Raw genomic sequence first — 123,061 nt, 5'->3', positions numbered from 1 at the left:
TTGAATGCACTACATTCAATCCACATTCCCAGACTGGGGTGGCAAGCAAATGCCCAGGGTTAGTAAAAGAGATCTATGCCTTAACTCTCACACCACTGAGAATGCTGTTCACATCCCTATAGGTGCTTCAGCACCTCCTGTCTTTTCTCTTGAGCATTTTCCAGTGGAAATGTTTCCCCTATTCTGCCCAGCTCTATTTAAGTGCTCATTGCTTGTGTTAAAATGAAATACAGCTAAAATTTACCAGGAAAGTTTCTCTGATGTTTTTTTCCCTAACATTTAACTTGAAATAGAATTAGAATGCAAAACCAGTTGAACAAACACGTTCCCAATTAATTACGACACACACTTAAGGGTGGTTTTATTAAATTACAGGTTATTCCATGCAAACTGTCCAATTCAAAGAGAAGAAATAAAAGCAAACATCTAAAAAAAACCCCTTCTATTGTGCTATTGAAAGAAAAATGTGCTGTGCTGCTGTTGGGGAAAAAAAAACCAACAAAAAACTGAAGGACTAATTACCATCAAATAAGATGCAAGAGGAGTATTTTTAGAATAATGGACTCTAATTAGTCCATTTCTCATTGAAATGAATTTAAGGACATAATTAACACATCCTATTCTATAAATTGTAGCAGCACCGGTTTTGGGGTAAGTGGGCTGTAATCTCATGGCAGTTGCATTGCAAAGGAAAAGAAATAAGTGTTTTTATTAGAGGTGGGCTATGACTTTGAGAGCCAAGGGAAGGGGTAGTCACACTTTTTGAAAGAGGAATGGAGAAGGGAACGATCCAGGGAGACCTTGTAATCTTCTAATACTCGAAGCGAGCTTATAAACAGAAGGGAAATGGAGTTTTTACATGGTCTGACAGTGGGAGGACAAAGGAGGGTGGCTTTAAACTAAAAGATGGGATATTTAGGAAGGAATTCTTTACTCAGAGGGTAGCGGGGCCTGGCACAGGCTGCCTGGAGAGCTGTGAGTTCCCCATCCCTGGACGTGCTCAAGGTTGGGTTGGATGGGCACTGGGCAGCCTAAGCTGGTGGGGGGCACCCAGCCCACGGCAGGGCTTGGGGACGGGTGGGTTTTATGTCCCTTCTAAGTCAGAACATTGCGTGGCTCCATGAATTCTGGCTGCCGGGTGCAGCTCCGCCGTACAGAGGGCAGCGATGATTCCGCTCCGGGCTTTCCCTCCGGCCCCGGCGCTGGAGGAGCTGGGCTGCCCGCAAAGCTCGGCACCTCCAGGGGTCTCGGCCGGAGCAGATCGACGGGAGCAGCCTTCATCAGGCTGTGGGTGCTCCGGTTCTCATGTGCATGTACTTAAACCCTGCAGAAGCGATAAAACGCAAACAAGCGCAAACTCCACAAAGCAATAAAATAAGTTAACACAGAACCGGCGGGGAGCTTTATAGGACCCCCCCTCAGCCGGAGCCGGTCCGGCCTCTGAGCTGGCGGGGCGGGGGGCGCGGGGAGGGCCGGGCAGCGCTGGCCGATCGCCCGCCGAGCTCGCTGTGCCTCAACGGGGACCTACTAAAGCTATTTTGAAAGTGACCCCTCGGCCAGAGAGCGGGGAGGGAGCAGCGAGCCGGGCGCAGCTGTCCGGAATCATGACTGAAGATGACGGATTCCGTGGTGGTGGAGGGTCACGTCAAGTTGAGAGAAGGAAAAAAGGTCCGAGTTCCCCTGTGCCCTTTCGGTTCGGCCACGCGGCCGGCACGGGCTGGGGGTCTCCGACCGACGCCCCCTCCTCACGAGGGGAATAGAGCCCTCTCTTCCCTCTCCCGGCCCTGGCTAACCCTGTCTTTTTGCCTCTCCTTGCAGTGGAAGAATAGGTGGCTGGTGCTGCGCAAGCCCTCCCCGGTGGCAGGTAAGAGCGGAGCGGGGACCCTGTGCCTGGGAGCGGAGGGGGGAGAGAGACCGGCGGCCGCGGGGCCTTTCCTCCGCCTGCCGGGGGTGCGGGGCACAGGGAGAGGGAGAAAAGCTCTTTACGGGGCACCCCGTCGGGTGTGCTGTTTCAGGCAGTGACCCCTCGGCTGGAGGTTTCCACGAGCCGTCGTTGCTCTTTCCTCCTTTAAAATAACATTAATAATAACAACGAAAGAAATATCTATTTATTTTCTTTTTTGGGCTCAGCTGGCGGAGAGCCAGGCGGCCAGAAATAGAAAGAGGATATCGAAGGAGACCCCGCCGAAGCGTAACGAACGCCGAGAGTTTAGTTCCCGTTTCAAACGCTTGCTTTTAGAAATTACTTCTTCGGGGGGTGATTGGTGGCTGTGAAAGGCTGCCATTGTGAGCTCTGTGGTTATTTTTGTTCTGTGTTTTGACACGGAGCGTTTCAATTTAAAAATAAGATGTCATCTTGAATTAAAAACTTCAGTTCCACCGTTTGCAAGGGAGAACTGAAAATGTTATGAAGAGTTGATGTTTTAATGCTGGAGAAGGAAAAGGAGGCTTCATGTTTCCCAATATATATATATTTTTTTAACTTTTATTTTTAATGGGAAAACCATTTAGCCTCAAAAGTATTTATTCCTGGGGTAAGTTGTTGCCTATTTTCCAAACGTGGATCTACATTGCCTCTGAATTCATTACAGAGCCCTTTCTGGCTGGTAGAGTGGCTATATCTTGGTCTTTAGACCAATTTTTTGGTATGGGTTTTTACAGTTTAATGTTGATATTTTTGTTACTACATTTGTTAAACTTCTCTCCACGAACGGGCAACTCTAGATAGTACAAGTCACCATCCAGACATACAGGTATGGGCCTGGATGTCTAACCAAATATAAAAGGGAAAAATAGGGGAGTTCCAAAAGTAAACTTATAATGTTATTCCTCAAAAAATGCTGTTTTCATTCTACCAAACGTATGAAGATCTACCAGAAATTCCCCTCCCCCCAAAGATTTGCTTCACTCGCTCTGTATGCCATAGCAGTTCTTTCTTCAGATGCACAACTGCACAGCAGAAGTATCATAGTGGCAGCTGTTTTTGCTAACAGGTGCAAGAAAACAATTGGGACGGCATGTAGACGATTGGCGAGCAGGCTTTGGGTCTTTCAGTTGTTTTTTCAGCTCTTCGGAGCTTTCCCAGGCTGTTTCCCAGCTGAGTGTTGCAGGGCTCCTTGCCAGGTCTGATGCACCACACCCCAACATTCATGTAATGGTGCACAGGAGCTTCCTCCTGGTGGCATGCAGGGCAGCTACGGATGTGTACCATTAATTCAGGTTATAACCCAGTGATGTGCAATAGGAAGGGAACCTGGGTGACCATTAATTTGGGTTATAACCCAGTGATGTGCAATAGGAAGGGAACCTGGGTGAAAATGAATGCTCTTTTTGTTGTATGCAAAAGGTGGGAAAATGATGCTCCCTTTGTTTTTGTCTGAAACATGCTTTTCTTAGAGCACCGTGATGCTTGAGTCACATTCTTCCACTGCATGTTTACTGTCATAGTATTACTATATACTATACTATCTATATTATAACATGCTCAGGAAGGGGTTAAAGACAAATGGTGACATGTTTAAAAAGACATAAACAAATAGAGGTGTGGCACATAATGATTATTGAGCATGGCTACTGTGTAGCATTTCACTGGGAAACCTGAGCTGACACAATGTCTGGCAGTGCGGGCAGGCTGCTCACCATTTAGTAGTTGAGTAATCTGTTAACTACTGTAAGAATTTCGTTTGTGGTTCAGTATGTTCTCATGGAAATAAAGATGACAATAGCCTCGCGGTTCTTAGCACTTGTAATATGGATAGCAATCATACTCCAGCTTCTAACGCTCAAAATTAACGAGTCAATCCCTTCAAAACTTGGGAGACAATGCAAAAAAGAAATCAGTGTGTTTTTGCAAAGTAATTGGGAAGACTTTTTTTCTTGTCTTTGTATTTCTGAGCCCACAGATGACTGCTGAAATATGCCTGCTCCCTGAATGTGGACTGCAGCCTGTCTGGGTAGGGTGGGGGAAGGAAGCTGAGATCTAGTATTGGCTTGATCAGACTGATCTGCAGTTGTCTGAAGCACTTTTCTTAGTACTTTGCTTTGGTACAAACGTGTTGTGTTCTGTTCTGCCTCATCATCTCTGACAGTTTTGCTTCTTTTAGACTGTTTGCTCATGCTGGTGTACAAGGATAAATCTGAACGATCAAAAGGGCACAAGGAGAGAAGCAGCGTGACCTTAGAAGACATCTGTGGCTTGGATCCTGGGCTCTCCTATGAGGGCTTGAATCACACCCTTGCAATCATCTGTCTTTCTCAAGTTGTGATGCTAGGATTTGAGAACAAGGAAACAATGTATGCGTGGGATGTACGAATCCGCTACAGTTTGGGGGAAGGTAACCTTTGTCTTCTCATACTCCCTATTTTTTCCTATTCCTTTTTTTCCTTGTCAGGAAAAAAAATAAAGCCATGACTAAAATGCAGATTAAAGAGTATAGTTAGGGTAGAAGCTCACTTATATAAGTGAAGAGGCTGCTCTTCCCTTTATGCCTTAAAGCATTTGTCCCTTCTGGTAGGCTGTGAGTACAGTGTTGCCCAATATTGGTCCTTAATAAGGAAATCTCTCAACTTAGTTTTGCTTTGAAGCAAAGTGATTAGAGTTCTTCTGGTAATGCAATTTACTTGGGGATTTAGATGACAGGATTCAGAAAGAGCCTGAATTAAGAGAAGTAGGTCCCACATTAGAAGCTGGCTTGTTCAATCCCAATTTTCTGAGCTGTATGGTAGCGTACCAGGTGTTGCCCTTGATAATTCATAATGTTGCTGGAGTTCCCTTTCAGGAAGAGAAATCTCTCCATGAAATATAACCTTGGTTAAAGCCTTTCCAGCTATCTACTCGTATATCTTGGTTTTTTTTTTGTTTTTTTTTTTTTGGTTTTTTTTTTATTGGGTAGCAAAGTATATAGAGATGAAGGACTGATAATGTTGAAAATCCATAGTAGCTTTTATGTCTGTTTAGTTAAAACTGGGAAAGGAGGTAGGTGTGTGGAAGACACATTAGCTATCATAATCATTTATTACATATGCTTTGCCATCTGTTGTAGCTATGGACTCATTACTTTTCAGTATAGACATGCAAAGATGGTCTGAGAATTTTATGCCAATAAAATGCAGTGGTATAGGAATGGAGACACAGATTTATTACTTGGAGCTACCAGCCTTGCACAAGGGCAAAGGTTAGAGGGCATCCCTGAACAAGATAGGCAGATGTAGAGGGAGTAGTGAGTACGCTCTGACAGTGTGGTTGTTTTGTGTTTCACTTCTGTTTCTTTAATAGTGTATTGGGATCTCTCTCAGCATAGGTCTGTCCTTTAGGACAAATTAGAACTCATGTATGACAGCTGGAGGAGAATTTGTATTTGACAGAGTTGGTCTTGTTTTCATGATCTTGCATTGATTCAATGCTGGGATAAAGAGAATGTTTGGTTTTGATCTGAATGTGAGAGTTATGGTTGTGGTGGGAGGAAATTGAAAGGAAGTGAGGAATTTATTAAAGCTATGAATAAGGTAGGAATAGACTATGAGCTGAAGGTAGCCCTGGATTAGAGACAGATGGGGAGAGTGTGCGGGTGGAGGTGTAGAAATGAAGTGTAAGGGAACAGAATAGAATCTGGCCTGGGTAGATAGAAGGAAAAAAGAGGAGGCTATTATATAAACAGGAGTTGATGACTATTTGGTGTTTCCTTCTTAAAGACTAGTAAGGATGCCTTTGAGTGCATTGGAGATAATGTGGCTGGGTGCTGAAAATAGGCTGTGGGCAGATGACCTCAGAGTCTGGGAAGCAGGAAGAAAAAAATAACAAAGAGTGGAACAAGTTGATGCTGTTGAGTGAGGACCACAGGATGGGAAAGTTCACTGGGGATCCCAGTGCTTTCTTTCTGTTTTTGGAGGTCAGGTGAGTGTGATTTCTAGGACAGCTCAAGGGTATAAATCATTCAGAATTAGAGAAAGCAGTGGAATTGAGTGAGGTGTAGGCCATTTGTGAGAAGAGTGTGCTCAACTCCTCAGCTCATTCTGAGAAAGTTAGTATAGTACAGATCAGTGAGTAGCTATGGAGAAAAAAAGATTACCTAAAGGAAATAAAAACCTTAGCAGTATTTCTTGCTCATGATTCTAATTTTTGCCTTCCCCCATCCCAGCCAGAACAGTAGATGCCTGGAGAGGATTTTAGAAATTACAGATTACCAGAAAAGGAGAATACAGCAAAACCTTCATGTCCAGACCCGACTTTGCCTCTATTTTGGTTTTGTTCAAATTTGGGTATGCTGTTTTCTAACAATGTTCTGGAATCTGAATTGTAACTCTTAGATTTTGTCAGCTATGGTAACTTGTAACCCCTTGTGTTAGAGTGTTCTTTGTTCTCCGTTTATGAGGCAGAAAAGATGCTGATGTTTTCACTTCTTATAGTTTAAGCAGTGTCAAAGTATCTCTGACGTTAACTGTGCAGAGTTGTCTGAAAGATATTAAATATTTTTTACTGAATATTATTCATCAGGATGGTTTTACTATCTCTTTCATATTTTACATTATTATTAGGTTGTGTAAAGTAATTATTTGCCCAGAAGAGAACATTATGTGTCTATTGACTTGCTCCCTAGCAGTACTACTGTAAGTAGAGATGTGATTGCTTGAAGATCTATCTCTGGCTCCTTACACATCTCACTCAAATGACTTTGTGGCTAATTCTGCTGAAGCCTTAGGAAACTTTGCAAATGTACGTCATAGGTGAGGAGCTGACTTACAGCTAAGATGGAAACTAATATAGCAACTGTTTAAACAAGAAACAAGGCTCAGACTTGGTTGATATTCATGATGCTTGAAGGAGCATAGGCAAGAGATAGGGAAGAATAATGATAAGAAATGAGAGTACCTGGAAGTTACTCTGTAAATATCATAGGAAGGAAGCTGTTTGAATGATATTAAATGGATAACCAAAATGTATATTTACATATTTCATGATAAATGCTTCCTTGAAAGTACAACAGAAAATGTGACAGTCCTTATGCTTCTCTCTGCCAGGACAGATTTGTTGTGTGTGTGTATCTGGTTGCAAGATGAAAGAAACTGGAGGAGCAGTAGAGGTCAAAATAGTTTTTTGAGAAGTAGGCTCTTGCAAATTTAAATTGCTGCCTTTGAAATACTGTGAGATTTGACTCTTTGAAATACTCCCAGCTCTAGAGAAGATGGCCAGCCTAGAACAGCTACCACTGTAGGTAATGTCCCTTGTAATATAGGGGATACTGGAGTTGGGACTTAAACCTGAACTTCATCAACTTGAATGAGAGAGGTGTCTTTCCTTTTCCCCAGCTCTACTGGAGTTTAGACTGAGAAATATAAAGAGTTAACTGACATCTAAGAATGTACATTACCAATGAATCACTAATTTCCAAGTCAATTTATATATCAGGGCATCTAACGTCATCAGCTCACAGAAGAGTCACAAAGGTGGGAAAATGTAATTTTCCTCATTTTACTGTTAGGGAAGGCAACGTGTGGAAGGGAGTGATACAGATTATTAAAGGCTGCAAATGAGTCAGTGACAGACCTCTTGTTAGAACTTGCCTATTTCTTTGAGCCTTGACTTCTGGGCTCCTTGGGCATCGTGTTTTGTGTCAGTGTGCATGCAATTCAGAAAGGCTGGGAAAAGGCTATTTGGAGGGCACAGAAATCCCTGTATTGATGCAAGGATGGAAGGAGGCTGGATAACTGACTAATTTGATATGGGGTTTGTTCTGTAGGAGTTTGGATGGATTAATGTAGCATTAAGTTGTAGCATTACAACTTAATAACTTGAAACATTAGCTACTTAACATGGGGCTATCTGGGCTCTACCTAGAATCCCCATCCTAGCCTTGTGATGTGGGCAGGGGTCAGTCTACACACCACAGCTGTGCAGGATGACTTACGTAAGTTATGGTATGTTACTCATGCTTTCTATAGTAATGTTTTTTTTTCTTCCTTATTTGATAGTTCATAGATTTCAAGTTTTTGTAGCACCTGGCACTAAACTAGAGAGTGGGCCTGCTACGCTGCATTTCTGCAATGACATTCTCGTCCTTGCAAAAGACCTTCCTCCTAGTGTGATGGGACAATGGAAACTCTCAGATCTGCGTCGATACGGAGCTGTCCCAAATGGATTCATCTTTGAAGGGGGTACGAGGTGTGGCTTCTGTAAGTACAAATAGAACCTGTCTTCTAAAAGTCATTTGAAGCTGTTTGTGGAAATGTAAATTTTGTTGGTTTTGGTTGTCGTTGCCATGTGGCTCTCCAGAAGATGCTTATGGACCCAGAGCAAAAATAAGGTAATGAAGATTAAGGCCTGTGTCATGGAAGAGATGAAGCAAAATGGTTTAATGTTCAGATTATTAAGTTATGATTATTTCTGTTGTCTGCAGAAGGAAATGGATACTGAAGTAGAAGTAAGTCTCTCACTGTGTAAATGCCGCTAAATGCAATAAGAGGACTTATACATTTTAGGAACATTCATGCTGTAGGACCACAGGTTTCATGAGCTTAAAATCAAAGAAAACAAGCTGAAGCTAGTTTCTGTAGCCCAGAAGCTGAGGTACTCCTTAGTCACTCAGGCCAGATCTCTTGCTCTGATGTCATATTCAGGACTTTTCACTTTATCACTTTACCTAAGAGCTGAAAAGATGGTTAATGCAATCATCTACATCAATTGAAAACAATGAGTTTTAACTTTAGTAGCAGAATTTGCTGTATTGACAATCTGTGAGTGGAAATGGATGTGCTTATTGCCAAACTGGATATCAAGTTGTGTGACATTTGCATGCTAAAATGTGAAAATGATTGATTTCTTCAATTACCAGAGTAAAAAAGAAAAACAAAACAAGGTTTCCAAGTTGGTGGAAATCCCACAAACTCTAATAAATTGTGTCTGTTTTACTGTTGACTGTTTTATAATGAGAGTTCATTGGTTTGCCTGTTGAAAAGTACAGAGCTGAGTTATAAAGGTGGTAAGCATGGACTTGACATTTGTGCCCTCATTTCTGAATAAGGACACTGGACTGTGCTGCAGAACATTCTGGTTCAAATCCTTCACTGCTTAATTTAGGTGCTGGGGCTAAAGAGGTATTTTCATTGACTGAAGAAATGTGTTATAGGCACAGTCTGTAAGAAAACAAATGGTTGTAGTTAAGATTATTGTGTTTTGGTTAAGAAGTTGTGTGAAGCCTAGAGCAGGAGAGCTTGTTTCTTAGTAGTATAGTTCAGACTGCTGGCTACATAACTTGTTATAAGATATTGTATTTTTGTAGCTGAATGTATGCATTTCTGTGCAGGACTTGTATCCACTTTTTGTCTTCTTAACTGAAAATAGAAATCTTAAGCTATGCATTCAGAAAGCTTTTTCAGGGAAAAACTTGCCTAACTTCAAAGTGTGGTATCCTCTGTGCTTTAAGAACAGCTGTGCTTTCTGGGAAGTTTGTGTAGAATACCAGTTCTTGAAGTAATGAAATTTGAAATCATTTAACTGTGGAAAACTTGTATTTGAAAAGTATAGACAGCTGAAATAGTGAAAAAGTGATCTTTAAGTAATATTAGCAACAGACTGATAACTTGCGTGATAGGTACTATTCATGTAAGCAGGTGCCTCAAAGAAAGAAGATAGTAATTTCTTACTAACAAGGCCTTCAATTAATAGCTTGATTTTTGGAGTACATAGTTGATTGCAAATGGAGTATCTGTAGATTCCAAGCATGTATTTCATGCAGACGTACATTAGTGTATGGAAGGAAGTAACACTAATGACTATTCTCAAGTGGAAGTGAGTAGCAGAAAACAGTGATGGACATTAGGCTGTATATTCTCAAACCCAACTGAACAAAAACACCATAACAGTTGGATTTTTTCTCTTTCGTGCATGTTTTCACAGTGACTGTTATCACTGACTGTGTTTTTGGTGCATATTGCCTTGAGAACCCACTTATTAGATATACTACAATTTTGGAAAGAACATTGTGATAGGGTATAAAGGGTATTCAGCACTCAGCATCTGTGATTTTTATGATAATGTTGATGAAATTTGTGCTTATTTGTGCTGATTTTTCATGCAACTAGTCAGAAAATTACTGTTCCAGTGCATATTGGGGTAGTCAAACCACCTTAGACAGAGTGTGCACAGGGTAAGACTGGGTTTCTGAAATGTCAGGAAAGATGGAGGAGTTGTCTCTAGTATTCAGTATTTTGTTCCCTGGAAAGATTCCTTGAGGATATGAGTATAACTGATACTCCTTCAGCAACCTGCATGATTTTATGAGCTCTGTAGAGTAGAGAAGAAGCTGGTCTGCAGGAGGAGAGTAACAAGAAATTTGGCTGAGCCACCAGAACAAGAAATTTGATGGCTGGACTCTTGTCTGCTTGGAGGTGTCTTTACCATAGCTTCCTATGAAGTCTTGTAGAGCTTTGCTTTGAAGTGTGCAATATGTGCTCCTCTGTTGTACAGGTTACCCAGGTCTTGTGTTTGTCCATTTTACATTTGCTATCAGATGACTGCATGCATCCAGAAATGTGAGTCTAGCACTTCCACATAGGCTGCCTAAATTCTGGATATTCAGCAATAAGGTGCTTTAAGATATTGACATGAAGACTGGAGGTACATTTTGGTAGGATCAAGGTCAGCCCTAAATTTATGGATATCTTTTCTCTTCCTTGGTTTTATAATGAAATGGGGTGGATCTTTGTTATCAACTATGTACTATTTGTATATATATAATCAGATCTGAATATATTAGATTACTGTTATATCACCCTACAGTTCTATGCATTGCTCATGTTATGTTGTTAAAGATGTATGTTTTCCTAACTAGAAGCAGAGCAGTAAGTAATATGAGCTAGTTTTATGTGGCATCCAGGATGTTCAATAGCTTCCTCTCTATGGATGAGTACTCCATAACATCTGTGAGCAACTTCTTCCTGTAGTTTGGTGTATCACCTGCTACTCCCAGATTTCTGCTTTCTGCAAATTAGCTGGAGGTGTACTCTGTGCCACAATCCAGGTCAATGAGGATGATAAACATCACTGGCCCAAAATTTTATTCCACCATACTCCGGTAATGTTTGGCTGGACTTTGTGCTACTGATAATAACCACTTTAGCCAGTTTTCAGTCCACTTCTTTGTCTACTTGGTTAGTCTGCACTTAATCACTTTGTCAGTGGATATGTTATAGGAGATGGTGTTGAAAGCCTTCCTGGATTAGAAACAAAAGGCAACTACTGCTTCATTCAAGTTAGTCATTTTATTAGAGAAGACTATTAGTTTGTTTAGGCATTGCTTCCTTTTTGTAAATTCCATGCTGGTCATTGCCAGTGATCATCTTGTCCTTGATGTGTTTGGAAGTCTGGAAATGCTAGAGGATTATTTGTGTTATCATTTCTCCCATCTGTGGTTCCCTTGCCCTTCTTGAAGATCTATTTCCTTTCGTTACTTTTAAAAATTATTTTATTTTTTTTAATTTTTCCAGTCCTTTGCAGGAAAATAAGGAGGCCCATCAAGAGTGGTCTTGCAATGACGCTGACCAGCTCCCTCACCACCTGTCTAAATATTCCTCAGCCCACTCCTATCCACCTATGGAAAGTCTTCCTCGTTCCAGATTCCATACTGGTTTCAAGGGTCTGTGATTACTGACAGGGGAGTTGAATCATATCAGTAAAGACCAAAATGGAGAAGACTTTGAGTGTTGAAGCCTTCTGCATGTCCTTTGACACCAGGTCCACCACCAGTTCAGCAGTAGGCTGAAGTTTTCCCTTGTTTTCCTTGTTTTGCTGATACAGTTGTAGAAGCCCAGATTCAACTCTGCTAGAGACTGGCTTTTCTAATCCCATCCCTGTGTGCTTGGACAGTGTGTCTGTATTTCTCCTGCATCATCTTGGTCTCCCTAGTTCTTCTACCTGTGTGCTGCTTCTTTACGTTTGAATTTTACATGGAGTTCCACATAGGCTTTCCTGCCACCTCTGCTTGGCTTGAAACTGCAGAAGGTGATCCTTGAAAATGAGCCAGTTCTCCTGGATCTGTCTTCTCTCCAGGATCAGATACCCTGGGATGCTTCCAAGTAGTTTCCTGAACAGGCCAGAGTATGTATGCTCCTGCAGACTGATTCTTGGAAGTGGGAGTGAAGATGTTTTAGTCCCTCAGTAAGCATTCAGAAACAAAACCAAAACCAGAAACTTTTTTCTGAGTTGCCTAGCTATAGAAGACACTCTGAAACATCAGTAGGAAAGATGATGTGGTAGCTGTATTGCTCAGCATGTTTCTTTCAGTCGTCATGCCGTTATGAGAGTGGGAAACGTTGATTCCTGGCCTCCTGCACCCTTCAGGGCTTCAAATCTTTCTTTTCTTCCTACTGTGAAGTGCTTGTTGACAGCAGAAAGTAATGGGCTAGTTAGATAGCCCTCCATTTAGGTTCCTTAGTTGTTGCAGATCTTATGTGACTTGTTCTAGATTTGATGCAATTTCTGTATTCAAAGAACTTCAATTGTTGCTTGAATCTTATTTCTTCATTGCAGAAAACCTAGATATTCTACTTCGTAGGCCAGAACGCCAGTTGTGTAAATAATATGTGATATGAAATGTGAATGAATGATACAAGGGGGAAGCTGTAGTTGATGGATTTGCTATGGGACTTTGAAATACTTGAACTACTTATATTATGCTGGAGTTCTTCCCTTGGGTCCCCTCTTACCTTTGAGCTTATCCTAATTTCTGGGTGCTGCTTTTAACTAGTGGTGTATTCTGTGGTTTTCCACACTACTGCAAATCAAGAGTATTCCCCAGTAGCATGTGTCAGAATGGTAAAGGTGAAAAAATGAGATGTGTTTTCTTCCAAGGGAAACATTTCAGGTTTCATGAAGTTATTCTGCCTTTCGTTTTTCATACTTCGTTCTTCACTGATTAAAGAATAAAGAATCTGATTTCTGAGTGTATGTCAGCTGTTTCTGAAAGTTCAACACTGTTTGAATACTGAAGCTGACATGACTGTAATCCTTTAAAAAGGATCCAAATGTGCATTAGGCAGGAATGGGGTCTTGAGTCTTGTAGATCCTTTCATGTCTATGATCCTTTAAAATCTTCTCACAAGGTTTCCAAACTAACTTTTTGCTTTTATATCAGATTGTTATTCTGGCACTTTTCTTTGGCATAATGTTCTCTCTCTCTCTCTCTCTCTCTTTCTCTCTCTCCCTGATGCTTACCTCCACAATTAGCTATAGAACTTCTATGCACTGTCTCTTTTGCTAGGCTAAACAAGCCCATATATCTCGTCTTCCCTCTAAGAGCTCAGCAGTTGCTCATTTATGTACCTGGTTTTTGGTATGCATTAATCTTTTCTTTAGCTACAGATGCCCAGAATTAGAAAGTATTTTGGAAAGAGTCCCACTATATTTTTTGGCATTATGTTACTTTTTCTTTTGTTCTTAAGAAATGTGTTTCTTGATACATGGGAGAGCTGAGAAACTTAATTTGCCATAGGCTGCTTTCTTTTTTTGCTTCCTATCACCTGCATGTATGCATTCAAGGGGACAAGCTATGTATTTCTTTTGGCCTGCCACTGTTGGACACTCTTTTAATATAGAGTTTGAGCAATATCTCTCACCAAGCTTCTTACCCCATGAACAAAGAGAGAGCTCTTCAGTCTAGTTAACAGCCACATGGTATTACATTGATGTATACCACGTAATCCTGGGCTACCAAATGCCTGTGCACCAAATCTATTCCAGCACATGACTGAGATTTGCAATTTCTAGTTGGGAATGTATCACCTTTCTCAAGGAAGCAGGAAAGAAATGCAGTTGCTGGCTTTTATATATGTTTTTAAAACATAACTCAGTTGAACCTTACAATTCATTCATCTCTTCTGATGTATTTTGTAAGGACTCCTGAACTTTCATCATTGTCTAACATAACAAGACAGAAAACATTTCCCATAAAGCTGACCAGTGTTTATGGTGATTGCGTGAATAACAGGATCTACAAAGAAATATTTGATGGGAATGCATGTATGTTGGGTTTGTACCCATGGGCACATGTCCATAAGCTGTTTGCACAAGTTATATAAAAGCTTTCATGTTTGTTTTTTGGATTTCCAAATGTGGAATGATTTTTTTTTTTCACATAAATTATTCGTAAGTTAATTAGCCAAGTCACATGGAAGTAAATTTCAACAACTCTTTACTTCTTTGTTTCTATTGAAGTCACAGGCTAGTAGAGCCTGTTAGGAATTTAAGTAAACTACTTTTCAATAGTGATCAAATGCAAGTGGTCCAGATGTAACTTTTACGTACAGACACACTGAAGGTATCTTCTTTTCGTGAATGGCAGTGTGGATGTGCAGCCTTCTGCTGAATTACCAGGCTATAGTCCATTACTATGCTTGGCAATATTGATGTTCTCTGTTATCTCCATATCTTGATTGCTTATCACTCACGGCATGCGAAGGTCATTTTCAGAACCCTGCAGAGTTTTGTGCTGCTCTGCTTTCTCAAGAAAGGCACGTCCTTTGCCATCAGTGTGATTCTCAGCCTTTAAACATCAGGGACACCATTCTATACTGAGTGAGGGAAGGAGAAAATAACTAAGAGAAGAAGCTAAATTTCAAATACCTTCTGAATGCAAATTTTGCACCCAACTTCTTTTAATACAGCTGTCTCACTCTTTGGCATCTCCTGGAGAGGGAAAATGTGACAAGGCTGTATATGAGTCAGTACCTGAAACTTTTATACCTGTCAGATTGCATGATCACTATTGTAATCTCCTAGATGGTTTTTGATACTGAAGCCATTGCATGTTTATTAGCTGTGAGAAAATGTGGGATACAGTTGATCGATCAGTTAGATCCGAAGATGAACAAAGGTGAGGGTGTGACAAATCAAATTAGGAGATGGTTCAAACAGTGTAGTCTAACACAGATTTAAGCAGAGCAGACAGGGACTTCAATTTAACATAATCTGAGAGTGACAAAAGAGCATGGAGCAGAATATGCTTTCTCCTAAATGATCAGTTTACCACTTGCCAGCTGCAAGTGTTAAATACTTTTTGGAAAGGTCTTGCATATGTGTGGGATGTGATAGGGTTGCAAGCATTCTTATCAAGATCAGTGATGCTGCTTTAAGTAAAATTAACAATTATTCAACTCAGAATAAGCTAGAGAAATGTGCAGAAGTCAAGTTTATGTCCAGACTAAGGGCTCCTAGGAAAGCTATATATATAACTCTATTGGTGTGGTGGTCTGGTTTTGTAGTGTGCCTGGCTCTAGTGAACTGACAGCATTTCTTAAAAGGTCTATATACTAATTGTTCTACTAATTTCACTGGTTACATGGGATGGAGAGTATTTTGTATTTCAGTTCATTGAAAGGGCCAACTGTGCTTCTTTTCTGTTGCGAGAAGGACTTAGTATGAAAATTCTCAATTCAAATGTCACGTGGAACTTTTTTAGTTCTGTGTGTTGTCCCCATAGCAGTATATAGTGTGGCTCAGAACTTGTTTGTTTATTTAGTGATTCTCATTCTAATTTTGCTGGGGGCTATACTTAATGAATGGAAAGCAAAATATCAGAATAGAGTTAAGGGTAAAGATCTGATGACAGCCTGTGGAGTCATCTTACATTCTGTTTAATAATAGGTACATAGGGCTTAGTCTAGGCTGTTTAAACAAGTGGGAAAATTTATATTCTAATCTAACAATATAACCAAACCCTGATTGCTATAAGGGATATAAAAGGCTGTTCTTTGATAAAGTTTGGTAAAAGCAGATTTAACCTAGTTCATTTCAATGAAGGCACTTTCAGTAACCATGACACTTGCATAGCTAAGATTTAATCTGCAAAATTCTAGGGGTAAATGAGACAGCTGTTAAGCATATGGTTCACATTTTAGCATTGCTCTGACTGCCTGAGTTGCAGAAAACTAGCATAAACTATTAGTTATCTATTGAATTTGTATATTTTCCTGACTCAGTGTATATGCTGAACTCTTTTCTCCTTCTCTAGTGTATGTTTTGTTGCTTTCTTTTCATGGCTTGCAGTGTACACTCTTTTGATTGCTACAGTATTAATGGCTTCAACTAAATACATTTCTAATGTATCCAGGTGAAAAACACATGTATGTTCTTTCTTGCAGGGGCTGGTGTTTTCTTCCTTTCTTGTGCTGAAGGAGAGCAGATCAGCTTTCTGTTTGACTGTATCGTCCGCGGCATCTCCCCGACGAAAGGCCCTTTTGGTTTGCGTCCAGTGCTACCAGGTTAATATAGGAACTACAGAGTGACTGAGCAAAGTAGGAACTTGCCATGTCTAGCCCTTACTGCTCTGACTGTAAGAACAGCGTGCAGAAAGTGCAAAGTGGTTTCCATTCTAAAATGTTATCAGAACAGATTTATCCATTGAATGTACCCAGTTTCACCCTGCTGCTCTGGCTCATTCAGATTTCTGGTGATATTGCTCCCTTTGGCCTTCTCTTGTTTAATGGTACCAAAGTATGGCAATTGTAGACTTGTACAGTGCAACTTAGATCAATGTCTGAGTTAATATTTATAAAAGCTTAATTAGTTGAAAGTGGGAAAACTAACTGGGGTGTTTTGAATTCAACCCAAACATCTGGAAAACCTTGCCAACCTCAGAAGAAACTGTCAGGCCTCAGTTTCAGCTTTGCTGCTTGAGACTTTTTATTTTCTTGGTAAATATTGCATGTACTGTAATGTTAGAAAAGGAAATCAGAATCACAGTAAGCCACGCTGCCTTTTGACAGATTAAGAAATACCGTATTGAGTTAGAATGGTTGTCAGGGTAAGAGTGTGGAAATGAAAGTGTGGGAAGTTATCTGGGAACTGGCAATGGGATTTTAGTGGGAATAGAATCCAGGAATTGTGAAGAATGAGGAAGGGATGGTAGAAATGTTTTGAGTATCTGTTAAAGTGTTAGTTAACAGATATTTGGCAGAGTTTTATCACTGCTATAAGATGAAGGTAGTCAGTTTGGGAAGGAAACTTGGTGGAAAAGATTAGGTCTGGATGTGAAACATTTGAAACTGCAAGAAGTTTGCTGAGGTGCTCAGACATATGATTTAGCAGAGGGTTGTTAGAGTTAGGGTACTATGAGTTAGGCTGTGGTTGGACTTGATGATCTTTGAGGTCTTTTCCANAAATGAAATACAGCCTGAAACAACAGCTATCTTAAGAAGTCACAACTGAGTTGCCGTCCCTGGTGTGTTTAAGAGTCGTTTGGATGTGGTGCTCAGACATATGATTTAGTTGAGGGTTTTTAGAGTTAGGGTACTGGTTAGGCTGCGGTTGGACTTGATGATCTTCAGGGTCTTTTCTAACCTGGGTAATTCTATGATGATTCTATGAGGTAAACACAGTAGACATAAGGCTCAGTTTATTTCTTCTTTCCTGAAATTGTAACATAAAGGTAAACAAAGCAGCCAAAGAGCTCAGCAGGCAGCAACACCTCATTCTTGTGCCACAAACTGTGTTTGCATAAAGTTAAGAAGTTTGTTCAGCTCTGGTGTTCTCCTTTATTTTTTGTCCTGTACAGAAGCTTGTACAGACCTGTTTAAGGCGCATACACATGTACGATACCAGTGATTCATCCATAAACTAACTTTCCTTATCAAGTATGGTGTTACACAGAACACACTGTGTATTGCTTGAGAAGCTCAATTCTCTGCCAGCTGCATGCTGTATCTGGCAAGAGTATTGGAATTCAGGGAACCTTTTGAAATGGATATGTTAAATAAGTAAGTCACCTGTACACCCCAGATAGCTAGGTGAAAATTTCCAGACTGAGGATTCTATCAAAAAATATCAACAGAGAGTAACCCTTATTTATGGCATTGAGGAGTGCTATACAGCCTTAACTGTGCTTTAGATATGCAATATTCTGGTTTTGTATAACTTAATTTGCTTTAAAGCTTTCATAGGGAGAACCCTTCTCTCTGCAGGCTGCCATTTGAATTTGATTTCTTGCTTTTGACTGTAGCTTTCTAACTTAAGCAAGAATAACTGTTAAGTAGTTATTCAAGTTAAGTTTCTAACTTGACTTGAATAACTGTTAAGTAGTCCCAAGAAAGGAAGACAGGGAGGAAATGATGTGGTGTGGTGGGGGAAAAAAAGTCAGTGTTCTTGGGCTCCAATGCACGTGGTATGAATATAATTATGCAGTCAGTGTTCGCTTAGTTTTTCTTATAACATCGATTCATATCATTACTGCAACTTGCAAATGTGAGTGACTTTTTTCAGGTAGCAAAATCTAGCATGATCTCTACTAACTGACCCTCCTTCGAGCATCAGGTTGGATTGGAGAGTCTGCAGATTCTTTCCAACCTGAATTGTTCTGTGATTTCTTGGAAATATATACCAAATCAATGTGAATATTATCATGATAAAAACAACTCCATTATGCACACATACAAAATAAAATGGTAAGGAAAAAGAACATTTGCTGTTTTGAGCACCACCACAGAGCAGTAAATTTTATTTTGGGAGCCCTTTAATTTAACTAAACTGCACCAAAATACAGATGGTTTGTTAAAGGCTGCGTAATCAGGTCTCAAATTTAAGACATGACATTGAGTGGGAATAAAAAGGTGATGCACATATCTGTAGATGTTTTTAGGCAGTGTTATATCTTACTGAAGGCTTTAAAGGAGTGACAAGAAGTCTTTTGATGGCTTATTTTTCCTAGTTGAAAAATAGTTGTTCTAAGTGGTTACTTAGTCTTTTTTTCCCTCCCTTCCTTGGGAAGATATTTAGAAAACGAACAATAGAATTCTGTGTTCTTGTATTGACAGGAGTCTAGATATTGGTAGAATACTGAATCACTTATTGCATGGTTTGTAATCTATGCTAAATTTGCATGTGTATTATTTGAGAAATGTTTATTTATCAGGTATATGTTGAATTCCTTCTTTTCAATATTGAGGTTTATTTTGATCTCCAAACGTGAACCTAGTGAAAGCTGAACAGTTTATTAGTGATATCTTTTGTTACATGGCAGATCTGTACCCTGTAAATTTGACTAAGGCAGCCTAGTCTTGCAGGTTGGAATGACTCCAAGAGTAATGTCAATAGTCTTGATGATCTCTTTTAATTCTGGAAGCTTTTTCAGGCTGCTTTGTGACTGACTGGAGAATGTGCAGTGCTGCTTGCTGAGGATTTATCCGATGCTCTTTCTTTTTGTCGAAGCTTGATACACCTTTGACCACTGCAAGACAGCTCTGTGGCTGCCTTCAGCAGTATCTGTACCAAGTGGATCCTCCTCAAACTTTGAGGACACCTTTGCATTCCTCCAGACATCTTACAAGGTGTGGAGATGTTAGCATGAAGGTGAGGGTCCAGGCCTGATTTGCGAGTTTGACTACAGTTACAAAGGAAGAAAGAGCAGGCGTTGAGCATAACTTACATAACTTTGTTTACCAAAGTAATTAAATGGTGTTGCATTTTAAAGATGCATATGATCAAGATTATCTTGGGTAGCTGCTGATTCAACTTAATGTGGTACGTTCTTCCTGACAGGTGCTTTCCCCAAGAATCTCAGAGATTTAAGTTACGGTGACAATTTATTTGTGTATTACCAAATCTATTCTAAATCTCCCGCGATGAGCAGCTGATGTGGCTGTATTGAATAGCCACCAACGTAATGTAAAAATAAAATGTTCATCAGAGACATTTTTAGTCCAGCCAAATTTGATTTAATGCTTCTCCTTTGCCTCGAAGCAGTGGTTAGGAAAACTTCAGTAATTGCCTTAAAGATTTTACTTTATGGCAAGGAATCTATTTCTTGTTGAGAAATATGGTTGATAAAGCATTTTCTTAACTGAAGGACTTCAGTGAATCTAACTGCCTGGATTCCATGGGAGTAAATGATGTTATAGGATACATTTGTCCTGATTTTGTGAAATTAAGGTACCAAATTGCTATTAGAGTTTTTGGAAGTGCTGCAGGATGTTGTGTGGGCTGAAGCTGCTTGAACTTCCTTGGACAGCTGTCTCGGTACCCATCACATTGCTGCTGTCCTCCTGAGTTAGTAACATGACAAATTATTCCACAGTTATTTAGAGGCTTTGAAGTACAACTATTGACAAAAGAAGAAAACAGCTTGTTTACACCTTTCATTTTGTAAACTTTATTTATAGACTGATATGAAAGGAGGTTATAGATTATGCCTTCCAGTTAGGGCTGGTCTCTAAAATGTGGCTGCCAGTGACCTCAGTCACCTGTATCTTCTTGGGAATGCTTATTACCTGTGTTTACAACAGAAGTCTTGATTATTAGTTGAGGACTTCAAAGTTAAAGGTAGAACAAAGACTTCAGTAAACTGATGAACAATTGTTAATAACATCTATGACTTCTAAGTTCACATATAACTGGTAGGTTTGAAGCTGTTTCTCTAGAAGTCTCCTAGCGTGTACTGAAAAATCCGGCTTGTTTTCCACAAGACTGAGCAAAGAGAGGTCAGAGCACATAACTGTGAGCCCAATATTCAGATAGCAGTTTCTATCTCATGAGCAATGTGGCATCTACTTCTTCTTTGGTCAAATTTCTTCTCCCAGTGTATGATCAGACTCATTGAAGGGATGCTGTGCCTGGAGATTCCATGATGCTGGGTGAAACCTGTTGCCTTCAGTAGCTGTGCTTGAGCTGACAGGGAGGGTTGCTTCTAAAAGCAGTTGAACATTTGAGATTCAGAACTTGATAATTTACTTAATTTCCTCTCGTGTTTATCCCAGGCTGTTCTCTCAAGGGATAATGATTATTAAAAATCTTGCAGTTGCATATGTGAAAAATCTATGTGCATCAACAGTCAAATTTCTGAGGAAAGTGGAAGTATCTTTCCTACTGACAATTCTGCTGTTGTAAGGATTGGTGCCTGTTCTGTTTTGGATTGACTCATTTACTGGTCTGCTATGCCAACTTTCTTTTTAAAGGGGTCATAGAACTTTTTTGGACATATGAATATTTAACTACTTACAGTAGAGTAACTGGAGCAGAGGACATCTGAAAATAGATTCAAGCAGCAGCCTATAACAGTGTTTGCCAATGAGGTGATCCTTGCAGAGACCTGTCTGAGTTGCAGCATAGGTGCTGGTGGCCAAATCTTCTATCTGCCTTTGGCAGAGATCCACATGGAAGCACTGGGGGGGGTTTTGTTTGAGTAAGCAATTACGCAGGTTTGAACTAGTCAGTACTTAACATGAGGTGTATTGCAGGGGAAACAGGAATGGTAGCCTGAAGAAGTCGTCCTCTTTTCTGTTCTAAAAGTTAGATTTGGAGAGTGCCAGACACTGACATCAAATACTGCTGGAGCTGAAAGACACAGAGATCACAGGAACTTTGTGTAACAGGCATTGTAGCCCTGTCCCTGTCAGCATTTCCAATACATGCTGTTATAGCAAGACTGTGTGTATGCCTGGCTTGTTCTGCTAATCTTATCCAGACGATTGTAGATTGCTAAAGATGGGGAACTTTGTTATGTGCAGAAGAAAAATCAGCACAGTCACTTCTGCTACTGTGATGCACACCCACCTGTCCTGGGCCATTCAGAAAGTGAGAGTGGAGTCAAAGAGGAGAAATATGGCAGCTAGGTTCTCTCTCATAGTTAATAATGTAGGGACTCCTTTGGAGCTTCAGCTTGCTGTTTCCCTTGATTTTGAGCTTGCTTTGAATGCTGCATTGCTGACATCAAACTGAAGTCTTTTAAAAATGGAAAGACTTGGGCTGAAAATGGAAAGTTAGGAAAGTTTCTTCTCAATAAGAGTGGTGATGTATTGGAACAGGGGAGTGGTGGGGTCACCAGCCCTGAAGGCATTCAAGATAAGGGTAGATGTGGCACTGTGTGATGTGGTTTAGTGGACATCGTGGTGGTAGGTTGACAGTTGGGCTAGATGATCTTTAGAAGTCTTTTTCAACCTTAATGATTCTACAATTCTATTTTAGTAGTGCTTTCGTATTTCTATTTTATCTTGTATTGAATAGGAAGGCAGAGACCCTTCTGTGGTGCTTCACCTCTGACTTCTGCACTTAATGGCCTTCTAAACATCAAACTTGAAAGCAATGTTTTTCTAAACAGCTGATCTGGATCAATTATAAGGCTATCAAATAGTTTATTATAACTGTGACTTTATTATGATTTTTATGTTTGTAGGATGAAACAATTGTAGTCTTTCTTGATGAAATTCCTAGTGAGTTCAGTGAAGTCAGGACACATTTATTAGCCTTAAGCTCTTCTAGACCTGCTAATTATTCCTGTAGCTATTGCCTCTAGTGCTGTGCTTGCAGGGCTTGTGGTACACTCTATAGATTCTAGGTATGATTTCAGAAGTCACGGACACTTAAGATTATGACTGTGTTGCATTTCTTCAGGATTCTCTATTTGATGGAAGGATGTGCCAGACATTTCCTTCTCCTGTAATACAGAAATAGAATATCTAACATAAAAATGCTTTTTAATTTCTATTTATCTATTTTTTCCACATCTTTTCTTTTGATTTATTTATTTTATGTTCCTTTTACAGATCCAACTACAAATCCAGCATACTCAGAAGAAAGATTGGCTCATGAAGCTTTGCAATTAGAGAAGCGCTTGAGCTTGCTGTCCCATACAAGTCGCCAGGGCAGCGGAGGTAAGAAATTCCTTTGATTAAATATAGGCAGTATTTCTTTCTTTACTAGGCTGTAGCAATGAGCCATCTATACGTAAATATAAGATGATGAGCTTAAAAGAAAAATAATAAACCAATGGTCAACATTTTTCATTTAGGGTCTTCATCTCCATGGCTGCTTCAGTCACTGCTGAGTAATGTGGTTTGTGACTTAATGCCACTGACCCTTGTGGAGGTCTCTCTTACATAATTGCTACCAGACTGATGTAATATGATAAACAAAAGCACGCCTGTTTTGTTGTTGTTTCTTTTTTTTGTTTAAATCCAGTCTTTGTGCTCAGATATGTGGCTGAACTTCGTGATCATTCTCTGCTTGAGATGTTCTTGAATCTATGGCGCTCTTTTCCTTACAAGGAACAAGGAATGACATTGACATTAATGTTTCTGTAATTCACGTCTTCTGTCTAGATGGCAGCGTAATTTCATCCCCAGAGCTGCAGTTGTGTAGGGGGTCACAAGCTAGTGTCAAGCAGTGGGCACTAGGGGAAGAGAGAGGATTAAATTTCAGAGGATAAATGTTGCTATTTTCTGTTAGTATAAAACAAGAATTGCTCCACAGAGGGCAGGAAAATTGTTCTCAACTTTTCCCATTGCAATTGATAAGAGAAGTAGTTTAGTAGCACCTGGAGCTTATATCTTGATTTGCAGTGGATCCTTCCCTTATCTAACCCGTCTGGCAACTTATTGCTCAAGGTTTAAAATTAATGAGAATTAATGCCTAAAAAATTATCCTATTGCTGTCTAAATAAAGTAGTTTTAGTTGAGAGTGAAGAAAATAACTTTATGGAGCTGGTAGAGGAGAGCATAGTGTGTATGTTTCTCATAAAAACACGAGGATGTTTTAATCAGTGTATAATGTTTTTCTTCCATATTCTGTTTTGGATTGCTGTAGATACTGTAAAGGTCCTCCTTGCAAGTACATTGAAGAAAAAATATCTTGCAATGCGTACATAAGTTAATCACAACAGATCTTTTTTTCTATGTAGATATGTACATGTAGTAGCATTCTCACTTTTGTTTGTGGCTGTGCTATATTATTGTCTTGTCGTATGGACAGTATGGAGAAATACAGCATAGAAGACAGCGGAGTCTCAAGTTTGATTTTATTGTTCTGTGTCTTATGTGCATTTGAGTGTCATTCAGATAAGATTTAAATAGAGAAAAAAACACATCTAAAACAGGGAGAGCTGGGTGTATAAGCTCTAAAAATGTAGCCCTGAATGCAGTACACTCCACAGTGTAGTAGGGTTATGTTACAATAATATCTGCCTGTTATTTTTCCATCAGGAATAGGAATAATTGCAGGGATTACGGCGTTCCACCAGAAGATCCCTCTGTGAAGCGAGTGGAATATCAGGGTTCTTTCTGTGTGTGCTTGCCTTGCTTCCAGTTCATGTGTTGTGTTTTAAACATGGGCTGATCTCTCTTCTTCTTTTCTAGGAGATGATCGAAGTCTTTCAAGCTCATCTTCAGACACCAGCCACTCAGATGTTAGTGTCGGGAGCAGGTTGACGATTTGGCCTGAACAGTCTTCAGCCAGCACTTCTCAAGAGAGTCATGGACTGGCAGCTGCAAAGGGCATTCATCTTGGGGAAGAAAAAATCCATCCAGAAGGGGCACGTGGCATCACTAAACCACCTCCAAAGCCCCTCCGATCCAGACAGCTACAAGAGATAGGCCGTCAGAGTTCATCTGACAGTGGAATAGCTACTGGTAGTCACTCTTCTTACTCTGGAAGCTTCTCTTCCTATGCTGGGAGCTTGGACATCTGCCATGGCGATGAGTTTGGATCATTGCTTAGCCTGCCATTGAACTTTCCTTCGGATCAGAATTTATGTACTTGTCCTCACAGTGAGCCTCAGAGAGGTGTGGGATCAGAGTATCAGGTTCCCAGCTCTCTCAGACATATTTATGATATACCCAGGAGTTTGTTACAGGCAGCTGCTAAAGATGTGCAACCCAAGAGCGCAGATTCCACGCTACCCAAGGACCAGGCTCTGCCTCCTCATGGTGCTAGTGATCCAAAACTGCTACTTCCACACTTAGAAGCACAGAGGGCACCAGAGCACAGCCAGGACAGAGGGAGGCCGTCATCCTTACTCCCAGAAAGCACCAAAGACTCGAGTAATGAGGCGTGTGTGGATTTTGTTTCGAGGTGGTCAGACTCAAAACCACCAGGACAGGTGTCAGACTCCAAAAGTAGTGAGTTAGTGCCACCTAGTGGAGCCTCAGCTGACCCCTATGACACATGTAGCCCCCACCTTGGGATGACAAGAGCTCTTTTTTCAGCTTGTCCAATCTGTGGTGGACTAAAGGTAAATACCTAACGCTGAGCAGATGCTAACAAGCCTTACTTGATATAGCATGATTAATTTAAAGTGGTGTAACTTACAAGTCACGTTATTGCCTTCATGATTTTAATAGGTAATTCTATTTGTAACGCTTATGTTCAAGTTGAGAGGCTTTGTACATTATTTCCTCAAAATCTGTGTCTGATCAAGAGCACAGTTGAATAATATAGCCCCTCAATCACTGCTTTTAAATTGACCAATTCTTTGAGTGTATGTGAATAGCTTGCAGTGACAGAGATAGAAATCACAAAGGCATGTGAGAGGGCTGAATTTGTCCTGAAATAATGACTTGGTATGGTGAACACTGACCTGTCTTGCTGCTGGTATTTCAAAAGACAGTAGGTTGAGGCCATGTGGTCTTCTTTGGGATGGCTGTAGTACATATATATTTTTTCCCAATGTTATCCTCTATTGTTGTAATTTGTGAGCATGTATTGCACAAGAAGAAGGCAAATTGGTGAAGCTTCTTACTAGGATAGATAGTCTGGTTAGCATAGCAATCCAAGACAAATCACCTAGTTTATTAGCATATTACTGACCACTGAGAGATGCTTTAGGGGAAGTATACAAAAATCTATTACTGATACACGAACTTTCCCTATATTTATAGGGAAAGTTATTCTTGATCACTGGTCACAGAAGACGTGGAGATTCATATCTAAACACGTTCGTCAGTATCTATAACTATGACTTTATTCCCTCTAGATTTCTTTCTGAACCCTGTTGAATTCTTGGATTTTTATTGCAGTCAGTTTTCTACAAGGCATGGAGGAAATATTTGTTTTCATCTATTCTGGAGGATACTTTAGTTTTGGTAAACAAAATGAAGGCAAAACTGTTGGTGAGCTGTTGAAATGATGGTAAGGTCAGAGATTGTGCTCAGACTCAGGGCATGTGGATTCAGCAGAGACTTTGTATGAAGAATTAAATACTGTGGTTGACTGGTGTATTTCTTTAATTCAGCATGTGGGATTATATAAATCACTGCTATGAAAAGGACTTGAGCATGTAGGAAGTTATAAAAGAAATTAAAAGACTTGAAGGGCAGTTTTCTTCTTGTGGTGTGTTATGCATTTGCATCATTAGCTGTGTTTGTGTCTGAAAACAAGAAAATCCTTTGTGCCTGAGGTGCTTGTGTAGCATCTGTCTCAGCAGTGTGAAAGTAACTTGGATGTTACCCTGTACTTGTGGCATTTAGGAGGCAGGAAGATGCTCGAATAGCAGGATAAGGTTGTGTCTGTGTTCACTGTTAGGATCAGCATTCTTCTAAGGCCATCTTTGCATGCCCTCATTTTGAAAGCTTGACTGGATGCAAGGGCTGAGAACAGTTTCTGCTGATGGCTTTTTGCGTCTGCTGTCTGAGTCAAAAAGGAGTTGGAAAGAATGCATGAAACTGATTCCTAGAAGGTCTCTGCTCTGAGAAGAGTAGGCCCCAAGATGGCTTTGTTGTAGGCAGGGGAGAATTAGTTAGCATGGAGTGAGCTGACATGGTCTGAATCTTTGTGAGTGATCTCAGTTGTCACTTTAGACATGGATATATCGAAACTTGCTCTGGATGTCAGTGGCAGACGGGCATTTAAATGTCAGAATATTTAAAGGCAAAATTGTGCTGCTCCTTCTTTAACTGCCTGTTCACTTCTGTGTCAAACTCAGCCAGATCTTTTATTTTTATATATATTTAAACGTGTGTATATGTATAAAAAGATACCTATTTATTTTTTCTTGTGAAGAACTGACAGGTTTCATATTGATTCTAGTTACCTATTAACATTAATTGGTAAGAATGTCAGGAATAGTCCCTATTTAAGCAAATTTAGTAACAGAGAGACATTGATACAACACTCTTACCAACTTTTTTTTTTCTTTAATAGTGTTTTCACATGATGTGCATGCTTGCTTGTTTTTTTCTTTTCCCTTACCTGTACCTGGCTGGAAGTATATGGGAAAGAGCTTTTGTTAAAGGGGATGATTTGACTTGTTTTCACTTTGGAAAGAAAAAATAACTTTTAGATATATTGTCAAAATCAGTTATTTTTTCAGTATTTAATGGATGCTTTGACCGGCTTTTCTCATGCTGAATCCAGTGAAAGCACAAATCCATGTGATCTAACTAAAAAATAGTTGTGGTTTCTCATGCTTTGAAAGGAATGAATTTGAGTTAGGGCCAAGAGGAGCTTGTTTATGACTGAATGAGGCACCTGGTATCACACTGACTCAAATTCATGTTTAGAAGGTTTTACTGGGCCAGTGTTTAGAGTGCCTTTGCAATTTCAAATTAAGCTGTTAATTAAATTGTGGTGATGTTTTTTAAATGCCTTCTGTTTAAAGTGAGTGAATGGAAGGAAGCCTACAGCACAAATAAAGCAGGTATGGCTTTGATTTTTGCCCTGGATGTAAACTACGGCAAATGAAGGTTAGATTTGGGCATGTCATCTTTGTGTTGGAGGTGAGTGGAGCTCTATGAAGAGCTGGAGGCAGGATGCAGAGTGAAAATGTGCATATTTGGAAGTGGTGGTAGCATTGGTGATGGGGGCTGTTTAGATCAGGAAGCACCTGCTGCACTAGTGGCAAAGTTGATGATGAACATAGAGGGATTTGAACAAAGGAGAAAGAAGTCTTTCTGTTTCACTGTGGATGAAGAAGCACAAGCATGAATGAAACTACTAAATTTTGCTTTTTTATTTACATATTGTATTTCATAATATGCGTTGGGGGTTAATAAGCAAATATATAGGGTGTTTTGCTTTCTGCTGTATATTACTGTAGTGTGCACGTGATGTCCCTCTTTATAACCTTAGCAGGGTGTGCAATTTTTGCCTAGGTGTTTTCAGTGCTACAGATTAATGCCAAGATGAAATCTGTGTGTGTTTTAAGAGTATTTTAAGCTCAGAATGTTGGATTGTTGTGGGATTTCTAAGTAAGCTACCGAGCTTTATTATTAGACTTATTCAATTTTCAGCTACTTAGCTGATATTAATTTGAGGAATAGCATTATACTGTACAGTTGTTGCTCTGTAACTTCATTTGATGCTGTAGTTTGAGAAACTGTCAACACTTTTTATAGGGTGTCTTTTTTTTTACACCACCACTGTTTGTACGTTTTCTTAGAAGAAATAAAATTCTTTTCCAACTGGCTTTGTTCTTTTCCATCTGACAAGTTCTGCTTTTCTTTTTTCTTTGCTTTTTGTCCCCTGACCTTCACCTTCTTGCCATATGAATTAATATGGAATTGTTACGGCTATCTCTTCATACTGCTCAGTGTTGTGCTCAAATTGCTGTTGACAGCTCAAAACGTGCCTTTCAGTAGAAACTACCTTTATATATTCCTGCCTTACTCTAAACTCATATTTAACAGAACTCGTAGTTCCATTAGTACAGACTTAGTTACAGCTTCAGTAGTTAATCTGCCACGATAGAGGAAAAAGGAAAGCATCTCTTTGTATGCATCTGCTATTATCAATATATTATGCACTGATATTCAGCCACCTATTTTAGCTGATCATTTAAAAATGCCAAACAATCCTTGGAGAGACAGTTGTCCTAGATTAGGAGGAGATCTACCAACATCCTCTGTGATGTATTTTTATGGTTCCACAGTAACTGTGCCTTAAACTTCAAAGCACCCAACATGTTGGTAGTAAGCAGAAACACAGGAATGATGTGATCACTGTGTGTAGAAGAACTTAGGGACTTTGGTAGGTAGCAGATCTACAGCTCTGAATGGCTGAAATCTCCCTACACAGCACAGGGATGTCTGACATGATGCCCTGGGGGGACGTGGATTGCTGCTTACATGGGATGCTGCTTTGATTAGCTGGTAGGAAGTACAACTCATTCAGTCTGTTCTTTAGAAAATGCTTTATTTTGCACTGCATTTTGCATGTGTGTGTATGTATTGTGATCCTTGAGCAGGCACTTACGAAGCGCTATAGGTCCTTACAGGGCTTTTTAATGTAAAGGGCTTTAAAACGTAAACTTTGCTGAGTGCAGCCTCTGAGTAGAGGTAGAGCTTTGAATACTTCTGTTTCTGTTGTGCAAGGTAGACCAGGGAGGTGATGCCTAGAGAAGGCTGGATCTGCTCTCCATTCTTGCATGGACTGATCTAACCAAGATTGTGAGCTGCCTGTGACTGGGCAGGGAATGCCACATCAACCTTCTAGTCTTGTATAAGACTCTTAAACTTGGATTTCATCCCTTCACTGCTTTTGAAAGTGGTGAAGTGTAAACTTCTGTTTTGTTGAGATACAGCAGCTGCAGCCTACATTGTTACATTCGTGTAACTGAGAATGGTCCCTTCTTTATTTTTGGCTTTTAATCAGGTAGTAATATAAAAATAGATACTAAACCAACCACACTGTTGTTATATACCACCTAAATATAGCTTTTCTTTTCCTCTTGCAGACATTACCTCTTTCTCCACGAGGCTTGAACACCTTACGCTGATGTTGTAGTGTGTTTATTTCACTGCTTTCTCTTAAAATATAGGAACATGATAACTAATAATTACACCATTTTCATACTGATTTTCAAGGGTTTTATTTTTTTAACATACACTTACACTGATGTGTGATGCTGTAACATTTTATGCCTTATACCTCCATTAAGAAAGATACACTTGTCTTTTATGCTTCTGCTCCTGCTTGTGCTTCTGTTTTAATCTCAGAGCTCTGGGCAGTTAGGCAACACACTCTGTCTAAACTATAAAAGGAACAGTTTGCACCTCAGAAGAATCTGGAAGTCAGGAGAGCTGGCATTACTGACCTCAGCAACAATGTGTTTGTGAGGCTCTCTTATGTTCTGGTGACTGCTGATTCTGGGTACTATTGGCTTTTGGCATGAACTAGAAAGCTTGCTTTGTGCTTTCTTTTCAGCTTTAATTCCATATATTATTTAAGTCCTGACTGTGAAAGTTAAACCTGCAGTTAGGTGCATTTTCTGTCACGTCTCACTGCTTAATGAAGAAAGTGTACATGATAGATAATTTCATAATCACTGTTATTGCAAAAGGCTTTGAAACTTTATGATACTGTTGTATTTTTTAACTTTTCATGGATTTGAAGAGATCTTAAAAGAGACTGAATTCCCCACAATAGCTTTTTGAAATAGAAAATATCCGTGATCATTGCTGTCCATGAATGACAATGAAATACAGTCATTTTTGGTGCTGGTTGTCTGTGCTGACAAACACATACAGAACCATCCAAACCAAAGGCTGGAGCAAAAGTATGTTCTCCTGTTTAAACTAGCAGAGGAAAGGGGCATGAAAGAGGTGAGAGGAGGGACAGACTCAGAACCTGATTTGCTTTGTTTTCCCTTTTGTGGTTTTAGCTAAGGACTGCCCCCTAGTTACTGCTTTTTTCTTACTGAACTGCTTTTTGGCTCTGCTTATGCACTGTTTTGCGAGGTTGCTTATCAGCAGTTCACAGAGAAAGGAGGACTTATTTATTGCTGTTATTTTTGTGCAATGTTATAATGTTTATTGACAGTAAGCTTTACTCCCATATAATCAAGAAGATACCCAGCTTCCATTTTAGTTTGCCATTGCTGATAAGGGCTCATACAGTTGACCAGATCTTTGCCTAAGAAGGTCACCTAATGGAAGTGACTTTGGATTTGTATTATCACAGTGAAATAGAAGCCATGCCCATCCTACAACATTTGTGCAGATTATTTTTTGCCACTTACCTCTGATCTAAATAATAATACTGCTCTTGGCACTTCTTGAGATCAGAAATACATACCATGTGCTCTGCAGTGGGGAAGGGAGTGCCTGCCACAGAACTACTGGTAAGTGAGATGGTAGTAATGTCAAGATGGCATATTTCCTACATGCTTTGAATGCAGGCAGCATAACTCATTCTTTTGCACCAAACAGAAGTGTTGGTGGATTGCTTTTCTGTCAGAGGTCAGCGAAGACACTGCTAAACCACAGTACTGACGTTTCATCCATTGGTGTGAATAAATAGGAAAAGATGCTTCCGGCTCTAAATAGAATCAAGCTGGATAATAGCTTTTGTTATTACTACAGCTGGCTACTGCTTCTTTCTCTGTTGGGAGCAGTAGCTTTTCAGAAGAGAAAGTTATGTTTTGAAGGAGGTGGTGTCTGACAATGGAAGCTGGTAAAGGTGTTCCCTTTGGAATGTAGGGTTGTTGTGTTTTTGGGTTGGTTCTGTTTCGTTTCTTTACCCACTTGTAAAGAGGCTCATCAGATTGCTGGCAATGTGGCCAAAATGGAAAAAGGGAAGGTTTATTTTCCCCCCTTTCTCTTCCCTCTTTAAAAAAGAAAAGAGAAAGGAAAAAAGAATTAGAAATTCACTTATTTCTGGAAAACAAAACCCAAACAACCACAGTAACTCCAGAATCCTATAAAAATTAGTATGGATTGAAAGAGGCTATGCAGAAAATACTCTGCTTTGAATAAAATGCACTGATACTGCAGAAATTGCACAGGAAAGGAACTGGTGGATGTCAGCAGGACTGCAATCACTGGGGTGGGATATCTGGAGGTTTGACAGCAGCTTACTGTGAGTAGATGGAAAGAGTGAAAATAGATGCTCAGTAGGTGTAGGACCTTTCCTACCAACCTTTATTTCACAAGCCACTTAAAACTGGAAGTGTATGAATTTAAAAGGATGAAATGTGTTCCAACCAAATTACACAAACTTCATTTTCTTTTTTTGCATAATCTATGCCACTGCATGTGAGAAGAACTAGTTTTGGAAATTCAAGGTGCCTGGTACACTTAATACTTCAAGGTATTTATGGAAATACCACCAGGCAGTTTGATAACCTCCCATATGGATTTGTAGTCTGATTAGATCCAAATGGGGTTGAACCCAATGATCTCTAGAGGTCCCCATCCAGCCCCCACAATTCTTTAACTCTGTGATAAGGTATCAGTCATACGTAGAGATTGTGTTATAGGTGAATTCTTATTGTTTCTAATATGAATATTTAATCTTACACCTAGTGATAAAGGGCAAGCAATGTTTTCCAGTGTTGTCTTGGCAAAGTTTCCAATATTGTCTTAGTAAAGTAACAACATATGGGTAATCAGCGTGATTTTTCAAGCAGATAGCAGTTGTGTCAACAAACCTACTGAAGATATGATTCTTTATTAACTGTTCCATTAAAACAAAAACAAAAAACTCACCGAAATGCATTTGAAGAATGAATTGCTGAAGCATGTTTATATTTTAGAGCAGAATGAATACTCCCCCTAAGCAGAAGGCCTAGATAATATGGGTAAGCCAGTCTGGTATGGAAAGAAAACCAATACAAGTTCGATAAAGTTTCCAAGATAGACCGTTAAATTTGTCCTGCAGTTTATGTATTGCTTCGTTTAAGGCAGATTCCTGGTAAGAACTTGTGACGGTGAAATGCAGATGACAGCATTTTGGGCAGTCTGTCGCTTTTAACAGGAATTGAATCCCAAAGCATGTGAGAGAGATGAGAAGTCAGATTTTGACTGGTCTAGGAATTTTGGGTTATGGTCTCATTACTATGGGTCCAACCAACTTTGGTCGGTGTATCTCCATAATAACTCCTTGAATAATATTTACTTTCCAAGCCTGTTGTCAGGATTGATCAGTTTGTCTATAGTGCTTTGAATGTGGAGAATTCTATTCAAATATATTATTAAATTTGATGTTTCCCAGGCTGCAGGAAGAGAGCTAGAAAGCCATTTCCATAGTTGGTAAATTAATTCTTTATAAACATGGATTAATCAGGGAATTGAACTATTTTTTAAGCATTAAGAAATGTCTGTGAGGACAAAATGTACTTGGGGATGTTGCTGAAATTCAAGCAAAGCTTGAGGAAGATAAAAATAACACATAAAAGTTGACAATGTGCTTATCAAGAAGAGAATTTCTGTATTCAGAGGAAATTTGCCTCTCAGAATCTGCAAACACGTGTATTGTGCCTTTAAATTACTACAGAGAGACATGTTGCATCAAATCTGAGGGTGCTTGTTTGTTGTTGTTGTTTTATTATTATTATTATTTAATAAATACAATTGTTTTATTTGTTCTTATTTGAGTTGAAAAGCCTGAGCAGAGAGTAGGTAAAACTCAATACTTCATATTTGTGTGAGGTGTAAGAGCAGATAACCACAGGGAACTTCTATAGCAGCTCAAGGTCTCTGAAGATCTGCAGTTAAACATTTCAGCTTGTCAGTTGTCCCATCTTAACAAGTAGATGCTGTTGAGTGTCTGTGATGCTGGTTAAACTCAGACCTAAATGTAGGAATTCTGGGGTAGAATCAAGATGGTACAATAAAATGTTAAAGTTACTTCACTCAAGCAGCTGAGCCAATCTTTTTTTTACAATGTGAAAAATAGCTTTTTACCACACTTTTTACTTGTTTTTTATGAGTTTCATGCAACATTTTCAGTATCCTTCCTCAATGATAATGTGGAAAGGGGGACTTTCTAGATTCTGGCCGTTCTTGCTGTTGTAATAGCATTCTGACTGTTGAAGGTTCTCTAAAAAATCTGACTTGCTTCAGGGAGTAATCCAATTCAGGGACGTAAGAGTAGGGAAAATGATATATGGAACTACCATTCCTTCTTCATCTGCTGTGTTTCAGCTCCAACAGCACTTGATGCATCAATGTCTGTAACACTGTGCACTTTTTTTTCTGGGGGGGTGTGTAAGAGTTGCACTGAGCTTTGTATGGAGTGTGGAGATGTTAAGATCCAAACAAGTGACTACTGATGTGATCTCTGTGATAAAAGATAGCCAGGATGGGGTGAGTGAATACCAGAGTGTTATGTGCAGATTCTGAGCTGTACCAAAGACTCTCTGTTGCTCTGCATGTAAGCTTTGCTTCAGCTTTTATGTGTTTACATGTTCCCTTTTGTAAAACAGTAGATGAAAGAAAGCAGTCTGAGCAACGCTTTGCTGCAGCATCACGATCCCACACAAGTCAAAAGGTTAGAAGCAAAAGGGGCTTTGAAATTGACTTTGTGCTCCTAAGCCTTGTCACATGAGGATATTGGACTATTCACAGTATAAACTGCAGCAGCCAGCTGTCAATCAACTGAAATGACTGTTTCAACAGCTGGGAATCAGTGGGACATGAGCTCTGGCCGTTTTTCCCCCTCCCCTTCTACATCCTTTGCAGCAGTTTGGATTCTCTGGAATCCTCTGCTAATTCAATGTTGATTGGAAGCAATTTAGAAATTTGAGACTGGAAAATATTAAGGAAATATAAACCTTTTCCAGACCTGGTTTATTGCAAGGACAGAGAAATGTTAAGTCGGCTATATCAGGGCTTGTAACTGAATGCCTGAATCCTCTGTAGCACAAGCAAAACTTTACCGGATGAAGTTTGCAAATTCAACTCATTCCTCGAGACTCAAAGTCAAGCAGAACACTTGTGCTATGGAGATAACTGCTATAGAAAGCACTGGAAAGCTACAGAAATAATTATACCTAATAATTTACAGCCCTGCTTTCCAATGTAGGAAAGGCTTGTGAGCAGCTCCCATGCATAGTTAAGTATCTGTATGCTTTGAAGCTGTGATGCTTAATTATAGTTTCATCACCTTTGACAAACCATAATTTCAGTGATGGCTGGGCTTGTCTTAAACTTACTATTCTGAGTTTTCTCTCCCTTGTTTATCCTTTCAGTTCCATCCATTTCTTTCTAATAATGATCATTGATTATTATCTTGTTAATCATTTTTTCAAGGAGAAGTCGACTAATATTAGCTGTAAATGTGGGACTGCAGTTGAAAAAGAAGGAAAATGAATGCAAGGATGGTATTGCAAGGCTTTAATCTTTGTTCTTCATAGGTTCATAATTAAGCCCACTCTAGTTCTCTCTTTGTGTGGAGCAGGATGCACAGGTTATAACAAGGACTCTTTTCTTTCTGCCTTAATGTGGAATGGGCTGGAAGGAGGGAATCAAATAGCTAATCTAATGCAACTTGGCATAGTTCCTTGACTGCAGAACAGGCCCTACTGTATTTTTAGAGCAAGTACAAGCTAAGGCTCTCTCTGCTGAACAGAACTCTGAGGAAAGTAGAAGCAACAGAGCTTTCTTAGGGCAGTCGTTAGGTGAATGTTTCAAGATGGTAATTACAGCTTAATGTAAATTTATCTCTCTCTTTCTCTCCGAGAACCTGTAGATGTAGTTTAATTTGTTATTAATGCTTGAGATTTTCCTTTGCTAGCTTTTGAAATTTTCTGTATTTCATCCCTTTATTTGTTACTTTAACTGTGATGGTGTAGTCGAATCCACGTGTAGCCTTTAGTCTTTATTTGCAAAGAGTTCAATTTTCCTGATAGATGGGTGGCTTAGTTTTAAAGTCCTACTGCAAGCAGAAAACTTGTGTAAAAGGGAAACTTCAGATGTCAATTTACCATAAATCACCCTTTTCCCAATCAAACACCTGGATCCTTGTGTGTACATACGCACGTGTCTCTCTCTGTTAATGACTGTCATTTATATTAGTATTTCATTTCTCTCTGCTAAACAGAATTTTTGTATTGAATTCTAAAATCTTGTTATGGGCAGCAGAATTTGGTTACTTCTGGGATGTGCTGTTCTAAGGAAACATAGGGAAATGCATCTCATTTGTCGTGACTGCTGAACTCAACAGCTGTGTCTGTGGTACTGAGATCCTCAGTGGTGGCACTGTTAATCTTATGAACTTGAAAATACAAAGGGAAGGGGTCGTGTGAGGCACTGCATCTGGTCCTACTCTTTGTCTCTTCTGTTTCTTTTACACGTGGAGTGAGAATAGGATGCAGCCAGCTTGCTGCTAATCATCTGCAGAGCAAACTCTGCTCTTACTCATACTTAATTTGCTCCTATCTGAGCCTTGTTTTCAGTGGTATGGTAGTTTTGTCTGAGTCTCTGCCTTGAGTGGATTTCATTTGCACAGGAAGGGTGGCATTTTATGGGTCTGTTGTACAAGGAAGCTCAGGCCAGCAGATGTGGGGAAATTGTATGTATTTTAAAGGCGGAATGCTCTTGCAGTAGTGTAATGCTACCCTCTGTTGGAAATTAGAATATCTGGAGTATGAACCGGAATACAGGGAAATAAAAGCTGTTTGCATGCATGACTTTCTTTCCATTGCATGTGATGGGACTTTGGAAATGTTAGTGTATTTAGAAGTGTATGTTTGGTGTAAATAGAAAAGATTTTTACCCGAGCTATTTAAAACAATCACCTTTTCTTGTTAAGACACAGCTGTAGGCATAGGTGGTTGCAATTTTACTGTCTTTCTGCTTCTACTGTCTTCTACCAATATATTTAGTCCCTTATAATCAATGCTGATTTTATTGCTCATAAACATCTGTCTATTCATAAAGTCTTTGTTTCTTCTGAAAGGAAAATGTTCTGTGTTTTTTTTCTTTGCATGGCTGAAGTTGCTGTGTACGCTGTTCAGCTGCATTATGAATAACAGCACTCTTCTTCACCTGTGAAAACATGAATGGCTAAGACAGTGCTGTGGGTTGCATTGCTGTGCCTTCAGCAGTCAGAACGAATGTGTATTTGAACTCTTTTGCTTAATCATTGCAGCAGGATTTTTTAGGAGAGGTGGCTTGACTAATGAGTCTGGCTGAGCAAGGCTCTGAGAAGGGGAAAAGGGAATGGGATGTTGTAATGAAAACCTGCCTTAAAAATGTTGACAGCACTGTCTTGAATTAGGAGATCTTTCAAGTGTCCTAAGCTTAAAAATATTAATTCATTTTCATCAAATTCCAGAATAGATCACCTGCTTCCGGTAAAGCACCACAGCTCAGCTGCAGAGTCTGGGGAGAAGGCAGTATTTGTGACTTTTATTGCCTGGAGGGAATGGGCTATCAATTTGGCCTTAGGAATATATGCTGAATTTAACATTATATCAGAAGAAGTATCTGCCCTGGATCTTAAACCTGAATGTTTCTTTAGAGAACTATCATAACAGGAGAAAAAGAAGTGACATTTCTGAACTAGAATGTATTTGATGGTTTATTTTAATGGCAATTGTGTAAGGAGCCTTTCATGTCCTGAATGTCAGAATGATTTTATTTGATAGATCTGGTGAAAGATGAGACAGTGAAGGCTGATGTTAATTGAATTTTATTCTATATCTAGCATCAGTTTTTAGGTGTATTTGTTCAAAGTTCTGTACTCTGAAATCAGGAGATGCTATGCTCCAGTTGTCATGTTTGACAAATATACCCTATGACATTTGCATATGGTCTTTTTATTTCTTGTAAAGGATTGGTTTTGCTTCCTGCCTTCTAACTCCTGCATCAACTCAAGGCATGTTTGTCAAATACAGTGAACTACAATTAGTCTCTAAGGCAATTTGCTTTGTCTGGCTTAGCCATTTCTTCTGGCTGGCTGGATCCCTCAGCCTATCCATAGCTCCTGCTCTGAAACACCTCTGCCACGAACTGGGAGTGGGAAGTGTTCTGGTCCTACTCCAGTATCTTGGTGCTGTGAGGTCTGTCAGGATGCTTAGATGAGATCCTCTGTTCAGGAATGCTAATAATCGTTAGCATCTGGCTCTTTATTGGAGTGGCTTTTATTGACTCACCTTGAGCACTTGTTGCTGTAGTGTCTTTCTCTGCAGCCTGTCACTATACCTTGCAGTACCTCCATGGGACAATTAAGTGCTTCCACTAATACACAAGTCAGTATCACACCCATTTTTTTTTTTCTTTGAAGTACTATGAGGAAAATAAAAAAAAACCTTGTGGAATTAGCTAAAACAAACTGCAAGACCAAAGAGTCAAAATCTGTGTCTAGTTGATGCTAGTGCTATGGCTGTTTATGCTGGTTCAGTGCTGTGTGCTTTCAGGCTTTGCTGTCTACTGGGGGTGAGCTATATAGGTATGGGCCAGCTGTTCCTGCTCTTGATTATTATTTTATTTATTTATTTTTGGTCTAGTCTAGAAGTATGCAAGCTTGACTTGTAGTAGTGCCTGGAAACAGACACAAACTATTGGTGTGCTTATGCCAGACATTTAATATGTATCGGATGGTATTGCATAGCTGTATCCTTTAGCAAGCAGCCCAAACATTTTTGTGCATAACAAGATATGTGTGTGATGTAAAAAGGAAGTTATTTAGGATGAAAAATGAAGTCCCTTACTGTTAAGGAATTGACAGATTTACAATTGCTCATGCTGTCTTGATTTTACCCACACATACGTCCCTCCTGGGCAATGAATGAGGCAGATGTCCCAGCTCAAAAAGCAGTGTGTGACCATGTAATTGCATTGCAATCCAGTTCTGCGCTATCCTAGTGCAACTCTTTGGTACAGAGTAATTCTGGGTCCATTAATGAAAAGCAATAGGCAAGAACAAATCATGTTGATTGTTGCTGTGTCAGCTCCCTCGTGTCCATATATTATTAGTAGCAGGACATTAAACCAGTCATTTTAGTGTTGCAGCCAAGACTCCTACCATCTGAATTTTGGAGTATGGCTACTGGCTGGAAACAACTTTCCTTTTAAGATGTTAGCTGAGCCCAGATAATTTGGCCTTTGTGGTGGCTGTGACAGAAGACTCATGCCAGACACTGTTTGTTTCCCTACCTAAAATGAACAGAATATAGTGAAGGAAAGGATCATTAATCTTTCAGTTTTGTCATATTTGGAGCTCCAGTATGATGATACTGGTCATATTCTGGCAAATTACTCATGGCTGAGGGAAAGCCTGTGGCGAGAAGAAAAACAAACACATACGTAACTAGCATAGAATCATAGAATATCTGGAGTTGGAAGGGGCCCATAAGAATCAGCAAGTCCAGCTCTTGGCTGCACATAGGACAGCCCAAAATCAGACCTTATGTCTGAGAGCACTGTCCAGGTGCTTGAACTCCAATAAGTTTTCTGCTGTGACCACTGCCTTGAAGAGCCTGTTTCACAGCCCGACAACCATCTCATGAAGAATCTTCTCTCAGTATCCACCCTGAGCCTCCCCTGTTGCACATTCATGCCATTCCCTCATGTCTGTGGTAGTTTGGGCATTGTAGTTCAAAGTAACCACTGAGGTGTTCCTCTATCAAAATAAGAAAGAGAAGAACACACAAATCTGGACAGGAGCTGAACAATACTTTAAATTCTTTCTCTTTGCTTAAACAACACCTCTAACTTGTAGCTTAGTTGAGCTGCAATTATTTTTGGGTTTCAGGAGGTGTGTTTTAATGGGACACTTGGCCTGCCGGTGCCACTAAAATCATCAGCTTTGTGCTTCAGAAAATAGCTGACGTTTGGGTTTCGCTGAGGGAACTGAGATGTTTCTGAACTGACTTCATCAGTCTTTCTGTTAGCTGGCAGTTGGCTTGTGACAGATGAAGTTGAGTAATCAGAAGTTTGTGGCTGAAATCGGAGCCCTGTGCCTGAAGCCTGTCATGGCCAGGAGTTTCTGTTTCATTTGGAATTGTTATGAAAGATTGGGAAAATAGTAAGTTTTGTATTGTCTGTTCCAAACCTGATCAACTGCTGGGCATTGTGAATCAGGCCATTGAAGTGGATGACCTTTAAAGGTTGCTCCACATGTCTGTATTTATTGACCTTTCCTGGGAACTTTTTTCCTCGTGACAGCATGGACATTCCAACTTTAAACTTTTCTGTGGCTTTGCTCCAAGAATAAGTCATAGCCTTTCATCCTTATGATAAATATATGTTAACTTTCACTTTTACTAGGAACTGGTTTCTTTATGCTGAAGTATCTGAGCTTTGCAAAACTTTGAACATGTTCAATTTTTTTTCCTATTTTCCAAAAACAATGTGTTTTTGTGATGCTAATTTCAAAACCTTCCTTCAGGATTTCCCATTGAATCCTTTGTGTCTCTGCACACCATCCAAGATGCTATAGTCATAAGTTATTTAACATAAACATCATCTGTTGCCTCTCTTCACATATAAACAGGGATTCTGATGAAGGGCTATCAGCTGAGTATAGCAGGCATGGGAATATTTGTTCATTATTGAATATAATCTTTTCTCTAGAGGTCATGATGATCTTGGTCTGCAATTGAATAAATGGATGTTTTTCATGTCCTTGATACTGTAGAGCGGCTTTAAAATTGGAGGAGAGATTTACTGAAAATTAAGTAGCTGGCCAGTTTTGCAATGCATTCTCTCCATTTATAGGTGTTTTTTGATGTGTGGTGTCAGTAGTTGCTACTATTGCTTTTTCCTCTTTCAGGAAAAGAAGCTTGGACCGTCTCATCTTTGTTGAGCCTTTCTGAGAATCCAGATTGGGTCAAAGCTTCATGCATGTGCTTAGACAAGTGCAAACGACACCTAAGAGAATGTACATCTAGCTCTTACTAGGTTCAGAATTATGGAGCTATTAAAAAAGATATGTAGCTGAGCTGAAAGGAAAGCTTTTTTATCAAAGGTACACAAAGGGGATGATACGAGCTGTGGCTGATGAGGTGTGTTTGAAATGTTGACAGTAATCAGGAAAATGGCATTTCATTTCACTTGCCAGTGATGATGGACCCCAGCTCAGAGTTAGAATCTAGAGAAGCTGAGCTGATCTCTTTCTTGGAAGTGTGGTTTCCTTCTTTTTATTTCTTTTTCTTTTTATTTTTCTCTTTTTAATAAAAACTCAGCATGTTTAAAAATCTGAGAGGAAAAATGTTTCAGTTCTTGGAAAGTACATGTTTTATACCCTTGGGGCCAGTAGGAGGATTAGCCTCAACAAGGTGGAGTGATTTGCCTTTAGAGGAAGATGGGTGTATTAAAAAATGAAAAGGAAAGAGAGAGAAAATGTACCAAATACAGGGGGAAAAAAAGTTTTTTATTTTTTTTATAATTGTAAAAATAATTATGTACTATGGTGGTTGTTTGCAAACAGGCACAAATTCTGAAGCTTAGGTTCTGTGGCAGTAGAGCTATCTATGAATAATGATCCAGCATATCAAACTAGTGTGTTTCCTAACATCCATCACTGAACCCTACCCAGGAAGTTAGGAAGCAGAACATAAAAAATGAAAGTCATCTGACAGCAGCCAGATCACTATCAGAGTTAAAATAGCCCTGGACATGTAGTTCATGATGTGAGATATCCAAGTGGCACATATCTGCTTACTGGGGGTGTTGTAGTGGTGAGGTTGTTTGAACTAACCGTGCGCTGCATATTTCAGCACTCAGCTCTTGGGTCACAGATAATAAGAAAACAATAAACTACAATAGAAAGATATTTAAATTATGTTCTAAGTAGCAGCAGATCTGTGGGATTTAAATAAATACATCATGTGTTACTGTCTGAATTCATACCAGTCATAACAAAAGCATAGTATAGGAGTGAGGTCACTTACTGGTTTTCTTCTTTGGCCTAATAGTAGTTTTAAGATCTGTATTGTATTTTACATTTGAAAACCATGTGTTTACATTATACCACAGTAATTTAAAAACTTCCTCCTGCTGACAAAAGCATGTTTTGTCTTTGCTATGTAGAATTAGAAAAGCTTTAAAGTCACTGATCCCTTTCTTTCCTAGCAAGTTGCCTCAGCAGCAGCCACTGTAAGTTAGTGAAGTCTGTCTTATAAAGGAGCATAGCAGGAGACCTCATAGTTGCAGAAATAATGGAATAAATGCAGTGAAACAAAAATGAAAGTAGCAATTTCATAGTCTGAAAAATCACTTGAAAACAAAAGACCCATTTTATTTTTGCTGTGATTATCTCCGACTCGTTTCTTTCTAATCATATTTGTTTCTTCTACTTATCTGTTCTTCTACTTATTACATCTACTTGCTGTCATTCCAATGCTACTTTATCATTGTCCAATATCAGATGTGTGAAATTACATCAGACTTCTGCTTGCCTTTGTTTCTTTTATCAGGTTTCATTAAATCTACTAATGGCTTTGAATGTATTAATTATGATTTTTCTATCCAACTTTAATCGATCATCTTATCTTACCCGTCTAACCTGTACTTTTACATTACAAAACTAAATAGTTTTTTAGACTGACTAGGATTTCAAAGCATGAAATAAGGCTCAGTTATTGAAGAAACTGTGCAGGTTGGTGACAGCTGTTTAATATTTGCTATTGTTGTGCAGAATAAACAGAAAATGGAGGTCTGAATTCTGCGCTCACATGCAGAGGCTGGAAGGCCCTGCTGGCCAATTTTAAGTTGGATTAAGAAGCACATTGCCAAATAAAAACATTTCTGCAACTGAAGCATTCAGCATTGGAAGGCTTCTTAATCCTCCTGGTTCTTTCTTGTGCAGTGCTGGGAGGAGGGAAAAATAGCTGAGCTTAATTTGTGAATAAATCCAGTAGTTATGATTTGGATTTACAGGAGGGGCAGTTTGACAAGTAGTAGCTGATGTTGCAAATGATAACTTTCCTAGAAATTAAGAAGAAAACCAATTATAGTAACAATTACTCAGTTTATTACCTGTTTATGTGCATCACTACTGCTTCTAAGATCTATAAGGTTGAAAGGGAGCTCCTGTCTGGAGGCTAAATATGAATAGAGAATCCAAATGCTTTCTGTTTTAAAGAACTTCTAACTTCCTTGCTTTCTATCCCTCATTTCTAGCCCTACTTTTGCCATAATTTAAGATATTCTGGTCTGCAAAGAGTTTATGGAAAAGAACAGAAAAAATACTTTTTCAGTCTTGCTATTCAGTGCCAATTCCTGAATGGCAGCAAAGCTGCACCAATTCTAGAGGCATAAAGGGAGGAAGATGAAGACTTCTTCCCCATCCTCAAACAATATTTGATTGAGCCCATACAGTAGCATACAGTTCCAACCCTCCAACCCTGCTGGTTAGAAAAGCAAACAAACAAAACACAAAACTCCCTTTACATTTAAAAGCAAAATAAATAAACAAATAAATAAATAATTAAAAATAATAATAATTAAAAAAAAAATTACCTGAGCATTATGAGATCCTTCCTCATTAGTAGGATCTGAATGTTACGCATTTTGATGCTGCAGTCTACCACTTGCAATTCCATTAGCTGGGCTAGCAGCTATTAACTTTGGGGCAGCATATTCTGCTTTATATTCAAGGTCACGAAGTCAGGGAGATGAAAGCACCCTGACAGATTATTGCACAGAAAATGCCTGTATTTGGGTTGCTTCGGTGCTTGTATTTTTCTCAGCTATTCCTGTGAATTTCTTTTCCTTCCATCTTGCTGCTCAGTGTCACCTTGTTCTGGGTTAAGCACAATGTTATGTAATGAATGTTACATCTCCATATGTTTGCCTTAAGAAAATATTGTGCAGGAATTAGTATGACTTGAACTTTATAATACGTAAATCTATTTCCTTTCCTATTATGAAATCTGGGGGTGTAAACACAGTGCCTATATAGAGGTGCCTGAATATCTTGAGTGTTTCTCAAAAGCTTCCACTGCTTAGGAAAGCTTAGGAAACAAAGATCAGATGTCACAGTAAGTCTGTGTATTTAGATTAAGAAAACTGCTGTCAGGTGTTATGTAAAATGGAATTTTACTTCTGTGTAATTGAACAACATTATGGCTCAGTTCTAGTAGCCATGTGGTGTTCTTTAAAGTTCAGACGATGCATTTATTAATCAAAAAGAATAGCTGTGGTGATGAGTTCTTGCTCTTGCCAAAAGCCCAGAAATAAGAGATCTCCTTGGTAGCGGGGGGATCAGCAGCACAGAGCAGGCTGATCTCGCAGCCTTCCCTGATGTGGTGGCCCAGAAACGGTCTTGGTGCTGTCTGGGCACCAAAGTATCACTGTTCCTAATCATCTGTGAATGACAGAGCGTGTTTTGGGAGAATACTGGCCTGCACATTTTGCAGTGTGCTTGCTGTTGGAAGTGCCTGGGCACTGGTACTGCGCAGCTGCCTGCTTTGAAGTGCCCCAGCTGCTGCTGTACTGCAGCAATATTAGTATGGTGAAGTAGCTGAGATAACACAAAGCTTTGGTACAAAGGCTTCTATGTCTCAGGTGGGATTTGTAGGCAGCCTGAAGTCAGTCCAGGCTCCAAACTAAAATGTTTTGGTTTTATGGAGTCGAACATACACGCCAAGCTTTGGTCTGCTCGCAGCTCCTAGCCTGAGTTCACAATGCTAATCCCATTACTTCAGCTTGCTATTATCTCCAACTGAATATCAAATTTGCTGCTTTTTGCAGTCAATTCAATTGTCCTAAGCCTTATGATGTGTGTTACAGGAGTTGTAAAGCAGCCAAAGTGAAATTAGCCTTCAGTAAGGTACATTTAATGCATATTCTAAACACCTTCAGGTCAGAAAAATCATTGCCCACGTTCTGGATTTGAAAAGCATGTGTTAAGCCTTTGTGATGGTGAAGCATTTTTCTCTGCCATTCTTCCTTTGTAAAGTTGCTATTTCTTGTAAAGATTTTTCATTCTAAAATGTTATGTTTTTACTTTATTTTAGGGATCAGCAATATTACAGCCTGGAGTCTTACCGGCTCTACCAGGTAGGAACCACTTAATTATTTACTTTGTTAGTATATATTGATGCTTAAGTCCCAAATGAGGATGAACAAAACTTCATATTTGAGGAAGAAGAACTGAAGACTATATTGAGAATTATGCTGCTGGTGGTTGGTTTTGCTGCTGCAACTCATGAGACAGACTTTTATGAAGTACACTGTAGTCTGTAGTGTCTTTTTTTGAAAAGATTAATACATTAAAATTTTTCTTCCTATTATAATTAAGAGAGGTTTGAATTTCTTGGTTTCTTTATCGAGTTGTGTAGTGCTTTTTTTGTTTATGTCCACAAAGTCAAGGTGTTCTTTTTAGGGTTTATGAACACCAAGGGCAAACTTGATTTGTATTTTCAGTGTAGACGCAATGCTTTCTAAATAGCACAAAAACCCAGGAGTGCATCCTTACCAGAGAAAACATGGAGCTGCTTCTTTCATGTCTAGAAATTCTAATTGACAGGTAACCAGTAAAGGAAGGAAGCTGAATACCTTGCCTTGAAAGATTACTTAGGCAAAGGTAACACACTGACTGTCTCTGAATTGTAAATCTTATCAGTAGAACATGTCGGTCATCTGGAATGTGCTGTCTCATTTAGTCAGACTGGTCTGGCCTCTTTATTATCATTATTTTACTGTGCTCCACAAGCCTGTAAATATGCCTGGCTTTATGTTCTGTGTCTATATCATTCCTTCGGGTTATCTGTACAGGGATGTTGTATGGTGTCTTAAATGTCTTTATATTATTTGCCTGTTCATTTGATAATTCTAGATCCAGTTAATGTACCAGGTGCTTTGTTCCCAATAGAGCAACATTTCGTGTTTGGGTTTTTCTATGAATATAAAAAAAAACCTTGGCAAGTACAGAAAGAATTATAACTGATTGCTGCTTGTGTGAGCATATCCAGTAAGATACCCAGGATCAGGTGATGTCTCTGAAGAAGGTCGTAAGTAATTCTATTCTTTTGCCTGTCTTAGCAGGAGTAAATCCAAAAGCATGTAGCAGATCTTGTTCCTAGTTATTCCACTCGAGTCAGTGGAATTTCTCTTGATTTATAGAGATCTAAATAGAAGCACAAATTGGATCATTACCTCTGATTTTCTCTTTACTCCTAATAACCCAGGTTTTTAGTTCACTAACAAACCCAAGGAAGTCAGAGAAATTCTTATGACAGGAGTGTGTGTAGAGAGGGTTCTAAAGCTGTGTTTGTGGGTATATTTCTACATTAATTTTAGTGGCAAATTAAGCCTGGGTGCAAACATTACTTGGCAAAACCTTAATCTTATACTATTAATGCAGATGAGGGAGTACTTTGTTAATATCTATCATTAAACAATCTGGAAAAGCAGCTAGAGAACAGATTTTAGGATCAAAAGAAAGGGAAGACACTACGCTAGTCAAAGTTTGGGTGGGTTTTCACATTTGGCACACTGCAAAAACTGAATATTTGATCTATTTAGTATAAAATACCTTAGGCAGATGCAGCATCTAAAGGCAGTGACTAAAGTTTTTATCCGTCTTTGAGGGTTTTCATCTCTCAGATAGTCTCAGTAGCCACATGCAATTCTTTGATTACATATTTGTACTTCATTCTTCAATACTGTACTATTCTTCACAATGGAAAACAAACCCATGTTTTCTCTGTCTCATATTTATTATCCTCAGATATTCCATTTGGGTGTGTTACTCTTAGATTTGTGAACATTACAAAAAAAATCCTGTGTTTATTCTTGAAGAGTGTGCATAAAGAAATGCATATGCACTTTGACGAAGAAGGTAGAAAATAGGTCAATCTTTGTTGATACATTTAGAAGCTTCACAAAAATTCCATGAGTTTTGACTATGTAGATATTTGTTATTTGCCTGATCTGAAGATGAGGAAAATTGAAATACTTCAAATCCTGAAGCATTAACGTGGTTGTTTTAAAGCAGCAACATGGGGGAAGATTTCAACTTGACCCTAAATGGACTGGAATCTTTTATGGTTATATATTTACATCCCTCTCTTCTGTGTTTTTCACAAATCCTACAAACGTTGCCTCAAAATCCCAATTTCCTGCAGAACGATTCCAATTGGATTACATAAAGCATTTGAGGGGCAAAAAAAAAAAAAAATCAGTTTTGTGATGAAACTGCATTTAGCTTAAAGCTGTAGTTGTCTTTCAAAGTGAGGTGGGACTTTCAACTTTACAAAGCACATTCTGTTGTCCTTAATAATGAAGGAATGGAGTACTCTGTGGTAAGGAGTATAAATGAACCATGTAGTCTGGGATGTCATACTTCTTTGTCTTGTTTTCGCGTTGGTTTATATTAGCAGTCTTTTTAAAGACAGAAGTTTACAAAAAGGTTTTTGGTGCTCAGGTTTTCACCAGGATATGTAAATGTTCTACAATTGGATCTCATTATTATTATTTTTTTTAATGCAGTTTTCTCCCCATAGCACATTTAGTTATTCTTGTAACCTTGGATTAAGCTAGATATGCTTTTATGTACAAAAATCCCCACAAGATAAGAGGTTTTAGTTCAGTTATGCATTTTTGAGATATATTTGCTTTCTTTTTAATTCTATCATCCTCATCAAATGAAATAATGTGTTTTGTTTAATGTTTATTTTATGGAAATTTAGGGATAACTTTTTAGTGTGAAAACTATTAGAATTAGAAATTATTTTTTTATAAGTGTATCATTTGTGCAGGGAAGAAGTTAAGAAAGTACGTTTTGCTTTCCATTCCTAGGTCATGCAGATTTCTTAGGTACTTGAGATTGCTATTTATCTTACAGAATTTCTTTGTGTTACATATGAATTATGTTAATTTTTGGTTGCTATTTTAAAAACAATTTGCAAAGAAGTGTCTCACCTGCTCGGAGACTATTCATCGCTATAGAAGACGGTGTTAATTTTATACTGATCTCAAGCACCCAGCAGCACGTTGTACAGCTGCCCTGTCACCAGCATCAGGGTTGCTCATAAGCAGAGCCTCCTACTTCATTTCTGTTAAGTACCACTTATTTGTGCAAGGAGATCCCATGAAATTATTTGTGTCAGGAAGCAAATGCCATTCATTTTGATTAAGGTGCCCATTGTAAGAACAGCGTAGACAAGAAATTCTTGGCCAGCTAATGATAATGCTAACTGAAAATTTAAGTATAATCCTGTTTAGTTTGCCTGTTGAATAAAGAAGGGATATATGGATGTAGACAAACTGCATTACACATATACCAGTTTGTACAATTCCAAGTTTCCAGCTCATCTTACCTCAAACTTCCTTATCCAAAGCTGTTTGGAGAATTTCATGCTCATCTGAATTGAGCAAAGGAAAGAAGAAATACTGTGCCATCTGACATGTCCTTTGTAAACCTTTTCTGGCTGTAACACTTGGAATGATATTTCACAAGAGCCGGCTGTGACCTGGATTCAAACCTCACCAAAGCCAGACCCTTCACCACTGGACAGTGAACTACTGAAGTGTAGTACAGTTCTTCTCTTTTGCAGGTTTTGGATCTGTTTGTTAAGAATTTAATGACAGCTTTAAATTCTTGCAGAGAGATTTTGACTAATTAGAGGGTTGGGCAATTACCAACTGCATGAGATTTTACAAGAGCAAGTGCCAAAGACTTAGAATACTTATGGTAATTTTTCTTGATGTTTCAGAAACATTTACTAAGACTGCTGATGCACAGCAGATATCTAACAATAGCAGGAGATATTTAGATTTAATATGAGTCTCTCTCTTTTGAAACAGGTGCTTCATCTGTCATGGCAGCTTCTGGGTCTCTGAAACTACATAGAGGGCACAGTCTCCAAGCTGGTGGGTATAAGTCGTTATGAAGTATGTGTGTGCATGTAAGTTTAAATTTATTTAGACTTAAAATATTTTAAACTTCAGGAAACATTAATATATAATTTGATTCCCTTTTGAAACACTTACATATCTTCGGGCTTTTTGCGGTGCAGGGTTTTGTTAGAAAGACATTGACAGATGGGATAAGTTTAGAAGAGACAGTGACAGATGAGATAAGTGTCAGAGCATAGGCACTAATCTTATTCACAGCAGGATAATGCTGCCAGCATTTTAACAAAGGATACCCACCAAAAAATCCCACCTTGGGTCATGTGAAATCCTGTACCCTAGAAATGGGATGATGGGGAAAAAAAAACAGCACACCTAAAGATAGTTCATGGTAATGAAGGCAAAAACATCTGCAGATGATAAACTTTGAGTATTTGTCATTCAAAAGAAATACTGGTGTATTCATATTAAGAGCATAGTTTTTTAGCTTGCCTTCCATGAAACTGCAGTGGAGTCCATGATCATGGTGGAACCTTTTTTCATCTTAGTGCTCTGGAAGCACCAGTGATGTTGCGCAGCTTGGCTTCTTGCAAGGATGATGATTTGAGCTTGAAATGCAAAGCTGTCCTTGCAAGGGACAGTCTAAGCACTTTCTGCAATGCTTTGTCATTGTCAAGAAGTTATCCATCATGCTGGAGGTGGAATTTTAACAAGAGTCTTCCAAATGCTCCCAAGATCACCCACCCACTTCTCCCTGATTCATGCATACAAGACAGCTTTGCTCCCACATTGATGTATAAACACACTGTTGACTTTAGTGCCCTTCTGTGTGTATATCTGTAAAAACGGGCATGTTTATTTACTTGCTCTCATTAAAAAACACTGACATAACCACCATAGAAAAGTCAACACTAGCTGCTTCCCGAGTTGTTTTTTCCCAGTATGACTGTTTAGATTAGTAGATTGCAAGTCTAAACCAGAAAAGTCATATGCTTAGTTTACATTGTGCAAATTGCTGAATTCTGAACTGTTGATGGTTTTCCTGCATTGTAGGTCCTAAAGCTGGTTATGAGGTGCTGACACTACCTGCAGAACCTGGAACTCCTACTAGCCTTGAGGAACCTGGTGAGTAAACCAAGTCACCATCGTTGGATGTGTTTAAAAACCATATGGATGTGGTGCTCAGGGACATGATTTAGCAGAGGGCTGTTAGTTAGGGTAGTATAGTTGGGTTGTGGTTGGACTTGATCTTTAAGGTCTTTTCCAATCCTAGCTGTTCTATGATTAGAAATATCTTTGCAACCAATTGCATCAGAAGAAGCTAACTGTTGCTTTTTTTCCCCCTTCTTTTATGCTGTGATGACTTCTAAGTGTTAATTTTTTGAGGTGATGATCATTGCAGATGTTAGTTTTACAAGCATGTTCAGACTCTTAAACGCACACATATACCAAGCAGCATTTATAGTGTTTTCTTTCTGTGTACAACAAACGCTGAAGACTGAAACATCACTTTCAAATATATACATTTTCTCTCCTCTTCCCAACCATTCTTATATTCTCCTTTCCTTCTTCCCCACTCCCCAGTTCTTTTAAAACCGCTTCATTTCCTGTTTCACCCTTCTCACTGGTAATTTAACTATTTTGTTTCTACCTTTTCCTCCCTTTTTCCTCAAACATGATACTCTGCCATTTCTTTCATAATATCTCCAAACTGTAACTGCAAATTCTGGTCTTTTTTTGTTCTTCCAAATTTTTCCTTCATAATGATTGCAAATCCTACAAAAAATCCTGATATTCTGAACCTTCTCATAAGGATTTTCTATCTTAGTCCATCCTGAAAGGACTATGGAAAGCATCATCTTTGTCCTTGGCACTATGTCAGTGCCTTATTTTCTTATTAAGAGATGCTGACTGTCTTGTGCTAATCAAATAAACCCTTTTCTTTAAAGACAAACCAGTTTTACATTTTTAATGAGAGATTTTATCAAAGAAAAAATGAAAACCCAAGTTTAAAAAGAAAGCAAAATTTCTGTTAAAACAGCATAGACTAAACAAGAGGAGAGTTTTCCTTCACTTCTATTCCAGTTTTCTTAGCTTTGTACATGGATTATTTTTTTCTTTAATTCAAGTTATAGGAAGAAATTTTGATCCACCAATTAATATATTTTTATCCTTTAACAATGCATAGAAAGACTTCAAAAACATCTTTTTCTTCATGACTACTCATGATGCTATACCAGCCCTTATGGTTGTCATTTGATTATGAATTCAGCTATTTGGGATGCAGATTTTCAGTGCTCTTGTTCTGCCAAATCCTTTTAGCATGGTCAGGCCAAGTTTCTTTGACATGCGCGAGACAGAATCATTCACCTATTTCTGATAATGGTAATTTGATACAGTTAGATTTTTCCTGTGGTGGTAGTAGTTTATTCTTAATTTATTTTTAATGAATATCTATTTGGAAATTGGTTGGCTTTCAAGGCTATTAAATTTTTGGACCACACTGTAGACTGCTTTGACTTAAATTGGTTACATCTGGAGAGACTGCATTATCCTGGATCTTAATGTAGCTTCTGACAACTATTAATGTTACCCAACTTGTACAAGCTCTCTCTGCCATCCAAGAAGAGTGAATTTTCCTTTATGGTCATTTACAGCTGCTTCTCTTTGGATTTAATAAGTCATGATCTTCTGTACTCTAAAAAGACTTGACCACCTACTGCCTTTCCATTCGCATTCCAACAGTGCCTGACTGGAGTAAAAAGAAAAACAGTGATTTGGAAAAGTAGAGTTTCTCTTATGAGAGAAGGAAATTATCCAATAGATAATAAAGTCTTCTGTAAGACAGAATCACTTTAAAGAGAAATGTTTCCTGGTTGATGTTAGTCCATCTGTCTTCAGACTCTTTTTGTGACTTTCTGAACTTCTGGTGATTTTTGGTTACTTTCTTCTGGATGCTCTAATAGTCCACATCTTCCCAAGGCAGATCATTTCATGTACAGCTTTACTTCTGAATGGTTTCAGCTCCAGTTCAGGTTAATAATGTTGCATACATTGCGTCTGCTAGAGAATTTCCATGTAGTGTTCGCTTTCTGTCACAACATGAGATCACTAGCAATGGTCTGTGGTCTTCGGCATGGATCCTGACTTGATCGTTCTCTGAGGATATTTTCTGTAGAAACCTCATGTCCTGTTTAGGACTGAAGAATGTGCTGTTTGGTGACCTGAGTTGTTACAGCTGAATGGTGTGTTTTATGAAATCGTTTGCTGGTCATTGCAAACAGCGTCTATAATAACATGTTTGTTACTTATTTTAGAAGGGGCTGTAGGTTATTCAGCTGATGTCCCTACATCAGATCGACCCCACAGTGAGACAGCCACCTATGTTAATATTCCTGTCAGTCCTACGTCCAAAAAACAACTTCATTACATGGAACTGGAACTTCAAGAAGCCAGCACAAGCATACGAGGTAAGAAAGCATACAGGACTATTTAAACAGCAGTGGGTAAAGTGTTACAAGTTGTAACAAATTTGATTGTATTCTCCCCATCTTGTCTGCCAAACTCACCTGTCCCTATTCTTTTGCTGGATGTGGGTACATTTCTTGTAATGCCTGTCTTGGAGAATTAACAAACAGGTGTGATTTATAGCTACCATGTACAGTCATTGGTGAGGTTTCTTGTTGTATTTATCATCTCACTTCCTTTATAGAGCTTACTTTAATACCAGACCAAGATCACTTAGGAAATCTGTGGGAGAAGTCTAACAATAGCTTCAGCCTGGGTCAGTTTTACATCAGATTGCATGAATGGTCTGGACCATACATACTATATGATTTTATTTGTCATTTCAGGGAGTGGATCATCCCGATATGCACAGATTGACATTGCAGCCACTGAGACAGCCCACAAAGTGGGAACACAGCACGCGCAGTGCCGAGAGGAACGCTTACAGGAGCTGGAGCAGAAGAAGAAAGGAGCTCAGCAGTGACTTGTCTATGAGAGAACTTTTGCTCACCATAAATTGGTACTAATTTAAATTCCAAAAGATTCATATTTATTTGAAAAAAAAAAAAAATAATTCAAAGCTGCCATTGCTTATTGCAGTTATACCAGATTCATTCCAATACTTTGATTCCTAATTGGAAAGCTGGTAACGTGAGGGGTGTGTGTGCAGTCTTTCTTTTTTTTAACAGAATTTTTAGTTGTAAATTCCTTTCTTTTTTTTTCATATGCAATAGATGTAAGCTACCTTTTTTTCTGTAAGTCCAAAGTCGTGTGAGAACCTAGAACCAGTTCCAGTGCTTTTTAAATGGTAGCATTTTCTTTAAGGAATTTGAATGTGTGCAGATAAGAGGATGTGAGTGTGTGTGGTGTGTGTACACATATGTTTGCACATGTGCGTATGTATGTTTGTATGTAAGCACACATTGCGGATAAAATATATGTATATGTCTGAGTGTATAAATTATGTAAAACCTTTATTAATGTATTAATGAAATCTTATGAAAGCTAGAAAACTAAGTGCCTGATTATTTACAGGCATGGTTTTGTTCAATCTATATGCTCATTTACAGACATAGTTAACTATATCTAGGAGTAATTAAGTTTTATACCTCACCAGTCTTTGGCTAAAATTGCTCTGCTTTAAATGTTGTGGTCTTAGGGGTGCATACAGACAAGAGCACACACACATACACATGGTTTAATTTAATTATGCCTAAAAACCTAAGTGATTTGTAGTGATGTTTTGGGTGCTTCTGTTGTTAAAAGCCCCGTGTTAGACACTATGGGCTTTCACTTCATAGTTGCTGTGTACCTGTAATTCTTATCCATTCTTATCACCTGGAGTTTAACATACAAACTGCCAAAATCAGATCTCAGGTTTCTCACACAGAGTAGCTTCAAATCAAGTTATTCAAAGGAAATAGCCACAATTGAAACTTGAGTTCTTTATTTCTCTCTCCAAAACTGTGCCTGATGTACCAGCATAAAAATTGGATCTTCCACATTGACATGAACTTCTGTTTTTTTAATAATTCTCTACTATAAATAGGTAGCATTAAACCAGTCGTGGGTTAGAGCAAAACGTCTTCCAAGATGGTTTTTGAGGCAGAATTTGACCTATTCATTTGTTTGATTGTAGCCTCAATAGCAATGTAAAAAAATTGGATATCTCTCAAATAAAGAAAAAAAGATGCATTTGAGAGGTGATAATTGCCATTGTCGTCTTTCCTGCATGAAGAAATACCTTCCTATTTATTACCCTAGCTTATTTCTGATGGGGAAAAATAAATATTTCATATGAGACTCTTGTTTTAAAATATTTTCTTACTATTTGACAAACATGCCATGGAGATCTACTCTGTGAACACACGGTTGGTACAAAGGAAGTAGCATGACCTTTTCCCTGGACTTGAAGCTCATTGGGAACAGGTTTTCTAGAGCCCGGTGCTCACCAGGACCAACCAGAGCTGTTCCATTATGAGTTCACTGCGGGGCTTGCAGGGAGGAAACTTCTGTAATGTGTTTATTTATATTTCATATTTAAAATGAGTCTTGCTAACCTGATGCACTGAAACGCAGCATTTTCCAGTTCCATTTGTTGCTTAGTCACTGTTCCAGAGCTGTATTATTACTGGAATAAAAAGCTGGGATTTCAGGAGGCCAGTACACAGATGTAAGCAGTGGGTTTCCTTGCACTGTGGCGTAGCCTCTGTGCCAGTACAGAACTGTTTTCTTGGTGCAGAAAGTTCCTTTCTACCTACTGTGGCATAAGAACGTGTGCCAACAGAATGGAGCAGTGCCCTGATTCACAGTCCCTGAGCTATTACAGAATCACTGAGTCACCAAGGTTGGAAAAGACCGACAGGATCATCCAGTCCAACCATCCACCCATCACCAATCGTTCTCACTAAACCATGTCCTTCAACACAACGTGCAAACATTCCTTGAACACCTCCAGGGTTGGTGACTCCACCACCTCCCTGGGCAGCTCATTCCACTGCCTGACCACTTTTTCAGAGTAGTGTTTTCTAACGTCCAGCCTGAATCTCCCCTGGTGCAGCTTGAAGCCATTCCCTCTGGTCCTATCACCAGTTATATGAGAGAAGAGGCTGACCTCCAGCTCACTACAACCTCCATTCAGGTAGTTATAGAGGGCAGTAAGGTCACCCCTGAGCCTCCTTTTCTCCAGACTGATGGTATCATGGAACGATGCTGCCATCAGACTGCTACTGGCCTTACAGGAGGGGTCATAACATTAAAATGTTTTCCAGGTTCAACAGGGGGCATGAGTCTGCACGTGGTTCTGTGTGTGCATTTATTTACTTACATATGTCATAGTAACTCCTGCTAGGATTAGCTGGATGGCTGGATATAGATTTATATTTATACTCTCGTTAATGTTTACAGAAGTATCTCCACAAATGAAGTAATTCACTTTTCAGGCACCTATTTCTCTTTCTGTACTTAGACTGAATGTGTTAAACAGGATAGATGACTTTCTCTTGTTTCTTAAATCTGTTTAATCGTGAAGGAAACTGCGTTGCAAAATGCTGAGAAGGCTGAAGCAGGAAGCCAAGCCTTACTGTTGCATCTGTTAAAACCTGATGGCTCGCTGTTTTACAGTGTCTTGCAGCCGCCCCCCTGTGGAGCTGTAAGCTTGATCCTTCTGTTGAAAGAATTAGTTTTCTCATTTGAACAGCAGGAACTCACAGAAATGTAAAACGTTTTCTCTTAAGTAAACAACGTGCCTTCCATTTCCAGCGGCGAACTGGGCAAAAAGAAAGTCAAGCTACAATCCTATGAGTAGACTTGTGCTTACCATGGGTTAACTCTAGTCGTAGAATCATAGAATGGCTTCAATTGGGAGGGACCTTAAAGTTATCACCCAGTTCCAACCCCCTGCTATGGGCTGGTTGCCCCCACCAGATCAGGCCACCCAGGGCCTCATCCAACCTGGCCTTGAGCACCTCCAACTCTAGTAATACAGTTAATATATGAACGGTTAGGGGTTTACTTGCACATATCTTGCATAAGTGATTGTGCTTGTTATAGGACTCAGAGCTCTTTGCAACAAAAAAAGGTAAGAAAGAAATCTCCAAAGCTTTTGTTCATAGATGTGATTTGTAACTCCTACTGGCACAAGCAAAAGCTTTGTTTATCTTTAATGTTCTTGTGTTAGTAAGCTGTTGCCAGTAGAACAGGTATTAACTACCAGAAGGACAACGTGATGTTTGTCTGGTGATGTTCTCAAAGTACTTCAATGTGCCAGAAATGCCAGTTTGGGGATGGTGCTCTCGGGAGTGAGAAAACAGGCTACCAGCAACAGAAGTACTGGGGCACAGCAACTTGGTCTGAACCAGCCTATACAATACCATGGCTGAACACCATGCATCTGTTTTGCGTATCTGCATGCAGCATGTGATGCCTCTTCACACCCATTGCCCTTCTCCATAGGTTGCTGCCAAATGTACTGCTCCAATGGGTTTTTATGACGTCACTTGTAAGCTGTTACAAAACACTTTTTTATTTGGATAATGGAATTTTTCCAAGTCAAAAAGTGCTACAGGAGGGAGAGTCATGGTTTGAAGGTGCTTACTTACCGAACAAGGCAAATTATATGCTATAATTCAGCATTTTTTTGGATGACTTTGTTATATTTGTACATCTCGTTTTCCCTGCAAAGATTCTCAGTTGCCATTCAGCCAGTCACACAAATGCTGCTTTGCAATTGAGGTTGAAGAGAAATGTTGATTTAACATTGTGCAGCAATGAGACCAAACCAAATAACGATGGAAAACTCAGAAGTGGAAATTTGTAAGGACTAACTATGTAAATGTATCCTTTTCCAGTGCAGGTGGGTAGAATTAGAAGTATGGGTAGGTGGGGAGGGGTTGGTGGTTGGGTTAGATGATCTTAGTGGTCTTTTCCAAGCTTAATGATTCCATGATTCTATAATTAAAGTGCCATTTAAGAAAACATATAGTCATTTATTTTTTTCATGACGTGTTCAATTTGATGCTTTCCTTGAAGGATAACTGCCTTCAGGCAATCTCACACTGAAGCTCAGGTCAGTGATGATCTGGTGGATATGGATTATAAACCATTCTTCTATGGAGGACTGGCACAGAAGTGACAGCAAAATGCATGTAATTCCCATCCTGCATTATAATGCATCAAATGGTTTATAATGCCGTGGGCAGCTTTAGGGAAGTGCAGCTGCCAACTGAGCTTTGAGTTCGCTAAGAACTTCAGAGTGACGGAAAGTTAACTTGAAATTTACTTGCTTTTATATATATTTTTTCTGCATCAGAGCATCTAGAAATAATTCAGATGTATTATCTCACCGTGTACACAGAGGCGTATGGAACAGCACCGTTTTACTGAAATAATAAGTGTCAGTTTATCTGAGGAATATGCGGTGGGGGGTGGGATCAGAAAGCAGATTTAGCGTGACAGTAATTTATCTCTACATTACATTATACTGCTGTGAATTCCTTAGAAAAAAAACCATAAATCCTAGCACCTGCTATTGTATAAGTTAAATTTCACTCATCTGTAGGCTGAGCTGGCAATTTAAGGGTAGCTCAGTGCACAGAGGAGGCTGTGCTCAGTAGGAAATCTGGCCTTTGGATACAGGACTTTTATATAGAATTGCTCAGATTCACCCCACACCAATGTCTGTCTCTATTACTGCTGAAGGACTGACCCTGTGCAGTGCCATTTGCTGCTGCACACACTCAGTCCTCTTACAAGAGATGCTTAGCAGCAGTGGCTACAGATCCATAAGCACAGGAAAAAATCATGTTGGGGGTTTGGCAGAGAAGTAGGTAAGTGTCAGCAGGGAGCTGGGAAGCAGCAGTTCTTTGCCTGGTGAGTGTACTGACAGGAGGAGGGAGCAGCTGAAGGATATGAGTCTGTAACACGTGGTGTTTGGAGCAGTGCTGGAATCTCCTCTTTGTGGTCATAGTGAGGATGTGAGATTTCTTGGAAAGGCTGGAGGTGCTGCTGTGTTCTCCAACAGATCCGCACTCTCCTTTGTAGAAGTGGAAGCTGAGGGGTGGTTAAATGCCAGGCTGGCCTGCTGCCCACGTGGCACCGTGTGTCCTGTTGTCCCTGCATCAGCCTTGTGAATAATTCAACATGCCCTGCTTTGGTCCTTGGGAAGAGTTAGCCTCAGTGTCTGTTTTCTCTCCTTGCTGAAAAGCATATGAAGTGTTGGTCTGTACCTTGGATGAATGATGGCTTCTGCTGGGTCCTGCTATGAAGCAGCAGCCTGTCTTGGCCCTAAGGTGTACCTAACACTGCATCCAGCTGGGTCAGTGCAGTTTACAATAGCTGGGAGATTTCCTAGAGAGGGAACAGAACTGCTGAAAGCCTGTGAAGTGGCTTTATTGAAGTTTTGCTCTCTCTGTGCTTTTTGTATTACATGCCTGATGCCAGAGACCATCAGTGATAGCTGAGAATGCATTTTCTGCACTGAGATTTGAAGCTCCAGGCAGTCTGCCTTTGGGATTTACTGCCACAAGATATATCTTCTAGCATAGAGTCATAGAATCCTAAACTCTTGCCATGGAAGTCTGGAGATGTCTGGTGTTCCCCTCCCTCTTTAAAAGAAGTGACCTGGAAAATGATAACTGCGGAATATGAGATATTTATTTTAGTAACAAGCTTATTTCAAAGAAATCCTTTGCCCTTTGAAAACCACCAGGTTTAAGTTACAGCAAATCAATTCTTGAAAGGCAACTTTTGAGGCTGGCATAACTGTTACTATCAAAGCAGATGTGTGCAGCTTTCTGAGAAGTTAATACATCAGTGGCAGAACAAAACAGCTACATGCTGTATTAATGTACCCAACACTTTCATGTCCCCATGTGAAGCATTAATATATCTACGTACGGGTTTCTTTGTAATTGAGGAGAGCACTCTTGTTGAGTGGTGAGATAATACATGTGAAGATACAGATATGTGAATGCGTTAAGGAGTATTGATAGCATTGTGTTACAGATGGCAATGTACAGTATTTATTTTGGTTTGACTGGACAGATATAAAATCTGCACTTCTACTTTATGAATTGATGCTAGTAATAATAGTAATAATAATGATAAGAAATCCACTCTTTTCTTGCTGTAGGCTGATGACTTCCCCACGGGTGCTATGTGAATGGCCTGAAATACATGAATGTGTGTTAGCTGTGTGTTATGTCTGATAATGTTGGTTCTGGTGCTTTGAAACTGCTATATGGAAAATGCAGTCTGTTTGCTGTAGTGGTTCTTCCTTATGTGTCTGGGTAGATTGATACTACCTGAGCTCCCCTACCTGCACACAGGACATGGTGTTTCCATTAAGAAAGACTTGGTTGTTTTTGTTTATGCTATGTCTCGTGTATATTTCCCTCTCATTTTCCAACCCCACAACCTGTCCTGCATGAAATCGCTAACAAATTTGAGATTCTTTTTTTAGAGAACACGTGTTCATGTCTTTTTTTCATGGCTTTGAATTTATTGTTTTTTACACGGGTGGAGGATTCATCTTTAAAAGCAACATCTCAGACTATTCACTTGTGTCATTTTGGCCAGATGAACTGTCTCTGGATTAAAACCTCAATAAACTGAGCTAAACAAATACCGATGGGTGAAAGGCACTGAGTTTCAAAGCAGTGTAATCAGACTTCAGCCTCTTCAGATCTCAAGAAAAGCAGCAAAGAGCCTTGGCAGGAATGGAAGATATTCCTAACGTTTTCTCTGTGCTGGTGCATTATCTGACTGCCAGTGTTCCAGGGATTCAGGAGGAAGCTGAATTTAGGAGGAGCAAATGATGCTGCTTAACATTTTCTCCTCCAGGTTTGTATGAACAACCTTTGTACCTAATGACTCATTAACGGCTGCGTTCAACAACTGAAGTGAAATGGCTGCACTAAAAACAGTCTTCCAACCTTTTTCAGTACTCATCTCTGACTTGTTCCTCATTTTAAATTACTGCAACCTGTAAATGTATGTTGTCAGTCTCTGAACTCAGAACTTTTACTGGAGCTTTCAGTTGCCTCTGGCTACAGTAGAAATAATTCTATAAATTCCATTCTCTGCAGAACTGTATCTCACTTAACTTTGCTTCAGACAAAACATAATATTCTTAATGAAATCCTGGAGCTGAAAATGTACATGTTGCTCAAATGCCATCTTTGGCACTACAGCTGCTAGAGGGAGATGTAGCACCATGAATGTGGCTATGCTCAAGTCTCTTATGCAACCAAAGGCAATTAGCTGTGGTGCTTAGGCTGAAGTGTAGGTCTGGAACATCACTGGCAACATCACTACAACCACAAGTGGTGCTTTCAGAATCAGAAAGGTACCAATATTCTCTCAATTCCCTGTAGGCATCTAAATCATATTATTTTAAAGAACTGTTACTGACTTACTGTTAATATTAATAGTGCTCTGCGTTTCAACTGATGAACAACGATTCTCTGAAATAAAAATAACAGCTTACATTCAAACAAAACCAGTAAGAAATTACTGCTGCAATGTAAGGCATTCAAAATCTCACAGTAGGACCGCTACCACTCTTTTCATTCAAATCACCTGTGCCTTATGAAATAGCCTATATGTGCAGAATTGTAATACTTTCAACCCAACATGGACTCAGGACCTGGATAAGTAATATACGCAGTGGCTGACTCTGACAAACTCTCTCTCTTTACTGGTTCTCACAGATGATTGATAGAGCTTTGCAACCAAGCAGCTGTAATGATTTACTGACACTGGACTTTTGCCTTAGTCTTGTTCCTGGCAGTTTCACAAGAAAAAGCCTTAGAAATAAAGGGTCAGCATGATAATCATAGAAAGTTTCAACCCAAGTGGGAAAGACAAAAAACACCTCAATGGTATCTTGTTTTGATTTTTAATGACTAAGTGTAACAAAACCAAACAACTATGAATTGCAAAATCGTACACATACGTTCAGTAACTTCAGATGCGTTAGTCTGTAAGTTTTGTGAATTGACCTCAATACTTATTCTTCCCTTATTCCTCCCCCTCCTCTCACATGAAAGATTCATATACAGTGCAGCTGAGTCAATGCTCAGCAAGTAAAAACATTTTAGTTACCTTCAGTAGAAAATGCATCAAACCAAACAGTGAAATATTAAACTTCTCTCATCTTTAACAACCTGTACCTCAGGTGTCTGCTTTCATTGATCAGAATTCCTTGACTAACTATAAGATCAATATTTTTACAAGCAGGAATCTTCTGACTGCTCACACTTCCTTGTGACGTGACTTATTTCAAAGGCTGTTACTTGATTCAGATTTATAGTGTAATCATTTAACATGATAATGCAAATACAAAACTAAGTGGACCACAGAAAGTTTTCTTACAGGACAACTCTTCAATCCTTAGAATTTTGGAAGGACTGCTTGGCTAATCCTGTTCATAAAATCCCTCTGTTATTTATGTTCATAAATTGATCCCATGAAGGAGAACAGATGTTTATAATTCATTGTGTTGAAGACCTTGAGAGATTCTGCTGGATAAGTCTTGCAAATGCTTCTTGACCTAGAAGAAAAAGGAAACAAATCAAACAAATATCAGTACAACGAATAATGCTAGAAGATTAAATCAGTCAATCTAATATACTTAGATTTTTGCTATTAGTATATGTGGCAGCTCTTGGGAAGAGCTGAGACTAGGAAATTTTCAGGCATTTTAGAATTAGGTCTGTAAAAACCAATCATGTCTATTCAGCATTAAACATGAAGCACAGGTTTGCCTTAACCTCCTCCTCTGGAAGATGTTTACCTGCATGAAAAATACCAGCACTAGGTAACTGACATTCCCTTAACTACTGAGTCTAATTCTCAACAGGTACGTACACTGAATTTATACAGACCTTATATCCGAGCTCTTTTGTCTTTTCTTCTAGCATGGCATATTTCTCTCTGTTTCTGTTCAGATGTTCCTTATCTCCAGTCCCCTCAATATGTTTTAGTTTCTCGTGTGAAATCTCTAATTGCTTCTGATAGTGATGATGTTTTTCAATTTTTGCTTCGAAGTGTTTCAGTTCCTCCTAGGACAATGCACATGAGTAGTTTCACATATGTATATATTTTAAACATTAAATAATGACCTTTTTATTTTTTTCTGATGCCTGAAAAGCAATACAGAATTGGCTGCCCTATGAGTAACACAGTATTTCTTTATGTGGAAAAATACCTTCCCCGTGGGAGATCTTACTGGAATTCTACTTACCCGAAAAGATTCCAGCTCTTTCTCAGTGAAATTGGCTGATTTTGCCATGTCCCACAAATCAATCACTCTTGGTTCTTCGAATTCTAAACAAACACAAATTACCAGATGAAGAAATGGACATAATGCTTTCATGCAAGATAAGCATGCCAAGCACACCAAGCAACATATTACTAACAGGTCTACTTAGATGAAAAGGGAGAAAAGTCCAAGTACTTCACTTAAAACAGCAGTATTGTAGCAAGCATTTATTTAAGAAACTTATTTAAAAGAAAAAAAAAAAAACCATCCCCAGAAACTAATTAATGCCCTGCACATTGCCTAACTTACCCGCCCCTGGTGCAGAGAGTCTAATATCCCTTCCCATGTTACATGAATTCACTGTGATTAAATGAATTAACTTGCTCACCAATTTTTACTTAATAAAATTGATACCAAATAGAGTTTAAAAAAATACCGGGGAGTCGTACCACTGGTTGCATCATATCCTTGGTGACTGACTTTACGTAAACGCTCAAACCCCTGGTTGATGCTTCTTAGCTTGTCTTTAAGCTCTCTGTGTTTGTTGTGCAAGACTTCCTCTTTCACCAGGTTCTCCTCAGATGGGTTGATTACATTTTTGTGAATATCTGTTGAAAGAGAAAAGCTATACTGACTGTGGGCCAAATCCCAATAGGTAAGAAGCCCCAGAAATCCCTCCAATCTGGGATGAATAAAATACAGTCAGTTCTTATTATCAGTAAAGCGCTGACATCATACTCTAAAAAGCAGTAACTCTTTTTGCACATTAATGCTCCTCAGTGCTCTGGAGGGCGGTGTTACAGAAAATGCCTTTTACCTCCTGCTGGTGATCAGCTGAAGTTTTAATAAGGGAATGTTCTAATTTCTGTGGTTAGCATTATCTCAAGGAAATTGAATAGGTATGGTGGGTAAATCCTATAACCCTCCCTCAGACATTTCATGAATTAGTCAGGACAGCCAATGTTGAAATAGCTTCCAACAGCTTCAGCTTGTACTCTACAATACAAACATCAAGCTGCCTGCAAGCTTCAGAGCAGTTTGATTCTAACAAAAACAGGATTAATAGAGCAAACTTAGGCTCAGAGCCTAAGATACATATCCTCTTGGGCTTCTACTGATGAAATGAAACATCCATGTCTTGCAGACTTTAAAACCACAATCTGCAGCAGTAAATCTGTGCCTGCTGCATAATTTCCAGTAAACTCCAACACGCCATTTCTAGTAATCTGATGGTGTCTTCACTGCTTGAAACACAAGCAAGAATTAGAAAACTGAAATGGCAACACTTTCATTAGCTGGCATGATTTTTAGCAGCTAATGTAGAATTAAACCAAGCAAGTATCTGGGAATATCAGCATCTGCAAGCTGTTCTAGCAGGAATGTCAGACTGGGGGATTTTCAAAGAAACTTGGAATCAATGGAGGAGATAGACAGAGATCTAGAAACACCAGGAAAATGTTCGGACACCTTCAGTTCTGCTCACGGTCTCAAGCAGAATATTGTATTCACGAATCTTTTCTTTGTGATGTTTAAATTCTCGCCAAAGCTTATCCAGCTCCTCATCTGAGAACTTCCCAGAGGTCTTGGCCTGAAAGAAACATGAGCGCATTATGACTCCCAGGCCAAGTGCTATTACATGTACACCCTTGTTGAAACTTCTCCCTGCCACGTTTAGGAAATGATTAAGACCAGCTCTTCCATTAGGTCTTTTGTTTTGAATTCCATTATACAAGTTTGAGGGCAAAACTAGACATTCAGGAACATGGTCACTTTAATCATATCAAATTGAAGTTTGTTTCAGATCTACAGTGTTGGCTTGCTACAAACTACCCAATGAAAACCTCTCTTTTCATATTCTACGGAAAAAAAAAATAGAGAAGGAAGGGCCGTAGAGATACAAAGGCAACTGAAAGGGAACTGCCAGTGTGATGGTTAGCACAATATTAAGCACAATCTTTACTCAAGAAATCATACTCTACTGTTAAGTGAAGACTGTATCACTACTGTGCATTTCTATGATTCTATTTGTTCTGCAGCGATTTGTTCCTCACAGGCCTACATTCAGCAACCAGTTAAGCCGTAATTGCCCACAAGTCTCCTCACTTACCTCTTGCAATAGCATAACCATAAGCGAAAAATTGTTCATACCTATTCAGCTTTAGGGAATATTTTTAAGTGATGAACTTTACTATTCCCCAAAGCACAGGACAACATATCTTTTGCCAGAGCTGCATCTGGTTACAGTAACATTTTAAAACACAGCAAAACTTTTCTCTGCTTTACTAACATTGCACTAGATTGGTCTAAGAATTCTTTGCTTTATACGACTACTTGTTTCTAAAACACAAATTCCTTCATTTTTTAAGATTACTGCTTTGCCAGTTTTAGCTGCCCAGGCAGTACACACTCTATTCATTTTTCATGTAAATCCTGGAAGGTTTCACTTGAAAACATTGTTGGAAATGTCTTTATTTAATGTCTTTTTAACATTTCTCCAAACATCTTCTTTCTCCTTTCTAAATATTCCATGAAATAGTTCTGTGTTTAAAAAGATAGATCAGCAGAGCTTAAAGCTATTCCAGTTCCAAGACTGGAGGCTCTCAGAAGAGAAGAAACACTGGTTTACCACATTGCAGTTCCTGGAAATTTTACCCACCTTGCTCCATAGTTTTTCCAGTCTTGGGTCATCCAGTGTATCACTTTCTGTACCATCTTTAATGTAGTTAGTATCAGTTAGGTGAGAGTCCTTCTTTCCATTCATTCCGTATTTAGTCATAATGACTGCAGGGCAAATAATAGATACAGATGCATTAGAATCAGTACACAAGGCTGACTGCTGCATCCTTGACATTCAGAGCTAGATTCTGCAGCTCTAAGTGGGTAGGTTAACAGTTTAAGTGAAGAGTTTAATGATCCTTTTTGAAAACATCAGAAGCAAAGGAAGCTGTTAGCCTCCTGACATCTCTGCTGACCTCTAAACAACTCCTGCATGCTGAGTGTCTCCAAAGACAATCTGTTACTAAATGGTTCAAACACTTACAGAAGTGTCTAAACAAAAGTATAATGTAGATTAAGCCTCTTCTGCAAAGATATACCTTACCATTTAAGTTGCGTCTAAGCTTGGCTTCTTTCTCTCCATCTTCATCCAGCCCTTCAGCTTTCAGTTTTTTCCAGCTTAGCTCATCTTTTTCTTGTATTTTCAAATCGCTGTGCAGTTCAGCTAGTTTTACAGCAGAGAGATGAAGCTAAATGAAAACAGAGAAAGGAAGTGAGTCCATTCGGTTTTACTAACATATACCAGGCAATAATGACCAAATTTTGTGCAGAGGTTCCACTTCTCAGCACGGTTTATATGCATTAAAAGCATAAAATTCCTAGAAGTATTCCTGTCATTCATAATGGAAGAAAAAGAGAAGATACTGAGGCTGACACTACAAATTGAAAAAAGGATGACTGATAGGCCAGCTTGAAACTCTGTGAAATACACAGAGAAAACAGGAGCAAAGACGATTACAAATATGCAGCTGGCTAAGCAGCACTGCTGCAAGATGAGCCCAAACTTTTGAATTCCCAGATTTTAGATACTTTAGTTTTTCTTTGAAACAACAAAATGAAACAAATCATGTTCGTGCTTAAGAACTTCTTGCATGTGTGTTTATAACAAAAAGGTGGCAGTTAGGAAAAAGGAACCTCCGCACATCAATGCTTCTGGTTTCAATGTAGACTCTTCTATTACACTGAATGGCACAAGACTACTTACTTAATTACTGCAATTTTTAAACCAGGTTTTTCTCTGTATCTTGCACTTGGCCTACTGCAATAATTTATCAAAATTGAGAGTACCTGGAATCACAAATAAATAATTTATGGTATGCATTAAAATTTCAGATCCCTCTAGTTCTAAAGCCTCTGTGTAATCTTCTTTAACATTTGCTTTTGGAGAACTGTTTGATGAAAGCTAAGCACGTAGCAGAAACCACTTTAGTTATGAATTCTGTGCATTAAAATAATGAAAACCTTATTTACTTATTTGCTTTTCTGGAGCAGGCTGACCTAGACGGCCAGAGATTCAGTGCTGTGGTGGCACCAAGTAACACTGTTTTGCTCAGCAGAGCTGTGTCCTGATGTTCTGAGAGGAAGATTGAGTAAAAGCTTGCTATAAATTGTGAAGGAAATGACTAATCATTTACTTGGTAGTTCTGAACTCTAATGCCATAATGACTTACTATGTCGACAGGTTGAGCAAATTCAGGATAAAAAAGTCACCATCAATAACTCAGATAACAATTCAACTCCTAAGTACTGCAAAACAGACAACATAATCTTTTAAATGTACAACTACCATCAAAGACACAGTAATGTATAAAAGATGACACAATGCAGCTTATGTTAGACATCCATTGCGGTTAGCACAGCCTCATAAACACATAGGTTTGGGTTTTCTAAAAGCACCAGAGAGTAGCATCAGATCATCTAAATGGAAAGTTCAAGGATGCCTTTTCATTAACCAAACATTTTAAATTCCCAATAAAAAATAAGGGGTTAAATTAAGTCCATTGTTCTCTAAAAAGAAAGATTCTATTCAAAATTCTCTCAAGTCCACAAGTGTTTTTCTGACTGTCACTATAATTTAGTATGTAACTTTTCAACAACACAAATGCTTTGAAATGCTCTGCTGGAATCTCCTTGCCTTTCTAGATTAGATAATATAAAAGTGAATACATTAGGGTGATTTAAAGCATATAGGTTGTGATCTGCTTCGTTCAAGATCATCTCAAGCAGGAACTTGAATAACATCAGGTAAAAAAAGCGTTAACAGATGACACTTCACACCACTCCTATCAGTCCTTTGTTGGACTAACTAAGAGCAGAGATGGAAAGTCATGTTTAATGATTTAATGATTAAACAACAAAACACTGAGGTCAAGATGCACATTCCCTGTTCCTTATTTAGGGGAACTGTTAGGTCCTGGTTTCAACTGGTGATTGAGCACCTGGTGAAGGCATGTGGCTGGTCTAGGCAGCACCTGTACCCCCATGCAACCAGAAGGGGTGGACCCAGAGTGGAGCCACCCTGGGCTCAAATAAGGGCCAGCCACTACAAGAACATCTTTTGGGCCCAGCTCCCTTTTGGAAGAGGGGATGTTGTGTAGTTGTTGTCTCCTCACCAGCTGGGTGAGTTCAGTTTTTCCTTCTAAATCTATTGGCCTAATGGTAACAAATATAGCTCAAGTACATGTTGCTTCTCTAAAATCTGCCTCTCCTGTGCGAAGGTTGCTATAGCTCAGTTTATCCTGACAGGCTTACCTCCATTTTTTCATGTTAGCCTGCTTGGCCAAAACTTAATCTTTAAAGACTTAAGACTTCATGTAAAGCTTCAAACCTGTGCTCCAGAAGATCCAGATACAAAAAGGAAAAAGATTGAGGGGGTGGGGTTTTATAAGCAGACTGGGGACTGACACTTTATATTCACTGACAATGACAGGACAGTGGCAAAAGGCTGTAAAATAAGAGAGGAAATTTAGGTTAGAGTTAGGAAGAAATTCTGTGCTCAGAGGGAGGTGAGGTACCAGTACAGGTTGTCCAAATAGTTGTGGGCAGTCTGTCATTGGAGGTATTCATAGCTTGGTTGGATGAGGCCTTGGCAGCCTGACCTAGTAGATACCATTCTATGAAGGCTGAGCTCAATTATCTTCAAGCTAGATTATCTTTAAGGTCCCTTCTAATCTAAATCACTTTGATTCTGTAATCTGAGAATGGCAATACCCATTTGCTAGCCCATCTGCATGAGACATCACTTAGTGTAAACTCGATACCAGAGATAATCTAATCACCACAATGGAAGGTTTCTTATCTTCTGTCCTGAGTTCTCGTCCTAAGCAAAGCAAAGATGAAGGCTGCTGCCACCGAACAGAGCAGAAGCACTCCAGCAGTGGGTGCAGGAGTCAGCATCGGTCAGAGGGGCTTCATACTCTCTCTCCCTTCTGTTTCCTCAGCATGACTCTTCACTGTTGGATATAAATGTAGGAATATACGCTTCTCATAGCCCAGGTGAATACGGCAGAACGGGGCACATCGTGAGGGCCCTCTTAGAGCAGCGCAGCTCCCCAGCCTCCTGGGGCAGCCTCAGCGTACCCGGCAAAGACACCAGGCCTAAAGCCCAAGAAAAAGCCACCGTAACCGGAGGCCTAATCCTGCTCTGGGGGATGGTAACACGGTGTTTCGGCCACACACGAGCTGCTACTGACCGCGCAGGGGCCGAAGAGGCGGCCCGGCCTGGCCCTCCTCCGCCTCCTCCCGCACTGCCCCACTCACCCGCTGCGCCTTCTCCCAGATCTGATTCAGCCTCACCACTCGGAACTCCCCGGTCTCACGCCTCTTAGCGTCAGGCAGCCCCTCGTTAGCCTCCCGGGAGTACTTGCTGGCCTGAACGCTGACGACGACGAGGAAAACGGCGAGAGCAGCTACGAGAGCCCGAGCCGCCGCCATGTCTCTCTGTGCGGGGAACTACGAGTCCCGAGATGCCGGGCGGCTGCTGAGAGGCGGCTTATGAGCCCTCCTCCACGAGGGGGAGGGTGTTGGTGTCTGGATTATTCAGCTGTAGAGCTGAGTTGTGTCAGATGTGGGGTCTGTGTGGTGTGAGAGGAAGTGTTGGATCTGTCTGGTGGTTGGAAGGCTCTACAGAGCTACCTGGACAGGATGGATTGCTGGGCTGATTCCAGTGGGATGAGCTTTAACAAGACCAAGTGCAGAGTACTGCATTTTGGTTACCAAAACTGCAGGCAATGCTGTAGGCTTGGAGTAGAATGGCTGGAAAGCTGTGTGCTGGAAAAGGACCTAGGGTGTATTAAAAAGAGCGTGTCCAGCAGGTCGAAGGAGGTGATCCTCCCCCTCTACTCTGCCCTGGTGAGGCCTCATCTGGAATACTGTGTCCAGTTCTGGGCTCCCCAGTACAAAAAAGACAGGGATCTCTTGGAAAGAGTCCAGCGGAGGGCCACTAAGATGGTGAAGGGCCTGGAGCATCTCCCCTATGAGGAGAGACTTAGGGAATTGGGTCTGTTTAGCCTTGAGAAAAGAAGGCTGAGAGGGGACTTGATCCAGGTTTATAAATACCTGAGGTGTGGGAGCCATAGTGGTGAGGCTGGTCTCTTTTCAGTAGTGTGTGGGGACAGGACTAGGGGTAATGGGATGAAAGTACAGCATAGGAAGTTCCACACGAATGTGCGGAAGAACTTCTTTACAGTGAGGGTGATGGAGCACTGGAACAGGCTGCCCAGGGAGGTGGTGGAGTCTCCTTCTCTGGAGATATTCAAGACCCACCTGGATGCTTACCTGTGCAACATGTTTTAGGGAGCCTGCTTTGGCAGGGGGGTTGGACTCGATGATCTCTAGAGGTTCCTTCCAACCCCTACAATTCTGTGATTCTGTGATTTCTTCATTGCAGGTTATTTAGCACAGTAATTGAGCCTGGCTGGTGGTGGAGGCAAGGGTTCACTACATTAATTTACTTCGGACCTTGTGTGTGACTTTGAGCAGAGCAGTGTAGTGCGGTAGTACTGTCAACACCAAACCTTCATGCATTATAAATCAGTCCTGTGAAAACAAATAGACTGCCCAAACTATAATGAGATTTCTGAAAATGACACCCTGAGGAAGATTTTTACTGCAATCTTATTTGTGCTCCATAAGCAATATAAGCATCTTTTTTGTTTTTTTTTCTCTTCCATATTTTCCTAAGTCTGTGCTGAGATTCTAAGTCATATGGACTTAGAAGCTGTTGCTGTAAAACTGAATTATAGAAGCAGACAAAAGTCTCACAGACTTGCCTCATTTCTAAAATGAAGAATATGCTGATGTTTTGAAATATAAAGTATGTTAGTGAAATGGTGGGAAAACAAGTCCATCAGCCATCGGTTTTAGGACTAACCACCATATTATGGAACAAATTTCTTACTGGATTCCTCATTTTATTTGTGTGTGAAGCCTGCAATAAACATTTTTGTGACTACTTTTAGAAATGTTAACCTAATAATAACAATGCTACAGAATCAGACCAGATTTATTTTGCATTTTTTCAATTGAAGAAGGCTTTTTTTAATCTTCTAAGCCAGGTTTCTTGGTGCTTCTCCAAAAAAAATCAGCACTTAAGATAGACTGAAGGCTATTTTGTAGTTGTAAACTCTGAACAATAATAGTATTTCCCCTCTTCCATCACCCTTTAGAAATTTCTGAGTTAAGCAAAATCCATCAACTTAAATTCATAAAGCTGTAAATTTCTAGCTTAAGCCTGAGTTAGATCATTTATTATGCTATTAGATTTTAAAGTAATTATGAGCTCTTGCTAACACCCCTTCTCTGTCTTTGTTTCTGAAGGTTAGAAGATCCAGGAATAGATTGGGTTCTACTTTCCTGATTCTCTTTGTTCCTACTCTTGTCTTTAAACCAAACCCCAGCTGTAGTCTTACATACAAAATTCAGTTGAAGGCACAGTAAGAAATTTGATAGAAGGGTAAAATTGTCATAAAAGCATCTATCCCATTCTAATAAGGACCGCAAGCCAAAACTCCCCGTGGAAGATAGCACAGCAGTTAGTTGCAGCCTGATCTTGTGAAGAGAATCACAAGTATACCTGTAATTCTGCTATAATCCAACTGGCTCTGCTTGTGTCTGCAGAATTTTATTTGTACATAGGAAATCTCTCATCAAAGACACAATCCTGTTTGACAAGAGATAAAGCCTATTTTCTTCACTCTGCTGTTCTGTAAATCTGTGACCAGGGTCAGAGTCATCCAGACATTTTGACTCCTTCAGCTGGCCTAGCAGAAATGGGATTCTTCTGGTGTTCCCGTCAAGAGTCTGCAATACCTGGCAGTGATAGGAAGTCACAGCGGTATTAAAAACACTTCATGCATTCATTCTGCTGAAGGCCTGGAACCTCATAGGTCTGCCTCTTAGAGTGTTGTAAACCTTCATTTTCTCTGCAAACACCATTTGATGAACAGCTCTTATTATAGCATCTGCCTCTGTGATTCTCTGCACAGGGGTCTCTCAACACCTTATAAAGGCAAACTCAGATAAGGTATCTTCTGCAGTCTGTGAAGTTTTAGGCCTGCTTTGTTCCAGCTTTAAATCACAGGAAAACCACTCTGGTGTAGTGTGGATGAAGCTGGGTTGTTTTTTTTCTCACAGCTCATTTAAATTAAATTAAAATTGGTAACTTTTTTTTCTGACTTTATTTTATTCATTGGATTTAATTCTGTGCATTCAAGTGGGAAGTTAAGCAATGTCAAAGTGAAGAAAATGAATCACATAACGTGCAGAAAACATAAGTTGGGAAAATGTATTGTTACAGTAATTTCTTACTTATATCCTTTGTGTGAATTAATGGAACATTAGAGAAAACTAATCAGGTTGGAATTTATTTTTAAATGTACATTCTAATAAAATGGATCCTTTATTTTACAAATTTACTTAGAGTGAAAAAAGAAGCAAGTGTTGGGGTAATATTGTACAACATCTCAGTGGAGTGGTTGATTCTCATATGTGTTAACAGTTTTCTATCGCTATTATCTTGTTGAAATTCCTTCCTTAGCTAAACTGTTCAGGGTAGGTACTAAAGATGAATATATCAAAACCAGCTCATGAATTCTGTTCTTCTGGAAGAGATTGCTGTGTCCAAATGTAGTGTTCATTGATTTGTTTTGGGAAGAAGCAAACTACTTGTTGATATTCCTGGCTGTTTTAGTGCTCCTGCCTACTGCTCTAGGTCATGTCTAGCTGCTGCGGTGGATCCAACTTTCCTTTCGATCTAGTTCCGAATCAGTGCATTAAAGACTCTTCATAACTGCAAAGGGGACAAGAGGGACTTTGTAAGTCTCCAGAGGTCTAATTGTTGTGATTCTGTGATTCTTTTAAATTATTAGTATGAAATAAAACCCCCCTTTAAACTAATTGCTAACAGGTGTCTCACCTGCCAGTGAAATGCAACTGCTCTGTGAGTTGAAGCTCATCATTGAAACTCATGTTTTGGTCTAGATCAATAGAAAATGCAAGAACAGTTTAATGAAACAGGACGTGTAATACCAAAAGGATTCTGAAAAATGCCAAGTGTCATGTCCTTGAATACCAATTGCTGTGTTATTCTCTCATAAAACTATAACAAATAATTGACTGTAACTCTGTTCCTCCTGAATAATCCTTTAGGGAATACAGCAGTGCAGTGTAGAAACAAACCTGACAGATGTGCTCCTTTATTCAGATTTATGTCACAGTAACAATGTCTTCTTTATTTTTTTTTTTTTGTCTGGAACTTTGTTAAGTATTCCTTAAAAGCACTGCAGTTTAACTAGATCAACATAAAAAACATAGAACAGCAATCCTGATAACTCCTGTATTGCAGATTCATGCTATCAGGTGTGACAACAGGAGGTCTTGAGTATTGAGCAAATGAATGTACGTTTGTGTTCATATTTGGCTGCTGTGCCTTCTCAAATCATTTGTACCTCTTGCTTCTCTGTTTCTCTTGTTTTTAATTCCTGTTCCCATATAACTTTGGCTGGGTCATTACCTTGTTTAGTAACATTCAGGAGGTTCCATTGTTTTCTCTTTTGTCATCGTATCATCACTTTCAAAGTATAACCACCTAATGCTTATCTTCATCCCTTTATTTTCCTTCAATTTCCCCTTCATTGGCTATGTACTTTTGGAACTTTAGCAAGCAATAGCTGTGCCTTTCAAAATTTATCTGAACTGCCAGCGCTCTTCTAGATGCAGAAGAAAGCATTGCATGTCATGGTTCTGTGTTATTCAGACGTAGCTCAGCATCTTTTCTTTATCTGTCGAGCCATACAATAAACATTTTGTGTTGTGACATATTTGTTGTCAGACAGTTGTTGTCTTGAAGTGGAGCAGCAGTAATTTTCAAGTTACTGTTACACTGGGATTGAATATTTAGTGAGTGGCCTCCAAAGCAGGCTTGGCATCTCATACTGTTTGTTACAAGCTCTGGCACTGAACATTCAAGAGTGTAAAAGGAGTAGTTTTTCTTTCTAATTACTGTTCCTGAAGTTTCAGCTGTTTAGGAGGTATAGGGGTCATGGGAGCTGTAGAAAACTGAGCCGAATAAACAGATGGGATCCTCTACAGAAGTCCTCTTCTACTGGAAGATTTTGAAGGATTCTAGAATTAAATAATTTACATCCCTGCTATGTTTGAGATATTAGCAAATCCCAATGGGTGTCACAGACAAATTATGCAAGTAGAGAGAAACCACAGTTTGGCTGGAAACATTTCACAAACCAAACACTGATTTCAGGATTTTTTGTTATCGTTATTGACTATGAAGCATTCAGAAGAAAAGTATCCAAGTAGCAGTGGCTGGACATTCACTCAGGAGGAGTGAACTCAACAGGACCATAATTGTAAACAGAGATGAAATAGCACCAATCCCCAGATTGAGAGCAATTTCATCATTTTGTTATAGTGCTATGATAGCCTGAAAAACTTCTGAGACAGAGAAAAAGACTTGTTCCTTGTCTAAAACATACACAGTCCAAGCAGAGACATGCTGGCAGGAGTGCAGGTATAGTTGTGGGACAGACCAAGAAGTAGTAAGCTAACAAGTAAATAATAACTAGTGAGCATGAGCTACAGGAGGGGTGATGAAGTGAGTTTCTTTGCTATAGTCTTGGACAAAAAGAAGGCAGAGAAGCAGGCAAAACTGCACAAGTTGGAGGCGTCCTGCTGTTGCACCCTGTTGTTTCAGCTGGATTCTGCTGCTTCTGCAAGATGAGCTATCAACAAAATAAAAAAATCAGTGTAATTGTTGGGAAAATTATTTTTGGTGGAAAAGTGCTTAATTAAAAAGAATTCTTCTGCATACTGTTAATTGTAGAATAACTAACACTGAGCTCTTGATTAACAAATCTGCCACTGAATCATTTCTTGTTTTTTGTTTTTTTTCCTAGACAATATCCAAAGTTTAATAATAATTGGGAAAGATGGAAAAGTATGGTGAACAATCCCAAATCTGCTGTCTTTGGGAAGGAGTAGGAAGATCCAAACATGGCTGCTTGTTGCCTTAGTGTTAGATAGAATGTGCACAAAGGGAAATGGATTTAGTATTCAGGGTTACCAGAACAAAATCTGAATGTCTGTCTGTTTTCACATGTACGTCTTACAGAAAGATGTGGCTGCTGGGCATTCTTGCTGCAACACAGCAACAGAGCGAAACAGCAACAGCTGGAAAATGCTGTTGTTTTTATACCTTCATTCAAAATGCATTAGTTATCTGCCCAATTAAACCAAATGCTAATGAACCAAATTTCTCCATCATCGTCCTCAGTGGCACATATTTATAAACATTTATTACATTGAATTAATGAATAAGTGGGCAGTGTTCGATGTGGCCTTGATAAAGACTTTTCAGATGCTCTCCTTCCAGACTGCAGTTCTGCATGCTTGGTCTGCACAAAATATTTCAGATGGGAAGCATAGGTAAAAATCCTTTTCAGATCTTTCTGGGAGAGTAAGTTATTTGTTATTCTGCCCTCTCTCTCCATGTAATCCTTATTTTCCCATCATATACGTTATACTCTTCTGGACTACGATGCTGGGCATATACTGTTTCTCTTGAGGTGATCATTAAAATTCATTGATAAATATTGAGCCACCAGGAAAGTTTTCAGTTGATACTTATACAAAAGAAAAGAGATTTTATTCTAATGAGAAGAAAATTCCTCTCCTCTCCTCTCCTCTCCTCTCCTCTCCTCTCCTCTCCTCTCCCTCTCCTCTCTTCTCCTCTCCTCTCTCTCCTCTCCTCTTCCTCTCCTCTCCTCTCTCCTTCTCCTCTCCTCTCCTCTCCTCTCCTCTCCTTCCTCTCCCCTCCTCTCCCCTCCTCTCCTCTCCCTCTCCTCTCCTCTCCTCTCCTCTCCTTCTCCTCTCCTCTCCTCTCCTCTCCTCTCCCCTCCTTTTCATATTTTAAATACAGATGTATTCACCAACTTTCTCTGGCCGCATGGATTATTTGCAAGTGGATCTCCAACTCGGAGAACACAAAAGACCTGAAGTGAGAGATACTGAAACACATAAATTGATGTCTCAGAGTTAATTCTGGTCTGTTGAAGTTCTCAATAGAATTCTTCCTTATCACCATACCCTAAAAATGTCATAAATCAGTTCTAGAAAATGGATCTGAGCCATGTACTTTTTAAAATTAGACATAGTGATAAGATTGTTTCTTCATTTGCTGTATCAGCATTTGATCGCATGGAATTATTTCTATTCCATGTCATAGAAGAGACACGAGGGTCGAGCATGAACAGTCATGTTCATGTGTAAAATTAAATCACCATAATTACTTCTAATACTCTCTTTAAATTCGTTGCAGCAGTCAGATTGTCAGTGATTAGATTGTCAGAAAATGACCATCTGTGAGAAAGAAAAGATAAATCATTTTTGCATAGCATTGCTGGCAGTTATAAAATGATAGAGATGCTTATCTGTATTTCTCCAGCCTTGACAGCTGGACAGAAAAGCTGAGTCATATCAACTGGCTGTTGGCAAGTAAAATAGATCAGGTTATGGGCTATATCAAATGCAATTTATCTTCACAGACACTGTAACTTAATTTTCATCAGCACTCGGGCAGAATGATGAAAATTTGAGACTGCTTTATTCTACATTCATGTTGTCATTTGTATATTTAAGTCTTTTCTTATAACAAATTTCTCTCCAGATGTATGGCTGATCCAATACCTAGAAGTTCAGTTCCTGTGTCTGAGTTTTTTACTTGTGAATAGTGCTAATTGTGTTTGTTAAACTGCACTGTTTGCCTAATAATCAGGGCTTTCAATGTGTTTTTTTGTATTCACACTTTTGTGTGTCTGTAAACTCTTAGATTACATCGGAGTCTAAGTCACTAAGGACCTTATCCGAACACACTGAAATTGGAGATAACCCATTTGCTTACATGGACTTTGGATAAAGCCTGTAAGGTCCATGCCTACACCCAAGGAAGAGATAAAGTGCTGTCTCTTTATTTGGAAATGGGCTGGATGTGCTTCTACTTTGGATTAATAAAAATCAAGTCTAATGTAAAAGATAGAATAATCGATGGTGCACAGAAAGAAAAGGTGTAACTATTAAACATGCCCACTGAGGATAAGCAAAGACAGTCATAATTTTTGACATGAATAACATCACTTGGAGAAATGCAAAGAGCTGGAGGGACTTACATAATATCTACTTCTTACTTTTCCTGTTCAGCTGTGTTGCCCTAGCATATCAAACACAGCTCTGAACCTAAATTTTGTAGTAGTTCAGAGGTAAGTCTCCTAGTTCTGAGTTCGGAAAGATTGACCAGTGTATCCAAGGTAGTGCATGAGAAACAAGCGCATAAATAAATAAAAGGGAAGTAAATCCCATAAGATTCATTTCTTCAGAATAGTCTTTGGCCACAGGAGGGCAATACTGTTCTATAATACATTTGGCATGCTCTATCCACTGCAAATCTGTTTGCAAGCAGGTACCTGAGGGGAGAATGGAACTGACTATGTTTAATAATGATTGAAGCCATATTGATCAGCACTTGGGTTTATGCCTTAGCTATGTTTGCAAGTGGTTACCAGGTAGACTTCCCAGTGCTGCTGTGAATATATCTTCCTCTTTCAGAAAAGCAAATGGCAGCACAGAAATTAGAGAGCTACAGTGAGATTTAAAGAAATGCTGCTTCCCCATCCTTGGCTGAGATTTCTATGGGGGTGTGCCTTCCATCCTATCATACTCCTAAATGGAAACCAGAATCAGGAGGTGGCACAAGCAGTAATGAGTATTGCAGCCCACCATGGTACTGTTGGAGGGTTCTTTGCCCCTTGTCTTGGCACCTGTTTCAATCTGCCTTAGAGAGTGTTTAACTGAAAATTCTGAGAGCTTGAGGGTGTGACTTGCTAATTCTGGTTGGAGTATGTAGCTGGAAAGGGTAGGTCTTACTTTTTTTTCCCTTAAGAAGTCTGAAATTTCAGTGTTTTCAGTAGAGACCGAGGGCATGTTTTTCTTAATTAGAATCCAGACACAGGAAAGGACTCTTAATATTATAGATTACTGATTCGCTCATTCTCTCTTAGCTAGCTAGACAAATCTTTCCTAGAAGGTTCTCTAGGCTTATTAGTTAGAGGACTCTCCAGAGAAGAAAACACTGCAGGTTTTAAATCCCCAAAGCAGATAAGAGAGCTGAACACTTCTTCTGTGGCTCTTAGATGAATAGGAGGTGTGGTGGGTATTATGAAAGAAAATGGAATCTGTCACTTTGTTTTCAATGAAGGTTAATCTGCCACCTGTGCTTTGAGACTAGTGGATGTAACCTTTAAAGTGATAGGAACAGCTCATTTACTCAGTCTGAGCGTTTAGTGTGAGTAGTATTTATCACAGTTAGAAATTAAACACTTCTATGAGTACCACAAGTACTTACAATGTTACATATGTACTGAAGTCCCATACATCACTCAAGAAGTTAAACAATAAAGTGAAAGTAATTTGTTGACTCTGGGTGTCTCATGAGCTTGAAGACAGCCAAATTCCTAAAGTGATAGAGAAGAACAGGAAGGCTTCTTAGGATCAACTCTCATCTGTGTTAGTAACTTGCCAGTAATAGTATTCAAGAAAAGTTGAAATCACATTAAAAGTTAGAAAGGCATATTTATGAAGGCTAAATTTTTAGCTTCCAAGCTAACCTTTTAGGCTATCTGAAAATGAAAATGTTTCAGAAAACGAATGCTACTGATCTGCTGCCCTTTTATCTTCTGTTTCTGTACAAAGGCTCAAAGAGGTCCTCTACTGAAAGACAGTTCTGAGTGCTGTTTTCAGCCTGCTCTTTGAGCAGTAATTCTGATGGGCCTGCAAAAGCTGTCTTTAGTTTCTCTTTAAAAGTTGCTGTACGTCCTTTCAGCGTTTTTAAGGAATGAAGGAGCATTTGTGTCAGGTAGGTCTCAAATGTCAGTTTCTTTATTTTGTGTTTTAAAGTGTTTTCATAACTCAGAGCATCGTATTTTGTTTTGCAAGAAAAAGTCTTATTGCTTTTAATTTTGTCTAAGGGGAACTGAAGCAGAGCTTACATTTTTGAGGTACAAGGGAGTAAGGGACCCTATGAAAATTGTAAGTCCTTTGCAATGTAGGCAAGGTCAACTTCTTTCATTCTTTTTATTCTTTTGCTTTAATAACATCAAACTATATTTCTGGCCAATCATGGAGATATTTGCTGATTTAAAGGCTAGAAGAGACCATTAAGATAGGCTCATCTGACCTCTTCTGTAAGCCAGACCAGAGAACAGAACTCTGTAATTCCAGCATCACTTTTCTTGAGATGAAGAGCACAGCTTTTAGAAAGACACCACAATTTGTTTCAAGACTTTTAGTGACAACAAACTCATTATATAATTCTTTGGAATGCCTAATTAGTTCCAGATAAAACCTGCATCTACTAACCAGCCTGAATATAGCCTGAATCAGCTGGCTGCTGTGGATGTATCCAGTTAGTTGCTCAGAAGAGAGTACCTGTGAATGTCAGCACACAATTGCTTGTCATGTTGCTCCTGGGTACTGATGTCTTTATCAGTTTAGCAAAACTGCCCACAAATATTTCTGATCTAAGTTTGCAGAAGCCACACTTGGCCATGTCCACTGGTGTTTATTGGCCTGTGTTTGTAGGTTAGTGAGTTGGATGAAGAGTGGGAGGTGGCAGAATTCACAAAGGCAATTTTATCCAAGACAATCGATGTCTCCCTCTGTCAGCAATGAAGAGTGGTTCTTCCTTGTCCAGAGGTCCTGGAGGATTCAGGTGTCCCATAGTGTCCATATTGTACAGTTTTTTGATAGTTTTCTTGTCTTTGCCATATAAATTTCTAGATGAGGATAAATAAATACTTTTTGAATATTCTACTTAAGAGAATAGTTGTATTGAGATACTGAAAGTCTATTGTAGTCAACTGCATAAAATCAAATCACCTCTGACCTCAATCTGGAGTGATGTGATGCACTCTTTAGTAAGGTGATTGTTCTCAGTTAATAATTTTATCTTTTTCCAGTTGCATTGTTTATTTTTGTCTTGCTTTCACCTCATTTAACGTTGAGAAAGCGCAATGTGTGTGGGACTGTTCCTGGCGGTTTGGCACTTTTCACTCATTCAAACCATTGTGATATTCAAACTGAAGAAGAATATTGTTCCTGAACACCAGGGCACATGAATTAAAGATTTTTGTTGTTACAAAGAAGAGTGTGCTTTAGTTAGTCAGCTGTTCAACACAACCCAGCAGCTTAAAAAAGCAGAGAGCTTTTCAACAACATGGCCAGTGCATAATGGAGGGTCATGATTTTTCTTTTGTTTCCAACCTTTCCAGAACTAGTGATGTTCTACAGCAAACACTTCTCATGTCTTCTATTCATTATTTGATAGGATGCTTTTAAAATCGTATGTAGTAGCTAGGTATTTCAGAGTAGTGATGTCTTTGACTATCTAATGTACAGCTCTTTAATTCAGTTCTCTTTTTGGATCATGCACAGAACTGCATTGACAACAACTACCACCCAGGGTAGAAAAAAAAACCAAACAACTCCTAAAATTTGAGGTGGATGAAAGTTATTTTGATGATAAAATCTTGTTGGCTGTCCCACAGCCTTTCAGGGATGCCACAAGAGTCTTATGAATAAAGGATACTTCAATCTGAGTCGGAGTTAAAGAGAAATAAATATAGTTGACCATTTGATTGTCATTGTAGAAATTAAAAGATGCATGTTCTGATACCAGCTCTGTCACTGAACTATTCCTTACATTTAGCAAGGCCTTCCATAAGTTTTTTTCTCTCTCACTGTTTCTTTTTAAAAGATGAACTTTTTGGTAGTGGAGCTCGTTCATTTGTGATTTGGCTGAGCCCACTCTTTGCATCTTCTAAGTTTGTTTATACAATAAGTGCTGACAGGGTGCACTCAGGCTGTGGAGAGGCACAACTCTTTTGCAATTGATTTTTTTTTCAGGTGTTATTATTGTCACAAAATGTAGCTAATGGATGCAGTGCTGCGTCAAAGGCTGCTCCTTGGTGATATACTGCAATAAGGGATGCTTATTTCTCTTTGTTGGATAGTTGTTCCAAGGAGGGAGAAAAAAAGAAGAAAAAAGCAGCTTAAGTTTTTAAACCTATTATGCAGTGTTCTAAAAGGTCAAGTTGCCTTTCTTTATAAATACAATTTAATTGAAAATGGACAGTTGCCTGGATCTTCTTCAGACATAATGAAGCAGGCTATTGATATGCACCATGTGTCACTGATTAAAATCAGAGGGATAGGAATGTTCAGCCAATTAGGCAATTTGTGAGACACTGGCCCAATTAGTTTGGGACCCTGGAGAAGCAGGTACGCAGAAAGATTTTCTGTGTATTCCCTGTAAACAATATAAGAAACAATAAGGTGCCAAACAATGTCCAGGCTAATAAAGCCAATTAATTGCCTGAGCTCCCTTGCTACTCTTTATTTTTCCCCTAGAAGATTCCTCTGTAACAAAGATTTACCGTGTAGGTAAATATAACTGTAGGGAAACACAGTTTTTCTTTTTCTTTTTCCTTTTCCTTTTCCTTTTCCTTTTCCTTTTCCTTTTCCTTTTCCTTTTCCTTTTCCTTTTCCTTTTCCTTTTCCTTTTCCTTTTCCTTTTNTTTTCCTTTTCCTTTTCTTTTTCTTTTTCTTTTTCTTTTTCTTTTTCTTTTTCTTTTTCTTTTTCTTTTTCTTTTTCTTTTTCTTTTTCTTTCTCTTTCTCTTTCCCTTTCCCTTTCCCTTTCCCTTTCTCTTTCTCTTTTTTCTTTTTCTTCTTCTTTTTCTGTAAAAGGAAATAATGAACTGTTTTATATATTAGGTTTTTGCCAAAAACAGGTCACACATTAAAAATGAAGACCCAAAGACAGTGGTGAAGTTTCTTGTATGGGATAGGCAGTAACATTCACTTTATAGCTTTTCTATGAATTTCAGCAAAGATATGGATCTGAAATTGCTAAACTTGCTCTCCATAGTTCGTTTCCTGACTGTGCTGCATAGGCTGTAACTGCAGACAAGGAGTAGAAGCTATTTGCTTTTGCTTATTGAAAATAAACAAAGGGACAAAGTTGGGTCTTCTGAAAAACATAGCGTAGGAACATATTTCAGCTATTAAACATTCCAGAGGATCTCTGAGACCACTAAAGTTTTGCTGTCAGCAGAACTTTTGGAAGTTTATATTAGGAAAACATGAAGGAATTCCAACACAAACAGTTTAGGGAAGAGGTCTGCGTCATCTGCAGAGATTCTGTTTGGCTTTATTGAAACCTGAATTGCTGCTATGAGTTATTAACAGGAAGACCAGGAACCAAGAGTTTCATTTATACCTGGAAAATCCTCTAATTTCATGCTGCGAATAAAGCAGTTCCTAAACACTTCATTTTACAGATTTTTGGTTGAAAGAATGGCTTGTTTAGATTAGTAGAAATGCATATGGTTTCTGTGATAAACTGTGAATCTGGAAACATTCACTATGGAAGGTGATTAAAATTAAAGGTGATTAACCCTCCATACATTTCAAGTTCCAGTTTTTTCTTTCTGGTTTATCAGAAATTACTTTGTACAGATCCTTGTGAAGTAGAAAAACACAACCAAGTATACAGTATTATATTCCAAGAATATGCCTTATCATGAAACCTATCAGTAAGTTTGCATTGTTGGAATTATCTTTTTTGATAGATGTATTTCATTAGGGAAAAAAAAAGAAAATGATTAATTAGCTCTCATCTAGGAAATGCGTACAGGATGTTCATTAGATTTGCCAAACTTGTCACGGTTGCAATTGTTTTTAAATTGAAGAAAATATTGTTTGACATAGGCAAGTAGAGATGGAAAAGTTTCATTAGGATTACTAACAATTCAGTATCCCACGGGGAAAAAGAAGTGAATTGCAGAGGCTTTAACCAAAGATTAAAGCTTTGCATAGTTTGGTTGGTTGCTGTTACAGAACATGTGCTTCACAGCTCCGGAGCATTTGAAAACAGGTTGATTTAATCAGGGACTCAGGGGCTTTACACACATGAGCCAGGGAATTAAAGTTCAGCTACTTTGTTGTGGAATAGGTGTTAATCCCAAGGTGACTGGTACGGAGGTTCCTAAGAGATAGCACTCAATTACTGAAGGCGTTGAAGGGTTTTTGGCAGCCTGGTGCCTATTCATTGCACTTGTGCTGAACAAAGGAGCAACTGGAATGAAAAATAACAACCATGAATCCTACAGGGAATGTATCAAGACAGAGTTAAGGAGTTTACTTATTTCACCAGCCAAAAGGCTCTGGTGCAAAGTGTGATTTCCATAGCTTATGTAGCTGACCAGTAGAGTCTGACATTACCTACAAGGCTAATACCTATATTGCATACATTGCTAGTAGTAGCAAGTATAGGTACATTTACTTATGTCCCAGTCAGCTGGAGTCACTGGCAGTCCGTGCAGAGCAATGTGTGGCTTTTCTGCAGCTATTTTCCCTGTTCTGGAAGGTTTCCTTTAAGCTGTAGCACATAGGATAGGCAGTTCATGAGAACAAAAGTGTTCACTTTGCAGAGCTGTCCTAGCCCCAATACAGGGCACAGCTTTCAATTCCTCCTGTCACACTTCCACTGTATTTAAAATAATGAAATGCTTACTAGACCATGGCAAATAAGTGTGAGAATGATTTTATAGCTTACTAGCAGTGGTGTTTCCCTGAGAAAGGTCAGTGCTAGACTCCAGTTGCTGAATGCCTAATAGAAAATACTGAGAGCACGTGCTGGGGAAATGGTCTCCTTCTAAATTCTAAACGATTCCTTGAAAAGCCTACATTTAGTAAGAATGCCTTTGCTTTCCAAAGAAATTTTAAGTGAGTTGTGCTTTAGGATCTTCATGCAAGGATGTGGAATGAAGATAGGGTACTTACAGTATAGTTTCTCAAGTATTGGAGTGTTAGGTACTTTTGTAGCAAGTGCTACCTGAAGCTTTTCCTATAGCGAGAGAATTTTTATCAGCTGCTTTGCAGATTTGCTGCCTTGCAGGGTGAGTTCATGGGGTTCATACTTGCAAAAGCTCTGCTCTTCTGTCCACCTATATTGTGAGTAAGAACATTATCGTCTTTGAAATATCAACTAATGCTTGAATAGAATAATCAAAATTATTGCAGTTTCTTAGGGAAGCAACTAAGATGATATGATTGGATAGGTCTTATTTCCAAGGGAAATCAGTCTAAAAATAGATAGGAAGTGTGCTTAAGAATACTTAAGTAACAATTTCCTGTTATAAATCTAGATAAAACCACTAATCAGTGCATGTGTATGAAGCTGTGTCAACCAATTCCCAGCATAAAATTATTAAATTATATCAATAATAATTACTAGACTGTTAAAAATTTTTTGCTTCCACAACATTTATAATAATTAGTTCCTACCTGTCATTTTCTTTTATTTTGTCTGCAGCTCAGAAAATTTTATGTTTTTGTCACTCTTGATAAAATTAAGATCTCTTTCTTTTAAATTGGTATTTTGACTGATTTCATTGCTTAACTTGATTTGCTCAAGGTCAGGTTATTCTTCTCACGTGGTGTGATGCTATTCACTATAGCGTCCAAATTGTGTATCTGTACAACATTTCATTTGCATACTTTCTTTTCCTTCATTTAATTTATGAAAACTTTATCTGACATAATTCCCAAGACTGAGTCTTTAAACATTCCAAAAATAGAGACCTGACATTCTTGTTAACAGTCTTTTTCTTAGAATTGTTGCCTGAATCTCTTACCTCTTGAATGTTAAGACAGTGTTATTGGCTTTGAGCAGCATTCAGTGCTTTACTGAAAAATTAGATCTATTCTATGTCTAATTGCGAAATTGTTGGTTCTTAGCTCTTAAGCCTATGTCATCTTTATTATTTAAAATACACCTGCCACTTTTGGTTTATCGTGATTATAGTCATAAGCTGAAAAAGAGCACCTGTGATTATTTATTGTAGCCAAAGTGTTCTTCAAAGGAGAAATTGCATCTTTTTCACATGGAAACTGCAAGTTCAATCAACCAGATAATCATGTGTTTAGGGTTATGATAACAGTTGCATAGTGTTTGTGAGTCACCCATAGTTTTTTTCCTGTCAGATCCAAAATTATAGCTCACTTTTGATAATTTGAACTCCAAAGCCACGAGGAAAAAGGTGAAGGAACAGCATCTGAAAATGAAATGCTATGTGGAGAACATAACAGTTTGCTTTCCCTGTCTTGAAACTGGAGTTTAATTACAATCAAAGAACCCTTCAACTTAAACTGCACTCACAGATTTTACGGTGATGTGTGATGGTTCATGTCTTGCAAGTAGTTTCATAGAAACTACTTTCATACCTTACACTCCATTTGATCAGAATGCTTTTCTAAGAAAGTGCACCAATTGAGACGATGGGCAACGTTACTGAAATTCCCAGGGTAATTCTAATTCTGAGTTTGTTTTTCATCCAGTTTTCAGATACGTTATTGTCCCACAGCTGTGTAAGTCTGATAGGAGATGTGTGCTTTTTACACTCTTCAACCAACCCCAGTGAAAAAATCATAAACTTAACTCTAATGATTTGTCATAGCAAATACTGCAGTTTCCCTTATCAACTGCGTGACAAAATCTGCATACAGTGTCCATAAAAAGCTGCAAAAAAGCTGGACAAAAAAAGTTTGAGCTCTATGAATAATTGTATTACATTAATACTGGTTTTGTCCTACATGAGTGTTACACAGTTTTGCTATTCTGTGATGAGAGAATGATGTAGGATACATTATTTAGTTTTAACTGCTTAGACAGCTGGAACTGTTCCAGCTGTGGATTTGGGGTATTAACTATGCCAGATGATGGGTACTGCTGAAAATAACCTCTTTTCTGAAAGCCAAGCTCCTTTCAGTGTAATAAAAAGAATCTAAGCCAGAGAGGGCTAAGAAACAGCAGGGAAAACATAAGCAGGCACAGGTAGAATTAAAAATAAAATGCAAGAATGGTAACCCGGATGGATAAGTTTCATGTAGCAACTAATTAATCCAGATTTTTCAGACTCAGATACTCAGGAAGAAATAATTGTTTGTAGATATTGCAAAATTGTTACTAATTTCACCCAGCTAATTTGAAGGTTTTTTTTTTTTTTTTTTTTTCTGAAATTTGAGAAGAGAAATCCAGGCTTAAATCTTTTGTTGTTTCTGTTGTGATTATATTTCATCTGAAAGTGTACTTGTATATCAGCATTGATAAAGAGCAATCCTAGTTTTATGCAAGCTCTTGTCTTCCTGTTAAATTGCTTAGACTCCGGTATCAGTGAATTGTAAACCAAGCCTCACCTTTCTCTTTTCCTCATCTTCAAAACTGGGCTGATAGTTAATTCTTTTCCTGAGGGCTGGTGAGTAAGAACTCAGGGGTACTGGCTTCTTGATCCTCACAAAGACAGCATAAAAGAAAGTTGGCCCTTATGATGAATTTAGATTACCTCTGTTGCTTAAAAATCTCAAAGCTTCTTGTAAGTATTCTTAGTTGAATGCTCAGAATATGGAGGATTACAGCCTATTTGTCTAAAGACTGCCTCAAGGCAAAGCTTTCAGTGCACACCTCCAAAAGGACTCCTCCTAAGTAACTCCAAACTGATGAGAAGAAACATAGTGTGATTTAGAGACTCTTGTTATAAGATTGCTTTAATAGATTCAAACTGATCTCATCCTTGTTGTATGCTGGTGCACAACAAATATAAGTGCTTTCCTGATTCTTCTCCCACATGTTTGTATAAATGCCTCTTTATAGCAATAGCCTTATATATGAAAGCAACATATTTCAATGTTCTTACTTCAGCGTGAATCTTGAGGACACCAGGATGAACGCTTAGATTGTCATAGGAAGTGCTGAAATAAGGAGTTTGGCTTAAGGGAGAGGAGGACCAAGAAACATACTGATACCATGAAGCTGCAGGGAGGTTTCCTTCAGTAAGGTAAAAGTGTCATAAAGATAGCTTTAAAAACACTATATTGACTTTTTAAAGAGGATTCAACTGTGTTGAAAATGAGATATGTGAATTGCTTTTCCCGTGAAACTTCAAAGATACAATTTTCAATCCTTTGACTGGAACAAACCTGCAATCATTTTGCTTCTTGTCAGCGCTATGTCTCTGTCAGACGTTCTTTAAAAAGGCTATTTGGCAGATTTATGAAACAACACATATTAAAGATCCTAAAGATTTCAGTGTAGTCAGTCATAGTCAGATAGAAATGTAAGCCACCAATTGAATGGGCAATTGCAGGTATTTCATGGCACATTGTGCTGCGTACTGTTGAATCACCTTTGCCTTTCTGTATCCAAAAGACCCTTGGGGAAAGATGCAGGTGTATGTGTTAATATCCTCTACTCATACAGCAGAAGCTTCTGCTGCCAGGCTGAACCTGTTTCCACAGCAAGCTTCATAGCTTGTATCCAGCATAGCAAAAATGGGTTGCTGACACTTGGACACTTGGTATGCTCTGAAGAGATGTTGACTTTATGGAAATATGAAGTGAATCCGTTAATCTGTTATGAGCAATTGCCTTCCTGGTAAGTCCTGCATTTTCCCATTTATTGTATTCAGTCTCAGCCAAACTGTTACCATTCCAGAACAACACACCAAAAATAGCTCAGACGGAGGTTTTACAACTCAGAGAAATAGTGTCTGTTAAATTCATCTATGGTTTAGAAACCAACCTGTACAGTTCTACAATACATCACAGTTCCAGAAAGGGAATGACCACTACAATTTATTTTATGACTGTTTTGCCATCCAATATATGTATTTCAACACTTCATAAGGTTTTATATACTGCATTCTGTAGCAAACATGCTTTACTGAATATCACAGAAAAAAAAAATGTACCCATGATTTAGGCCAAAGATTTTGACCTCTGAAAATGTTTAAAGATTTCAAAAGATAAAAGTCACAGCAATAGCACGTTAGATAACAAGAGCTGTTCTGTGTGCAATGAAAGGTTTTTGTATCATTAAGCATTAAATATATTTCACAGAAATGTGCTTTAATGCTTAAATTACATACCTTGTTATAATTGCTTTCAACTAATTTGGAAAGAAAAATGCAGAGTGCTTATGTACGTCCATTAATAACTATGCAGAATTCTTCACAAATATGTAATTTATTTCTTTTAGCTTGGTATGATGAAGGTCAAAATGTTATTTTGAGTTTTAAATAAACAGCCCTTTTCTTGTTAGATTGAATGCAATTGTCAAGTGCAAAATGGTCAAAGCAACACAGACATTTCATGAGATGGTGCCGTCTAGTAATGTGATTTTTGTTAGTTCTCCTAGGCAGAATTAACAAATTAGAAAATCTGTGTGCAATATAAAATTCTTCACTCCTGTCAATTCTTCATTCCTGTTAATACTTACAGCATAATTTTGTTTTAGGTTCTAGGTGTTTAGGTGTTCTTTTTGCCAACCTGAGATTTAGACAGTAAATTCCCAGTGAGCACTGCTACATGTTTAATGTATTTAATTGTCGGTTATTTGTTATTTCCTTGCCCAAAACAGATGGCTTAAGGCAAAGCATTTCTTTTCTGAGATGAGTATATAGATTTTGGATTTTCATGGATTACACAATGCTTTTAGATGAAGTATTCATATAATTTAGAGCAGCTAAGAAGCTTACACTGTTTTGGCACATGCTACTCTACTACGAGTGGACATATATTTTGACTCTCATTCCTATAGTTTTTTTGTATCAGAGGAAGGCACGGTGGCAGATATTTTCTGCAACGACATTCTCACCTCTCTGGAAAATGTTGTAGCTCCACAGTGCAGATTTGACCCATTCCCATTATATTTTGTCTCCCAAAAGGCAGTAAGAGTGGAAGGGACTCTTTCTGAGAATCGTGCTGGCTGACATGCACTGCTTTGTACTTATTCTATCTCTTCTGCTCAAGCACCATAAATTGTAGCCAGGACCCCTGTGTCAAGAAGGCAAACATTGCTGCCAAACCTGAAGCTTAGAGGTCTGAACCTAATTACATTTAGTCTAGATAAAAGGGCCATTGCTGTATTTGAATGATAATGTATTAGTTTTTTACTAAAACAAATTAAGACAATTAGTCAGTAGAGCATAATATGAATTGTTTGATAGATTTTCTATCACTGGCAATTGTAAGCCAAGGATGTAGATTGCCTGAAGGGTGTACTCTGCTTCAGGTATGATTACTCTGAAGTAAGTTGGATAATCTGCCTTACTCAGGAAGTTAGAAATGGATTTCAGAAAGGTCATTTCTGGCCTTTCAGAGTAAGAGCACATTTCTTTATTGTTAAAAGCTAAACCGTTTTTGCAACAGTAATGAAGTAATTGTTTATAGTGTTAATTGCTTTGGCTTGGTGAATAACAAACTCTGCCACTTTCTTACTTATTACTGATTTTTCATGCCGTTACAATGAGTAACAGTATGGTCCAGGAATTATTTTTTTTTGTCTCTTTCCTGCAAACATCCTTAAGTGCTGGTGGCTCCATTAACCATAATTTGAATGCTTTCAATCTGTTCGATAAAGACAATATTAATTTTTAGATACTGCCAAAATTTTCAAATCAGGCTGCAAAATGCTTTTTAGAAATCTGAATATATTTTGTTTATACATGATTGAAATCTTGTAAGGGGTCCCCTGCCTTCTGTCAGATTTACAGCTTCTAGGCTCAGCAAAGAGGAGAAAATATCAAGATAGCATTTCAGTTTAATGCTTAAAGTCAACTTAAAGATTAACCCATCCTTCCCAAAAGGCAGGCTTTAATTTCGGTGTCCACAGCATGTTTATTTTCGGTAAGAGCTTAGACCTTTCCTATTCTGCTGACAGATGAACTGGAAGTTACCTTTCATTTCACATGCTTTAGTTATATCACAGCAACGGAACCATCAAGTTTTCTCACTGATAGCAGAGGGCTGTCACAAACTCTCATACAGAACTGTCAGGAGTTTTAATTTTAATACTCAGTAAAGACAGATTCAGCATGAACTTGCCCAAAGTATTCTCAAAGCTGGTTTATGTGTGTCTGTTTCAGAGCAAATATGTTTTCTGACTGTAGGAGCAATTTCTGCATTGATAATGGGAGTCAGCACAATAAAAAAGGCTTAATGTAAATGTATTTTGTGAGAATATTTTAGACCAGCATCTTGGCTTTTGTGTGTTGTCAAAGCCTCAGTGACTCCTGCAGCATTGTTCCAGCTTCAACTGATTTAGCTTTGCTTCTGATTGCGCTTCTATTTATTTATTTATTTCCTCATCTCAGCCCCTCATCTAAAAGATTTCCCTCCACCTCTGAAACTGCAGGTGTTCAAAAGCAGCAATTACATTCAGCTGTTTTCTTCTTTAAATTGAATTCTGATCTCTAAGAAGAACTCACTGTGTCTTCTGGTGCTCTATAAGCCCTGCAGACATCTTGCTGCATTTTGTTTATTGCGATCTCTTGAATTTATAGGTGATTTTTTACTCATTATTATCATATAAATATACAAATGTCCATGTTGAGTGTCTGTATTTCTCTGGGATATTCAGTTCAGAAGTAATTGTATTTTCCTACCTTTGTACTAATAAATGCTTGAGAGCCACAGAGATTTTTCAGTCATTGTTTAGTTAGCATTCAGTGCAATCAGCATATTTTCCATTTAGTACTGTTTATGTAATGTGCCAGCAAAAGTAGATACATCTTTGCCATCTGCTTTCACACACCGCAGACACTACTGATTAATAGGAAAGAAGGCTACTGTCACAGCTACTTTCTCTTAAGGAACTTTATGTTTCAGGCAGGGTAAAAAAAACCAAAACCAAAACCAAAAAACCACACCTCTCCAAAACAGTGAAAGAGACACAAAAACTCACCACAACCTCATCCTCTCTCAGAAATGAAACTGTGGAAAATAATAATTCTTTCTTCCCTAACCCCAAACACTGTATCAGGCAAAGGTTGAAATGCTTTTGTTGTCCTCTCACAGGTAAAATGAGTTCCTTGTTTCATAGAATGATAAAATCACAGAACGTCCTGAGCTGGAAGAGACCCACAAGGGTCACTGAATCTAAATCCTGGCTCCAGTTAAGTAAAGAAAAATAATTAATTCCTGTGTAGCTGATGGTAGATTCAGGTCTAGGTAGATATGGAGGTGGTGAAACAAGTCTAGGATGGCAAAGGATGTTCCCATACCTACACATTATTTATAAAGTATTGAAAGCTGACAGAGTTCCGCAGCCCTGAGAACCAGATCATGTTTACAGAGAACCTAAGTCCTTCTGTTAATCAGGGAAATTCAAGCACTTCTGTTGTATTTCATCACTAGGAACCCAGTTTGTTTAACCCTATTCCATCCACAGCCCCCAGCTGTGATGAAAAATACATTTTTTTCCCTAGCAGATGCTTATCTATTTTTTTTTAAAAAAAAACACCTCCAGTGATGTAAAATCCACAGCTTTCCAGGCAGCCTCTTCCAGTGTTTAATTATCCTGAATGATAAAGCATTTTCTCCTCTGCAGCATTTTAAGCTCATTACTCCCCATCCTATCCTCAATGGACTTGAGTAACGTTTTGCTATCACAGAATCACAGAATTACCCGGGTTGGAAGGGACCTCAAGGATCATGTAGTTCCAACCCCCCTGCCTAGCAGGGCCACCAAACATACACATTTACTAGATCAGGTTGCCCAGGGCCCCGTCCAACCTGGTCTTGAAACACCTCCAAGGACGGGGCATCCACAACCTCACTGGGCAGCCTGTTTCCAGGACCTAACCACCCTTCTAGTAAAGAACTTACCCCTAACATCCAACCTAAATCTTCCCTCCTTCAACTTAAAACCATTTCCCCTAGTCCTGCTATTATCAGCCCTTTCGAAGAGTTACTCCCCTCCTGGGAGTAAGTTCCCTTCAGGTACTTGAAAGGCTGCAATGAGGTCACCCCGCAACCTTCTCTTCTCCAGGCGGAACAAACCCAACTCCCTCAGCCTGTCCTCATAGGGGAGGTGCTCCAGCCCCCTGAATCACTCTTTCTGTCCCTCCTCTGGACCCTTTCCAAAATCTCCATATCTTTTTTGTACTGAGGGCTCCACACCTGGACACAGTACAACAGATGGGGCCTCACAAGAGCAGAGTAGAGAGGGACGATCACCTCCCTATCCCTGCTGACCACCCCTCTCCTGATGGAGCCCAGGATCCCGTTTGCTTTCTGGGCTGCCAGAGCGCACTGCTATCTTCCTCTTTGTTGCAGACTTTAACATGCCAGAAGACCATTACATTTTCTCACTGTTGTCTTCTATATACACAACCACCCCAATCCTTTCAGGTTTTCTTTTTCACACCTTATACACAACACTCTTCTTTATACAACATGACATTTTCTTAACAGCATGTTTGCCATTATGGTGGCAGCAGGTATAAAAAACCAAGTGCATGGAATTGCTAGGAGAAATCTTGCAATTTGCCTTTAATTTTCATGATATGTTAAAATCCACAGACAGAAAAAATGTTATTCTTTCTGCATTCTTACCATAATGCTACTGAGGTATTATCACCTGGAAAAGGTCAAGAACAATATGGGCACAAATTTTGCAGAGGTACTAAGTTATTCATGATAGTGAATATTGAAGTGCTGGCTGAGTGTGAGGAACAGCAGAGAGAACAGATAAGTCATTCAGTCAGAGAATGTCAGATAGAATTAGTGCAGATAAATTGATGAACATAGAAAAAAGTTGTGTGAACTTCACGTAATGGGCTCCAAACTGAGATTAGCACTCACTGGGAAGGTCAGAGTTTGGCATGATAGAGTTCAGATAAGGTGAGCAGGAGTCAAAGGCATGAAATGGCTCCTGTAAAAAAGAGAATGGTGTAATTTGGGAAGAACAGGTAGAGGTGAAAGCCATAAGATCACAGAAGATTTGGAGAATTCAGATGGGGACTGTTTTCTGTCTCTCCATTAAAAAGAAATAGGGAGACTGAATGAAAATTGTGGAAACTGTATTCTAATCAGACAGAAGGAAACAGTTCTTCCCAGGGCTGGTTGAAGACCTTTGAATGTCATTGACCATGATGTGGCTGCTTTATCAGAAATTTGGGCTTGAATTTCCTATAGGCCCAGGGGAATACTGGACAATTTCATGAAAGAGAACTTCACTGAGTCTAGGAAAATAGTGAAGCGCTGACACAGTTTGCTCAGAGAGATGGTGGATGCCCTGTCTGTTGACACGTTCAAGGTCAGGCTGGACAGGACTCTGAGCACCTGATCGAGCAGTCCTTGCTCATTCTAGGGGAGTATGATTGGATGGTCTCTCTTAAAAGAGACATTCCAACTCAAACAATTCTGTGATTATATGAAATACACAGAAAAGTACAGCCCAGAAATCCTTTGAACTGCCCTACAAGGAGTGACTGAAGGAAATGAGGCTGAGGGGAGACCTTATTGCTCTCTTCCAGTATCTGAAAGGTATTTACAGTGAGGGTGGGGATGGTCTCATCTCATTGTTGACAGGATGAGAGGAAATGGCCTCAAGTTGTGCCAGGGTAAGTAAGTTTAGGTTGGACATCAGGAAAACCTTATTTACAGAAAGGGCTGTTAAGCACAGGAATAGGCTCCCCAGGGAGGTGGTTGAGTCACCATCCCTGGATGTGTTTAAAAACCATTTGGATGTGGTGCTCAGGGACATGATTTAGTGGAGGGTTGTTAGTTAGGATAGTATGATTAGGTTGTGGTTGGACTTGATGATCTTTAATGTCTTTTCCAAACTGAGAAATTCTACGATTCTTTATTTCTTCTTCAGTATGAAGTTCTTTATGGTAACTTACTCCTTGACATCAATAGATAGACTTTTCATTCCAGAACTTTCAGCCACAATAAATCGTCCTGAAAGCAAACACTATAACAGAGAAGCCTGCCAGGATAATGCAAACTTCAAGATACAGCTCAGTGTTGGTTGGATTATCTCAAATGCTCAGAACAAACAAACAGATGAATGACAGTCAGAGGGAAGGACTTAACTAGAGTAATATTTTGATTTGTCATTCTTGTACTTGGAGGTTTTACACTTTCTCCTGAGAGCCCAGAAACTTTATTTTAGAAATACTATTTTTCAGAAAATAAAATAACCATGCCACGGTAATTTTGTCTTATTCCTGGTTTAAATTAGACCACATGAAATAGTTTCACAGAACTCAAGTCAAAAGTGAAAGGTTTAGGGCAGAGAATGATGGTTGATTCTGGAAATTATTTTCTGAGAGTTGACACTGCTGCCCTGCTAATGGTTTTATTGGGGAAAATAGAGATTGTGTTGCGTACAGAGAAACTCAATTAGAAGCTTCACTTTATTTTGCTTTAAAAGCCCTTTCCTTGTTTCTGAGGTGTGACCGCCTCATATGTTTGTTCTGATTCTGACATTGATCACTGCATTTTCAGCTGTGATCTCCAGCAGAGCCGTAACCAAGTTTCCCTCTAAGGAAGATAAAGGACTCATATATAACCGTATGGCACAAACACTGCCTCTCCCATCCTGTGGGTTTATTGCTGGGGAGCGAATACTGTACAAAATTATGTGAGATGTCACAAATGGCACTTAATACGAGAAAGCGCTGACTCACTTAACTGTAGTTTGGATGCTTTGTAAGAATCTAAACTTTATGGAATCGTAATGAGATCAAATCAATTTCCAAATAGGGCTTTGGCATCAAAAGAAAATGTTTGAGTGCTCAGAGTGGGAATTTAATTTTCCAGTTAATCCTCTACACAGCATCATAAAGCTATAATTTATATAGTTAAAGGAGTAAAATGAAAACATACAGAGATGCAAAGTAAGCTATGGCTGTTATTTATTGCTTGTTCTACAGCAGTGCTTAGTAATACAATCAAGGGACAAGGCCTGGTGTATTAGATGCACTCTAGACATGAGTAGCAGGAATCCTGACTACTTGAAAAACAGTATTCTCCAATGAACATCTTAGAACAAATTCCTCTATTTTTGTGTTTATAAATCTTTTAAAATAAAGCAGAATCACTTTAAAAAAAAAAAAAAAGTTCATCTATTTCTTGCTGATGTGTTTCGAGAGAAATGGAAATACCAGTAAAAGAAAAGCTTTCTTTAAATTGCTTAGCATTATTTTTGTTAGGAAGGCTAGGAATTCTGCTTTCAAGTACATGCAGTCATTTGCCTTCCTTTACATTTGGTATCCTTTACAGTTTCTCAGAGATACACATTCTAGATTTTTGTTTTGTTTTGACAGAATGACAAAGTGTAATTTTGGCTTCTGTTAATATGAATTCAAGTGAAAGTGACTCCAGGTCAAAGTGCACAAAAGCTGATACTTTTATGAGATCTGTCAAACCTTAAAGCACTCTTTCTGTTGATGTTAGTGGGATATGAGTCAGGGATATATGGCACATTGACACGTATTGTCCATATAGGTGTGCTTTGTATAGAAACTTGAAGAAATGGTGTGATACATGGTTCTACGAGTGCTAAGCAACCAAGGTGATGCTCCTTTCATACGATGTATTCTGTGTGCAGATGTGACACAGACTGACAGTCCTGCGACATTTTTTCCAATGCTGCAGATGCTTCTGTACATTAATATGCCTGACATCTCCTGTAGGATTTTATCACTCATTTATCACAAGCAAGGAATGCTTTGCTATAGTGATGTATCAGCAGTTTATGAACAAACCAGAGGAGAGCCTATCTGTGTCTGGAAATAGATTACAGCCAAAGCCAGCTTTAGTGGGAATTGGGCAGAAAACAGCTATGGTCATGTCAGTGAACTGGAACTGTATTACACTACACCAGAAAAAAATAATGTTAAGTAGCAACTCTTGTTTCCTTAGAAATCTCTGGTTAATGATTTTCAGCAATTACATTTACTCATCTTCTTTTCCAGTTTCACATTATACTGCTTCACAGCAGATGACTATGAAGGGATCCAGATGTTCAGTCTTCTTGGTTTGTCCAGGAGAAGGTTCAAGCCTTAATTAGTGTTTGGATGTACCCTTGTGAGAAGCACTCCAATTGTAGGTGATACTTTAATCTTGCATGGAAAAGTATAACAAGATCCAAGATTTTGTCTTGGATTTAATTGCAGATTGTTCTTTGTGTTATATTTAAAACAGCAAAATTTTAAGCCTGTCACAATGTTGTCTCTGTTCTAAACTCTTCCTATTTTATCTTGCCAGGATGCTCACCTGTCTCAGCTATTGGTTTTTGCTATTAATTTTCAAATGTACACACAGCTGCCAAGTAGAAATACTGGTAAGCAAGATTCAGAGTATGGATAAGTAAGATGGATCCATTAGAACACAGTTATTTGAGTACATACATACTTTAGAGAGAGATTGAAGTGGCCTTAATTAGAAAACTGTGATCAGAACACAATGTCAGAGGTAGGTGTAGATGAGGAGACAATGAGAGATACTGACACAAAGCATTGGTGGTTGGTACTGTTCTTCATGGTTACATGTCCTGAAATCATGTAGTTAATGTGTAGGAATGTAGTTGGGAAGAGACTCACTCTACAGCCATGGCTACCAAAGCAGTGCAAGTGGAACAGCAGTTCTGAATACTCCCATTCAGTATTTCATTCAGCAGAGGACATTACTGCTGCTCCATCATTCAAAGCCTTGTTCTTTCTGTTTGCCATGGATTCTGACCAATTCTTTCCCATATTGGATATATTGATAGAAATCTTAAGGTTTGGCCCTGCAGTGGCTGTCTACTAATTAGAATAATTAGTCTTCCTTCCTTCCTTAGTATTTTCCTGTTGAAGTCTGCAATGGAGCATCCTACAGTAGGAGATTATACAAATGTCTACGAGGAGGTAATTCCTTGGGGCTGGCTATCTGCTTGCTGTAGGTAGATGTCTTCCTGCAGGCTGTCTTTCAGTATATCATGTTATATCTAGATATTGAGGTATAACATGGTAAAATGCAATGCCTTTTTTTCTTCAGTTACTGTGAAGAGGTGTTCAGTCTTCACTGTTGTAGAGTAGCAGTGTCTTGCAGTCAGCCACCCCCATAAATAAGTGATGAGACTCACAAAGATTCCACTCCTTCAAGCTAACACATTCTGTTTAAAAGAAATGTTACAGCTGGTAGGGTTAAAACTGTATGAGTTTCATTCATTTCACTTTTCATAAGAGGCACCAAGTTCTTTGTTAGGCATGTCTGTGTCTATGCCAGTGATGGGCTACATATCTCTCTGCACTATTCTTCCTTCTTATCTTAATTCCTACCTTTGTATAAGTTGTCTCATAGGGGAATAGAAGCTTCCAGGTGGGATCACTAATGATTAAGTGTTAAGTAAGCTAGGTACCATCAGCTGAAGGTATACTGAGGCTATAAAGCTGTGCCTGCCAAATTTAGGGCCACGTTTCTATTTTATCTAGTGCTTTTTGAGTGCAATGCACTTTACCAGGGTAGTTAGCAAAACTGTAATGAAAACTGCAGCTTTTTTTTTTTTGCCTCAGTAACTTGTCTGCTAAGGAGGCTACAAGTGGAGCGGTTCTCCTGCACTTAATCCCATCCCTTGAGATCTCTCCCTGTAAAGAGCTTTCTGCATTATGCAGGTGGTGAGAAAGGTTTTGTTCTTCTGTGGAAAGCAGGTGCATGACTGGGGTATTTCAGAAGGAGGTGCTTTTCCCTGGGCAGAGTAGTTTTTTGGCTTTATGTAGTTAGAATTTTAGAATTGTTCGAGTTGGAAGGGAACCTTAAAGATTATCCAGTCAAGCTTCTCTGCAGTGAAGGGGGACACTTACAGTTTAAACAGGTTGCTCAGAGACCTGTTCAGCGTGACCCTGAATGTCTCCAGAGATGGGCCATTCACCAGGTACCAGTTGGGAAACTGAAATATGGCTGTGGACCCAGAGTGCAGGCGGGACCCAGTGTACCAGCCCTTCCTAAGATAATAAAGCCCTACCTTTGCCAAAGCCTCCACTTCTGCCTGTACATTTCAGTATATCTAATTTGTTCTTCTCATCTAGTGACCTTTGATTTTGCTGACAAATAATAGCAGGCATGGGATTAGCATCCCACTTAAAACCACTGCAGCACAAACAAAGGCAAGCACTTGATAATGAATAATGCATAAATAGATGTAAAATGCTTTTCCAAACCAGTGAAATTTTTCCTTCTTTCCTTTTTTTTTTTTTTTTTTTTTTCTTTTCAAATGTCACAAGTTTCAAACCTTAACACTGCAGGCACTTAAAATAGACACACTCCATGCACTGGACTCTTTTCTCTAGGAGAAAGCTTTCACACCAAAATGAACAATTTTTCTGGTTGGCTTTTTTATTATTACTTTTTTTTTTCTCATTTTGTAGATAAGCTTCCCCATTGCTTTACTTTTAGATAGAGAACCCCCAGATTAAAATGTATTTGCATATACCCTCTGTACATTGCTTTTTATTCCTGATTGAGCTGACATAAGATTTCTTCTTGCATGTTATGCACTGTCATTCATTGCTTCCAGCAGTCTCTGCAGTAGTGCAGTCTCTGACTTCTCATGTCTTTTCTGAGAGTTCCAATGATGATACAATTTCATTAAATGTGGTGCTTCTATTTTTCTTAACAGAATTTGCTTCCAAGTGTCTAATTCCCTTCCTCTTTCATGTTTTCATTACTTCGAAGTGGGTGTGAACATGAGTAATCTTCCCTTTCACCCAAGCATGCAATAGGATGCAGTCAACAGTGTCTGTGTGGTAGGTTGAGGAGGAAGGATGCATGCATAACACTCAGCATCCTTCCCGTGGTCTGGAAAATACTTTCTCATACGTGTTGCACTGTGGGGCATGGGGAAGAGAGTCTGTTCTCCATGGGACACCATGTCAGTGTTCTTTGTGTATCAGTGAAGATACCTACCAAGCTTTCCTCAAAGCAGTGGAAAGGTCCAGTATTATATTCCAGTATTATTTCCACAACAATGAAAATAAGATCTGGTCAAGTGAATTATGATGCTGCGAGTAACACTAAAACAACTATCTAGATGGAGAGTGGTGCTGAAGCCAAGTAGTTAAGATTTGCTATTTCTGTGTGTACAACTGTTCTCTGATCTATTGGACATTGGACTTACATAGTGATGCGGATGTGCCTTTTGCCAGAGAAAAAGAATGGATCGAACTTTTATCCCTCACCTAGCCAGTAAGACTGGAATACAAATGTAAGTGTGCTTTTTTCTATCAGCTGAGAAAAGAACCGTTGACAGTTGGGCACATATTTCTTGCAGGGCTAAACACTGTCATTCTCCTGGAAGGCACAGATGTTTTTTTTTTCCTGACTATATTAACACAGGAACACAGGAACTCTACAGCCAGTGACACTGAAATTGACTTTCCGCTGCCACAGTTATTGATCAGAGCAAAGCTATTCAATATCAGATTCCAGAGCCTTTTCATTCTTTATCATTAAATGTATATTACCTCAATGCCCCCCTTTTCACAAGGAATACCATGTTGTATATTTTTATTTGGGTTCATTATCACATGGTGTGGTAAATCTTTTATTTTTCAGCTGCAGCAAGAAGGTCTTAAAATGGATATGTGTGAATTGGAAGACCAAAAGTGTCAAACAGCAGCATCTGAAATTGCTCTAACCATGGAAATTTAGTATGAGTCATACTGGACAAACTCAAATGCTAGATACAGGTCAAATAATTATGTAAAGAAGGAAAATAGGTCAGAGTAAGCAGGAATTCATTTTGTGTTTATGGATATTACATGAACATGTAATTGGCCTTGATATAAACACAAAACAATTTGCTGAATGTTGTCTTTACCCAGAGGCAGCTAATAAATGTTCTTTGATTTTCTTACTACAATTCTTAGTTATCAGAAATATCTCCACATTCCTTAATGATAAAGAAAACAATTCATAGAATCACAGAATTACTCAGGTTGGAAAAGACCTCAAAGATCATCAAGTCCAATTGCAGCCTAACCATAGTACCCTAACTCTAGCAACCCTTTGCTAAATCGTATCTCTGAGCACCGCATCCAAATGGCTCTTAAACACATCCAGGGATGGTGACTCAACCACCTCCATGGGGAGCCTATTCCAGTGTTTAACTACCCTTTCTGTAAAGAACTGTTTCCTAATGTCCAACTTGAACTTCACTTGGCACAACTTGAGGCCATTTCCCCTCGTCCTGTCACTTGTCACCAGTGAGAAGAGACCTGCCCCGTTCTCATTATAAGCACCTTTCAGATACTGGAAGAGAGCAATAAGGTCTCCCCCTCAGCCTCCTTTTCCTCAGACTAAACAGCCCCAGCTCCCTCAGCCTCTCCTCAATGGATTGATTTTCCAAGTCCTTCACAAGCCTTATTGCCCTTCTCTGGACCTGCTTCAGTACCTTGATGTCCATGTCCTTACTAATTCTTGGTAATAAAATTAAGTACTTATGGAGCCATATTATAATAGGTTCACAATTTACTTTATCTGAATATTAACTTACTCCGTTTTTCTGTCCTAGAATAGCTAGAATGCTTGTAGCAAACAAACATAGATAGAAGCATACAGAAGAAATTCATTTAGTGCCGCATGGCAAGGCTGCTAAAGGAAACAGCAGTCTTTCATACGCACCTCGATGAGCTTTGATTAGGCCCTTCAGGAACTTATTCTGTAGCATTCATTCTGTTCTGCAGTTTATCTTTCAGATTAATCAACAGATCCAGAGAGACAGAATTCACACATCACCCACAAAATGTCTCACTCAGCTGTTTCTGGAAGCTGCTGCATGGCGTTTTCTTTCAGATTTGCAGTTGAAGTCTTTAAAATGCCATTACCTTCTGTGGCACTAAGAATTTGCATTAAGCAAAATGTCAGGGAGTAGCTATGCTAATTCCCTCATTCCTGCTTTCATGCCACCGATCTCAACAACTTCATCTTTTCTGTGTCGACTATAGTATTTCATTCAATAAGCAAAACAGTTAACCATAAGAGTATATAATCCCCAAATACAATTTTTTTTTTTTCCTTGTGGCTCATTGCTTCTCTTATCTGCTAATTAGAAAGGATAAGCAAAAGCTTTGTTGATGAAATGCAGCCTGTGCAATTCCTTCTGCCATTTCCGAGAAGCGTACCCCCAAATTAATTAATGTTTTGTAGACATTTACATAAGCCTGGCACATAAACTCATTTCTCATCGATTCCCACATGTTTGCCAGCCTGGTAGTTTCTTCACAGTGTTTCTAACACGGTGTTCAGAATTCATCATTTATGCTGAGGTAAGCAGTGGTAAGAGACCGCTCATGAACACATCTCAACTGCACGTACCTGAATCCTGATGATAGTTGGACCACTGTTAGGCTGAGGTAGCAGGGTTGTGCCTGTTTTTCATCTCTTATCTAACACATCAGTTCTAAATTTCTGTAGCAGTAACCATCTTTCCCTTTTTATAGAAGGCCTGGAAAAGGCCTTATTCAATAAGACCGCTCGACACAAAGTCATAGAATGGTATGGGTTGAAAATGACCTTAAAGACCATGTGTATCCAACTCCCTTTGTGGGCAGAGACATCTTCCACTTGACCACATTGCCAAAATCCCTGTCCAGCCTGGCCGTGAACACTTCTAGAAATGGAACATTCACAGTTTCTGTGGACAGCCTGTTAAGTGCCTCCCCGCCTTCATCGTGAAGAATTTGTTTCTGATCTCAATCTCCCGTCAGTTAGCTTTAAATCATTACCCCTTGTTCTGTCACTACACTGCCTGATGAAGGGTCCCTCTCTGTGATTCCTGTAGACTTTTAGGTTCTGAAAGGCCACTATAAGGTCTCCCCAGAGCCTTCTTTCTCCAGGCTGAACAACTTCTTCCACTGTAGATGACGTAACATTTGCAGTCAGGGCTTTAGACCTACTCTTAGGTGTTATGCATACACTAAAAAGGCGCTTAAGCTCTGGCTGACAGCACATCATTTAAATAACATAATAATCCACCTATTAGGCCTTAATTTGTGGCATATGCTCTTGTCATCCACAGTTTCATTTTACTTGAATGCATTGATTTTTGTTGGAAATACCTTTATATTAGAATGGAGGGTATGTTTGATACACTTAATTCTTTTTCTCTATGGTATTTTACTCTGACTTTAAAAGTTCTTGGAATGAAACCAAAAGAGAAAACAAAACTCAAATGCAATGTAATCCCAGTGAGAAAGACAAAGCTCTGTTCTTCTGAAATCTGTTTTAAGGAGCTACTTTGGCCATATGGAAAGATTGGTATTATTCCCTCAGCACAGAAATAACAAGGTATAATAGCTAACCAAAATGACAAATGCTTTCTCTTTATTAGTAGAGAGATATTCTGCATCGACAGTATCTTCTTTACTGTTCCATTCAAATCAGGCAGGAAATAAAGTGAGATCCCAAACATCCCAAATGAGAGTGAGAAAAAACAGCAATACTCACGGGGAAAAGACCCTAAAGCTTGTAGAAATAGGTGTTGCTGCACTTGACTTCAAAGAGAGCTGCACTGTATCGGATGATGGAAAGATGCCAGCGCAATGTATTATAAAGTTTATAAAGAAGACTGTGACCTTTTAAAATCACTACAAAACAGCAGAAGAATAACAGTACCTCAGCGCTTAGATTGGAAAAATGTTTTTAATATTTTATGTGCCCTGACTTACATCAGAAAATAAACTGCAATCTCATATTGTAATAAAATATAGCTTTGTTTTCTGGAAACAACTTAGGCCCAGGAAACTATATTCTTAGTGGTGACGCTGAGAGAAAAATAGAGAAAATTATTAAAGCTTCAGGTGAATGGCCAAATGATATTCCTGACTTCCTTTCTGTTTCAATTCCTGTAATGATAGTGTTTCAGATATAATACAATAATGGATAAAAGCCAAGTAAAAATATTCAGAGAACCAAGTAATTCGTAAATCTGAACAATATTGAGGAAATTATTCTTGTTATATATTATTTTTTATATATAAAATAATATACTGGGAGACAAAAATCGGGAGTGTCTCCTTAGCTACCAATGGAGTAACCTAGGAACAAATGGAATAAAAAGCAGGCATTTATCTTGTAGGGAAAAAAAGGGACTTTCAGCTATCTAGTGTTAGTTCAAATGTGAAAAAAAATCGTGCTGCAAAATGAAGAAATTAGTTAATAATCAAAATGAGCACACTTTATAAGAGAGAGCAAAGCCATATTCAAAGTGCTGCTGTGAGATGCACAGCGTGTGGAGGGTTTACACAGATCAGTTGTTCTCCAGCATGAAAGAACATATATGCACACTGCATATACAACTTAGTATAGGGAGAATACACACATGGTCCTGGCATCTTGGATATGTTAAATTTTTGAAGTATTACTTTGTCACCAACCAAAGATTACAGTTTTTTTTTGTTGTTATTCTAATAAACAGCTTTAGTGGATGGTTAGACTGAGTTCAATCAAATCAGTGACTTGTATTTAGGCATGTCAGTTGATGGGGCTGCATCTATAAGAATGTTGTGACAGGTTTTCAAGAAGTGCAGTTCTTTTTTCTCATGATGTTAAGATTAAAATGAGGGCAGTGCAGGTTTGTATGTGTACTATCTTTTGAGAAGGCTATGATGTTTTTGATAACCTGCTTTGTGTCATTGCTGTGATGCATCTGTTCACAGATGCTGGAAGAGTGGTCAGCCAGCTAAGACTAGTTCTGAATCTTCAAATAATGGATTGATGGTTGAAGATTGTATTTCCTTCATATACAGCGTCTCTAGGATTGTAACATCCACAGGTATAACGCAGATCCAGTAAGCTGGGGCTGTACAGCCTAGAAAAGAGAAGGCTCTGGGGAGACCTTATTACAGGCCTTTGGTATCTGAAGGGGGTCTGTAAGAAAGAAGACAGACATTAGCAAGGTCTGTTGGGAAATGTTTTCAAACTCAAAGAGAGAAGATTTAGATATAAGGAAGTTGTTTTGGACAAAAGGAGCGGTGAAGCACTGAGACAGGTTGCTCAGAGAGGTGGTGGATCCATGGTGATAATCACAGTCAGGCTGGACCAGGATCTGAGCACCGGATCAAGCTGTAGGTGTCCCTGTTTGTTGCAGGGGAGTTAGACTGGATACCTTTGAAAGTCCCTTCCAATTCAAATGATTCTATGTTTCTATAATAATCCCTGCTGACGTACTGTGCTGGAGAACTGTGCAAGCGCAGCTCTTGCAGAGACACCTTCATCCAAACATCTGCTTTATTGTTTGGCCATCAGCTGGAAAGCACAAGAAATACATGGACTCATCATGGGGGAGGTACAAGCTCATGAGATCTCACCTTCTATCTGATGGACGCTTGACACTAAAATGTTGCTACACTGATTCCACTCCATTTGGTTGTTCATTAGAAGAATATATGGGGGCTGTATTTCCAAACATCTTGGGCACCCGCAGCATTGAGATCTGACCGCCAGCTAGAGCCAGGCCTTGGTGTCCCTCGTAAAGGTGAGTTTCAAACTACTATCTTACTTTTTTTGTCTGTTAGTTTGTGTATTTGAATTCCAGTTTTTAAAAAGATTTCATTACCAGAATGGTTGGTGCACTGAGCTACAGCTCTGGCTGCTTATGAAGAAATGTTAATATGCTAACGCTAATTAGTTTTTCTTAAGTCAGACAGAAGTGAAAATTTAAAATTACATTCATATAGAATCATTAAGGTTGGAAAAGACCATTAACTAGTCTGATCATCAACCCATCACTGCCATGCCACTAACTACGTCCCTCAGTGCCGTATCTACGACTTTCCTGAACACCTTCAGGACAGCGCTCTTTTTCAAAAGATGATGCAATTCCAGTTTTCTTTGTGTTGAGGAGACCTTTCTCCTGATGAGGAACAGAATGTTGGGTCCATGATGTTGATGTTCTCCTTCCTTACACTGTAGACAGTGAACCACGAGCAAGAGACAAAATCACATATTCAGCATTGACTATCAGTAATAAAACCCTTTGGTGGCTCAAACATGCAAGTATTACATAAGTCACTGTATGTATTTATAGGAAATTTGTTCATCAAGTATTTCAGTACCTTTATTTTGGAGGTATTGTCCAGAAATATAAAGCTATAACTTTTACAGAACTGAATAATAGTGTTGTATCATAAGAAGATCATTCCAGGTGGTCAGGTGTGACAGATATGCAGAAAAAGATTACAGCAAGTGAGATATGCAGAATTGTTGATTATCTGATGTACAACAGGGCAAAGTTGCCATCAGCAATTCATTCCTGTCCTCTCCCATACAAACTCAGATATGCTTGTCCAAATCTATGCATGGTTTATCTTTTATTTAAAATAGATGTTAGCAATTTCATACCTGACCAATGACTGAGAACAGCTACAATCCTTCAGAAAGAATTTTGCTGTTTGATGCACTGATATGTGAGTATGCTGATAGCTTCATGAGCCCGTGTGAAGATGGAAGATGAATGTTACTCTAAGTCTTAGAAGCTAGACACCTTCTGTAGGCAGTGCCCTGTCAGCAGTTTTGCAGTCTAGTCATGTTTTTACAGGCAATGATTTCAGTATGTTTTATCGTGACAAATAAAAAAGAAAATTGGTTTCATTTTCAATGTTAGTACTTGATGAAAGATCCCCCCCACCCCCCCGGATTTTAAAGTAATTCTAACCCAACAAGATATTAAATACTTTCCGGTTGTGCTTCATTTATCAGTTGGTTCACTTTTTTTTTCTATCATACTTCCTTTGTTTATATCCACACTAACAAAGTGTTCAGTTCTAAAGTGACAAAACCTTATCTGATGATTTCAAATAACATATTCTAGAGGTTAGTGCACTGCCACAGCTGTATACCTCTGGTGACCTCTCAGAGCTCATTTTCTCTTGTTATTAAACTGAGACATTTCAGATCCTCGGTGACATTTCAAATGGGCCTTGGTTTGGGAAGTCAGACTATAAATGTAAGATAACTATCATAGACATTATACAAACAACCCCACAAAGTTCACATTCTGCTTGAAGCAATTTGAAATCTTTCCCGGTGTTTTCAGGTATGTTGGCCTTAGAGAATCTTTTGAACTCATTTATAATTATTTTCTATTTAAACTGAATAATTCAGCTTTAACCCCATTCAGAATGAGGAACTAAGCTGTGAAATGCTGCATTAAATTGTCATTAACACAGCACTGGGACAGCAGGGTAACAATGTGTTCAATCCCTGGTTCAGTGTTTTCACTTATGCAGTCTCCTGGCTATTATCTCTCTCTTTAAAGCTATTATAGAGTCGAAAGATGTGAATTTCAATCTAAAAACCTCCCATCCCAGTGCTGACATATAGGAAAGAAGATAGCTATGTCTCATCTATTTTATAAGCTCTTGAATGAGGGCATGGTCTTGTTTAGCATTTGCACTATAGAAAAAAGAGATGCCTCAAGATAAAATATAATCCCTTATGGAGTGAAAATAATTATGGAAAAATGCTTGCAGCAGAAAGCACAAGTAGTAACTTTTCTCCCAACCACTTGAGCCATTACTGCTCTCTGATTTGTCAAGACAGGCTGTCTACTTGATGCCATATCCCTGTAGAATAGTAGCTTTTGTTTTTCATAGCAAAATGTACTATGGTTATATGACTGTTAAAATGGTTGGTTGTGAATGTAACGAATATTCAGTTATTTATTTATGCTCCTAATAGAGGCAGAATCACAGACTCAGGGAATGGTTGAAGTTGGAAGGGACCCCTGAAGGTCCAGCCTTACCCACCTATAATATACAGCATCAAGGATGGCATTGTATTGTAGTAGTATTACATTCAATTAAAAACTGAGTTGCAGAGGGAAATGTAAGCTGCTTTTCCAGTTTAGATTCAACCTAGTAAATGGTTTCGGCCACAAAAAAGTGGAGGAAAATATTCAGATATCCAATTTGAACACTGAATTTAACTTTGGCTTTATTTCAAGATGGTGTTTTTCTATTTAATTATGAGCCCAAATTAAATAGACAGATCTATCTCCATATTCTTGACGTCTTTTGACCAAACAAAACAATCTAAACTCACCCACCTACTCTGAATCAGCTGGACAGAAAAACATAGTTATTTTTCAAGAGGAAAGCCACTTTTGCCCACAGTAGTGACCAATATTCATTTTTCAATCAGTCTAAGTGGCCATACTAATTAAACCTCTATAGTATGTTTACTTCTGAAACAGGTCTTTTTTCATTAAAGTGAAATATGACCACTGTAGCAGTCCAATCTCTTCCCATTTCAGATTGACTTTTAAGGAAATTAAGCAATTATCTTCAATGCATCTATAAAGTAGAGAATGTGTGTCAAAAACTGTTCTAAGTAAATGGTTTTATAATTACAGCTATGCTGAGATGTTTGACAGAGAATCTCATCCTGACAAAACCCCAAGTCCCTACAGATTTACTACAGGGTAAGAAGAAACCTGATGTCAAGGTGTTAAAGCACCATCACTGTTGAAATTGCCTCTGGTGTGTGAACTGATTGAAGACCAAACGGTAAATACAGAATGAATTCATGCACCATCATCTTGCTCTGAGTATAATTATATTCAAAGATGCAAATGAACCAAGCTGTGAATGACAGTGAGGGACAAAGGGACTGGGATGTGCATAAGGAACAGAGCTTCATTGCGTCTCATGTATTTTTTTTCACTCCTGCTGAGTGTGATTGGAATTAGTGTGCATCCTTTTCTCGCTCTTGCACTGTCAAATGTAATTTGGTGTGTTCTTGATTAGTGAAGCCTCTGAGGCTGAGTGCAAATTCAGGGTTAGACATCAGCCAGTGGACATACCACTGATTGTCCTTCTCCAGCTGACCACCAGTGATGGGTGGGCAAACACAGGAGCAAAGCAAGACTCCAGGCCTCTGGGCTCATACTAGTTTGTCAGTCAAACCCCTTAATTTGCCATCCCTTAGGTGTAATTGATGGCATGTCACCTGCCCTGGGGAGGTCATTCCTGGCTGTATAGCACAGGAAGAGATGCAGCAAATGTTCACTCAGATAATTGTTCAGGAATTTATTGTCTTGCAAAATCTGGTGGTTATTACAGGGAATGAGAGTGCTGGGTTATGCACTCACCAGAGACTTGGCAGTTATCATTCTGAAAGTGCAAAGAATGATGGTATTACAGAAAATATTCTAGGAATAGCTTTGATGCAAGGAACATGAACCTATTTATTTTGATGGAATCAGGGCTGCAGACTGTTGTATACCAGCTCTGAGTATATATTTTTTTGCTTAATTTTGCAAGAGGGAAAGTGGATAGGAGTTCACCACTGTGTTATGGGAAAGTGCTTCCTGATAGGCCTTCCTTTCACAGGTTCACTGGAGACTGACTCAACATTAACTGTAAGGGGCCTTTCAAAGCCATTAGCTTGCACAATGAATCAGTAACCACTTTACTGCTTTCTTCTAGGAATTGAACACAGCTAATAATATGTTTTAGCTCAGCAAGTGAATTACCCATCTGGTAGTTGTATGGAGTTTATATCTTCTTTTACTGGCTTCTAGAGAGGTATTAGAGTGGAAAACAAATTGTGAATGGGTGTCTGCAGAACTTCTTTTTCATGGTATCTTCTCCATCTTTCTTTCCATGTCGTTTCAACTCTCTGCCCCACTCTGTTTCAGGTCTGCACTCTGGTTATGCCTCTGGTGCAGACCTCCCCTTGCAGAGAAGAGCTGCTGACAGCAAATATCTAATTCTCTGCCTTAAGCTACTGGCTCCTGTGCTAGTACAGAACATAGCAATTCAGACTTAGTTGTCAAGACAAAGTCAAGTCCTGCATCCAGTCTAAACCTTTTATAAGACTCTTTCCTCTACTCTCCATGTCAGATAAGTGGCTTTGAACTTTAGAAATTTAAGGCTCTTTCACTCTAGCTACAAACTGTGCAGCTTGCACAGCAGTACATGGCTCTCTGTTGCTGTCAAAGCAGATCAGTTGTTTGATGTGCCATAGTTATTAATCTGTTCCATAGTTATTAAGCACCTCTGTAGACTAAAGGAGCAGAATTCAGAATGAAAGCTTAGAACATCCTTGCAAAAAGGCATTTGGTATTAATTAATCCACATGATTCATTGTGTTTAAGAACAAAAGCATTTTCTTAATAAGGTTCTTCCCTGAGAACAAATGCCTCATTAATTTTGAGCACTTTAGCCTGTATAAACTATTACAGTTTGATAATGGCCATTTTGTAAGGATGCTACTCATCACATACTCATCAAACAACATGTATTTATTAACCCACAGTGCATGCTGATTTCTTGTATTTCCTGCCTGCCCAGACTGCAGAATGATGTAGTTGTCCAATGTGTTGGCTGTTCCTCTCACTGTTTCCTTCCAATTGGATAGCCATCTGGGCAAATCCACAATTTTGGTATGTGGTTTCCCAGTTCTCAACATAATGAGGAAAAGAGGAAAGAAATACAAGGCAGTTAACCTGCAAGCCTTCTTAAAGAAACTGGGAAAAAGCTCAGGGAAGAGGGAACAGAATACAAGAGGAAGGACAAAAGGAGAGTAAGCAGGAATGAATATTCATTCTGCTGATTTTCATTTCACAGCTTTTTAGGGAGCATTTTTACTTCAGAAGACCTCTATGTAGGCAATGTTAAGAAAATGCTGTCCTATTTTTCATCCTCTGGTGTGGTTTATGTATTCCTGTTTCTCATTCTTAATGGTGATGGGGAAAAATGCAATCCCAAAGTCTTAGTGAAATGTGAATGCCATTGAAAGGTCTCTGGATGATACTAGGCACAATTCTAGGCACTTCTAGGGGAGTTATTTTTTTAACCAAATGAAGATCTGTAATAAAGCCTCATTATCAGCCTACTGCAGTCTTTTATGCCAGTGAAGAGTCTGACAGTTAATCCAAACTAGCTACAGAGACAGAAGCTTTTGCAAATGTATAAAACTTCAACTCTATTTAATTTCAGCTCTTATATTCAATTAATATCATTACAGACTTCTCACACCAGCTTCTCCTTCTCCACCATGCCTTCACTTCTTGTCATTTGGAATCAGAAGCAGAGGTACAGAGACTCTTGAGCAACCTGTCCCTAAAAAGATGTCTTCGTTCCTTTAGTTCCTAATTCTTTTTCATTTGTGTGGGAACCATCTCGGTAATCTTACAGCAAAGTTGCTCATAGGTCTCTGTAACCTTTTTAATGTTAAAGACAGACTGCCTTCAGTACTTTCATTTCCCTTCCTAAAAGTAATTTCTGTAAGAATTTGTTATGAGGCACTAGGACTGTCCTTTGGAATGAAATTCAAGGCTGTACCTCAAGTACTCTATTCAGTTTTGGTTCCCTCACTAGAAGAAAGACTTTAAGGTTCTGGATCATGTCCAGAGAAGGGCAACAAAGCTGGAACACAAGTCTTGAGAAGAGTGGCTGAGGGTGCTGGGATTGTTTAGTCTAGAGAAGAGGTGGCTCTTATTACTGTCTGCAATTCCTTGAAAGGTGGTTGTGGTGAGGTGGGGTTTGGTCATTTTTCCTGGGTAACTACTATTAGGACTGGAGAGAATGATAAAGTTGTGCCAACAGAAGTTTGGAATGGATATTAGGAAAATTTCTTCTCAGAGAGTGGTGATGCATTGAAACAGCCTTCCAAGGGAAGTGGTGGACTTCACCATTCCTGTAGGTTTTTCAAGAACTGTGGAGATGCAGCTTAGAGAAACACGGTTAGTGAGCATGATGGGGATAGGTCAATGGTTGGACTAATTATCTTTTCCAACCTTAATCATTCCATGACTCTATTGCACTGGTGTTGCTGCTCAAAACAAGGTGGTTGGGTTTTAGTATCAGATTCGTGAGGCCAGCAAAAGCAAATAGGCTACTGCACTGAATTAGTGCTTGTGTACATCTGAATGCTGATCCACCCTTTGTCCACATGGAACTCCTCTAACATATTCTAACAGCGATGAAAGACTGGGTGTGCTCCTCCAGTCTGAGCTGTTTTCAAGCTAGGCAATATAGGTTGATGGCTGGACTAGATTATATGATGGGTTGATAGTTGGAGTAGGTGAACTTAGTGGTCTTTTTCAACTGTAATGATTCTATGATTCAGTAATTTAGTTGTGCCTTGCTAACTGCTACTCTCTGTTCTCCCTTTTAAACCTTTTGAAATCCAGCCTCTTCAATGTCTGACCATTCCCTGCCTCTGTTTATTTTGTCCACTGGAACCAGTTATCTATGGGAGTCCTGAATGTATTCAGATGACCTAAAAAAGTGATACTGCAAAACAAGAAAATGGAAGTGTGCAATGCTCAATGAGGAGAGCAGGTATCCCTTCTTCTCCTGTAAAATGAAGCACACCTGGTAGAAATGTTGTGCATTCTGGTGAGTACATTTGTCTTTGACTTTTCTTGACAAAAAGAGTATATTACAACCTACTGTAACATTTAGTGGCTTGAGTCTCCTAGCAACAGAGCTTTCTCTGAAGATGACCCTCCTCACTTCATTGTCTGAACCGGAAAGTTTTAGATAGCTTTGTATGGTTATAATGAACTTTAAATAAGCCTTTTCTTTACAGAAGCCTCATTTTCCATTAAGCAGATTTTATTTCCATATCTCCTGATAAGCTTAATGATAAAATATAATAAAGGTGCTTATTGTAAACACAATCACAAAGGAAGTAAGTGTTTTCTTTTTTGTAAGTGCATCTGAATTAATGTTTAATAATCCAGCTGTTTGTTTCTCTTTAAATCAGTTCCCTGAGATTCAGAAAAACAGCTCTTATTTACTGAATGAAGGGCTTAGGGCTTTATAAATGATAGCTATTATTAACGGCATACATGAGATCATACTGTGTAAATGAGTAGTGAATTATTGTGTTTTGAAAATGGAATACTAACATCAGATTTTATTCAGAATTCTTTACCTACTCCAGGGTTTGTAAAACACTATGCTTTTTAAATTTTGATTGTCTATTTCTTCATTCTTTCAAGAACAAATATTCACAAAATGTGGAAGTTTAAAATGGATTCCCTGTGGAAAAACCCTAGCATTATTTCCTATTCTATTTTTCTGCTTAATGCCTTCACCTTTTATATGCATCTCTATGCCACAAGCACCAAACTGATTGCTGTTCTAGTGTTCCCTCTCTGGAAAGCAGGAAAATTTATGAACTTCTAAAATAAAGAATTACAGAGCTGTGAAAGTGGCTGAAGATCTCAAAGATGTAGATAGGAACTACTAGTGAAATTGTCCTTAGGAAAAGGATCCATCACTGAGAATGGCCCACACATCAGGCATGAATCAATGGTGCTGGCATGCTAAAGAAAAAACACCATTTGACTTGATAAAGTGTTGTGAAACAAATAAAGAAATCTTTGTGCTAGAGTGGGCCTTCAAGGGACTGCTGTGTGGGGCAGCATGGATTGGGAAGGTTAAGAACAAGAGCAATGGCAAAGGTTGAGAAGCTAGAAAAAAACATGGCTTCTATTTGGAAACAAATAGGATTTGCTTATCTTCAGGAAGGCTGAGAAGTGATAGAGTGAAAATCCCCTAATATGTAACTAGAATACTATTGAAAGAGGCACTTTGAAGTTGCTTTTCCTCATTGAAGGGTCTCTCTCTCATACATGAAGCCAAGAACGGTGCAAGTCACCAGAGGAGAAGAACCTTAGGCTGTTTGGAATCTTCCATGCTAGGCACAGATTTAGAGTGCCTTTTTTAACGCATTAAGAAATAAAAAAATATTTTACAAAACAGTATTAAGAACGACATCATACAAAGAAGCAGTCACAGTTCTGTTTCATTCAGGTTCCAGTTGTCCAGATTATTAGTGACAAAAGCATATATTCAGCATTTACCATATATAGCTTTTTTATCTGTGCAAACCATTAGATGTGCAGCCAGCAATGGTAACTTGGATAATGGGTACTGTGTGCTTCCCTACTGCACTTGTATTCTACACCAGAGTTTCTGTTTGTATTGTATTGCTTGCATATATTACCAGAATATATACATACATTCATACACACACACAAACACACACACATATATATATATATGAATCCTCTTTCACTGCCACATTAATAAATTCACATTTTGTCTCTTGACATCTATCAGCATGCTGGGAAGGCTTTGAGGAAATTAGTAAACTGATACTGGACACAATACTAAGGGTTGAGGATGTGGCAGAAGAACAAGAAAAGGTTGTGGACATGTAATACAATTTTATGGTTATGTGTACAACAGCTCAGCATTGTTACTTAGAACAAAGAAAGTGACTGCCTAGAAAAGGGTCAAAATTATATATTTTCTTACAAGCTGTTGTCAAACCATTTAAAGCAGTTCAGTTTGACTCTATTAGAGGATATCACAAGAATCCTTCTGGATAAATGTAATTCTAGATGGGATAAACTTGCAGAGGAGAGTTTTCTGCATCGGAAGTTGATAAATGAAAGAAAAAAAAAGCCCCACACTTTAAAACTCTATTGAACAATCATTGTTTGTCTCATGTTTGGGATTCCTGGGGCTGAGATACAGAGAAAAGAAATTGCTTGCTTTAGATGTAGGGGGAACCATAATATTTCCAGTTATGCAGCTGACATTTCCTTGATGTCCACTAGGTCCAGTGATGATCTGCAACCCCCTCAGTCTTTTGGAATACCCAGTTCACTGTTGAGGTGCTCCTTGTGTCACCATCTGCATGGCCACGGCTGGGAAGGAGCTGATCTTCTGAGCCGTGGGCAGCTCTACCTGCCTACAGAGCTACAAGCGAATGAAGTGCTGATAAACTGAAGCTGCAGCTGTGGACTCCAGAGAGACAGAGATGCCTTGGGACAATTTAGGTCACTAGCAAAGCACAGCCAAAGGTGAGGTGGTATCTATCAACTTTGTTTCAATAGACATTTGGAAGAAATTCTAGAGAGGTTGAGGATGCCTCCTCCCTGGAAGCATTCAAGGCCAGGCTGGATAGGTCTGTGAGCAACCTGGTCTAGAGGGAGGTGTTGCCTGCCTATAGCACAGGGTTGGAACTAGATGGTCTTAAAGGTCCCTTTCAGCCCAAACCATTCAATGGTTCTATGAAGTGGGTATGGTAAAAAGAATTATCCCCAGTGTTTTGATCCACGTGAAATTAATCAGCAGGGCTGACAAAATATTGCTAGGTGAGCACTACATACTCATCTGCTATGATTTTATTTTTTTAACAAAACAAAGATCACTGGCATACAACAAATTTCCCATGCCCTAATGAAATTCCTCCCATTCACTGAACAGGTTCCTCTGTATTTTTATCAGAGTTATTTACATTCATCAGTGGCAATGACAGAGCACACAGTAATAAATTAATAGAAACATTTTCATTCGATGCTGATAAACATAGTTGTCTATCAGTTACCATCCACTATAATTAAACAGTCATTGCAAAATGGAGATTTGTCTCACTGAGTGAAAAATCACAGTCTTAGTAGGGAAACGCATGTTGTTTTTAAACACCTTAGGCTGCACTAAACTGTTAAAGAAACAACAATATTATTTGGAAGGTACAAAAGACACAGAAAAGAAGGCCTCTTATATCATGTACAGGTTACACAAAGCAAAGAAATATTAAGATAGCATTCTACTCTGTACTACCTTTTGCTTCATAGAAATTACACATGGTAGACCAGTTTTGAAGCAACTCCTGTTTTGACTGGGTTCTGAAAACCTCCTGGCCATGGCTCCACTTCAAATTCTTCACTTCCATTCCCTGAAGGTATTTTCACTGATATCATGGAACTTTAGGATGCTTTGCCATAATATTTTCATTCATATCAGGTTAGCAATTTAGCAGCTGATACACATTTTGCAATTAGAAATAAAAAATGAAAGAGGAGGGTGGTTTCTTAATGTAATTTTCAAGTCCTGTAATGGGAGCAAAGTGACTAAGTAAATTACGAAGTAGTAAGTTAAGTTATAAGATAAGTTAAAGTATTTGTGTGATCATCTAATATTTCATTGATTAGTAATCTTCTATGTAAGACTTGAAATCTGATTTTGTTTTTCTCCTTTCTAGACATCTCAGTAAAACCTGATAGTTTAATTGAAAAAAAAAAAAAAAAAAAGACAATATGACATTAGTATACCAAAAAACACCCAGTGCATTTAGAATTAGAATGAGCAAAGGAGACATGGCTGAACTAGTCCATGAAGCCATGACAAAGTATAGCTGCCTTTATTTAAAGATAAATTCTTCTTTCTTAGAACAGATCTGAAAAAATTATCAGCCCTTGCTATCAATGTATCAGTATTGCAGTGAAACTTGGTGACATTATGTTTCTGGCCTGATTGTGGTGCAGCTCTTTTAGCATTATATGGCCTTTGGGAGAATTTGATCTCAGCACACAGTGGTCAGCAGTGGCACAGTAATTTTTGCTTCTTCTTCTCTGCTGCCAACCCTGCTCTGACTACAGGGCTAGTCACTGTAGTCATCTCAGACAGATACCTCATTGTCTGACTTAGGAATATCCACCCTGAGATCTTTCAGGCTTTAAGGGCCCGAGTGTGTGGAAATCCAAAGTCTATTCACTCTCTTGGATCACTGGGATTCGTATAAAAGCAAAAGCAGTTTTCTTCCACCTTTGTTCCCTCCACATTGCCTTTCACACCAAATACTTCTGTAAAAAGTGCCTGTTTTAAGTTTCTTGTGTTTTATTGAGAGGTCTTTCACTGTGGTATCTGTAAGATTTCTGTTTCTAATAGTGTAAGCCCAAGGTCTAACCCCAGATGTGTTCACAGTTCTTCTCCAAATTAAGCTATGAGTGCATGGAATAATTCAGGATATTATGCATCTCATAATAGATAAATATATGGGATTCCTGCCAAATTGGGGTGGCTCAGAAGCCCCAGTAGAAGTAAATCAGTTAGGAAGGTAATTACTACCTCACACGATATGCATTTAGAACTTGGTGCACAGGCAAACAAGTTCAAGGAATTGCACTCATTTCCTTTGCTACTTTATTTGATTGTGCAGCAATGGAGAGAGAATGAAGTAACTTCATTTGCATTAAAATTATGGTCTCTGTTTTTCAAACCACAAACAATCACCGAGATAAGTATAAAACATTCTATTTAGGTGTTTTATTTGCAGCACTATTTTTCATCAGTGATTAATGCCAGCTAGATCACATTCCATCAACAGAATGTAAAAGTAGTGGATAATAAGCAGATATTAAAGAAACAATCCTAATGATACTGTACAGGCTGGTTTTACTGTATTATAGCCAATGGCTCTAAGACCAGAAAAATGTTAGGACTGGAGCTGGACCCCTGCTAATAGTCTGTATGGAAGAAGTGTTTGCAGCCCCATGCTTATAAAAAGCAATTAAGTCAGAGGCCAGAGATGGTAGAAGAGCAGATTAGAAATCATGTGATTTTAAACCAGATAGTCTCTGAGATTTTTATATTTGATTTTCTGGTGTGGAAGCCTTTAGGATGTGCATTTTCCACTTATCTCCTTAAGCCACAGGAGCTTGGAATCTTGTATTTTGTTTCCCAAGTGAAAGCTGAGATGATTATGTACAGTCATGAGTTAGGAGCTTGGACTCCAGAAAGAATGCCAAATATTTTGCAGAGCCACTACTGAGAGCTTAAAAACAGCTTGCTTCTTGTACTGCTTTTTGTTATTTTGTTTGTTTGTTTTTAAGTATGCACATAATCAAAGTACAGGCTTAAGTGACATGAGTTCGATAAATCCAAATATATGAGTATTTGGTTGAGCACTTAGTGGTGGTACAATGAAGTCAAAACTAAGACCTGCTGCTATGGACAGCACTCTCTCTTGGCTAATCATCATCATAGGCTAATCAACATAGGTTCCTGCACAATTTTTTTCAAGTATGAATGCTTGGTTCTAGATTTAATAACACCACTTTTTCCCTTCATTTGACTTACAGCTATGTCATAAAGGGTTTAAACAAGTTTTGTGTGGGATCATATTTACTTTGAGAAGTTGTTGGATTCATTTGCTCTGTGGGCCCTCTGATGTATGGAGATACCTGTGCAGCAGTGTCAGAAACAGACAGACATCACCTTGCACTAGGAGATGCAACGAGTGCCATTCTGGTCCATAGGAATATTCACATAGATTGAGAAGAAAATTCTAGCTTCTCGGTGGAGAACCAGCATTCACACATAAAATACACACATGAAATCACAGTGTCCCATCACAGTAGGAATATTGTCCTCCCAGTCAGTGCGAGGGAGGGCTGGTGTGGCAAAGAAATGGAATTGACTTTTGTAGGAATAAGTTGTGCTACAGACCTTCTTGAACAGCCTTAGTTTGTTTGGTGGTGGTTTTTTTTTTGTTTTTTTTTTAAACTTATTTTGCTCGTGCAAAAAAGGATTCATGATATTTGCTAAGGTTTGCTAAACATTATCATAAACACATAAATCCCTGCATTGTTTTCAGTTAGAGCTTTTGTTCTGCCATACGCTGCTTAAATAAAAGAGAATGCCTAGCAAATAAAGTTTTAGTGCAAAAATATGGGGTTTTTTATACCACTGTAAATCTGGAATTACTGCTAGGATGAAAATAAGATTTATGTTGGCAAACAGAGCAGAATGTGGTGCATCAGATTTTGGAAGAATTCATAAAATGCTTGAAATGGAAAACAAGATTATGAGTGAGATTTCAAGTCGGATGTTCTTTGGTGTGCCTGTGTGACTGAATAACAGAAACCTTGCTGACAAGAGGGACTTGGTGTGCTAACATAAAGGAAGATCAAAATGGGGAAGACCATGTTGTGAAGCTGAGAGGGAAAAGATACTTGCGGCGTTATCTGGATGATAAGGAGGGGAAGCACAGCCCACTGAAGACAGCAAAGGATGGGATGACATTTACTACCTGGATCAAAGGAGTTAAAATGTGGCAAGAAAACAAAAAATAAGTTCAAAGAGCTCTGAGCAGATAGCATGCCAGGTTTAGATACTGGGGAAATTTTTGAAAGGGGAAGGAGGGAAGATGGAGGCAGTATCCTTAGCTCTAAAAATAAATGAATAAAAAATTAGCTTCTTGAAGTACTTCACCCTCAAGGGAAAGCCGGAGTGGAAGAGAAAAGAGGTGCTGCTCCTTTTTTGTAGTGGGTTGAGGGTGAATGTAATTATGATATGCAGACATTTGGGACGTTGATTCCAAATTTAGAAGAATCTTTTAAGGCACCTAAATCAGTAATTAAGGATTTGAATACATAGGCTATCTCAAGGACTTAGCCCTACAGTTCTCCTTTCCTAGACAACTAGCTGGGTGTGCGCGCACAGACACCCAGACAGAGAAAAGACATACAAACAAGGTTTGTTATGGTGAATTTTTTAAATTCTATGTACAAATGAAAGATTATGTGTTTCATTGGGCTAAATGTGATGGAATTTGGATAGTCGATAGGATCTGTACTACCCAGCATTTGGTTTAGTGCACTTTGCTTTTATAAAGCAGAAACATTTCAGCGATTCTATCTTACGCTTCTTTTGGAGAAAGAGAATATTTTCACATAATTCCTTCTTTTTTCAGTGGTACAACTTCTTGATGGATAAATAAAATTGCTGGAATTGCTCTTCATTGTAATTAGGTAAATGCGATACAATCCTGGCATTAAAAATGAGATTTAGACAAAATTTACCTGACAGATAATTTTGTTCAAAACATTTTGGGGAAGTACTGAAAAAAATAAATGCACAGCAGAGTATTTAGATTTGGAAAAAAGAGTGTGTGGCAACAGAACTGCAGAAAACTGCTTACTTTTAGGTAGAACAGCAACCTGTTCAGCTCTCAGGCACAAAGGAATTTTTGCTTATCAAAATGCATTCTTATATGCAAAATTATTGCCATTAACTGAAGACTGGCACTGTGTACTGTTCTGGAGGAGGAAATAATTTTTTAAGTGCTTTGCAAGTCCAGTGTTCATCAATCCAGCTGTCAGTCACACAGAAGGGGGAAAGTATAGTTTGTAATATAACGTATCATTGCATAATGCCATAGCATAAATCAGGGATTCTTGTTCTCTCTTGCAACAAAGGAAAGCCCACTCCTCATGACAAGGTTCTCCATCGCTGGGATGATATTAAGGAACAAAATTCATATATATATATATTTTCTATTAAACACACTGAAATACAATAAACTGATGCCCAGCATGGAAGCAGCTTAACAGAACTGTCAGGCACGAGCTTCCATTATGTGAGCATACCAGGGTGGGAGAATCCTTTGTGCATTTTAACACTGCTAGACCTTGTCATCTCCTCAGTATGAGAACAAGAAAATGGGGATGTACTCATAGGAACACAGCAGCTGCCAGCAACAGAATAGACCCTGTAGAGCTCAGTCATGCATAGAAAACTACTTCCCTACCCAATATTCTGGCAAAAGTAACCAGGAAAATCAGAAGGTAAAGTATTCTAGAGAAAGGTTCCTTGAACTAATGCTTTTAATATATATATGTGTGTATATATGTATATGTGTATATACATATGTATATATCACAGAATCATAGAATTGTGATATATCAAATATACATTTGATATCACATGTGCTTTCTTCTCCTCTTCAGAATTACACTGTAATGATCTCTTAAGATTTCTCTGATATAGGAATCTCTTGGTAGGGTAAAGTAATAGTAAGAACATATAAAAACTGAGAGTTTTAAATGTTATAACTATTCAATACCAAGAATGGAGAGCCTGAGAGCACGTGTAATTGACACTCAGATACTGTATTAATAAGGAAGATGTCTGAAGTCTATCAAAGGGCCAGTAAAGGTATATGAGACACTTGCAGTGTTTTGTTGAGGACAGATGTTCCATGATGTTCTTTTCTTTAGTGCAGCCAATATGAAGTGTGATTATTTCTGAGAGACTGCAGCTGAATGGTGTTACTTCTTTTCTGTGCACAAAAATATTCTTGTGTTCAAAGTTGTATTGTCTTCAGACCGAGTCTAATGTAGTTTAGAAATACGAGTGCTTCTCAAGAGGACTCCTAATGCCAAGTCATTTTTTTTCCCCATATTTCTGTTTAGAATTGCAAAAAGCCACATTGGTATGCCCTGACAGTCACTCAGAAGAGTTCCAGCTTGCCACAAGATCGTTGCTAATAGCAGTACCTCAGAAAGACCATGCAGATTGTTATGATGTTGATTTATGTTTGGTGTGGAGCTTTAAGTGGGAATTTACTACCACCCTTGTGAGCAAGATCTCTCCTGTGAATTTAGAGATCTACACCTCACTTGTATCTACATGTGAAATACAAAGCGATTTAAAAGGAAGAATGGTCCATAACAACACAAAGGTAGGAAGGAGCACAGCTACAATGAATGGATTAAAAAGTCTCTCCTGTCACAGCCTCATTAGTCCAACAGAACCATGATTTTTGTTTTGTTCCTCGTTACATTTTGCATCAGCACATGAGATACAAAACAAAGAGAAAAACTGAAAAAATTCTGCTTGGCATTTCTTGACAATAGTAGAATTTTGGCAAACTGACAAATATCAAGATAAATCAAAATTATTTCTGCCAAATTATGCATGACCTTCTGGACAGTGTCATAGAAAGTGCCTGGGCAGCATGGAGTGAAGATAATTGAAGAACCTTTAATCACATAGCTGGTATTTTTATTGTACAGATGCTGTTCGAGGTGTCTGAAACAACTTAGTATAAAAAAAGCAGAGTCCTGCTTTGAAAATTCACTGTAAAGAAAGGAAAAGACTGATTGGCATCTCTCTTGTAACAAAATCTTACTTTGAGCCACAGGTCTGCGGGTGTCAGAGTAACTACAGAAGGTGGGGAAAGTTTTGGGCTTTTTTCCACTCTTCCCATGGAGATTGAGGTCAGTATGACTGCCCTTCCTCCATCCACATGCTGGATCTACTTAGTGTTGTCAGAAAGGGCCAATTTCCCCTGTCTTTAGCCTGGAGCAGGCAGGAGTTGTGCAGGAGTGCAGCTGCTGTGCACTGACAGTGTTGAGCTTTTTTCTTAGATGGTTCAGTGTCGGAGCTGGAACTCAAAAAGCTGAAGTCCCTGACTCATGCATGCTTGAAATGATTAGCCAATTGAACTGGGTTGCCCTTTGCATTATCTGGCTTGTTCCCCCTCTTAGCCAGAAAGCACCCTTGCTGCTCACAGGAGGAACCAGTTAATCTGTAGTCAATTAGATGAGGAGAAAACTTAATGAGGATCTTGGTGTAAATATCACTGTCCACCCCAGCTAGCTTCCCATGCTCACATAGATTTTGTGGCCTCATTTGAGGATAGTCAACATATATATATATATTTAAAAAAATACTCTTATCTCACTAGACTAACATTCAGATGGAAACGAAACAGAGCATATACATACTGTGCAAACAGATTAGAGGGAGCTATCTTGCTGAGATGTATAGTGGTATAATTCATACAGGTCTTATTGTGAAGGAGTACTTAATACCAGAGGTGATCCTGCTATCTCTCCAGATTGACTCAGGCTGGAGGGAAAGGATGAGGTGTGCACTCCCATTAACTGCAGCAGTTACAGATCTCTGAACTTTTTTAGCAGATGTCAGTATTAAGGAAATGAAACCTAATGTTGCTATGGAAGAGAATAGATATAACTGAAGCATCTGAATGTAAAGCGAGCAAAGATTGGAAAAGGTTGATTTGGACTGATCAAAGGGAACCCTTTATCCTTCACAGACAATGGAAACAAATGTAACTGAGTAGAAACTCTTTTCTATTGCTTTAAAAAAGCGGAACAGACATTTCTAAATACAATTTTCTTTATGCAAATCACAGAACTCATTATGCCTTTTCAGAAATCTTTGTAAGACCTGAATATATTTCCAAACAAACAGAGGCAGTGGTATGTGAGAAACCATCATATTAAATTAAAGGAAAAGCAAAGAATCTTTGTCCCAGCAACTCCAGGCTTATCAATATTTTAAAAGCTTATTTTAATTTCTTGCTTCCCTCGTCTGCTTAATAGATGATAGCAACAATTTCAACAGACTGGATTTGATTTAACTTGTCTTTGATGTGTGATTCATCTGCAGCTTTCCTTTCATGAAGAGTAAAACTTTATCTATAAATGATATGTGTCCCATGTTGTATTGGGGGTCGGTGTCTGAAAAGGAATTTTTTTATATATTTAAAATCTATACATTTTGTTTTCTTTTGGCCGTGAATTGGTAGCTATCGATAGAGTGCTCCATGTGCAGAGACCTGAATATGAAAGTGAATCTCTTGGCTAGCAAGGGGCCCCCATCAGCCTGAACTTATCAACCGTACATTACCTACTTCTTCCTCTATGATCTAAAAAAGATGTGAAATACCTTTGCTAGCCTGAAAACATGAACTTATGAATCTGCTAAAAATATGAACATTTGACAGTTTGATTGCAACAACCTTATAAACCTCTATGGACACATCTGAACTGCTCCCAGTGAGCATCCTTCTGTCTTACGGCAGCTATAGCAGCCAACTTTATTGTTCTTACACAGAAATAAAAGCAAAGCACATTACTCTGGCACTTTAATTTTTTTTCCTGTTTTTGGTCTCTATGTCTCTTTTCTACTTGTCAGCTTCACATCTTTCTGATCTTCTTCCCGGCAATTGTATTTCCCTTCTATGTTATCCTCTATTTATTCACCTCACAAAGGGGACTCATCAGCTCTTCACACCTCAGAGTCCCCAGAAGTCTTTATTTCTTGCTAACTTCTACTCACGTTTGTTCTTTCTGGCATGATTTTCTCTGCTGACCTTATGACTTTTGACTGTCTGAGCACATTTTCCTACACTTTATTGTTTTACTTGAACATTTAATTGCTTCTCATCCCTGCAGACATTACTTCCCTGACATTTTATAACAAGACTTAATCAGGATATTTCTGCTCATTTTTAATCCATTTATTTATTTTTTTTCTGGCAATAATCAACTGAAACCAAACACGGATGTAAGAAGATACCCGTTTCATGATTTTTAATAGAGATATTTATAAGAAGTTTTGAAATTATCAGAAACACCCTTTATTAACATTTTGAAAGGATTGCTATTTGGCAGCTGAACACAACCTGAAAATTAAGATAATGTGTAGTAACTGAAGTATAAAACTAAATGTTTGAACTTAAGAAAACGTTTCCTAGTTTGTGAAAAGAACTTTGGTTTTTCAAAACTGCTCCTGTGGAACCGGATTTGCAAAGTTTTGATGAACAAGAAAGGCAATTTTCACATGTATGCAACTGCTTGTGCAACTAACACAGACACTAGCATGGAGAAGGTTAACAGCACTGGGAAGTTGGCTTCTTTTCTCCACCTGCCACTTGATCCATATCAACAGTGAAAATAAGAAATGCAGGGGCTGAATGCAGGCCTGGGGAGGATAATGAATCATGTCACTTGGCATGTTGTACTGGGGCATGAGATATTGAAGTTCAGCACTGAAGTTTTGTTAGGAGTTGGACTCATTGATCCTCATGGGTCTCTTCCAACTCGGACTATTCAATGATTCTGTGGTCTCTGAGGAAGATACTTTCCTTTCGTGTCTCTTACTTGTGTGTGGCAGTGTGTGTCTGCAGCTCATGCTATCAACCCCTCTCTGTCAGCAATAATGCACTGCGGTAGGTAGCTCAGCGTATAGAATAAAACAGCTGAGAACAGTGTCTTCTTCTCTGTTGTTTGGACAGGACCCATGGTGAGTAAGTGTTATGGTTTTGTGATTTTTGCTATTGATATTCCATATCATTACATCACGTGGAGCACAGAGAAGAACTACACATCCCAGAGGACCTCATGGTCAGAGAGGAAGGTATGTCACGGAAGTGATGCTCACTCACTCTCTGTGGCTGTGCTTCCAAGCCATGGTGCCTTCAATTTCAAAGTAGGCTTCTTGGTTTTTGGAAAACTCTTATTTTACTTGATTTATTAGTCTCAGTTTCAATTAGATTGTATTATAGTGTGTTATCTTGCATTCCAATATCATAGTAAAATAAGTTTTCCTCCTTAGATCGTTGCTGCTGCTCTGTTTGTTTCCTTGAACCTAGCTCCCATCTCCCCCCTGCTTTTCCCTTTTCCCTTCCCATTTTTGGAGGCCTTGGGGCCCACAGGCCTACTGCCCCTGTCACGGACATAGATTGATCTAGATAACTCCATGACAGTAAGCTCTGGAATTTTGCTTTTTAAAAGATCAATTAAGCCAGGGCCTGGAGAGAAATAATATATGTATATATAATATTTAAAATGATCAGAGGCTTGAAAAACAGTTATTCCTGAAAGGCACTGCTAAAAGAGTTATGTGCCAAGAGACCCTGTAGCATTTCACATAGCTCTTTCACATAGCTGGAGCTAGAAAGCTGGAAGTGGAACAAGACATTCCGTCCCTTTCTCAGTTTCTTTAATACTTTTCTGATCCTTCACCAACAATAACCTGGAATGCAGATTTTTTTTTTTTTTTTTTTTCTGATGTTCTTCTTGGCCAAGCAGTCTACTGAATTTTTGATGTTGCAGCTTTACTTGTTTTTCTTTAGGATGAGAAATCTGTGCCAAAGCCCATGCTTTGGTGTCCTGTCTACTACAGCTCCCAGGATAAAACCAGCAGGAGGTAATGGGGTCTTTT

The 123,061-nt window shown here is 38.9% G+C and overlaps 2 protein-coding genes across 4 annotated transcripts; one reads left to right on the top strand and one right to left on the bottom strand.

The window, feature by feature from the left end:
• The first annotated feature begins 1,432 nt into the window (after positions 1 to 1,432).
• DOK7 (docking protein 7) lies at positions 1,433 to 53,523 on the top strand. 3 transcript variants are annotated; one of them, XM_015862941.2, is made up of 12 exons: positions 1,438 to 1,668; positions 1,819 to 1,864; positions 4,089 to 4,334; positions 7,969 to 8,169; positions 16,132 to 16,251; positions 22,522 to 22,629; positions 24,109 to 24,983; positions 44,373 to 44,415; positions 48,166 to 48,231; positions 49,267 to 49,338; positions 51,531 to 51,683; positions 52,068 to 53,523. In XM_015862941.2, the coding sequence occupies exons 1-12, from the start codon at positions 1,615 to 1,617 to the stop codon at positions 52,202 to 52,204; spliced, it is 2,121 nt and encodes a 706-aa protein (XP_015718427.1). In that variant the 5' UTR covers positions 1,438 to 1,614; the 3' UTR covers positions 52,205 to 53,523. The 3 variants fall into 3 exon arrangements, with proteins under 3 accessions (XP_015718429.1, XP_015718427.1, XP_015718428.1); XM_015862942.2 differs by having other exon boundaries at positions 1,441 to 1,668; positions 4,104 to 4,334; XM_015862943.2 differs by lacking the exon at positions 16,132 to 16,251 and having other exon boundaries at positions 1,433 to 1,668.
• A 6,576-nt stretch (positions 53,524 to 60,099) lies between these two features.
• LRPAP1 (LDL receptor related protein associated protein 1) lies at positions 60,100 to 68,013 on the bottom strand. Its single transcript, XM_015862889.2, has 8 exons — positions 67,799 to 68,013; positions 64,584 to 64,728; positions 64,140 to 64,264; positions 62,951 to 63,071; positions 61,933 to 62,091; positions 61,466 to 61,548; positions 61,107 to 61,283; positions 60,100 to 60,772 (listed from the first exon to the last, which is right to left on the bottom strand). The coding sequence occupies exons 1-8, from the start codon at positions 67,970 to 67,972 to the stop codon at positions 60,707 to 60,709; spliced, it is 1,050 nt and encodes a 349-aa protein (XP_015718375.1). The 5' UTR covers positions 67,973 to 68,013; the 3' UTR covers positions 60,100 to 60,706.
• Between the last annotated feature and the right edge of the window lie 55,048 nt (positions 68,014 to 123,061).

Source organism: Coturnix japonica, chromosome 4, assembly GCF_001577835.2.
Source record: "Coturnix japonica isolate 7356 chromosome 4, Coturnix japonica 2.1, whole genome shotgun sequence".
Classification (NCBI taxonomy): Eukaryota; Metazoa; Chordata; class Aves; order Galliformes; family Phasianidae; genus Coturnix; species Coturnix japonica.
This window is presented reverse-complemented; position numbering and strand designations above follow the sequence as displayed.

Coding starts and splice junctions, on each gene's coding strand:
- DOK7 (XM_015862941.2), top strand. CDS start 1,615: ATGACGGATTCCGTGGTGGTGGAGGGTCACGTCAAGTTGAGAGAAGGA. Junction 24,984..44,372: donor CAATCTGTGGTGGACTAAAG/GTAAATACCTAA, acceptor ACTTTATTTTAG/GGATCAGCAATATTACAGCC. Junction 44,416..48,165: donor AGTCTTACCGGCTCTACCAG/GTAGGAACCACT, acceptor CTTTTGAAACAG/GTGCTTCATCTGTCATGGCA.
- LRPAP1 (XM_015862889.2), bottom strand. CDS start 67,972: ATGGCGGCGGCTCGGGCTCTCGTAGCTGCTCTCGCCGTTTTCCTCGTC. Junction 63,072..64,139: donor TGGAAAAACTATGGAGCAAG/GTGGGTAAAATT, acceptor TGTTTCTTTCAG/GCCAAGACCTCTGGGAAGTT. Junction 61,549..61,932: donor AGGATATGATGCAACCAGTG/GTACGACTCCCC, acceptor GTGTTTGTTTAG/AATTCGAAGAACCAAGAGTG.